The sequence below is a fragment of the Mustela erminea genome, chromosome 6, assembly GCF_009829155.1.
Source record: "Mustela erminea isolate mMusErm1 chromosome 6, mMusErm1.Pri, whole genome shotgun sequence".
Classification (NCBI taxonomy): domain Eukaryota; kingdom Metazoa; phylum Chordata; class Mammalia; order Carnivora; family Mustelidae; genus Mustela; species Mustela erminea.
Genome location: NC_045619.1, coordinates 9,132,633 through 9,270,895, shown reverse-complemented (window position 1 = coordinate 9,270,895; position 138,263 = coordinate 9,132,633). Strand labels below are relative to the sequence as shown.

Below are 138,263 nucleotides of genomic sequence, written 5' to 3'. Positions count from 1 at the left end.
TCCCGGGGAGCCCCACCCTGGGTCGCCCTCAGCAGCCAGCAGGGGCAGGGCCTGGCCCAGGCTCCCCTGGACCAGCTGGGGGAGACCCCTGCATGCACTTGCACACAACAGGGGCGGGTGTGGCCGGGAGCTTCTGGTCTGAGAGCCTCAGCAGAGCCTTCACCCCTGCACCTGCCAAGGGAGGATGATAGACCCGGGCTAAGCTGTCTTCAGGAGCCCAGCACCCAGTGGAGGATGGCAAACTGGCCATGGGGCACTTGTACCCCGTTACCTGCAGGGGAAAGAGATGCTCCCAGAGGGAATAGGACGTGGCCAGGACCGCACAAGTGTGGAAGGATGCAGCGCTGTTGTGGGGATACAGGCCTCCAAAAGGGTAGTTCTCTTGCTCTGGTGTTGCCCTCAGGACCACGAGGAATGAGGGGGAATTTGCATTCCCGCCCTGAGCAGGTCCCGGAGTCTCAGCTGGCCTTGCGTCCCCTTGGTCGGCCCCTCTGTCCCACTGACTCCCCCATTCTGGCTTCCCCTAGAACCCGCAGTCCTGGCCCAGGGCAGCCTCTCCCTGGGAGATGTGTCTGTCCTGGGGTTACCTGGGACAACTGGGGCCTGAGTCACAGCCTCTGCCTGCACCGAGAGCCGCCGGGCTCGTCCCCCTCCCAGGCCGAATCTCATCCTCACGCTGGGAACCTCAACACCGTGTCCCCTCCTTCTCGGGTGGGCATCCCTGGTCGCAGGGAGATGGGAGGCTGCCCTCCCCGTACCTGCACTGAGGTTCCTCCCCTGTCCTCCATCCTCTAGACCCGGTCCTCTCTGGCCTTGATACAGTGCCCTGGGGGCCCAGGAGGTCTCCGGCACTCTCGCCCAGGACTCATACTTCCCAGGTCCTAGGGTCTGCACACAGCAGACCCGCACACCCAGCCGTCTCCGGCCCTCCTGACCTGGAGCCCTCATCCCTACCTAGACTGGGGCTGCAGAGGCCAGACGTGGGCCCCTGAGGATTTCCCCGAGCCAGTCCCTAGCTGTCGCCTTCCGTGGTGGGGTGGATGGGGGGATGAGGCCCTTAGGAGACCAAGCTCTCCTCCAGGACCCCCTGAAGTCTCTCCTGGCCCTCACCCCCTGGGGTGATCTCTGCTGGTTCCCGCACACACTAGTTTTCCTTGGAGGGACCCCTGTGCACTAAGACCCATACTGGGGGCAGACAGTGTCTCTAGGAGTACGGGGTCCTGCTGCACAAGGCCCTGGCCCTTGGTGGCCCTCGGAGGGCAGGGCCTTCCCACATCTGCCCTGCCTTCCCGGGGGCACCAGTGAGTAGCTGGAGCACCCATGTCTCTCTGGGCTGAGCCTGCATCACTGGCTCTCCTGACCAAAGATGCCCCTTCAACCATGCTGCCATGTTTGGCGGGGAGACCATGGGGGCCCCGTGGCAGGGAGGGCACTTTGCTCCTGCCTCCCTGGGGGCAGACTCCCTAACAGTCTCGCTCCTCTGCCAACAGCTCTGAGGCCTCCAGTTGTGGAACGTTCTCTGGTACCCCATCCTTCCCGGATCCCCTGACCCCAGCCTGTCCTGACCCCCCCGCCCCGCGTTGGGTGCTGCCCGCTGCCACCTGGCTGCCTGCTCAGAGGCAGACAAGACCGGCCCCATGCGTCTCCATGTGGGGAAGTCGCCTTTGCAGTAAGCGACCAGAACACGAGCAGAAAGAGGATCCGTGTCCTGGGAATGCCAGAGGGACATCGTGGGAAACAAGGTTTTGAGTCACCTGAGTCTGGGCGATGAGGGCCAGGAGCTAGAGGGGACACTGTGTGGGAGTAGGTGGCCCTCCCCTCTTGGTTCTCATGCCCCTGGTCCTTCCAGAAGGACCCCCGCCCCGGCATCCTCCCACCACCTCCCTAACCCCCCGGAGCTGGACTCCTGGCGCAGCAGAGGCGCAGGGACTAGTGTGCTCCCGGTCCCGAGCTCCCCGAGGCCAGGGGAGACCATGCTTTGGTAAAGGCCACAGCGGAGCCTGGTGGTGAACTCTGGGTCCAGGAGTCGTGCTCGACACCCCGGATGTGGCCATGACCTGAAAACAGGCAGGCGGCTTTCTTCGGTCCCCGAGGCCAGAAGCAAGAGCAGGGCAATCGTGTCCCCCACGGGAATGACCGCCCCCTCCCGCAAGTGTGCCTCTGGACCACTGAGTGAACCTGTGAAACGATCCCTACAGGAATCCTGCTGAAATTCTCCCTCAAAGCGCGCCAGGGTCCCAGAAGGGAAGGGAGGACCTGGGTCCCTTGTGAGAGCAGATGTGTGCCCACCCCAAACCCCGGGCAGGGGCAGGCCATGCCAGGACTTCTCCTGTTCCCCTGTCAGGACAACTGAGAACAGGGCGGTCTGCCCCGGCGGAGCTGAGACTGGGATCCCAGACACAGACTGAAGCCAGAGGGCCCCAGGGAGGGTGCACGCACCCCTGCTCAGCCTGAGTCTCTCTGGGACTCGGGGCATGGAAGGTTCCTTTCGTGTCTGGACCCCAGGCCAGGCTGCTCTGGCTGAGGTCCCAATCCTGTCTCCTTGCGGATGGCCCCCAAACGCTATAGCTAGGGGCGAGGACAGACTGCCCATGCCCTGCCCAGGACGGGGTAGCGTTCCCGGGCTGTGTCATGTCCTCTTTCCAGCAACTCTGGGTCGTCCCTGGCTCATGGGCAAAGTTCTGGGACTGGGGTCCGGAGATGACTGGGTCCTGGGGTGACAGGGCCCTGGGCTAGGGACAGGTCTTCCTGGAACCTACCCTCTGAAGACACTGGGTGTGGGGACCCTTCCTCCTGTGGAGACTCTGTCCTCTACCTGGATTGCCCCCTCTGCCCTGAGTGACTGCATTGTGGATTTTTTGGTGATTTGCTTCTAGCGACAGAAGTAAGGATGGTGTCAGAGCCCAGAAAACAAAACCAAAAGAGTGATTTCATGATGAGTTTCTTCCAACAACTACCCTTTGAAAAGTTTCAACATTCTGACATTGGTCTGAGCCCAGATAGACACTTGGGTGTGTCTGGTAATCCCGGCTGGTTCCCTTTCGTCATGTCCGGTCTTGTAGGATTATCGGTGCTGGATCATGGTGTTTTGGGAGGTTTGCTCAGGCACAGGTGAATGCGACGCCAGGTTTCGTCATAGCAGTGTGTCCTGAAGTTCCAGGGATATCGGCAGGAGGGACCCACTGAACGTGAGATATATGCAAAGTTCACAGCCTGGAGACAGAGGTCGATGTCCGGCCTCACCTCAGCCTGGGAGAAGGACCTCACTGGTGTGAGCCACACCCCAGTGTCCCTTTCCCTTTTCCCCACAGCGCATTCTCCCTGCTCAGAATCCTGTTTCTGCCCCCTGGCTATCCATGCCTGCTCCGGGCCTCCTCCTGGACTGGGCTGGAGTCCTGACTCTGCTCTGCCCTCGGACCCTCAGCCCAGAAGCTCGTGGGGCAACTGACTGGTAATATTGGTATTGTCCACTTGACCATCATATACCTGTTGCAGAGAGACACAGGTGTTCAGGCTGGAAAAGGCTATGGATGCGCCCAGCATACCCAGTTTCTGCCATTCCCAAGACACACTGAACCCTGTGGGGCCCTCCACTGCCCACCTCTGAGTTCTCCGAGGAAGGCATCTGGAGGCTGTTTCTGTTTCAGGCTCTGACAACCTGAGCCTTCTGGAAAGCTGGGGCAGTTGCCTGGTCTGGGCCAGAGCGGCTGTCCCTCCCTTCTCTGACGGCCCCTCCTCCTCGGGATAGAGACGTAGGCCTTGGGGCTGTGAGCTCCTGGATCCTTTCCTGGATCTTTCCCCCTCCTTTTCCTGTGCCTACTGTTGTGTTCTGCGTGCCCGTGTGTGTGTGTACAGACTTTGGGGGTGACAGGAGGTTCCATGGTGGGAAGTAGGGGTCTGGCCTCCATCCTGGGCTCTCAGGAGAGACGAATCACCAAAATGTAACTGACACGCCGTCTAGGCATTTTCTTGGCTCTGAACGAGAGTTCCCTCCCGGGCTCCTGGGTGTCCTTCTCTGTCGCACGGAAATATCCATTTTATAAGGTCGGGGATGCTGTCAGAACTCAGGCCCCCACGCCCGCAGCTCAGCCCTTCCTGTTTGTTTTCCGCTATTCTCCTCCGCGACCAGAGGCTCCATGTCTCATCCCAGGACCAGAGAGAGGGCAGGGCCAGCCCAACACCCCGGCGCCTGCTGGGAAACCGTGGTTCCCGAATGTGATTGTGGTCCGAGAGGGGCCCCCTCGTTTACGGCTCCTAGTGGTGCTCCATTTGGAGACCCTGTTTGTCCTTCCCCTTTCTGAGCCCTCCTGCTTACCAGCCCCTTCTTTGGGGTGTCCCCCACGCAAGCCCCTTACCCTCCTCTCTCTCCACACCCTCCTCTCCGGCGCTGGCCACGCCGCTCGTCTCTGCGGATGCTCCTCACCTGCAGCCCAGTTCCCCACACCCCCTCTAGTCTCCTGGCTGGACCCTCCCTCCTGTGGTCCCGCAGGTGTCCCTCCTATGGGGTCTCTGTAGGGATGTTTGACAGAAGAGGCTGGACTTCACGCTGAGCGCTGACTTCTCCATGCTCAGGGGTCTCGGGCTTCTCCCCGGAAACACGGGGACCTTGTCAGTGAAGGACCATGGGGATGGCTGTGGCAGTTAAATGACCAACCAAATGTCAAATGCTTTAGACTATGTCTGAGATCATTACTCCTCAAATGATGATGTTATTTTTAAAAAATGGAGCGGTTATCCTTGTTTAATAACCCATTCAATTCACCCACATCCCTCGTCCTCTGCCCCCTCCAGCTCACACCCGAGCAGCCCCACAGGGTATACACGGCGGGGGGCAGGGTGAGCTGTGGCTTCAGCACAACGCTTACCCTGAGATTCAGGATGGAGCCAGTTCCTGGGGAAGGAGCCGGGGAAAGGATGGGGTGTCCAGGGACGTGCCCAGAGAGGGCCCAGGGGGAAAGGAGCAGCCACCAAGAGACAGAACCACCAAGAAGGAGAGCTCAGAACTCCGTCCCAGAGCAGGTGCTCAGAACTGAGACAGACCTAGTGCAGGAGTCACAGAGGGGTCCAGGATGTTGCTTAATTGCTGGGTCTGTCCCCAGGGCCAGTGGCACTGCTTCCTGGCTCTGAGACCACAGGCTTCTGCTGGATTTGAGCTCCTGGTTTCACCAGGCTGTCCTGGGAACTCAGGCGTCTCATATATACAAACACATGTGAGACCTGGCACACAGCAGTGCCTGGGCAGCTGCTCTGAATCACAGATAAACACACACACACACACACACACACACACACACACACACACGCACACAGTGACGTAAAAAAAGAGGGAACTTCCTTGGGGTTCTGAGACACACCCAAATCATTCTCACCAAGGCAGGAAAGCAGAGGATGCCCACACTTCCCACGGGGTACTTGCTGGAAGAAAGTCATCATGAAATCACTGTTTAGGTTTTGTTTTCTGGGCTCTGACACCATCCTTACTTCTGTCGCTAGAAGCAAATCACCAAAAAATCCACAATGCAGTCACTCAGGGCAGAGGGGGCAATCCAGGTAGAGGACAGAGTCTCCACAGGAGGAAGGGTCCCCACACCCAGTGTCTTCAGAGGGTAGGTTCCAGGAAGACCTGTCCCTAGCCCAGGGCCCTGTCACCCCAGGACCCAGTCATCTCCGGACCCCAGTCCCAGAACTTTGCCCATGAGCCAGGGACGACCCAGAGTTGCTGGAAAGAGGACATGACACAGCCCGGGAACGCTACCCCGTCCTGGGCAGGGCATGGGCAGTCTGTCCTCGCCCCTAGCTATAGCGTTTGGGGGCCATCCGCAAGGAGACAGGATTGGGACCTCAGCCAGAGCAGCCTGGCCTGGGGTCCAGACACGAACGGAACCTTCCATGCCCCGAGTCCCAGAGAGACTCAGGCTGAGCAGGGGTGCGTGCACCCTCCCTGGGGCCCTCTGGCTTCAGTCTGTGTCTGGGATCCCAGTCTCAGCTCCGCCGGGGCAGACCGCCCTGTTCTCAGTTGTCCTGACAGGGGAACAGGAGAAGTCCTGGCATGGCCTGCCCCTGCCCGGGGTTTGGGGTGGGCACACATCTGCTCTCACAAGGGACCCAGGTCCTCCCTTCCCTTCTGGGACCCTGGCGCGCTTTGAGGGAGAATTTCAGCAGGATTCCTGTAGGGATCGTTTCACAGGTTCACTCAGTGGTCCAGAGGCACACTTGCGGGAGGGGGCGGTCATTCCCGTGGGGGACACGATTGCCCTGCTCTTGCTTCTGGCCTCGGGGACCAAAGAAAGCCGCCTGCCTGTTTTCAGGTCATGGCCACATCCGGGGTGTCGAGCACGACTCCTGGACCCAGAGTTCACCACCAGGCTCCGCTGTGGCCTTTACCAAAGCATGGTCTCCCCTGGCCTCGGGGAGCTCGGGACCGGGAGCACACTAGTCCCTGCGTCTCTGCTGCGCCAGGAGTCCAGCTCCGGGGGGGTTAGGGAGGTGGTGGGAGGATGCCGGGGCGGGGGTCCTTCTGGAAGGATCAGGGGCATAAGAACCGAGAGGGGAGGTCCACCCACTCCCACGCAGTGTCCCCTCTAGCTCCTGGCCCTCATCGCCCAGACTCAGACAGGCGACTCAAGACAGAAGCTTCGGGAGAAGAAAAAAACCTTGTTCCCCACGATGTCCCTCTGGCATTCCCAGGACACGGATCCTCTTTCTGCCCGTGTTCTGATCGCCTTATTGCAAAGGCGACTTCCCCACATGGAGACGCATGGGGCTGGTCTTGTCTGCCTCTGAGCCGGCAGCCAGGTGGCAGCGGGCAGCACCCAATGAGGGTGGGGGGTCAGGACAGGCTGGGGTCAAGGGATCCGGGAAAGATGGGGTACCAGAGAACTTTCCACAACTGGAGGCCTCAGAGCTGCTGCCAGAGGAGCAAGCCTAGTAGGGAGTCTGCCCCCGGGACGCAGGATCAAAGTGCCCTCCCTGCCACGGGGCCCCCACTGGTCTCCCCGCCAAATGTGGCAGCATGGTTGAAGGGGCACCTTTGGTCAGGAGAGCCAGTGATGCAGGCTCAGCCCAGAGAGACACCGGTGCTCTAGCTGCTGCTGCTCCCTGGGAAGGCAGGGGTAGATGGGCGGGGGGGCTGTCCTCTGAGGGTCTCCCAGGGCAGGGGCTTGTGCAGCAGGACCCCGTACTCCTAGAGACACCGTCTGCCCCCAGCACGGGCCTTAGTGCACAGGGGTCCATCCAAGGAAACCTAGTGTGTGCGGGAACCAGCAGAGATCACCCCAGGGGGTGAGGGCCTGGAGAGACTTCAGGGGGTCCTGGAGGAGAGCTTGGTCTCCTAAGGGCCTCATCCCCCCATCCACCCCACCACGGAAGGCGACAGCTAGGGACTGGCTCGGGGAAATCCTCAGGGGCCCACGTCTGGCCTCTGCAGCCCCAGTCTAGGTAGGGATGAGGGCTCCAGGTCAGGAGGGCCGGAGACGGCTGGGTGTGCGGGTCTGCTGTGTGCAGACCCTAGGACCTGGGAAGTATGAGTCCTGGGCGAGAGTGCCGGAGACCTCCTGGGCCCCCAGGGCACTGTATCAAGGCCAGAGAGGACCGGGTCTAGAGGATGGAGGACAGGGGAGGAACCTCAGTGCAGGTACGGGGAGGGCAGCCTCCCATCTCCCTGCGACCAGGGATGCCCACCCGAGAAGAAGGGGACACGGTGTTGAGGTTCCCAGCGTGAGGATGAGATTCGGCCTGGGAGGGGGACGAGCCCGGCGGCTCTCGGTGCAGGCAGAGGCTGTGACTCAGGCCCCAGTTGTCCCAGGTAACCCCAGGACAGACACATCTCCCAGGGAGAGGCTGCCCTGGGCCAGGACTGCGGGTTCTAGGGGAAGCCAGAATGGGGGAGTCAGTGGGACAGAGGGGCCGACCAAGGGGACGCAAGGCCAGCTGAGACTCCGGGACCTGCTCAGGGCGGGAATGCAAATTCCCCCTCATTCCTCGTGGTCCTGAGGGCAACACCAGAGCAAGAGAACTGCCCTTTTGGAGGCCTGTATCCCCACAACAGCGCTGCATCCTTCCACACTTGTGCGGTCCTGGCCACGTCCTATTCCCTCTGGGAGCCTCTCTTTCCTCTGCCGATAACGGGGTACGAATGCGCCACGGCCAGTTTGCCATCCTCCACTGGGTGCTGGGCTCCTGAGGGCAGCTCAGCCGGGTTTGTCGTCCTCCCTTGGCAGGTGCAGGGGTGAAGGCTCTGCTGAGGCTCTCAGACCAGATGCTCCGGCCCACCCCTGACCCTGTTGTGTGCAAGTGCAAGCAGGGGTCTCCCCCAGCTGGTCCAGGGGAGCCTGGGCCAGGCCCTGCCCCTGCTGGAGGCTGAGGGCGACCCAGGGTGGGGCTCCCCGGGAGACTTCCCTCTGGGGCACTGTGTCCTGGGCCAGGACCTTCCTCCAGGCCCGGACACCTGTCCTCTCACTTCCTGCCGTGCTGGGCCCTGCTGCCCAGAGGGACCCGACTCTCCCTGCACCCCATCTGCCCTCGGTCACTCCTCGAGGCTTCCAGGTAGGGCCTTTGTCAGAGCAGAGAAACCAAAACCTAACTTGACCCTGAGGACTTAGGATGTGACCGCTGGCAGAGAAGTTCCTCCTTCGTCAATACCCATGAGGGTGGCATGAGTAGCCCGAGTCTAGGAAGGGGTATGTCCCAATCATGCCAGCTCAGCCACTTCCAGGAGCTCTGATGGCTTATAAGGCGCCTGGGTCCTTGATGAACACCCTGAGGGCACGGCATAGGCGTGACGAGACAGAGAAGCTGCAGACACAGAGCCAGACGTGGTGAAGGGACCGAGACATGGATGCCGGCGCAGAGGCCTGGGACAGGTAACCCCAGCCCCCGCATCCCCTCTGCTCCTGAGCCCCTCATTGGGGCTGCCCGATGGGGACATTCCACTACCACGAGGTCTCCTCTTGGATCCCTGGGGGTCCCTGCTCTTCCTTGCCTGTTCCTGCTGGCCCGCGCCGCGCCCACCGAGCCCCGTCCGCCGATGCCCAGTCTGCTTGTCCAACCGGCCTCGCCCGGGCTTCTGGGGAATCTATGGGAGTAGACTCCTTGAGAGTCCATGCTTCCTGCTGGGGGATCCCTCTGAGCTGAGGGCCAGGAGGTCCCTTTCAGCTTTAAGATTTCAGGCCAGCGAAGGGCTTTGGTATTTTCATCCTTAGGGAAAATCCCACGACTATTTAAGAAGTCGAGGCTCCTGGGTCCTCTTTTTGGCAGTGGTCCTGCACGGGTGTGTGTGGGCCTGGTGCGCACTGCGGAGTGGGCCAACCTTGAACCAAAGGGGAAAGCCCTGGAATGTCCCTCCACGCAGGGGAGTAGCTCCTTGGCGACAAGGATGGACGGTGAGGCCAGGAGATGGGATGAGAGGCTACCACGGGCAGAGGGAGAAGACCCAGCAGAGGGTCTGAGCGCCCTGGGCAACTCTGGGTGTCCCCTGACAGAGCAGCGGGCAGGCCCCCCGGGAGCTCCCAGAAAGGGTCCCAGAGGGAGGTTGGGTGGATCCAACAAAGCCAGTGGAAGCCCATCCTCTGTGGGTCTGGCCAGAATGTGGGGTGCAGGGGAAAAGGGTGTGGGATACCAGCAAAAGGCAAGGAGCCCATGAGAAAGAGTTGAGATGTTTAAACATTGAGTATCTTCACTGTTTTTTAAAAATTATTTATTTATTTGACAGAGAGATCACAAGTGGGCAAAGAGGTAGGCAGAGAGAGGTGGAAACAGACTCCCTGCTGATCAGAGAGCCCGATGTGGGGCTCAATCCCAGGACCCTGGGATCATGACTTGAGCCGAAGGCAGAGGCTTAACCCATTGAGCCACCCAGACACCCTGAGCATCTTAACTTTTGATGTAAAATCTCTCGTCTGTGCCAAACATCCCTCAGCAAAAGGACTCTGCATACTCCAGGGGGAGGCCACATCGTCAACCCCTCCCCAAACCTTTTGTCCACAGGTTGGAAGAGGACACCTTCACTGACAACTTCCACAATGCAGTCTGGGCATCCAGGACCTACCTGTGCTATGAGGTCGAGCATCCCGGTCAGGGATCCGGGATTCCTCCGGGCCAGGACAAGGGCGTCCTGCGCAATAAGGTGACCAGTCCAGCCGGACCCCAGCTCACACGGCCTCCCGATCCTGGGACGTTCACAGTAGAACGTTCTGGCTGGACCTGAGCGGGTCTCATCAATGTTTCCCCTTCGGTCCCCACAACGGCCACCCTTCAGCCTAGTGTCAGGTGGGGACTGTTTCTGCTGTGGTTTCTGGCTTGGAGCCACACGTCAGAAAGCAGTCACACTGTCCCAGGGACGGGCACCACCTCCTCTTGTCACCGAATGACCCTCCTTCCACCCCCACCCCAACTGCTGTGCCTCTGAGGGAGGATTAGGACAGGCGAAAAGGCTTCTGGACAAGGGGTCAGCTTTTTCCCTGGCCCCTGCCTGGGGCGGCTGCCGGCCACAGACCCTGAGATTTGTCGGCTCTCGACGCTCCCCCTGCTCACCAGCGGGTACCCTGGCAGGGCCCCTGCTCACTGCTGGAGATCCTGCCCAGGGCACTGCTCCCGACTCCAGCATCGCCCAGGGAACCCCCTCGGTCCCCAAGTCCCCATCCCACTCTGCCCAGATCTTTGAGTTTGCGCCGCTGACCTGACTTGCTCCGGGTCCCGGGCTGGCAATCGCTCCCTGGACAGGTTGCACCCATCTCCACAGCTCTGTGAGCTCCGACAATGACTTTCACCCCATGCCCAGGCGCCTGTCGGCTGGGTGCCCCTTCCCCATTCCTCCCTGCAGAGTGAGCCCTTCTGTGTCACCCATGGGCTCAGCACAGGGTGAGGGCCAGGGCAGAAGCTTGCAGGAGCGCTGGTGCCAAGGTGGGAGTGGGGTTCGGTGGCGGTGGGTGAAGACAGGGCTGGATCACTGCCTGGAGGAAGCCTCCACTGCCAGGGCACCAGGCCAGGGAACTCGGAGCTCCCCTGGTCCCCCTTTCCCTTTCCGGGGGCTCTTCTGCTGCTGTCTGCAGGGCCCCGCTAGGTGAGGGTCCTGAAGCCCCTTCCCTGGGGCACAAACAGAAACTCCGAGGTCACGCTGAAACGTAATGTAACGCCATCTTTTCAAAGTCAAACTTGAGGCAAATCCCATGATAAGTGAAATCTCAAGAATCTGAAGAAGGCCCGGCAGGTAGAGCAGGATGCAGAGCCCTAGCGACAGAGGCAGACGCAAGGTGCTCAGTGGCTCACCGGACCCTGGGAACGTGCCCTAGTGGGCCTGGCAGCCAGTGGTGGGGAGCCTGGAGCCTGGGAACACTGCAGGGAGATCCCATTCGGCTCCTTCTGAGAAGGGCTCCCCTGCATCTTGTGCCTGAGGCCAGGACCTCCCTGCCTCTCCCTGGTGCCCCCTCCCCCGTGTTCACCACCAATGACAGAAGCCTTTCCTGCCTCTTGTGTGCCCAGAGTGACCCGGACCCCACGCTCTCCCGCCATGCGGAGTCCTTCCTGCTGGAGCAGATCCAGTCCTGGAACCTGGACCCGGAACACCAGTACAGGGTCACCTGCTTTCTCTCCTGGAGCCCCTGTGCTGATTGTGCCCAGCGTATGGCTGAGTTTCTGGGGGACAATAGCCACGTGAGCCTGAACCTCTATGCCTCCCGCATCTACAGCCGTGGAGAGTATGAGCAGGGGCTGCGCACCCTGAAGAGGGCTGGGGCCGGCATCGCCATCATGACCGCCAGGGGTCAGTGTGGGCCTCCTGCAGGGCACAGGGGTGGAGGGTGCAGGGTAGGGAGAGGCCTGGGGGGAGTGATATGGGGGAGGACAAGAGTAGTGTCCCTGGGGTGGCCCCTGTGGGCTGCCTGCGGAGGGGAGGCTAGGGTGCCTGGACAGCAGAGGACAGCAGGGTCGCTGAGAAGAGAGAGGTCAGTGCAGGACAGGTGTGTGCAGAAGGCCCGGAGAATGGTGGGTGGGCATGCCAGGGAGACTGGGGTTTGCAGGAAGAAGGGAGGCCAGGCTGGCTGAGGTTCCAGCCTGAAGACAGAGTCCCGGGGTTGGGGGGTTCAGGGAGTCCCCCAGAGGGGAGAGAGCAGGGGTGCAGCTAGGAGGGACACAGCCTGTCATTGAGATTCAGACCTGAGGTGGCCCCCAGGCCTCCCCGGAGCATGGCTCATGTCCCTCCCCCGCCCCCCTGCAGACTTTGAGCACTGCTGGGACACCTTCGTGCTCCACCAGGGAAGAAGCTTCCAGCCCTGGCCGGGTCTTTACAAGGAGAGTCAGAAATTCTCTGAGAGCCTGCATCGCATTCTCCAGGTGAGGTGCCTCCCCGCTCCCTGCCACCTCCCCTGCCCTCCTCCCTCCGCTCCACTGCCTGGCCTCTCCCTGCCCCTCTCACAGCCCCCACTGGGTTACCTGCTCCCTCCTGGGGCCATGCCACCCCTCCTGCCCCCTCGGAGAGATTCCTCTGCTCCCTCACCCCGTGGGGCCCCCTCCCTTCCCCATCTCTGGGGCTGCCAGACCCCTTCTCTGTTGCCCCCGCCCACCTGTCTCACAGCCCGCCTGTGCCATGCAAGTCCCCGGTCTCCTCCCTCAGCAGGAAGCCTGAACGATGGACTTCAGTCTCGCCAAAGACCACGCAGGGGAGGCCTCTGTGACCAGCAGAATAAAACACTTCCTCCCAAGCCATGCAGACCTGCTCTCCACCGCCCTCCAGATCGATCCACGGAAACCAGCAAAAGGCCATGAGCCCAGAAGAAGTCGTCTTGAATGAAAAATCTGAGTAGATTTACTTGTCCTGGAAAATCTACCTTAGGTTCAAATATACGGGTTAAGATCATACTCATCGCTGTCAGAGGAGTTTTCCACATTTAGAGAAGTGATGAATTGATTTCAAATGCAGAGATCTGAACGCCAATGTCAAGGATCTTCTACCAAAGGTTTTCTCTGGAAATGTGTCCCGCGTCTGGAGAGCCACAGGCAGATACCTCTCCCTTCGTGGGGGGCCCTTCAGCGGGATCATACCAACTCCCTCTATTGGGAGAAGAATCTGCTAAGCCTGACTTGCTGGGGAGGAGGGTTCTAGAAATCAGAAACTGTCCCCCCTGCCAACCAATCCTATAGTCAGGGACACTGATTTGAAATGACAGCCTTGCTGCAAGAGAATAGAAAGAAGGAATCTAAATACTGGGGAGGGACCCGCACACCTGAGGTTTGGGGCGGTGGGACGTTCTCCAGTCCTCACCCCTGGGCTGCCCTGGGGAGGAAGCCAGAGGCAGGGGCTTCCCTGCTCAGCAGCTGAGCTCTGCCCCTTCCTGACACAGGGCACCTGGGGCAGAGCCCCCTGTTGGGGCCCACACGAGACACACAGCAGGGCAGGACCCCCACAGGCCAGGGTCTCCGTCCCGTTGCTCTCCGTGGCGTCCACACTCCCTGAGGGGAGGCCGGGCCGCTGGTGGGTGTGCACGAGGCCTTCCGGAGGCCCAGAGCAAGTCCGCAGTCCGTCCTCACAGACCCTGCGCCCCTGTCAGGGCCCAAAGGGTGTCCTGCCTCCCAGGGTGACTGGAAGGGGCTGGGGAGAGTCCTGACTCAGGTGGAGACAAGGGAGGGACGGAGAGGAAGGGAGAGAGGCCGCGGCCCCCGGGGGAGGAAGGGGCTCAGGCAGGGAGGGCTGCGCCCCACAGGGAAGGAGCTGGTGGAGCAAAGGGACCAGGGAGAGGGTAGAATGGAGAGGAGGGGCCCAGGGGAGGACAGGACAGAAGCAGCCTAAGGACAGGGCGCTGGGGGAGAGGGGCTGCTGCCCCCAGCTGTGGGCTTCGGGGCTCTCTCCCGGACACCGGAGTTGGGGAGCTCAGGCTGCTGTGAGCACCTGCCCCTGGCCCTGCCCCCCGGCGCCCCTCCCAGCGCCTGTCTTCTCCTGCTGGACTCCTGGGGCCCCAGTGGCAGCCGCCCCCAGACAGCAGCTCCTCTAGCCGCCATGGCTCAGTCCCGGGGCGGGAGAGAGAGGGAATAGACCGGACACCCTTGGAGCCTGTGCGTCCTTCAGTGGACAAGAGCCATGGCTGTCCCTGGACGGTGGCAGACGGGAGACCCCAGAAACAAGGTTCCCACCGGGGGTTCCTCTGGAGACCCTCTTGTGCTACAGAGGGAACAAGATGGGCCTCCAGGCCTGTCACTAGAGAAGATGCAGAGTGACCGGGACTGGGCGGGGCTGTGTGACTGGTCGTTGTCCAGGGCTCAGGGCAAGGTGTGACACGGTTGTCCCCCGCACACAAGATGATGCTGGTGCAGAACGGAGGGCACGTCTCTGCTCCTGGGGACCCTCAGGCCACAAATCTTCCCTCGCCTGTCCTGCCCCTTCTGGCTCCCAGCTTGAGCAGCCTGGCACGGAGGAGGCCAAGTGCGCGGGCAGCGGGGGCCTCCCCAGAACGGAGAGTGGTGAGGACATGAATGTATGCGGTTTGACCAGCATGGCCAAATCTGAGATGCCCTGTTCGAAAGCATAAAAGGGCTCCTTCTGGAAGAGGAAGTTAGACAGACTCCTACAGGAAGCAATTACTTTTTGGAAAGGAAGCCCACTGGCCCTTTATTTTCATAGACAGAACTTTCCCAAGAACCTAAACCACTCCCCTGCCTAACACTAAGCCCACCATTAACACGCTTTCTTATCGTTTACTTAAACCGGGCTTTAGATAGGACCCCACAGGAGCACCCAGTGGCCATGTCCAGACATGAGAAAGAGACCCAAGACAGCCGACCTAGGACTCCCCTGTTCCCCCTTTCTTGCCCACAGTAAGGTTCTGGAAAACCAGTGACCCCTGACTTCCAGCTCAGACTGAGGAGGGGCCAACAGTCAGGGAGGAAGACGGGCACAGGCCTGGGAGCGGGGTCAGCCTCTGTCCCACGGGGGTCCGCTGCCCTGCACTGGAGCCCAGACTGTGTCCGCACCTGCTGGCCCCCTTCTGCCCCCGGCCTGTCATACTCGCTGCCCCAAGTCTGAAACCTGTCCTAAAAGGAATGCTCACTCTTCAAATCCTGGGGGGACAGCATCGATATTCAAAAGGACACACGATGTTCTACATGGGGAGGATCCCCGGTTCACTGGATCCCACAAGTCCCCCACAAGCACGTGTAGGATCGGTCCCAGCATGCAGTGTTCTCAAGGAAGCCTCTGCACTGAGTGTTAGCGGTGCTCAGGCATTGTGGGCAGAAGGCCAGAGGAAATCCCCAGGAACTGGATGCCGATGCGTCGGTCCACATGGACAGACGTCCCTGTGACATGCTGCTTGGAGCCCCTCTCCCACTGGAGGCTGAGAGAGGCCCCTGGGGACCCCCCACCCCGCTCCCGGCCCTGCTGCATCTGGGGCTCCTGGTTGGGGAGGAGCAGGACCCCCCCTCCTCCTGGGAGCAGATCAGCCCCAAACCAGGTCCTGGCCTCTCTTCTGGAACAAAATCCCTGTGACACTGAGCTCACATCACCATGGAGGAAGGCCACCTTCCACATGGGGTCAGCAGCATCACCCCGTTAGACAGTCCTATGTTGGCCTCCTAAGCTGCCCCCTAAGAAAGAAGGGGTTTAGGTTGGGATCCGTGGGGTCAGAGGCCATGGGCAGGGAGGAAGCCCAGTGGCCATGTGGACAGAAGATCAGACCTGAGGCTGGGGCCCTGGGGACAGTCATCACACATAGGGGGCCTGAGGAAGGCAGGAGGCAGCCCCTGGGTCTCAGGGGTGACCGTGTCCCCAACTCCACCGGAGAAAAGCATGAGATGTGCCCTCATGGACCAGCTGAGTTCAGGGCTCGGAAGCCCAAGGGCCACTGGCAAAGGCCACCAAAGCTTCCCAGGCTGGTCCCACTGGTTGGAGACACAGAGAGGAAAAAGCACCACCCTTGACCCAGAAAGCCCTCTGCACCTTCCTTTGTCCTGCCCACCCCCCGCCAGATGCCCCTAGAAAACTTTCTCTCTCTCAGACAGGACACGGGTGTCACAAGACTTACCTATGTTACCAGCCATGCAACTGGCCAGTGGTGGCCAACGGGCTTTCCAGGGACATCCTCCACAGCCAGGCACCAGGCGGGCACAGGCCAAGACACTCCCAATGGGCGGGGAGAAAGTGCAGCTGGCGGGGCCCTTCCCAACCCCATACCTGTCCTCCCAGCATGTGTAACACAGCCGTGCTGGCGGCGTGCAGTGGGCGCAGACACCGAGGAAGGGTGCCCTGTCCTGAGTCGTCCCCTCGGCTACAGGGCCAAGTCCAGATTGCGGGGTCCACGGGCAGTCAGAGGGGGATCTGTGGGATGGAGAAGTGGGGTCCCGGGTCCTCCCCTGTCTGCCTCAGACTGCGATCTCCTTGAGGGCAGGACGCTGCCTGGCCCGGCCTTGCATCCCTGGGTCCCGCCGTGGTGGGTCCCTGAGGCGGGGCTCCTGGGTGCTGTTTAGTGAAACTGGAGTTTCACTGGAAGTGGTGCACCAGACTTGCCTTCCCTATGTGTGGAAATCTCGCCATGTGGAAATGGGGCACACGTGCTTGGAGAACATTCTGGGGTAGCTGGGAGCACACAGGGGCTGCCGGGTCCCATGGGCCATTTCCCGGAGTCCTGGTTCCGAATGTGCCCTGAAGGCCTACGTTCCTAACTTGAGCACAGACACCCCTGCCTGAGGACTTTGCAGCCAGGACCCTACCTCGGGTCATCCCCGCAGATGGACACGGGCTGGGAACAGGCGAGGGGGGTGGCACGGTGGGGTGGGGCTTTCGGGGCTCAGCGGTCTGGCAGGGGTGCTGGGGAGTGCTCAGCCAGCCCCCAGGGGGAGGATTCTGGCCTGTGGTGAGTGAGGCGGCAAGGTCCTGGGGTAGGTGACCCTGGAGAGAATTACAGAGTCCCTGTGGGGGCGAGGACGCGACAGGGGGTTTGTGTGGCAGGGCGGCTTCTGCTCCCTGCAGGGAAGGTACCTGTCTCCTCTCCCACCACAGAGCTCACAGGATATCGGGAGGACTCAGGCACCCTAGGGAGACCCTCGAGCCCTGGCCTGGCCTGCCCCCAGGTGCAGGAAGGGTCCAGGGATGGGACGACTTGGGCCCATCCCCCCGCTCCTTCCCATTTGTCCACTCAGTGGCCCTTCCTCCCTTTGGGGGAGATGCTCCTTTCTGCCGGTTTTCCTTCTCCCCAGGCTCCTGCTGCCTCTTTCTAGTCCCTGTGCTCACTTCAGCTGAGCTCTGCTGTCCCTGGTCAGTCACTTGTTCCTGTGTCCCTCCCTGCCTTCCTCTGTATCTCCCTCCCTCTCTCCTTGCCGCCTTCCATCTTTTTTCTCATGGATCCGTTGCTTCTCTCCATTTGCCCGGAGTGTTTTATCTTCCTCTCTGACCCTGGTTCTTCTCTCCCACTCCAGTTTCTCCTCTTGCCCGTCATGGTTGCCTCTCTTCTTCCCTTGAAGCCTCGCCTCTGACTATTAGACATGACTTTTCTTTATCTCTCTTAGATCCAGCATGAATTAAGGCCTTTAGTTTTGTCTTTGACCCTCTGGGACTTTCCTCTCCAAGATGTCCTGGCATGAGTCGCCTTGCATGACCGTGGCCTGAAAAAGCCCTTCTTTGAGATGCCACCTTGGACCCTGAGCTACATCCCAGGCTCACTGCAGACAGATGATGCCCTACTGTGTCCCTTTGTCCGGGTGTCTTTCTGGGCTCCTCATTAGAATTCGGAGTACGTCTTTGCATCCTTGCTCTTTTAAAGGAGGAAACAGCATCCTTTGCTCCCTCACATTGATGTCCAGGTGCTACTGGAGTGACAGCCACAGCCCACTTGCCCTCAGATGCCCAGCTCAGTCCATCTTGGGAAAAAGCATGCACCTATGGACATTCTGTCCTTGGCTCCGCAACTCTGGTTGCCTTTCAGTTGGGGACCCTAAAAAGAGGACTCCTTAAAATCGTCATGGGGTGTATTACTTACCACCACAACAAAACTCATTAGGAACCCATCCTTGTATATATTTTGAAAAAAAAGTTTAATAGGGTTGGCATCTAGTAAAACACCCAAGCATCTTGTAATGGGTTGAGTAAGAAGAAATTCTCTTCTTCCGTGCCTCCTGCCCATGCCGCCCAACCCTTGAGGGGTGACCTGTTTCTCGTGGTTGTAGATCTTCAGTTCTCCCAGCTGCAGAATATTCCATTCAATGAGCACAAGACACTTCCTTTATCAGCTCTGTTGTCATGGGCCCTGGCTGCAGGCAGGAGACTGTGACAGAGCTCAGGAGGCCATAAGGTAAGGGGTGTAAGAGGAACTGAGGCCATCCAAGCTGAGCTTCGCCAGAGCTCTGCTCCTTCCCCAGAATACCCCTCATTGACTCATTCAGTTAGTCTCTTCGATGTTTTCCAATCAGATAGGGGCTCTGGTGTTGGTCCTCGTGTGTACTCCCTGACTACCAGGAGGAGTTAAATGTGAGGTCTTTGCTTTAGATTCTTTTCAAGGGAAATCCTATCCACCTTTTTCCTTCTCTTTATTTTGCTAATAGGGGGCTCTACCAGCCTTCTAGTGGCTTCCCTGCTCACTGATAATGTTTCACAGCCTCATTCAAAAACAAATCTGCAAATCTTCGGAAATATAGAATAATGTAAGATAGAGATGAAGATGTCCCTCCCTGCCACCACAGCGATTGAGGGAGAGAGATCTTGCTGTGTTATAAAATTAATGCATAGAACTAGTTCAACAAATCTGAAGATTCAAGTCTTACATTCACAGAGCATCAGTCTTGATTTTCTGTGCCATTGTGTGAACACCAGCAGCTGTTACCCAGCAGTAGAGAGTAGTGGCGGGAGGAGAGATTCTGGAAGCCAGCTGCCTGCGTTCCAATCCTGCCCCTACCACTTACTGGATTATGACATCTGGCAAGTTCCTTAGCCAAATTATAGGCATATAAATTGGAATAATAAGAGAACTTTCACCTAGGTGTTTGTGAGGCTTAAATGAATTTCTTTATATTTATATCTACATGTATTATGAAGAGTGACTGGCCTATAATAAACATGATAGGAGGGTTTGCTATTATTACTAGAAATCTGTCTCTGAAAACAACACTAAACATCATCTTGCGAAAGTGTCTTAGATCCATACACCCAAAACTACAAAACATTACTAATAAAAAGCAAAGGAGACGTTAAAAAAAAAAAAAGTGAGAGAGAGCTATACCATGTTCATGGCTCAGAAGGCTCTATATTGTTGAAGTGTCAATTCTGTAGGTTCCAGGTAATCCCAAATGCATTCTCAGGGTTCTGCCTCCCTCTGGCAGCTCTGATGCATGGACATGGCCAGGCTGAACTACATTTACCCTAATTCTCCTTACAGTAGTGTTAGATAGGGGTGGGCCACGAGAGAGGTTAGTCTGGCCAATTGAATGGGACGCTCTGAAGAAGCAGTCTTTTCTAACAGGCTCCTGTGTTGAGGTGCTGAATTGACTCACCTCTTTAGTGTGAAACCACAGCTGTAACAAACTTCCCCGCATCCTTCTTGGGGTTCTCCCACCCTGGAGCGAGGCATGTTTGCTAGCTCTGTGGCAAAGGAAGTGTTAAGAAACAAAAAACAAGCACAAAATAGAGTCGGTTGCTCCCCATGACAAGAAGCCACGATTCCATTGCAGGCTCAATCCATCCTAAAAATGTGACCTTTTAACAGTCAATCTGAAATTTTGTAATCAACACTAGTGAAGTCATCCGCTTGATAAAAGCCCTCCCCCACAAAAAGAAGATGTCCCGGCCTGAAACAACCCTTTGTTTTGCTACGAACTTCCTTGTTCGATACTCTACCTGTGAAAACCCTCAGTGGTACAATGCCTCAGAGCATCTCTACTTGCTAGGGGGGATGAAGCATTTAATGAAGCCAATTAGATCTTCAAATTTACTCAGTTGAGGTTTGTTTTTAACAGGACCCCACAGGACACCTAGACCACTAAAGTCAGGACCAAGAACAAGGAAATGGGTTTCTGCCCATCCTCTTGAGCTCTACAGCTCATCCTTTCGGTTCTAGTTTGTCTTTGCTCTCTCACACTCTACATCCACCGTCCCATCCCAAAGTGCTTGTCCCATGGGCTTCATGTCTGCTACACACCAGACGTGAAGAGAACACCTTACCGACACTGCTTAACCTGCCCCTACAATGGCATAAAGTCAGAGTCCCATAAGAAGTCCTTGTGCGTTCCATATGATCTAGCAATCCCACCTCTGGGACTATAGAGCAAGATAGCTCTGTAGAGAGCAAGATGAAGTCGCTTGGGTCAAGCCGTGACTCATGTCAAGCAGTGATGTAGGCAGCCAGAGGCACTGCAGAAAGAACAAATATCCCGAAACCAGAACAGGTTGATAGCACCCAGCACCGATAACCAACAGACCAAAGGGCAAAGGCTGATTAAACTCCAAAGGAGTTTTAAAACGAACTGTCGTGAACTGTCCATCTCTCCAGATGCAGATCCTTCTACAACTGGCTGCATCAAAAAGGCAACTATGGCCAAAGGCTCCGCCCAATCGATCTCTGAACATAACACAGATCCTCCACTGCTTGACCATAGTAAGCAGCAAGTGCCAAGAGCTGACCTGGACTGGATGGAGACCTCATCTCAACTGTGTTCCCACAGTTCATTAACTTCGAGTTTGGTTCATTAACTTCTTAACCCTTGTATCTTGTGTGTTGTGTAACCTTGTCTTGTGCTTTGCTTGGTGTGACACGTATGAAGTCACGTTAAATGCATATGAAATGCCATTGAGTTTTGAATCCTGAACTTGCTTTACAATTACGTTAACCTTGCTTTATGACTGAATAAAGCCGGCATTGCGGAAAGACAACTCGCGTACGCACCTTCGTACTGTGCTTGTGATTTTATATGTATATTACATATAGTACATATAAATTTAAATAATAGCCATATTTATCTGTAAACATAGATGCAAAAATCATAATTAAACTGGTAGTAAACAAATACTCAAACCAAGAAAGATTTAAAGAGTATAGGACTTCAACTATACTAAAAAAAATTATTAAAAAGAAAAGATAAAGAACATGGAGGTTACCATTTTCTTTTCTTTTTGATAATTTATTTATTTTTATTTGAGAGAGAGAGAGAGAAAGAGTGGGGTGGGGGGACAGAGAGAGAGGAAGACTCCCTAGAGCTTGATGCAGAACTCAATCAGAGCACCCAGGGATCGTGACCTGAGCTGAAGGCAGACACTTAACTGACTGAGTCACTCAGGTGCCCTGGGACTTAAAATGTTCTATTTCCCTCTTAGAAGAATTTCCCTTAAAATGGAAGAATAGAAGAGTCCCCCTTACGACTGCCACTGTTCAACACTGTGCTGTTGTCCAAGTCAATGTCCCAGGAGCCACAATAAAGTACAAGGGCTCTCGGGATTGCAAAAGAACAGAAACTACTAGAAATAGTAAGCAAGTTCTCAGTGAGGTGGGTAAATACAACTTCAGTATAGGAAAATTAATAGTGTTCCCAGTTACTAGCAACAGCAAAAATAAAAAGTATGAAGGTAGATGAAGGTTACAATAGCTCCCAAAAGGTTTACTGGAGGGGACCTGGGTGACTCAGTGGGTTGAAGCCTCTGCCTTCGGCTCAGATCATGATCCCAGGGTCCTGGGATCGAGCCCCCCATCTGGGTCTCTGCTTGCAGGGAGCCTGCTTCCTCCTCTCTCTCTCTCTACCTACCTGAGATCTCTCTCTGTCAAATAAATAAATAAAATCTTTAAAAAAAAAAAAAAAGGTTTACTAGACGTGAACCTAACAAAATATGTGACACCTTTATGAAAAAATGCAAGAATCGCTGAAAACATAAAAAGAAGACCTATATAAATTGAGGTATATACCATGTTAATGGATAGGACCTCACGGCCACAAAGATGTCTATGTTTCCCCAAATTTCTCTCCCTCTTTTGCTCTCTCTCTTTCTAGCAGAGGCGGGACAGTACCCAAGGGGAAGTACCTCCATGACAGCATGGAAATGCCCCCTGTCAAGGCTGGACCTTATAATAAAGGGTAAAGTAACAGCCAAGGGAACCTGCCCAGCCAAAGAGCCCAGGCTGGGGAGGCAGCAGGAGGGACCCGGTGCCCATCACTCCTCTGTCAGGATTACCCTCAGACCAGAGGGGATGGACGCCCACAGTCTCCACCTGAGATACCAGCTCCAGGGACAGCTCCTCTAATTTGCACCCGCTCTGCATCTACTTCCCCGCCTGCAGGGCTTTGCTTCTTTTATTCCCACCAGGAAATCCCCATCCCCCTAGGGGCAGCCCTGGCCCAGCTACCAACAGTAACATTCTGGGCCTCCCGGGACCTAGCAGGGAACATGACCTCCGATCTCCAGAAATGCAGCCACACAGCCTGGAGATTCAGCTCCCGGTATAAGCCAACACTCACCCCTCATGGGGCAGTGTGACAAGGTCAGCCATCCTGTCCCTGAGCCCACAAAAGGAATCCCATCAGTCACAGCTGTTATGGGCTGAATGTGTGGGTCCCCTAAATTCCTATGTTAAAGCCCTACACTGCAGTGTGGTGGTATTTGGAGCAGGGGTGTCTTTGGGGTGATTAGGTTTAGATCATACCATGAAGGTGGGACCCCATGAGGGGATTAGTGTCCCGGGAAGAGGCAGAGAAACTAAAGCTGTCCCTTCTTCTCCCGTGGCTTCCCTCTCCGTCTGTCCCTCTCTGTCAGATGAAGGCTGAGGGACCTTAGGCAGGGGACCCACTGCAGAATTAGGAGATCAAAGCACACCTGAGCCCTCCCTGCTGGGGAGTCAGGAGAAAACACCAGAGTCCTAAGGCCATATCCACACTCCTTTTCTCTTCCATGCATTCATCAGACAAGTGGAGAGCAGCACCTGGGCCCAGACTTGGCGGCTCAGGGGTGATGAGGTGACTCCACTCTCCAGAGAGCCTGCCTATCTGGGAGCTGGCCCGCAGGCCTCTTTCCTGCCTTCCCCAGCCAGGCTGTCCCAACCCCTTCTGACATCCTACTTTCTCTTTCTCTTTCTCTTTGCAATAACGCGGGTCCTGTTGCATGGTGGGGCTCCACCCTGGGGGCAGCTCTGTCTCAGAGAAGGAGAGTTGCTGGGTCTGTTCCCAAGGAAGTGCATCCACCCGAGGGCCCTCCCACCCTACCACCCCCTCCAACCTACCCAGGCAGCCCAAATCGGGAAGGAAGGAGGTGGGGCATCCTGCAGTGGCCTCCGAGGTATCAGATCTGGGAGCTTTCCTAAAGCAAGGCTGGTGAGAGGAATGGACCCCTGGCACCATGACCCAAGGTACCGGCCACCAGTCTCCCTGTCTGCGGCCCTCCCACCCCCTTCCGCAGCAGCACCCCCTTCCTGGTAGCCCTGCCCGTGTCTGCCTCTGTCCCTGGCCTCCTCCTCCTTCTACCCGCAGTCCCTCTTCCCTGCTCTCCCTCTCTGAGCTTCTTCTCTGCAGGACCCACTCCTGCCGGCTCCTCACCCTTTTCTGGCGATGCTCCCACTACTGCTTCTGAACATGCCCCTCCTGTGCCTCTACCCAGCCGCTTGGTCCTCCAGACCAGCCTCAGGGTCTGAAAGTCTGTGGGGCCTACCCCTCCCGGGCCTTCTTCTGGAAGTTTCTGTGCTCTGTTTAACTAAAGGATGGGCGGAGCAGTGGGTGGATTTAGTTTGAATCACTCTGATGGATTTTTCCAGAATATGTACACCGTTATAAACACGATGGGAACAATAGATTTTGGAGGCAAGGGGTGACGTCACCTGTTGCGGGGCTCTCCCAATCACAGGCAGACACGTAAATGCAGCCAGTTTTCAACCTACCCCCAGCCCAGCTTCAGGCAGTTGGGGGAAGATGCCACAGTCAGGAGAAACGCACATATTTAAATTGAAATGGAGGAAAAGGCACATGGAGGACAGCATCCTGCTGCCACCACTGTCATGGGAGGTCCTTGCTGGAAAGAGCCTGCCTGGGGACCCACCACATGCCCATCACTCACTAGCCCTGGGCGGGGCCAGGCTACTCCACCTCCTGCCCCTTCCTCCTTCCCTCTACAGTTGGGGTGACTCCCTGGGGATCTGAGGAGGACTCTATGAGTCCAGATATTTAAAGCACTTAGAATAGTAACCTGGATGTCAGAAGGTATCCATTAACCTGATACAATTTTTTTAAAAATGCATTGTTAAAAAATCAGGAAGGAATTGCATTGCAGAATTAGAAAAGCTATTCTCTGGGGATGTGGGGGTTCCTATTTCTCTTTGCAATTTTTCTAAAGGGTTGGGGAATGCATGAGCAGGAAAATCAGCGTGGCTGGAAGGAGCAGGACGGTCCCTGTCCCTGCTGTCCCTGGCAGTAGCCGCCTCCCCACCCCCTTGCCCCATCCAGCCTGGAAAAGCAGAAGGCAATGCTCAGGACCCCAGAGTGGGGAGCTGGGCTGGGAGCCCCACCCACCACACCCCCCACTCCCCCAATTACACCCCCACCCCGCCCTGGGATAACTCCAGGGACCGCTCTATGCATTTTCTTTCTTTTTTTTTTTTAATTTTATTTATTTATTGGGGGGGGGGGAGCGATCACAGGCAGACAGAGTGGCAGCAGAGGCAGAGGGAGAAGCAGGCTCCCCGCTGAGCAAGGAGCCCGATGTGGGACTCGATCCACGGACACTGGGATCATGACCTGAGCCAAAGGCAGCTGCTTAACCAACTGAGCCACCCAGGCATCCCTGCATTTTCTGTTTTCTTTTGCCCCCAGAGACCCCCTGGAGAAGATAAGTCCTTGAATCTTCCTCTTCCACTTCCCAAGCCTGTGCTGTGCTTCAGGGCGGAAACTCTGCTACCTCTGTTTCCAAGTGGAGAGGGGGAGGAGGACTCCTGGTATGACCTGGGGGTCTTTCAGAACAAGGTAAGGCCCTTGACAAGCAGGAGCTGAGTCAGCTGGGAAGGTGGGAAAGAATGGAATGAGATGTCGCACAGGGGCTCTCCGTGGGGCTTGCTCCTTCCTCCTTCCCCGACATCTTCCTACGATTTTGGCCCAAGAGCTCCTTGCTTGACCCTCCTGGAACTGGAGATAGGATAGGTTTGACTTAGCCCGTGAGCCTTGTTCAGAGTGTCCGCCGGTATCTGTCTCCAAGTCTTTTCATGGAGCTCGGCCTCTAGCAATCTTGGACGAAAGAGCATCTTTAGAATGTCAGGGCCATTGGGCACTGGAGCATTTTCTGCCCTAGTAATGGTTCTGCCGGTCGGGTCCTCCCCCGCCGCACCACGCACCCGTCTGGACCCATCTGGACCCGTCTGGACCTCTGGTCCCTCAGGGGAGTGCCCGCACCCCTTGTCTGTTTGCCCGCCCCAGGTCGGCTCCCAGACCTGTTCCCTGGAAGGCTGCCACTGCACCCTGACCAGCTTCAGCAGGTGCTGGAGCCAGGCCACCCCCACCCCCTGCCCTGCCCCCTAACCACCTGTCCCTCCCGAGAGACCTCCCACCACACCACACCCCTGCCCTCTCCTCTCTCCTGACACTGCAGGCTTTTCAAAGCCTCTTTGCAGGAGAGAGCCTTTGTGGGCTGGGTCAGGGGTACCCCGGTACTAACCCATAGAAACATCAGGGTCACATATGTCATTTGAGGTCTACTAGTACCAGTGTTCAAGGACTTAGGAGAAATTGATAAGCTTAGTATTGGTAATGCATTGGGAAATAGATCGAAGAGATTATTTCAGGTTATAAATCATCCAAAAATTCCTCACGAGGTCCTTTACATTCATCATTTTTACTGTCATTGGAACGAGACGGGTATTTCCACCTGCCCCACATCTCAATTCAGACAAGCCACGTGTCAAGTGTTCTGGAGACACATACCCCTGCGGGGCAGCATGGCTGTGTGGCCCTCCCCAGCAAACAGCACCCATGGAACCAGCCTGGACCCCAGTGGGCCTGGCCTGGGGCCCGTAGGATGCCTGTAGGATGGATGGATGGATGGATGGATGGAGGGGTGGATGTTGGAATTGATGACTGATGTGGAAGGAATGGCCCAGTCAAAACTGACAGTGCAGCGAGCGATGGAAAGGAGGGATAAATCAATGAACGCCGCGCCCCTGGGCTCCTGCCCGCTCTCCCTTCCTCCCACGGCAACCAGCTGGACCCACCGCCCGCTTCGCCAGCCAAGAGGATCCCCTTCTCTTCTCCGCCTCTCCCAGGTCTATCCCCAGGCTCCCTGCCACGCAGAAGCCTGCTTCCTCTCTTGGTTCCGTGACCAGAATCTGCCCCCTGAAGAGCATTACCGTGTCACCTGGTTCTTATCGTGGAGCCCCTGCCCCACCTGCGCAGAGGATGTGATTGAGTTCCTGGAGGAATACAGCAACGTCACGCTGAGCATCTATACCGCCCGCCTCTACTACTTCTGGGACCCAGATTTCCAGGACGGGCTCCACAAGCTGTGGTGTGCAGGGGTCCATCTGGACATCATCTCCTCTGAAGGTGAGAGCAGAAAGAGCTGGGGAGACGGGACTGTGGGAGGGAGTAGGACTCGGGCAGGGGGTGCTGGAGGACTAGAATGTCCGTAGGGAGAGTGCGTGGGAGGAGAGCCTGGGAAACTGAGGCAGGACTGGTGGCGCCTGGCAGGGAGGTCATGGCAGGGTCATGAGAAGACGACCCCCCGGGGCCCACCTGACAGCCCTCGTCCCTCTTTCCCTCAGATTATGAATACTGTTGGGAAACCTTTGTGGACCACAAGGGGATGCGCTTCCAGAGTTGGGATCTATTAAGAGATAATGATTTGCTGGCGGAAGAGCTCGAGAATATTCTTGGGTGAGGGCGTTCTCCACCTCCTGGTCTCCCCCTGCCGCTGCCGCTCCTTCTCCTGGGCTCCAGCCGCCTTCCCCTCCCTCCCCAGCCCCTCAGCCTCCTGCTTCCCTCCTGCACACCCTCCCTCTTCCCTCAAGACCTCCCTCTGTCCCGTGAGGGTCCCCCAACCCGCTTCCTCCCATCTCACCGCATTAACCAAATCGTTAATAAACTGAAAGTAGGGCGCCTGGGTGGCTCAGTGGGTTAAGCCGCTGCCTTCGGCTCAGGTCATGATCTCAGGGTCCTGGGATCGAGTCCCGCATCGGGCTCTTTGCTCAGCAGGGAGCCTGCTTCCTCCTCTCTCTCTCTGCCTGCCTCTCTGCCTACTTGTAATCTCTCTCTGTCAAATAAATAAATAAATCTTTAAAAAAAATAATAATAAATAAATAAATAAATAAACTGAAAGTAATGGGGCATGAGTACGTCTAAGTGTGAAACTCGGAAGCTGTGAGAAGCATCCTTCCTGAGGATGTGACTTCTCAGAGAACCAGGGTCCTTGCTGACGGTGAGCTGCTGGGTGAGGGCGTCTGCAGTCTGTCCTCTGTGCTCATGGCAGGGGCGCCCCTGCTGTCGCTCAGCCTGTCCCTGTCTCCCCCCTTCTCCTAACAATATCAGGCAGACTGGATTCGGGCCCATCCTATCGGGCCTCGTTTTAACAACCATCTTTTAAAAATCTGTACCTCAAAGGTCGTGGTGCTCTGAGGCACTAGGGTTGAGACTTTAGCTGATGGATTTGGGGCGGCACAAGGTTCAGCCCAGACAATGGCCGAGGGCCTTTTGGAGCTGAAGATGTATGGCAAAAGCAGGATCCTTATTCTGCGTATCTGTCTCCTGGGTTATGCCCGAGCTGCCCCTGCCTCCCCTGCTTCCCTTGCAGCCCTCACTTCCCTGGACCCCTCTTCCCCAGCGCCACCACTTCTCTCCAGGTCACCTCTGCACCTGCCCTCACTCCCATGTCTCTTGTCCCCTTCCCACATTGCTGCCAGAGGGGAAGCTTCAAGCAGGTTGCAGCCTGGAGACAGCCATGGAAAGTGAGCAAGAACTTAATTACTCCGTTTACACTTAAATAATTTTTTTTAAATGTAGGATGCGGTATAGGAGGACTGAGGTCATCAGAACTTTTCCAAAAAAGCAGAATCAAAAGTGGCAGGTGGCCGAGAACCAAGTTGGGGAGACAGGGAAACACGAGCAGTAGAGGTGAGAGAGGGACCATCTGGTTCTTTGCCCACAGAGCCGAAGACTCCATGAACACACTGGCAGGGCCGAGGAGGGGGGAGTCGGTGGCAGGGACCCACAGGTTGGCCTGGACCAGGGCACGGTGAAAAGGATGAAGAGATCAACCTGAGATGGTGGGATTCCAGGCACGTGGAGGCAGGAAAAGCAAGAGGGCAGGTGTTCCGTCTGGAAGACATCCTTAAAATCATTGTGGAGAATGTCTCGGGTCCCATTCAGACCAGCTGTTTCTCTTTCTGATCCTGGCCGGCTAGCTGTGTCCCTCCCCGAGGCACCCTGCCTGTCCTGCTGCCTAGGGGCCACAGAAGAGCTCGGGATGTCCCCCACAGTCTGTCCTGCTGCCCATGCAGGAGGCACATGGGAAGCCACCCCTCTTGACTGCCTACAACCTCAAAACAGGCCAAAGTGTCTAGCTCAGAATATCCCCTTCTTCTGGAGAAAAGAACCAAGCAGAAGGCCAGTCTTAGAGATCTGTGGGGGCTTTCAGGACATTCCCTCCGAAACTGCCACCATCCTGCTCTGGCTCACCCTCTTCTCTGCCCAGCTCCGATGGCCAATGAGCAATCAGCCTTCCTCCCACGCTTCCTGCTTCTTGGGCCAGAGGCATCTTAACTGTCAATTTGACCAAGAGCTGAGTACACAGATCCGGTCACTCTCTTGGAAGGACCCAGACCCAGCTCATTCTGGAAGCTTCTTCCAGAAGTTGGAAGCTGGGAACATGAGAACAGATCAGAGTAGAGGGAATGCCATTCCCTCAGGCCCTCTGTTAGGGCCAATTTAATGATAAAACCTGTTTAACTATTAGGGCCTGCTTAGCCAGAGTGACTCCATATTGCCTAGGTAGCCATATTGTTGTTTATATCCACAAAATACATTCCGGGAATAAATGCCCCAGTAGTTCCTGGTATCGTTTCCAGGTATCGAGTCCAGGAGTAAACGCCTTAACAATAGGAGTCATGTACCTTGGGTCTGTGGTTATGCCCTATAAAACCAGCCTGCAAGATCAGGATGAGGTTGCTCTCCTCAGAGGTGGCCCTGGCCGGTCACTCTGACTTCTAATGCTTGGCATGGAATAAAGCTCCTTCACTTTGTCTCAATCTCATTCCCCTGGCCAGTCAGTCTAGCTTCTAATGCTTGGCATAAAATAAGGCTTTGCATAACTTTCACTTTGTCTCAGTCTCATTTCTTTGATAATGGACCCCAGCATTCTGGGGGCTCGTCCGGGATCAAACGACGAGAACTGAGTCAGCATCAGAATTTCTGGGAAAAGCCTCCAGAGGTAAGATCTCAAGATTTTATTTGCAGGATCTAGTCTGTCTGTCTGGTTGTGGAGCTCCAGGGGTATAGCCCACCGGGGAGAAGCTGGATGTAGCATTGATCCCCAGGGCTGGAGTGGATGCAGGGACGCCCCATCCCTCCACGGATAGATTGCCAGGAGGTTCGAGTCCCCCTAGGTGATCAGGGTACCTGCCAGGGGGTTCGAGTCCCCCTAGGCAGTCAGGGGACTGAGAAAATCCCCACCAGCAGCAGTTTGTGTTTTTGAGGTGGGATTATATCTTGCACACCCTTAGACTTGATATCTGGTTGAAGAAGGGCTGCTGTGTCTGCAGTTGTCTTTGTCTTGTATTTTTGTTATCTGTTCTGTTGTTTGCTGTGTTTGAAGAAATGGAGCAAGCAGAGAGTAAGGGGACTCTGAATTTTATCTCTCCATTACTCCGAATAGATGTGGGGCTTCTCCCTTACTTTTGCTAATGTCTCAAGACAGAGACTTGAAGGAATCTTCCCAAGTGACTGCTGAAACTCCCTTTGTTTGGGGGAAGTTCCCTGTCTTCTCTGGCCCGATGTGAACTGCCTAGCTACCCACCCCCCACCCCCCCACCCCCCGCTGGTGGGAAGGCATGACATGCTCCTCTGTTGGGGCTGATGGGCTCTCAGGCTGGCAACCCTTTTCCTACCTTCTGGCATCACTTTGTTCTTCTGTCTCCCCCTTCTGTTTCTGCATCAACTTGGGTGCGGCCTGCTTAACTGGCCTCTAGACCATCCTCAGTGCTTCCCACACCACAGCTCCTTCCCTCTGCACTGCCAAGGAGCAAGAAGAGCGGCCCCTGGACCTAACTCCCCCTACTCCAGGTCTTCCCACCCGTGTCTCTAGTAAACATTAAAAGTGGAGTGGGTCCAGGTGAGATGTAAATCAGTATTTGAACTAAGTTAAGTTTGTTGGTTTAATTAAGATAGACATGTCTTTAAGGTTACAGCAGTAAATGTGAAACTTTACTCAAGATAACTGAAGGTCAATAAGCTCATGTTATTTGTTAAAATCTGTTAGCAAAGAAATAGCTGAACTGATGGTTAGTTGTCTGTCTCAATGCTTTAATGGGTAATTAATTGTTAAAATAACTTTAAAAGTCTTTGGTAACCTGAAAGTTTAAAGTTTTGGTTGAATGACAAATGAAATTAAATTATGAACATCTATGTCTTAACCAAATGGGATAAAATGCTAAAGCATTGAGTACTTGATGTAGATTTGTACTTTTGACTTCTTACTGAAAAGGAACTAAAAATATTTAAATCTGTTGGTAAACATGTTTTGCGCTTAATTGACTGATAAATTTGCCATTTACAGAATTCTGTTGTAACTGATCACAAGTGGTTAATATTTAGCCGTCACTAGAGACTGAAATGTTTCTAAAAATAGAAAATTTTCCTAACTGTAACTAAGACTGATGGAAGTAAGGGAAACAACCCTACATGTAAAAAGTAGGAGATACGTGAGAAAGATGAGGAATGGGAATACATTTGTTAAAGATAAAAGGTAGTTTTGTCCTAAATGATATGATTGTTTTAAAGGAAATGGCTTGGGACAAAACCTGAATGCAAAAGAAAGTTGTAGAAGGTGTGAAGGGAAATAATCAGGAAAAAAAAAAAATTAGGTATGGTCAGGACAGAGTACCAAAAGAAAAACGCTGTAAGGTTTTTATTAAAAGGGTAGTTGTTGGAAGAAACACATGAAATCACTCTTCTGGTTTTGTTTTCTGGGCTCTGACATCATCCTCACTTCTGTTGCTAGAAGCAAATCACCAAAAAATCCACAATGCATTCACTCAGGGCAGAGGGGGCAATCCAGGTAGAGGACAGAGTCTCCACAGGAAGAAGGTCCCCACAGCCAGTGTCTTCAGAGGGTAGGTTCCAGGAAGACCTGTCTCCTACCCCAGGGCCCTGTCGCCCCAGGACCCTGTCATCCCCGGACTCCAGTCCCAGAACTTTGCCCATGAGCCAGGGACGACCCAGAGGAGCTAGAAAGAGGACATGACACAGCCCGGGAATGCTAGTCCATTCTGGGCAGGATATGGGCAGTCTGTCCTCGCCCCTGGCTATAGGGTTTGGGGGTCATCCACAAGGGGACAGGGTTGGGACCTCAGCCAGAGCAGCCTGGCCTGGGGTCCAGACACGAATGGGACCCTCCATGCCCTGAGTCCCAGACAGACTCAGGCTGAGCAGGGGTGCGTGCACCCTCCCCGGGGCCCTCCAGCTTCAGTCCGTGTCTCAGATCCCAGTCTGAGCTCCCCCGGGACAGACCGCCCTGTTCTCAGTTTTCCTGACAGGGGAACAGGAGAAGTCCTGGCATGGCCTGCCCCTGCCCGGGGTTTGGGGTGAGCACACATCTGCTCTCACAAGGGACCCAGGTCCTCCCTTCCCTTCTGGGACCCTGGCACGCTTTGAGGGAGAATTTCAGCAGGATTCCTGTAGGGATCGTTTCACAGGTTCACTCAGTGGTCCAGAGGCACACTTGCGGGAGGAGGGTGGTCATGTCCCCAGGACATGATTGCCCTGCTCTTGATTCTGGCCTTGGGGACCAAGGAAAGCTGCCTGCATGTTTTTAGGTCATGGCCACGTCCGGGGTGTCGAGCGCGACTCCTGGACCCAGAGTTCACCACCAGGCTCCGCTGTGGCCTTTACCAAAGCATGGTCTCCCCTGGCCTCGGGGAGCTCGGGACCGGGAGCACACTAGTCCCTGGGCCTCTGCTGCGCCAGGAGTCCAGCTCCGGGGGGTTAGGGAGGTGGTGGGAGGATGCCGGGGCGGGGGTCCTTCCGGAAGGACCGGGGCATGAGAACCGAGAGAGGAGGTCCACCCACTCCCACGCAGTGACCCTTCTAGCTCCTGGCCCTCATCACCCAGACTCAGACAGGAGACTCAAGACAGAAGCTTCGGGAGAAGAACAAAACCTGGTTCCCCACGAAGATCCTCTTTCTGCCCGTGTTCTGGTCGCTTACTGCAAAGGCGACTTCCGGACATGGAGACGCATGGGGCCGGTCTTGTCTGCCTCTGAGCAGGCAGCCAGGTGGCAGCGGGCAGCACCCAACATGGGGTGGGAGGTCAGGACAGGCTGGGGTCAGGGGATCCGGGAAGGATGGGGTACCAGTGGATTTTCCAGAACTGGAGGCCTCAGAGCTGCTACCAGAGGAGCAAGCCTAGTAGGGAGTCTGCCCCCGGGACACAGGATCAAAGTGCCCTCCCTGCCACGGGGCCCCCACTGGTCTCCCCGCCAAACGTGGCAGCATGGTTGAAGGGGCACCTTTGGTCACGAGAGCCAGTGATGCAGACTCAGCCCAGAGAGACACCGGTGCTCTAGCTGCTGCTGCTCCCTGGGAAGGCAGGGGTAGATGGGCGGGGGGGCTGTCCTCTGAGGGTCTCCCAGGGCAGGGGCTTGTGCAGCAGGACCCTGACTTCCTAGAGACACCGTCTGCCCCCCGCACGGGCCTTAGTGCACAGGGGTCCCTCCAAGGAAACCTAGTGTGTGCGGGAACCAGAGGAGATCATCCCAGCGGGTGAGGGCCTGGAGAGACTTCGGGGGGTTCTCGAGGAGAGCCTGGTCTCCTCAGGGCCGCATCCCCCCATCCACCCCACCACGGAAGGCGACAGCTAGGGACTGGCTCGGGGAAATCCTCAGGGGCCCACGTCTGGCCTCTGCAGCCCCAGTCCAGGTAGGGATGAGGGCTCCAGGTCAAGAGGGCCGGAGACGGCTGGGTGTGCCGGTCTGCTGTGTGCAAACCCTAGGACCTGGGAAGTATGAGTCCTGGGCAAGAGTGCTGGAGACCACCTAGGCCCCCAGGCCACCGTATCAAGGCTAGAGGGGACTGGGTCTAGAGGATGGAGGACAGGGGCGGAAACTCAGTGCAGATACGGGGAGGGCAGCCTCCCATCTCTCCGGGACCAGGGATGCTGCCCGAGAAGGAGGGGACACGGTGTTGAGGTTCCCAGCGTGAGGATGAGATTCGGCCTAGGAGGGGGACGAGCCCGGCGGCTCTCGGTGCAGGCAGAGGCTGTGACTCAGGCCCCAGTTGTCCCAGGTAACCCCAGGACAGACACATCCCCCAGGGAGGGGTGGCCCTGGGCCAGGACTGCGGGTTCTAGGGGAAGCCAGTATGGGGGAGTCAGTGGGACAGAGGGGCCGACCAAGGGGACGCAAGGCCAGCTGGGACTCCGGGACCTGCTCAGGGCGGGAATGCAAATTCCCCCTCATTCCTCGTGGTCCTGAGAGCAACACCAGAGCAAGAGAACTGCCCTTTTGGAGGCCTGTATCCCCACAACAGCGCTGCATCCTTCCACACTTGTGCGGTCCTGGCCACGTCCCATTTCCTCTGGGAGCCTCTCTTTCCTCTGCCGATAACGGGGTACAAATGCCCCACGGCCAGTTTGCCATCCTCCACTGGGTGCTGGGCTCCTGAGGGCAGCTCAGCCAGGTTTGTCGTCCTCCCTTGGCAGGTGCAGGGGTGAAGGCTCTGCTGAGGCTCTCAGACCAGATGCTCCCGCCCACCTCTGACCCTGTTGTGTGCAAGTGCAAGCAGGGGTCTCCCCCAGATGGTCCAGCTGGCTGCTGAGGGGGACCCAGGGTGGGGTCCCCGGGAGCCTTCCCTCTGGGGCACTGTGTCCTGGGCCAGGACCTTCCTCCAGGCCCGGACACCTGTCCTCTCACTTCCTGCCGTGCTGGGCCCGCTGCCCAGAGGGACCCGACTCTCCCTGGACCCCATCTGCCCTCGGTCACTCCTCGAGGCTTCCAGGTAGGGCCTTTGTCAGAGCAGAGAAACCAAAACCTAACTTGACCCTGAGGACTTAGGGATGTGACCGCTGGCAGAGAAGTTCCTCCTATTTCAACACCCATGAGGGCGGCATGAGTAGCCCGAGTCTAGGACGGGGTGTGTCCCAGTCATGCCAGCTCAGCCGGTTCCAGGAGCTCTGATGGCTTATAAGGCACCTGGGTCCTTCACTAGCACCCTGAGAGCACAGCATAGGCGTGACGAGGCAGAGAAGCCCCAGACACAGAGCCCAGCGTGGTGAAGGGACCGAGACATGGATGCCGGCGCAGAGGCCTGGGACAGGTAACCTCCCCTTGCATGCCCTCTCCTCCTGAGCGCCTCCTCGGGGCTGCCCGATGGGGACATGCCACTCCCTCGAGGTCTCCTCCTGGAGCCCTGGGGGTCCCTGCTCTTCCTTGCCTGTTCCTGCTGGCCCGTGCCGCGCCCACCGAGCCCCGTCCGCCGATGCCCAGTCTGCTTGTCCAACCGGCCTCGCCTGGACTCCTGGGGAATGGTCCCTGAAGGTCTCCATCCTTGGCTCCCTCCAATGCCCTTGGGAGTCTATGCTTCCTGCTGGGGGATCCCTCTGAGCTGAGGGCCAGGAGGTCCCTTTCAGCTTTAAGATTTTGGGCCTGCAAAGGGCTTTGGTATTTTCATCTTTAGGGAAAATCCCACGGCTATTTAAGATGAGGCTCCTGGGTCCTCTTTTTGGCAGTGGTCCTGCACTTGTATATGTGGGCCTGGTGCGCACTCGGAGTGGGCCAACCTTGAACCAAAGGGGAAAGGGCCGGGATGTCCCTCCATGCAGAGGAGTAGCTCCTTGGGGACAAGGATGGACGGCGAGGCCAGGAGATGGGATGAGAGGCTACCACGGGCAGAGGGAGAGGACCGAGCAGAGGGTCTGAGTGCCCTGGGCGACTCCTGGGGGTCCCCTGACAGAGCAGCGGGCAGGCCCCCCAGGAGCTCCCAGAAGGTGTCCCAGAGGGAGGCTGGGTGGATCCAGCAAAGCCAGTGGAAGCCCATCCTCTGTGGGTCTGGCCAGAATGTGGGGTGCTGGGGGAAAGGGCATGGGGCACCAGCAAACGGCAAGGAGCCCATAAGAAACAGTTGAGTTGTTTAAAGATTGAGTATCTTCACTGTTTTTATTTTTTTAAGATTTTATTTATTTGACAGAGAGAGAGATCACAAGTACACAGAGAGGGAGAGAGAGAGAGGGAGGAGGAAGCAGGCTCCCTGCCTAGCAGAGAGCCAGGTGCGGAACTCGATCCCAGGACCCTGAGATCATGACCTGAGCTAAAGGCAGAGGCTTAACCCACTGTGCCACCCAGGCAGCCCCAAGTATATTCACTGTTTTTTAAAAAATATCATTTTGTTTATTTATTTGACAGAGAGATCACAAGTGGGCAAAGAGGCAGGCAGAGAGGGGTGGAAGCAGATTCCCTGCTGAGCAGAGAGCCCGATGCGGGGCTCAAGCCCAGGACCCTGGGATCATGACTTGAGCTGAAGGCAGAGGCTTAACCCATTTAGCCACCCAAGCACCCTGAGTAGCTTCACTTTTAATGTAAAATCTCTCTTCTGTGCCAGCATCGTCAGCCCCTCCCCAAACCTTTTGTCCACAGGTTGGACGAGGACACCTTCATCGACAACTTCCACAATGCAATCTGGCTGTCCAGGACCTACCTGTGCTATGAGGTCGAGCATCCCAGTCAGGGATCCGGGATTCCTCCGGGCCAGGACAAGGGCGTCCTGTGCAATAAGGTGACCAGTCCAGCCGGACCCCAGCTCACACGGCCTCCCCATCCTGGGACGTTCGCGGTAGAATGTTCTGGCTGGACCTGAGCGGGTCTCATCAATGTTTCCCCTTCGGTCCCCACAATGGCCACCCCTCAGCCTAGTGTCAGGTGGGGACTGTTTCTGCTGTGGTGCTGGCTTGGAGCCACACGTCAGAAAGCAGTCACACTGTCCCAGGGACGGGCACCACCCCCTCTTGTCACCTAATGACCCTCCTTCCACCCCCACCCCAACTGCTGTACCTGTGAGGGAGGATTAGGACAGGGGAAAAGGCTTCTGGACAAGGGGTCAGCTTTTTCCCTGGCCCCTGCCTGGGGCGGCTGCCGGCCACAGACCCTGAGATTTGTCGGCTCTCGACGCTCCCCCTGCTCACCAGCGGGTACCCTGGCAGGGCCCCTGCCCACTGCTGGAGATCCTGCCCAGGGCACTGCTCCCGACTCCAGCATCGCCCAGGGAACCCCCTCGGTCCCCAAGTCCCCATCCCACTCTGCCCAGATCTTTGAGTTTGCGCCGCTGACCTGACTTGCTCCGGGTCCCGGGCTGGCAATCGCTCCCTGGACAGGTTGCACCCATCTCCACAGCTCTGTGAGCCCCGACAATGACTTTCACCCCATGCCCAGGCGCCTGTCGGCTGGGTGCCCCTTCCCCATTCCTCCCTGCAGAGTGAGCCCTTCTGTGTCACCCATGGGCTCAGCACAGGGTGAGGGCCAGGGCAGAAGCTTGCAGGAGCGCTGGTGCCAAGGTGGGAGTGGGGTTCGGTGGCGGTGGGTGAAGACAGGGCTGGATCCCTGCCTGGAGGAAGCCTCCACTGCCAGGGCACCAGGCCAGGGAACTCGGAGCTCCCCTGGTCCCCCTTTCCCTTTCCGGGGGCTCTTCTGCTGCTGTCTGCAGGGCCCCGCTAGGTGAGGGTCCTGAAGCCCCTTCCCTGGGGCACAAACATAGAAACTCCGTGGTCACGCTGAAACGTAATGTAACGCCATCTTTTCAAAGTCAAACTTGAGGCAAATCCCATGATAAGTGAAATCTCAAGAATCTGAAGAAGGCCCGGCAGGTAGAGCAGGATGCAGAGCCCGAGCGACAGAGGCAGACGCAAGGTGCTCAGTGGCTCACCGGACCCTGGGAACGTGCCCTAGTGGGCCTGGCAGCCAGTGGTGGGGAGCCTAGAGCCTGGGAACACTGCAGGGAGATCCCATTCGGCTCCTTCTGAGAAGGGCTCCTCCTGCATCTTGTGCCTGAGGCCAGGACCTCCCTGCCTCTCCCTGGTGCCCCCTCCCCCGTACTCACCACCAATGACAGAAGCCTTTCCTGCCTCTTGTGTGCCCAGAGTGACCCGGACCCCACGCTCTCCCGCCATGCGGAGTCCTTCCTGCTGGAGCAGATCCAGTCCTGGAACCTGGACCCGGAACACCAGTACAGGGTCACCTGCTTTCTCTCCTGGAGCCCTTGTGCTGATTGTGCCCAGCGTATGGCTGAGTTTCTGGGGGACAATAGCCACGTGAGCCTGAACCTCTATGCCTCCCGCATCTACAGCGTGGGACACTATGAGCAGGGGCTGCGCACCCTGAAGAGGGCTGGGGCCAGCATCGCCATCATGAACGCCGGGGGTCAGTGTGGGCCTCCTACAGGGCACAGGGGTGGAGGGTGCAGGGTAGGGAGAGGCCTGGGGGGGGTGATATGGGGGAGGACAAGAGTAGTGTCCCTGGGGTGGCCCCTGTGGGCTGGCTGTGGATGGGAGGCTAGGGTGCCTGGACAGCAGAGGACAGCAGGGTCGCTGAGAAGAGAGAGGTCAGCGCAGGACAGGTGTGTGCAGAAGGCCCGGAGAATGGTGGGTGGGCATGCCAGGGAGACTGGGGTTTGCAGGAAGAAGGGAGGCCAGGCTGGCTGAGGTTCCAGCCTGAAGACAGAGTCCCGGGGAGCCCGGGGGACCCCAGAGGAGAGAGAGCAGGGGTGCAGCTAGGAGGGACACAGCCTGTCACTGAGATTCAGACCTGAGTTGGCGCCCAGCCCTCCGCAGACCATGGCTCACATCCCTCTCCGAACCCCTGCAGACTTTGAGCACTGCTGGGACACCTTCGTGCTCCACCAGGGAAGAAGGTTCCAGCCCTGGCCGGGTCTTTACAAGGAGAGTCAGAAATTCTCTGAGAGCCTGCTTCGCATTCTCCAGGTGAGGTGCCTCCCCGCTCCCTGCCACCTCCCCTGCCCTCCTCCCTCCGCTCCACTGCCTGGCCTCTCCCTGCCCCTCTCACAGCCCCCACTGGGTTACCTGCTCCCTCCTGGGGCCATGCCACCCCTCCTGCCCCCTCGGAGAGATTCCTCTGCTCCCTCACCCCCTGGGGCCCCCTCCCTTCCCCATCTCTGGGGCTGCCAGACCCCTTCTCTGTTGCCCCCGCCCACCTGTCTCACAGCCCGCCTGTGCCATGCAAGTCCCCGGTCTCCTCCCTCAGCAGGAAGCCTGAACGATGGACTTCAGTCTCGCCAAAGACCACGCAGGGGAGGCCTCTGTGACCAGCAGAATAAAACACTTCCTCCCAAGCCATGCAGACCTGCTCTCCACCGCCCTCCAGATCGATCCACGGAAACCAGCAAAAGGCCATGAGCCCAGAAGAAGTTGTCTTGAATGAAAAATCTGAGTAGATTTACTTGTCCTGGAAAATCTACCTTAGGTTCAAATATACGGGTTAAGATCATACTCATCGCTGTCAGAAGAGTTTTCCGCATATAGAGAAGTGACGAATTGATTTCAAATGCAGAGATCTGAACGCCAATGTCAAGGATCTTCTACCAAATTTTTCTCTGGAAATGTGTCCCGCGTCTGGAGAGCCACAGGCAGATACCTCTCCCTTCGTGGGGGGCCCTTCAGCGGGATCACACCAACTCCCTCTGTTGGGAGAAGAATCAGCTAAGCCTGACTTGCTGGGGGAGGAGGGTTCTAGAAATCAGAAACCTCCCCCCTGCTAACCGATCCTTGTGAGGGGCACTGATTGGAAATGACAGCTGCGCTATGAAAGAATAGAAAGGAGGAGTCTAAATATTGGTGAGGAACCCACACACTTGAGGTTTGGGGCTGTGGGAGGCCACCCAGGGCCATGTCCAGACTTGAGAAAGGGACCTAAGACAGCCGAACTGGGCCCCCCGTCTTCCCCCTTTTTTGCCCATGGTAAGGTTCTGGAAAACCAGTCACCCCTGACTTCCAGCTCAGACTGAGGAGGGGCCAACAGTCAGGGAGGAAGACGGGCACAGGCCTGGGAGCGGGGTTGGCCTCAGTCCCATGGGGGTCCGCTGCCCTGCACTGGAGCCCAGACTGTGTCCGCATCTGCCGGCCTCTTTCTGCCCCCAGCCTGTCATATTCGCTGCCACAAGTCTGAAGCCTGTCATAAAAGGAATGCTCACTCCTCAAATACTGGGGGGACAGCATCGATATTCAAAAGGACACACGATGTTTTGCACGGGGAGGAGCCCAGGTTCACTGGATCCCACAAGTGCCCCACGAGCACATGTAGGTCGGTCCCGGCATGCAGTGTTCTCAAGGAAGCCACGGCGCTGAGTGATAGCGATGCTCAGGCATTATGGGCAGAAGGCCAGAGGAAATCCCCAGGAACTGGATACCGACGCGTCTGTCCACTTGGACAGACGTCCCTGTGACATGCTGCTTGGAGCCCCTCTCCCACTAGAGGCTGAGAGAGGACCCTGGGGACCCCCCCCCGCCCCTGGCCCTGCTGCATCTGGGGCTCCTGGTAGGGGAGGAGCAGGACCCCCCTCTGCCTGGGAGCAGATCAGCCCCAAACCAGGTCCTGGCCTCTCTTCTGAAACAAAATCCCTGTGACACTGAACTCACATCACCGTGGAGAAAGGCCACCTTCCACATGCGTTCAGCAGCGTCACCCCGTTAGACATCCTATGTTGACCACCTAAGCTGCCCCCTAACGGAGAAGGGGTTTGGGCTGGGACCCGTGGGGTCAGAGGCCATGGGCAGGGAGGAAGCCCAGCAGCCACGTGGACAGAAGATCAGTGACCTGAGGCGGGGGCCCTGGGGACAGTCATTACACATAGGGGGCCTGAGGAAGGCAGGAGACAGCCCCTGGGTCTCAGGGGTGACCGTGTCCCCAACTCCAACAGAGAAAAGTCATGGATAGAGGGGGTCAGCGGGATGGAGAAGTGGGGCCCCGGGTCCTCCCCTGTCTGCCTCAGACTGCGAACTCCTGGAGGGCAGGACGCTCCCTGGCCCGGCCTTGCATCCCTGGGTCCCGCCGTGGTGGGTCCCTGAGGCGGGGCTCCTGGGTGCTGTTTAGTGAAACTGGAGTTTCACTGGAAGTGGTGCACCAGACTTGCCTTCCCTATGTGTGGAAATCTCGCCATGTGGAAATGGGGCACACGTGCTTGGAGAACATTCTGGGGTAGCTGGGAGCACACAGGGGCTGCCGGGTCCCATGGGCCATTTCCCGGAGTCCTGGTTCCGAATGTGCCCTGAAGGCCTACGTTCCTAACTTGAGCACAGTCACCCCTGCCTGAGGACTTTGCAGCCAGGACCCTACCTCGGGTCATCCCCGCAGATGGACAGGGGTTGGGAACTGGCGAGGGGGGTGGCACGGTGGGGTGGAGCTTTTGGGGCTCAGCGGTCTGGCAGGGGTGCTGGGGAGTGCTCAGCCAGCCCCCAGGGGGAGGATTCTGGCCTGTGGTGAGTGAGGCGGCAAGGTCCTGGGGTAGGTGACCCTGGAGAGAATTACAGAGTCCCTGTGTGGGCGAGGACGCGACAGGGGGTTTGTGTGGCAGGGCGGCTTCTGCTCCCTGCAGGGAAGGTACCTGTCTCCTCTCCCACCACAGAGCTCACAGGATATCGGGAGGACTCAGGCACCCTAGGGAGACCCTCGAGCCCTGGCCTGGCCTGCCCCCAGGTGCAGGAAGGGTCCAGGGATGGGACGACTTGGGCCCATCCCCCCGCTCCTTCCCATTTGTCCACTCAGTGGCCCTTCCTCCCTTTGGGGGAGATGCTCCTTTCTGCCGGTTTTCCTTCTCCCCAGGCTCCTGCTGCCTCTTTCTAGTCCCTGTGCTCACTTCAGCTGAGCTCTGCTGTCCCTGGTCAGTCACTTGTTCCTGTGTCCCTCCCTGCCTTCCTCTGTATCTCCCTCCCTCTCTCCTTGCCGCCTTCCATCTTTTTTCTCATGGATCCGTTGCTTCTCTCCATTTGCCCGGAGTGTTTTATCTTCCTCTCTGACCCTGGTTCTTCTCTCCCACTCCAGTTTCTCCTCTTGCCCGTCATGGTTGCCTCTCTTCTTCCCTTGAAGCCTCACCTCTGACTATTAGACATGACTTTTCTTTATCTCTCTTAGATCCAGCATGAATTAAGGCCTTTAGTTTTGTCTTTGACCCTCTGGGACTTTCCTCTCCAAGATGTCCTGGCATGAGTCGCCTTGCATGACCGTGGCCTGAAAAAGCCCTTCTTTGAGATGCCACCTTGGACCCTGAGCTACATCCCAGGCTCACTGCAGACAGATGATGCCCTACTGTGTCCCTTTGTCCGGGTGTCTTTCTGGGCTCCTCATTAGAATTTGGAGTACGTCTTTGCATCCTTGCTCTTTTAAAGGAGGAAACAGCATCCTTTGCTCCCTCACATTGATGTCCAGGTGCTACTGGAGTGACAGCCACAGCCCACTTGCCCTCAGATGCCCAGCTCAGTCCATCTTGGGAAAAAGCATGCACCTATGGACATTCTGTCCTTGGCTCCGCAACTCTGGTTGCCTTTCAGTTGGGGACCCTAAAAGAGGACTCCTTAAAATCGTCATGGGGTGTATTACTTACCACCACAACAAAACTCATTAGGAACCCATCCTTGTATATATTTTGAAAAAAAAGTTTAATAGGGTTGGCATCTAGTAAAACACCCAAGCATCTTGTAATGGGTTGAGTAAGAAGAAATTCTCTTCTTCCGTGCCTCCTGCCCATGCCGCCCAACCCTTGAGGGGTGACCTGTTTCTTGTGGTTGTAGATCTTCAGTTCTCCCAGCTGCAGAATATTCCATTCAATGAGCACAAGACACTTCCTTTATCAGCTCTGTTGTCATGGGCCCTGGCTGCAGGCAGGAGACTGTGACAGAGCTCAGGAGGCCATAAGGTAAGGGGTGTAAGAGGAACTGAGGCCATCCAAGCTGAGCTTCGCCAGAGCTCTGCTCCTTCCCCAGAATACCCCTCATTGACTCATTCAGTTAGTCTCTTCGATGTTTTCCAATCAGATAGGGGCTCTGGTGTTGGTCCTCGTGTGTACTCCCTGACTACCAGGAGGAGTTAAATGTGAGGTCTTTGCTTTAGATTCTTTTCAAGGGAAATCCTATCCACCTTTTTCCTTCTCTTTATTTTGCTAATAGGGGGCTCTACCAGCCTTCTAGTGGCTTCCCTGCTCACTGATAATGTTTCACAGCCTCATTCAAAAACAAATCTGCAAATCTTCGGAAATATAGAATAATGTAAGATAGAGATGAAGATGTCCCTCCCTGCCACCACAGCGATTGAGGGAGAGAGATCTTGCTGTGTTATAAAATTAATGCATAGAACTAGTTCAACAAATCTGAAGATTCAAGTCTTACATTCACAGAGCATCAGTCTTGATTTTCTGTGCCATTGTGTGAACACCAGCAGCTGTTACCCAGCAGTAGAGAGTAGTGGCGGGAGGAGAGATTCTGGAAGCCAGCTGCCTGCGTTCCAATCCTGCCCCTACCACTTACTGGATTATGACATCTGGCAAGTTCCTTAGCCAAATTATAGGCATATAAATTGGAATAATAAGAGAACTTTCACCTAGGTGTTTGTGAGGCTTAAATGAATTTCTTTATATTTATATCTACATGTATTATGAAGAGTACTGGACCTATGATAAACATGATAGGAGGGTTTGCTATTATTACTAGAAATCTGTCTCTGAAAACAACACTAAACATCATCTTGCGAAAGTGTCTTAGATCCATACACCGAAAACTACAAAGCATTACTAATAAAAAGCAAAGGAGACGTTAAAAAAAAAAAAAAAAGGAAAGCTATACCATGTTCATGGCTCAGAAGGCTCTATATTGTTGAAGTGTCAATTCTGTAGGTTCCAGGTAATCCCAAATGCATTCTCAGGGTTCTGCCTCCCTGCAGCAGCTCTGATGCATGGACTTGGCCAGGCTGAACTCTATTTACCCTAATTCTCCTTACAGTAGTGTTAGATAAGGGTGGGCCATGAGAGAGGTTAGTCTGGCCAATTGAGTGGGACGCTCTGAAGAAGCAGTCTTTTCTAACAGGCTCCTGTGTTGAGGTGCTGAATTGACTCACCTCTTTAGTGTGAAACCACAGCTGTAACAAACTTCCCCGCATCCTTCTTGGGGTTCTCCCACCCTGGAGTGAGGCGTGTTTGCTAGCTCTGTGGCAAAGGAAGTGTTAAGAAACAAAAAACAAGCACAAAATAGAGTCGGTTGCTCCCCATGACAAGAAGCCACGATTCCATTGCAGGCTCAATCCATCCTAAAAATGTGACCTTTTAACAGTCAATCTGAAATTTTATAATCAACACTAGTGAAGTCATCTGCTTGATAAAAGCCCTACTTTTATCAAGTCATCCGCTTGATAAAAGCCCTCCCCCACAAAAAGAAGATGTCCCGGCTTGAAACAACCCTTTTTTTGTTTTGCCACCAACTTCCTTGTTCGATACTCTACCTGTGAAAACCCTCAGTGGTACAATGCCTCAGAGCATCTCTACTTGCTAGGGGGGATGAAGCATTTAATGAAGCCAATTAGATCTTCAAATTTACTCAGTTGAAGTTTGTTTTTAACAGGACCCCACAGGACACCTAGACCACTAAAGTCAGGACCAAGAACAAGGAAATGGGTTTCTGCCCATCCTCTTGAGCTCTACAGCTCATCCTTTCGGTTCTAGTTTGTCTTTGCTCTCTCACACTCTACATCCACCGTCCCATCCCAAAGTGCTTGTCCCATGGGCTTCATGTCTGCTACACACCAGACGTGAAGAGAACACCTTACCGACACTGCTTAACCTGCCCCTACAATGGCATAAAGTCAGAGTCCCATAAGAAGTCCTTGTGCATTCCATATGATCTAGCAATCCCACCTCTGGGACTATAGAGCAAGATAGCTCTGTAGAGAGCAAGATGAAGTCGCTTGGGTCAAGCCGTGACTCATGTCAAGCAGTGATGTAGGCAGCCAAAGGCACTGCAGATAAGAACAAATATCCCGAAACCAGAACAGGTTGATAGCACCCAGCACCGATAACCAACAGACCAAAGGGCAAAGGCTGATTAAACTCCAAAGGAGTTTTAAAACGAACTGTCGTGAACTGTCCATCTCTCCAGATGCAGATCCTTCTACAACTGGCTGCATCAAAAAGGCAACTATGGCCAAAGGCTCCGCCCAATCGATCTCTGAACATAACACAGATCCTCCACTGCTTGACCATAGTAAGCAGCAAGTGCCAAGAGCTGACCTGGACTGGATGGAGACCTCATCTCAACTGTGTTCCCACAGTTCATTAACTTCGAGTTTGGTTCATTAACTTCTTAACCCTTGTATCTTGTGTGTTGTGTAACCTTGTCTTGTGCTTTGCTTGGTGTGACACGTATGAAGTCAAGTTAAATGCATATGAAATGCCATTAGGTTTGAATCCTGAACTTGCTTTACAATTACGTTAACCTTGCTTTATGACTGAATAAAGCCGGCATTGCGGAAAGACAACTCGCGTACGCACCTTCGTACTGTGCTTGTGATTTTATATGTATATTACATATAGTACATATAAATTTAAATAATAGCCATATTTATCTATAAACATAGATGCAAAAATCATAATTAAACTGGTAGTAAACAAATACTCAAACCAAGAAAGATTTAAAGAGTATAGGACTTCAACTATACTAAAAAAAATTATTAAAAAGAAAAGATAAAGAACATGGGGGTTACCATTTTCTTTTCTTTTTGATGATTTATTTATTTTTATTTGAGAGAGAGAGAGAGAAAGAGTGGGGTGGGGGGACAGAGAGAGAGGAAGACTCCCTAGAGCTTGATGCAGAACTCAATCAGAGCACCCAGGGATCGTGACCTGAGCTGAAGGCAGACACTTAACTGACTGAGTCACTCAGGTGCCCTGGGACTTAAAATGTTCTATTTCCCTCTTAGAAGAATTTCCCTTAAAATGGAAGAATAGAAGAGTCCCCCTTACGACTGCCACTGTTCAACACTGTGCTGTTGTCCAAGTCAATGTCCCAGGAGCCACAATAAAGTACAAGGGCTCTCGGGATTGCAAAAGAACAGAAACTACTAGAAATAGTAAGCAAGTTCTCAGTGAGGTGGGTAAATACAACTTCAGTATAGGAAAATTAATAGTGTTCCCAGTTACTACCAACAGCAAAAATAAAAAGTATGAAGGTAGATGAAGGTTACAATAGCTCCCAAAAGGTTTACTGGAGGGGACCTGGGTGACTCAGTGGGTTGAAGCCTCTGCCTTCGGCTCAGATCATGATCCCAGGGTCCTGGGATCGAGCCCCCCATCTGGGTCTCTGCTTGCAGGGAGCCTGCTTCCTCCTCTCTCTCTCTCTCTGCCTACCTGAGATCTCTCTCTGTCAAATAAATAAATAAAATCTTTAAAAAAAGAAAGAAGGTTTACTAGAGTGAACCTAACAAAATGTGTGACACCTTTATGAAAAAATGCAAGAATCGCTGAAAACATAAAAAGAAGACCTATATAAATTGAGGTATATACCATGTTAATGGATAGGACCTCACGGCCACAAAGATGTCTATGTTTCCCCAAATTTCTCTCCCTCTTTTGCTCTCTCTCTTTCTAGCAGAGGCGGGACAGTACCCAAGGGGAAGTACCTCCATGACAGCATGGAAATGCCCCCTGTCAAGGCTGGGCCTTATAATAAAGGGTAAAGTAACAGCCAAGGGAACCTGCCCAGCCAAAGAGCCCAGGCTGGGGAGGCAGCAGGAGGGACCTGGTGCCCATCACTCCTCTGTCAGGATTACCCTCAGGCCAGAGGGTGTGGACGCCCACAGTCTCCACCTGAGATACCAGCTCCAGTGACAGCTCCTCTAATTTGCACCCACTCTGCATCTACTTCCCAGCCAACAGGGCTTTGCTTCTTTTATTCCCACCAGGAAATCCCCATCCCCCTAGGGGCAGCCCTGGCCCAGCTACCAACAGTAACATTCTGGGCCTCCCGGGACCTAGCAGGGAACATGACCTCCGATCTCCAGAGATGCAGCCACACAGCCTGGAGATTCAGCTCCCGGTATAAGCCAACACTCACCCCTCATGGGGCAGTGTGACAAGGTCAGCCATCCTGTCCCTGAGCCCACAAAAGGAATCCCATCAGTCACAGCTGTTATGGGCTGAATGTGTGGGTCCCCTAAATTCCTATGTTGAAGCCCTACACCGCAGTGTGGTGGTATTTGGAGCAGGGGTGTCTTTGGGGTGATTAGGTTTAGATCATACCATGAAGGTGGGACCCCATGAGGGGATTAGTGTCCCAGGAAGAGGCAGAGAAACTAAAGCTGTCCCTTCTTCTCCCGTGGCTTCCCTCTCCGTCTGTCCCTCTCTGTCAGATGAAGGCTGAGGGACCTTAGGCAGGGGACCCACTGCTCAAAGCACACCTGAGCCCTCCCTGCTGGGGAGTCAGGAGAAAACACCAGAGTCCTAAGGCCATATCCAAACTCCTTTTCTCTTCCATGCATTCATCAGACAAGTGGAGAGCAGCACCTGGGCCCAGACTTGGCGGCTCAGGGGTGATGAGGTGACTCCACTCCCCAGAGAGCCTGCCTATCTGGGAGCTGGCCCGCAGGCCTCTTTCCTGCCTTCCCCAGCCAGGCTGTCCCAACTCCTTCTGACATCCTACTTTCTCTTTCTCTTTCTCTTTGCAATAACGTGGCGGGTCCTGTTGCATGGTGGGGCTCCACCGGGGGGCAGCTCTGTCTCAGAGAAAGAGAGATGTTGGGTCTCTGCCCAAGGAAGTGCAGCCACCAGAGGGCCCTCCCACCCCACCCCACCCCACCCCACCCCACCCCCCTAGGCCAAAGCAGGAAGGAGGTGGGGCATCCCCAGCAGTAGCCTGGGAGGTATCAGTTCCGGGAGCTTTCCTAAAGCAAGGCTGTTGAGAGGAATGGACCCCTGGCACCATGACCCAAGGTACCGGCCACCAGTCTCCCTGTCTGCGGCCCTCCCACCCCCTTCCGCAGCAGCACCCCCTTCCTGGTAGCCCTGCCCGTGTCTGCCTCTGTCCCTGGCCTCCTCCTCCTTCTACCCGCAGTCCCTCTTCCCTGCTCTCCCTCTCTGAGCTTCTTCTCTGCAGGACCCACTCCTGCCGGCTCCTCACCCTTTTCTGGCGATGCTCCCACTACTGCTTCTGAACATGCCCCTCCTGTGCCTCTACCCAGCCGCTTGGTCCTCCAGACCAGCCTCAGGGTCTGAAAGTCTGTGGGGCCTACCCCTCCCGGCCTGTGTCGGCTTTCTTCTGGAAGTTTCTGTGCTCTGTTCACACTCAGAATTTAGCTAAAGGATGGGCAGAACAGTGGGTGGATTTAGTTTGAATCACTTTGATGGATTTTTCCAGAATACGTACACCGTTATAAACACGATGGGAGCCTAGCTCTTAGAGGCAAGGGGTGACGTCACCTGTTGCGGGGCTCTCCCAATCACGGGCAGACACGTAAATGCAGCCAGTTCTCAACCTTACCCCCAGCCCAGTTTCACTTCACGCAGTTGGGGGAAGATGCCACAGTCAGGAGAAACGCACATATTTAAATTGAAATGGAGGAAAAGGCACATCAGGACAGCATCCTGCTGCCACCACTGTCATGGGAGGTTCTTGCTGGAAAGAGCCTGCCTGGGGACCCACCACATGCCCATCACTCACTAGCCCTGGGCGGGGCCAGGCTACTCCACCTCCTGCCCCTTCCTCCTTCCCTCTACAGTTGGGGTGACTCCCTGGGGATCTGAGGAGGACTCTGTGAGACCAGATATTTAAAGCACTTAGAATAGTAACCTGGACGTCTGAAGGTATCCATTAACCTGATACAATTAAAAAAAAAATGCATTGGTTAAAAAATCAGGAAGGAATTGCATTGCAGAATTAGAAAAGCTGTTCTCGGGGCTCCTGGGTGGCTCAGTGGGTTAAAGCCTCTGCCTTCGGCTCGGGTCCTGATCTCAGGGTCCTGGGATCGAGCCCCACATCAGGCTCTCTGCTCAGCAGGGAGAATGCTTCCTCCCCTCTTTCTCTCTGCCTACTTGTAATCCGTCTGTCAAATGAAAATAAAATTTAAAAAAAAAAAAACTGTCCTCTGGGGATGGGGGGTTCCTATTTACCTTTGCAATTTTTCTAAAGGGTTGGGGAATGCATGAGCAGGAAAATCAGCGTGGCTGGAAGGAGCAGGACGGTCCCTGTCCCTGCTGTCCCTGGCAGTAGCCGCCTCCCCACCCCCTTGCCCCATCCAGCCTGGAAAAGCAGAAGGCAATGCTCAGGACCCCAGAGTGGGGAGCTGGGCTGGGAGCCCCACCCACCACACCCCCCACTCCCCCACTTCCACCCCCACGCCGCCCTGGGATAACTCCAGGGACTGCTCTCTGCATTTTCTGTTTTCTTTTGCCCCCAGAGACCCCCTGGAGAAGATAAGTCCTGGAACCTTCCTCTTCCACTTCCCAAGCCTGTGCTATGCTTCAGGGCGGAAACTCTGCTACCTCTGTTTCCAAGTGGAAGGAGAGGGGGAGGAGGACTCCTGGTATGACCTGGGGGTCTTTCAGAACAAGGTAAGGCCCTTGACAAGCAGGAGCTGAGTCAGCTGGGAAGGTGGGAAAGGATGGAATGAGATGTCGCACAGGGGCTCTCCGTGGGGCTTGCTCCTTCCTCCTTCCCCGACTCTTCCTACGATTTTGGCCCGAGAGCTCCTTGCTTGCCCCTCCTGGAACTGGAGACTGTGGGGAGCCATGCAGTAAGAGTTAAGAGTCACGTACAAGGCGAGGCCTAAGGAGAAGGGCAGGTGTATGATTAACCTGTGGGAGCGCTCAAGGGTGACGCACAATCAATGCCAGGAGTCACGAGAAAGGTACATGATTAACCAGAAGTCATGGGAGAGGCATATGATTAGGCACATGATTAGTTATACAAAAGCCCACGTCCCTGTGTTACGTGCTCTGGGCTGTAGTCTTATGTTGTCCTTCTGATTGGTGGTTAGGTGAATCGTGTGATATGGTGATTGGGCATCTTTAGCTACTGATACTATAAAAAGGGGCTAAATTTGAGGAGCGGGGTTCCCGAATCAAGATATGTAGAAGATTGCCAATAAAGAAGTTTGCCACTCACCTCGTCTGCGGGTCGTTCTTGCGGGTCGAGAGCGACAGGAGACAGGATAGGTTTGACTTAGCCCGTGAGCCTTGTTCAGAGTGTCCGCCGGCATCCGTCTCCAAGTCTTCTCATGGAGCTCGGCCTCTAGCAATCTTGGACGAAAGAGCATCTTTAGAATGTCAGGGCCATTGGGCACTGGAGCATTTTCTGCCCTAGTAATGGTTCTGCCGGTCGGGTCCTCCCCCGCCGCACCACGCACCCGTCTGGACCCATCTGGACCCGTCTGGACCTCTGGTCCCTCAGGGAAGTGCCCGCACCCCTTGTCTGTCTGCCCGCCCCAGGTCTGCTCCCGGACCTGTTCCCTGGAAGGCTGCCACTGCACCCTGACCAGCTTCAGCAGGTGCTGGAGCCAGGCCACCCCCACCCCCTGCCCTGCCCCCTAACCACCTGTCCCTCCCGAGAGACCTCCCACCACACCACACCCCTGCCCTCTCCTCTCTCCTGACACTGCAGGCTTTTCAAAGCCTCTTTGCAGGAGAGAGCCTTTGTGGGCTGGGTCAGGGGTACCCCGGTACTAACCCATAGAAACATCAGGGTCACATATGTCATTTGAGGTCTACTAGTACCAGTGTTCAAGGACTTAGGAGAAATTGATAAGCTTAGTATTGGTAATGCATTGGGAAATAGATCGAAGAGATTATTTCAGGTTATAAATCATCCAAAAATTCCTCACGAGGTCCTTTACATTCATCATTTTTACTGTCATTGGAACGAGACGGGTATTTCCACCTGCCCCACATCTCAATTCAGACAAGCCACGTGTCAAGTGTTCTGGAGACACATGCCCCTGCGGGGCAGCATGGCTGTGTGGCCCTCCCCAGCAAACAGCACCCATGGAACCAGCCTGGACCCCAGTGGGCCTGGCCTGGGGCCCGTAGGATGCCTGTAGGATGGATGGATGGATGGATGGATGGAGGGGTGGATGTTGGAATTGATGACTGATGTGGAAGGAATGGCCCAGTCAAAACTGACAGTGCAGCGAGCGATGGAAAGGAGGGATAAATCAATGAATGCCGCGCCCCTGGGCTCCTGCCCGCTCTCCCTTCCTCCCACGGCAACCAGCTGGACCCACCGCCCGCTTCGCCAGCCAAGAGGATCCCCTTCTCTTCTCCGCCTCTCCCAGGTCTATCTCCAGGCTCCCTGCCACGCAGAAGCCTGCTTCCTCTCTTGGTTCCGTGACCAGAATCTGCCCCCTGAAGAGCATTACCGTGTCACCTGGTTCTTATCGTGGAGCCCCTGCCCCACCTGCGCAGAGGATGTGATTGAGTTCCTGGAGGAATACAGCAACGTCACGCTGAGCATCTATACCGCCCGCCTCTACTACTTCTGGGACCCAGATTTCCAGGACGGGCTCCACAAGCTGTGGTGTGCAGGGGTCCATCTGGACATCATGTCCTTTGAAGGTGAGAGCAGAAAGAGCTGGGGAGACGGGACTGTGGGAGGGAGTAGGACTCGGGCAGGGGGTGCTGGAGGACTAGAATGTCCGTAGGGAGAGTGCGTGGGAGGAGAGCCTGGGAAACTGAGGCAGGACTGGTGGCGCCTGGCAGGGAGGTCACGGGAGGGTCATGAGAAGACGGCCCCCCGGGGCCCACCTGACAGCCCTCGTCCCTCTTTCCCTCAGATTATGAATACTGTTGGGAAACCTTTGTGGACCACAAGGGGATGCGCTTCCAGAGTTGGGATCTATTAAGAGATAATGATTTGCTGGCGGAAGAGCTCGAGAATATTCTTGGGTGAGGGCGTTCTCCACCTCCTGGTCTCCCCCTGCCGCTGCCGCTCCTTCTCCTGGGCTCCAGCCGCCTTCCCCTCCCTCCCCAGCCCCTCAGCCTCCTGCTTCCCTCCTGCACACCCTCCCTCTTCCCTCAAGACCTCCCTCTGTCCCGTGAGGGTCCCCCAACCCGCTTCCTCCCATCTCACCGCATTAACCAAATCGTTAATAAACTGAAAGTAATGGGGCATGAGTACGTCTAAGTGTGAAACTCGGAAGCTGTGAGAAGCATCCTTCCTGAGGATGTGACTTCTCAGAGAACCAGGGTCCTTGCTGACGGTGAGCTGCTGGGTGAGGGCGTCTGCAGTCTGTCCTCTGCTCATGGCAGGGGCGCCCCTGCTGTCGCTCAGCCTGTCCCTGTCTCCCCCCTTCTCCTAACAATATCAGGCAGACTGGATTCGGGCCCATCCTATCGGGCCTCGTTTTAACAACCATCTTTTAAAAATCTGTACCTCAAAGGTCGTGGTGCTCTGAGGCACTAGGGTTGAGACTTTAGCTGATGGATTTGGGGCGGCACAAGGTTCAGCCCAGACAATGGCCGAGGGCCTTTTGGAGCTGAAGGTGTATGGCAAAAGCAGGATCCTTATTCTGCGTATCTGTCTCCTGGGTTATGCCCGAGCTGCCCCTGCCTCCCCTGCTTCCCTTGCAGCCCTCACTTCCCTGGACCCCTCTTCCCCAGCGCCACCACTTCTCTCCAGGTCACCTCTGCACCTGCCCTCACTCCCATGTCTCTTGTCCCCTTCCCACACTGCTGCCAGAGGGGAAGCTTCAAGCAGGTTGCAGCCTGGAGACAGCCATGGAACGTGAGCAAGAAATTAATTACTCCGTTTACACTTAAATAATTTTTTTTAAATGTAGGATGCGGTATAGGAGGACTGAGGTCATCAGAACTTTTCCAAAAAAGCAGGATCAAAAGTGGCAGGTGGCCGAGAATCAAGTCAGGGAGACAGGGAAACACGAGCAGTAGAGGTGAGACAGGGACCATCTGGTTCTTTGCCCACAGAGCCGAAGACTCCATGAACACACTGGCAGGGGCGAGGGGGGAGGAGTCGGTGGCAGGGACCAACAGGTTGGCCTGGACCGGGGCCCGGTGAAAAGGACGAGGAGATCAACCTGAGATGGTGGGATTCCAGGCACGCGGAGGCAGGAAAAGCAAGAGGGCAGGTGTTCCGTCTGGAAGACAACCTTAAAATCACTGTGGAGAACGTCTCGGGTCCCATTCAGACCAGCTGTTTCTCTCTCTGATCCTGGCTGGCTAGGTGTGATTTGTTGGTGGCCACAGACCCCTGTCCCTTCCCAAGCCACCCTGTCTGTCCTGCTGCCTGGGGGCCAAGGGCACAACACAGAAGAGCTCAGGATGTCCCCCCCAGTCTGTCCTGCTGCCCACGCAGGAGGCACGTGGGGAGACACCCCTCTTGACTGCCTACAACCTCAAAACAGGCCAAAGTGTCTAGCTCAGAATATCCCCTTCTTCTGGAGAAAAGAACCAAGCAGAAGGCCAGTCTTAGAGATCTGTTGGGGCTTTCAGGACATTCCCTCCAAAACTGCCACCATCCTCTCTGGCTCACCCTGTTCTCTGCCCAGCTCCGATGGCCAGCGAGCATTCAGCCTTCCCCCCATGCTTCCTGCTTCTTGGGCCAGAGGAATCTTAGCTGTCAATTTGACCAACCCCTGAGTACACAGATCCGATCACTCTCTTGGAAAGTCCCGGACCCAGGTCATTCTGGAAGCTTCTTCCAGAAGTTGGAAGCCGGAGACATGAGAACAGATCAGAATAGAGGGAATGCCATTCCCTCAGACCCTCCATCTCTTTCCTGTGCTCCTATTACCCCCTCAGGGCAGTCCCACAGCCTGTAGGGCAAAACCAGGTGTGTGTGGTTGGGGGCCGCCAGGTGGAAGAAGTTCTCTAGGGACTCTGTGTGTCTGCGGTCTGGACTGTGGGTGACAGGCGGCAGTTCTAGGACCTCTCTAGTATTCAACTTATCCCAGTTGCTCTTTGTTTTTCCATCCAGGGGTCTTGGTGGACATGTGAAAGGCAAGTGGATAGCTTGTAGGATGCACACTTCACGTCCAGGTCCCTGATCCCTGACCTAGGAGGCCTTGTGGGGGCAGCAAGATCCCTCTTCTTGTGCCCCAGCCTCCAATTCCCAGTCCTGGAACATGGAGGAAGTGGGAGGAGCCAGGCCAGTACCCCTGGAAGGAGTCCAGCTCTGTGGTTTGTTTGCTGTGTGGCTCCAGAGAGTAGCTTAACCTTTCTGTGCTGGAACTTCACTGAAGATGTCCGGATAATGATAGGCCCCTCCTAAAGCTTCTGGGGGCTATGGTAGAGGATCTGCTCAACACACCTGCTTTCTCCAGGGTTGGAGATGAAGATCTGACCCATAGACCTCACTTTCCAGATGCCCAGAGTCCTGACAAGATACTGAATGACTTCTAAGGGTAACACAGGGGTCATGAGGAAAGGGCTCCCCCCACTCCTCAGAGAGCCTGCCCCCTCCCGCCGCAGGAGCCAACCTCCTTCCTGATTTCCTCAGCCAGGCTGTCCCAACCCCTCTGACATCCTACTTTCTGTTTCTCTTTGCCAAAACCCGGGTCCTGCTGCACAGTGGGGCCTGTCTCCCCAGGAGGGCAGCTCTGTCTCAGAGAAGGAGAGAAGCTGGGTCGGAGCCCAAGGAAGTGCAGCCACCCGAGGGCCCTCCCACCCCTGAAACCAAAGCAGGAAGGAGGTGGGGCCCCAGGGGAGAGGGGAGGCAGCTGGGCAGCCAGCCAGCCAGCTGGGAAGGTCACTCCAGATGGGGGCTTTCCTAAAACAAGGCCAGTAAGAAGAATGGAGCCCTAGTGCCCCAGACAAAGGGCAGGGCGGGGACAAGCCCATCAGGAGAGGCAGCAGCAGAGGTAAGTCCGGAGGAAAGAAGGTGGGTGGAAGCCCAAAGAAACAGTCAAGCCAGGACCTCCCACCCCAGCTTTAGCCGGGCAGGAAAGAGGACTGTTGTGGGAGGACACTCTCAGAGAAGGGGCTTTCCCAAGGCCAAGAGCAGCCTTGTGAGAGGGAAATGGAGCTGGAGAGCGCAGGGCCTGGGCCCGAGAAAGAGGCAAGCCTGCCAAGAAGCCTGGGGCAGGGCTGCAGGGACCAAAAGGGACCTGCTCGCTAGGCTCTCTGCCTCCTTCCTGCTCCCAGCCAGACTTTGCTCCCTCTCTGACACCTCGTCCTTCATTCTATCTGTCCCAGTATGCAGGGTCTGTTCCCTGCCTCTGGCCTGTGGGTACGACCTGGGCAGGTGCCCATCCCCCCACCTCCACCCAGATCTCACTGCCTCCAGCATCCTGTCTGCCTGGGGACATGGGGGGGGGCTCTTCCCTAGGTGTGACCCCTGGGTCTTCCTAAAACACTTCATTTAAGCTTAGTGATAGACTTCAGATTCAAGGGTGATTGAGACAATCGCTGGAGTCAACGATCAAAGCGTATTTATTCATTCTATTTTAACTTGCACAGTTTTGCAAAGAACGCTCTAATTTCTGTAACTGATGGGAACAAGAGTTCATCTGCCTGATGTTCAGGGAGCCAAGAAAGAAATGCCATGGGGTTTCTGTGCTGAAGAGACAGGCTAGTTGCTGGTGTGGGGCCACCCAGGAGAGCCAGGAGCTCGTGTTGGGAGGTCCTGAACTCCCCAGTGGTTTGCAGGTAAAGGCATTAAAGGGCTAAAATTCAGAGTTAGGGGTCCCGGCTCATGAGTTCTTCTGATTGATCAGGGATGAGATAAACTTCAAGGTTGATGAACTTGTCTTTCTGGTACCAACGGTGTGGTTTCACCCAGACTGTGGTCAGCAGCCCTACTCTTTCCGCTGTCCAGGTCTGAAGACCAGCTCAGCAGTTCGTATCAGTGATGCTGGCTTTGTTAGCAGAAGCAGAAACCAAGCACCTGGTAGCTAGGATGACCACTGTAGACCATGTCCGCTGGAGAATGTTCATCATCTTAAGCAAAGCACCCTCTAAATTGCCTTGGGTGTTTTCCCCAGCAATCTTTTTAACGGCAGGGCGACACGCCTTTCTGCAGACTTAATTCTGTGGCTGGTTTCATTTCTGCACTGTGAAGGGAAAAATCATCTCCAAGATAAGAAGATAAATTGTTTCCCATGAAGAAGCTACCAAGTGTGAAAAATTAAATTAGTCTTCAAATGCTTCTTACGAGTTGTGCCTATCATCCCTCTATTTTAGCTGTTCAAGGTCAAGCTTCGTGCTATTAAGACAATGCACTTGTCTAAACTTGGAAATATGTCAGCCTTGAGTGTCTGGTTTGCCAGGGACTGGGGAGCTTCCTGGGGCATGGGAAATTCATTGTCAAAACTGGGAAGCCAGGGAGCAGTTGGTTGTCCTAAGTGCCCTATGAGTGGAGGTTTCCGTTCTAATCTTCATGCTGAGGGCAGCCAGGTGCCCAGAGAGTACCGGTTTTTGGGGAGGACACTGGCAGGTAATCCAAGGCCACAATCCAGAGATGGCTTTTTCAATGACAGTCACCAAAATGCACCTGAAGCTTTACTGATGAGCGTAAGGAGGAGCAGAGATGGGTTTCCGTTGATGACATTAGTGGCTTTATTAATTAGCATAACAGATGACAGAAATGGTCTTTTTTTTTTTTTTAAGATTTTATTTATTTATTTGACACAGAGAGAGAGAAATCACAAGTAGGCAGAGAGGCAGGCAGAGAGGGTGGGGGACGCAGGCTCTCTGCTTAGTAGAGAGCCCGATGCGGGACTCGATCCCAGGACCCTGAGATCATGACCTGAACGGAAGGCAGAGGTTTAACCCACTGAGCCACCCAGGTGCCCCCAGAAGTGGTCTTTTGTTGGTAGAATCCATGTTTCAGTGAGTTGGCTGTAAGTATAGGGGAGGCATTTCTGGCCTTGTAGGAGCAGGGTATCCCATAGTCTGTGCCCCAAGGCATGGCACCCTTGGCTTGATTCCTGTGTCTGGTTCCAAGCATCTGTGGTCGCCTGAGCCAGACTCCGCGGTTGGCCAGTTCACATTAGCTTGGAGTGAAGGGTCCAGCGGGCGAATGGGCTGGGGCCCCGTCAAGCTTCCCTCGCTCCTTCGGACTGTTTGGCATCTGCTTGGTCAGTAATCTCCACACTCAGGACGGACGGAGCTCTCATGCACCTCCCCGTGGCGGGCAGGAAGGCTGTAGTTCCATCCACCTGTTTGTGTCTTTGCTGCGTTGAGAGCATTTTATGGAAAAGAATCCCGTGCACACATGCCTGTGTGAGCCAGGCCACTGTGCCGCTGATAAACAAACTGGAATGTTCTCTAGAGTATAATCACAACTGGGGATAAGACAAGCTCTGTTGAGTCCTTCAGCCAAAGTCACTGTCACAATACTCCTGAAAGGCTTGGACAAACTTTACTCCACCCGAAAGTTGTTTACTTCACCCGAAAGTTGTTTGCGCCCCAAAGTGTTATCAACCGGCTACTTCTGCTTCTGTAAAAGTGCTTGCTCACTGCGTGGGCTAACTGGCTACTTTCGCTTCTGTTTGAATGCTTGCTTAATGGCGCGCGCCGGCTCCCAACACCAATCAACCAACACCAGGTATGATTTTTTAAATTTGTTTGTACCCCACCCAAAACTTGTTTGTACCTGCTTATAAAAACCCTGCACTGACTCTGCGTGACACCTCAGCGTCCCCAGCAAAGAGGGCGCAGAGGTCCGGGTTCGAACTCGCAATAAACGACCCTGGCTGTTTGGCTTTGACTCGTGTCTCTGGTGGTCTTCAGTGGAGGGCGTACAACGCGCTCGGCATTACACTCCCTGGTGACAACAGTGTTTCCTGTCCACCAGCCTCTCTGCGCTTTGTACAGACAGTCAAGATTGGGACACCCACACCTAAGCAAAGAGCACAGTTAGAAGAAGTACCAGGGCAGCCCATCCCTCCACAAAAAGAGGGCTGTGGCATTGGACATCGGGGTTGAGATGTCCGTGGGACCTGAACAGAGATGCCTGGGGCACAGGACAAATATGGGTGAACCACAGAAGGACCTATGATGTCAAGTTCTTGGTGGGGGTGGGGGTGGCCAGCCAGCCGGAGGCATGTGGCTGCAGTGGCCTCCAGCATGGGCATGGCAGGCCCTGTGGGGCACCCAGGAAGTGGATCCGGGTGTGGCTGGGAGAGCTCACCCTCTTCCTCCTCCCTCCCCACCCCAGGGGCCCTCAGGGGACCCACGGAGTTGGGCTCAGGAAGTGGCAGAGCCTGGACTAACACCCGAAGACACTCTGAGCATCTTTGGTTTTCTTCCTCTCTCGCAGAAGCACAATGAATCCACTACGACGAGAAATATTCTACCATCAGTTTGGCAACCAGCCCCGGGCCCCGAAGCCCTTCCGCCGGAGGAAGACCTACCTGTGCTACCAGCTGAAGCCACCTGAGGGCCCCATAAAGCGCCGAGTCTGCCTTCAAAACAAGGTGCGGGCTGGGGGAGGGGCTGTCTGGACAGGGGTGGGCGTTTAGCGGGGTCTTAGGGGTGAATACTGAGGCTTTCCCAGGTCTCTGTCCTGCTTCCTGGGACCTCTCCATGGTTTTCCCATCCCTGGGCCTCCACAGAAGCTGTTCTCTCCAGCAGAACGCTCTTCCTGCCCTCATGGAGAATACAATCTTTTCTTGTCCTCTGGATGTCAGTTCATTCGCTGCTTCTGAGAAGCCAAGCGGTCTTCCAAGGACAGACCGCTCAACCCCACGTCCAAGAACTCCCTCTTAAGAACCTGCCTTTTGCTTTTGCGCCCACCTGCCCACCTGCCCCGTCCCGCCTCCCTCCCATTCTGACCTGCTCCTTGGGAACCGTGTTCCAACATCCCCTGATGTCCAAAAGGCAGGGTCTGCTGAGCATTTGGGAATTGGGCCGTGGGGTGTCTGTCTGCCAACCGATCTCCTCCCGGGGTGGGGGGTTGGGTCTGATTCAGATCAAGCTGTGGATGCTTCGGGGCGGGGGGGTGCTGAATTAATGGAGGAGTGAGAGAAGGAAAGTAGGAAGGTTCTTTCCCTGTCCTAGGCAAGTTCACAGGGCAGAGCCCCTTATCCCCAGTGGTGCCCTCACTACGTGACCTCTGGCCTCTGCGTTGTAACCAAACCTCTCTTCTCTCTGTCTGGGACCCTTTCTAGAAAAAGCGCCATGCAGAAATCCGGTTTATTGACAATATCAGGGCACTGCCGCTGGACCGGTCCCAGACATTTGAAATCACCTGCTACCTGACGTGGAGCCCCTGCCCCAGCTGTGCGGAGGAACTGGCTGTGTTTGTCCAAGACCATCCCCACATCCGCCTGCGGCTCTTGGCCTCCCGCCTGTATTTCCACTGGCGCTGGAAGCATCAGGAGGGGCTGAGGCTTCTGCATAGATCCAGGATCTCAGTGGCCGTCATGAGACTCCGGGGTAGGGATAGGGCTGAGCTGTCGGGGATGGAAGGGTTTGCAGCTCCAAGAGGGAAAAGTCACTGGGGCGTGGGGGTGGGGGTGTGCGGTGGTGTGTGGCCGGCCTGAAGGGTGGCGCAGCTGAGGCCCAAGCTCTGACACCACCAGGAAAGGCAAAGGAACGAGGGGTCCCTGGAATTGCAGGGCGCACGCTCCCCTGCCCCTGAGGGCTGACTGCCTTCCTGCTTCATCTCAGAGTTTGAGGACTGTTGGAGCAATTTTGTGGACAACCAGGGCGAGCCTTTCCAGCCCTGGCACAAGCTGGAACAGTACAGTGAAAGCATAACTCGTCGGCTTCGGAGGATCCTTGAGGTGAGAAGCTGTCCCTGCTGCAGGGAACGTGCATCCCCCCCCCGCCCCGCCCCCCCTCTTCCCAGCTTTAACATCCCCTTGTCTCTGTCCCTCCTGTCTTTGCTCTCTGTCCCCACTGTCCCCTCACAGCTTTCTCTTCTCCCAACACCCTTCCCGCGCCCCAACAGCGGCTCCCAGTTCCTTCTTTGTCTCCATTTTCTTAGGATCTTGTCCATTCTCTGGTTCCCTGGAGGCCTCCCTGTCGCTCTTTGACCTCCTGTCCCCTCGCCTTGGCTTGCTCCCCGCACCGCTGCCTGCCAATGACACTTCTGTTCTCTTTCTCTCTTAGCACCCCCAGAATAAATTAGAGACTAACTTCAGAAATTTGCACATTTGAGAACCATCAATCCCCTGAGTTCCTGGAGCAACTCAGTGCTTCACAAACTGCTGATTTTAGCAGCAACTTGTGAGTTCCACGGGCACATCTGAGCCTCCCCCGAGTCCGGAAAACCTTCCTTTCCTCCTTCGTTCTTTTGTTTGTTTGTTTGTTTCTTTTTTTTTTAGATAAGTGGGTATGTATTTTTATAACTGATAAAATAAACGTAATTTTTACATCCATAAAAGTTGGGTTCCTTTCTAAAAGGGAAATCAGGACTGGTCCCCATTAAAAAAATGAATACAAAGGCCTTTTTATCCTACTGCACCAAGAAAAAAAAAAATGTGTTTGAGAATTCCCTCTGGAATCTAGAATAGTTGGGTCATGTTGTCATCCCAGTATTCTCTGTTCCTTCTCAGTATCTACTGTGCGTCTAAATAAATAAGATGAAACTGTTGAGGGCATGCAGTTGCTCACTGAACTGAATAAAACCAGTTGGAACAGTGTTATTTGGTGTTCTCCATTGAAGCAATAAAGCCCCAACACCAGCTGATTAAAACAAGAAATAAAGGGGCGTCTGGGTGGCTCAGTGGTTTAAGCGGCTGCCTTCGGCTCAGGTCATGATTTAACATCCTGGGGTGGGACTGAGTCCCGAACTGAGCTCTCTGCTCAGCAGGGAGCCCGCTTCCCCTCCTCTCTCTGCCCACTTGTGATCCCTCTCTCTGTCAAATAAATAAAGAAAATCTTTTTAAAAGGGGCACCTAGGTGTCTCAGTGGGTTAAGCCTCTGCTTTCAGCTCAAGTCTTGATCTCAGGGTCCTGAGATTGAGCCCTGCATTGGGCTCTCTGCTCAGCGGGGAGCCTGCTTCCCCCCCACCTCTCTCTCTCTGCCTGCCTCTCTGCCTACTTGTGATTTCTCTCTGTCAAATAAATAAATAAAATCTTAAAAAAAAGTATTAACTCCAGTTCATACAAAAGTCAGTTGTACTACTATGCACTAATAATGAACAGTCTAAGAAGGAAATTAAGAAAACAGTCCCCTTTGGGACACGTGGGTGGCACAGTCAGTGAAGCATCCAGCTCTTGATTTCGGCTCAGGTCATAATTTCAGGGTCATGAGATCCAGCCCTGTGTCAGGCTCCACGTTCAGCAGGGAGTCTACTTCAGATTCCCCCTCTGCCTCTGCTCCACTCTCCCCCTCGAATAAATAACTAAATAAGAAACAATCTCATTTAATCAAAAAGAAGAAAATACTTAGGACTAAGCTTAACCAAGCAGGCACAGGCCTGTAAATGGCCAATTACAAAACATTACTGGACGGAATCAAGGACACGAATACCAGCAAAGATGTCTCATGTTCATGGCTTGGAAAACTTAACATTGTTAAAATGTCCACAGTACCCAAGGTGATCTACAAATTCAGGGCAATCCCCAGCGAAATCTCAATAGCATTTTTTTGCAGAAATGGGAAAAACCATCCTAAAATTCCTGTGAAATATTAAGAGACCCCCAATTGCCACACAAACTTAGAAAATGCAGAAGTTTGGAGAAAGATGCCAAGTTTCCAAAATTAAAAATCTGTATGACAAAGGAAAACTTAATAGTCCCCAATGCCACAAATAAATATTGCAAAACAAAAACAAAAAGAGACTGAGCTTCATGATAGAAGGTTTCAGTTTAAATCTCCTTCAAGTGTGCCTCTCAGTAAGGAAATCAGTCTAGATGACTCAGAATCTGCCCTCCCGACGGGCCTGAAATTTTTGTGTCTGTTTGGCCTATTATTTAAGATGTCTGGAGGGGTCAAAAGAATCAATCACACTAGACTTGTAATTGCTATCTAGGTTTTGAGGAACTGTAATTAATCACATTAATAATAATGTTTAAATGTTCAAGGAAATTGATTTCCAGAGTTCTATTGCTTTCATAAATTGTTCAATGCTACTAAGTACCAATAAAATTGAGTGCTGCCCTCCAGGCACAGAAACCTGGATATTAAAGAACTATCAAAATTGTATTAGTTAAACTGGGACTCCCTGAAAGTAATAGGAAGCCCCCAAACCAGGGGCTGAAACTAGCTAGGAACAGGGACCTCTGAGCATGGTCTGTTCACCACCAAGCTCCTAGGTCTCTGTTCACGTCCTCTGCCGAGGGAAGGCGCCCCCTGGGTTTGTGCAAGGCGGAAGCCCCAGAGGGACGTTTATCCCAAACAGAAAAAGTCCAGATATGAGCTGCTGAATGAGGATGGCCCAAGCTGCTTCCAGCTTTCCATTCTCGTTCTCGGGATGTGTCGGTCTTTGTCCTCGTGTCCCCAAAATGTAGCGCAGTCATAACATCTGCGTTCTGCCAGCTTGGATGGGGAAGTAGAGAAGAAAGGGGCAAAGGACCCAGATGGCTGTCTCCTCAGAAGAGTCCCAGAAGCTGTCATTTGGCCTTTATTGTCACATCTCATTGTCTAAGACTTAGTCATTCGGCCCCATCTGGCAGCAAAGGGCTCTGGGAAATGTAGTCTTTCTTGGGGATGGTCATATAACTTGGGGAAAGTCAAGGGTTATACACTGGCAAAAGAGAATAGAGTGGGACAATGAGTCTCTGTCACGTAAGTGAGAAAGTATCTAAAAATAAATGTGAAAGGTGTGTGTGCTGAGCAGGATCACATCCCCTCCGAAATGCGTGTCCTTTTCCAGAACTTCAGAATGTGACCTTATTTGGAACTAAGGCCATTGCAGATGTAATTATTTAAGATGAGGTCACACTGAAGTAGGGTGGGCTTTTAATCGAATACAACCCGTGTCCTTACGAGAGGAGGGGAGACCCAGACACAGGCTTGCAGGGAGAAGGGCCTGTGAAGACCGAAGGAGAGTTTGGATCCACAAGCCAGGGAACGCCAAGGATCGCCAGCAACACCAGAAGGGGAAAGGCACCACCTGTAGAAGATGCAAGAAGATCCTCCCCTAGAACCTTCAGGGAAAGCACGGCCAGCGGACACCGTGATATCAGACTTCTAGCCTCCAGAACCAGAGAATACATTTTTGCTGCTTCGTACTTGGTCATGGCGCCCTGGAAATGAATACAGTGTATATAGAAATAGAGTTCTTGGGGCGCCTGGGTGGCTCAGTGGGTTAAGGCCTCTGCCTTCGGCTCAGGTCATGATCCCACGGTCCTGGAATCGAGCCCCGCATCGGGCTCTCTGCTCAGTGGGGAGCCTGCTTCCCTTCCTCTCTCTCTCTCTCTGCCTGCCTCTCTGCCTACTTGTGAACTCTGTCAAATAAATAAATAAAATCTTAAAAAAAAAAAGAAATAGCATTCTTGTGAACTAATGATCCCCAATTTATAAGTATTTACGTGGGGTTAGTGGAGTGATGCTATGCTTGACAGTCACGAAAATTATGAAATGCATAGGAAAAGCCCTAAGAAGAAAGATGTACACTTTATGAATATAATTTTATTTTTTTTTAAGATTTTATTTATTTGACAGAGGGATACACAGCGAGAGAGGGAACACAAGCAGGGTGAGTGGGAGAGGGAAGAAGCAGTTTCCCGAGAAGCAAGGAGCCCAGTGCAAAGCTCGATCCCAGGACCCTGGGATCATGACCTGAGCGGAAGGCAGACACTTAACCCACTGAGCTACTCAGGCGCCCCTATGGACATAATTTTAAAATGCGAATAAAGGACATAAAAATCGAAGCTACATGAAATGAGGAAAAATTTAATATCTTTACAGAAAGTATTCTTTTTTCCTTTTCTTCTATAAATTCACAGCAATCCTAACCAAAATTTCCTTTGAATCTGTTTCTGTAATTTGGCCTGTCAGTTTTAGTCTCAATATGAAAAGAGAAAATCTGTAAGAACAGCCAAGAGAATTCCGAAAAAGAGTCACAATGCTGGGAGGGAAGAGGGTTTGCCCTATGAAGTATTTTAAAACTTTAAGGATACTGAATACTAAACATACCCTAAAGCTAGAAGAGTTAAACTAGCTTACAGGGCTTTCCGCTAGCCAAATCTGAGAAATTCTGAGCATTCAAGTAAGTAATAATATAATGAAAGATAGCCCATTGAATGAAATAGAAGACCATGAATCCGTACTAATATAAATACATAATTACATTGAAAATGTGAAGAATGGGAGAGTTACATAGTTTCAAAAGATCTTCAGGAAATAGTTCCTCATTTCAACAGGAAAAGGAGATAGTGGACACCCCATTAATCAAACGATCCAGAGGACATGATGAACAATGGGGCAAACAGACATCGTGTGCTACGTCCCGAGGTGTCATGAGAACACAGCATCACCTTGGTGATGTCCCCGCTGAAGATGCATGACCTGAATCTCATCGATAGGAAACATTGGATGAGCCACAATTCAGGGGCGGGCTTGTAAATTGCTCCCTCGCCCATCATTGGTCCTATAGCACCCCTAGCGGTGGGGAGCGGCATTTCGCTGGGTCAGTTGTTGCTTCCTCTCCTCCCAAACGAATGAAGAGTTCTGTACGCAGGAAGGCGAGTTGGGCATTGGTGGTTAAGTGCTACGACTCAACCGTGTCCCCTGAAAAATTCCTTTTTTTTTTCTTTTTTTTGGGGGGGGGGGGTAGGCTCCACGCCCAATGTGGGACTGGAACTCACGACCCTGAGAACAAGTTCAAGAGCCACAGGCTCTATCCACTGAGCGAGCCAGGCCTTGAAAAGTTCCTATACTAAAGTCCCAATTGCCAGGACCTCAGAATGTGACTGCATTTGGAGACAGAGCCTTTAAAGAGGGGTTGAAGTTAATGGTGTCAGGGGGTGAACCCTAATCCAATAGGATCTGTGTCCTTATAAGAGGAGATTACCAGGGCACCAGGATGGCTAAGTGGGTTAAGCATCTGCCTTCAGGTCCAGTCATGATCCTCGGGCCCTGGGATCGAGCCCTGTGTCAGGCTCCCTGCTCAGTGGAGAGCCTGCTTCTCCCTCACCCTCTGCCTGCCTGTGCTCTCTCTCTTGAATAAATAAAATCTTGAAGAAAAAAAAAAAGAAGAAGAAGAAAAAGAGATTAGGACACAGACACACATGGCAGGAAGACCAGGAGAGAATACAAGGAGAGTGGCCATCCGCATCCCCAGGAGCGAGGCCTCAGAAGAAACAACCCCGCCAGCACCTTGATCTCGGCCTTCTAGCCTCCAGGACTGGGAGAGAATTTATGTGTTGTTGAAGCGCAGCACTCAGTTCTGGCGGCCCTGGCGCATGACTACGGTAAGTGCCGGCGTCAGCTGCAGCAAGGTGCTGGCTGGGGGAAGGCAGGACTCGGGAGAGTCCGTGCACCCAGGCCCTTCAACGAGAAGTAGGTACAAAGCCAAAGACGGGGTGAAGGGGGTTTTCTCAGCTGTTGGAACCACCATCTTCCCTCCTCCCTGCTGTGCTCCCTGACCCTGATGTCCTCATCAGAAGCACACTGGGGATGCCCCCCACTGTAGGAGCCCCCCTGGCCAGTCATTTTTGGGGAGCGCCTGGCCTAGCTGACTTCTCTGTTTGAGCATCATAAGGCCCTACACAAACAGGTCACGACAGCCAGAGTGTGGAATGTTCTCGAGGTCTATTTGAGAAACTCGACTCGGTCGAAGCCAGCCACCTCCTCCTTCTCTGTCCTTCTGGATATGCGCTTTACCTTCTGCTGGTGTGCTCTGATGTTCCCTCTGCTACTCTGCCCTCGGCCACCTTTACACCTTCTGGAAATTCTTCAGCCTTTGTCCTGTGTTGAATGGCCTTGCCTTTCCAGGTTTCTAGTTCTGCTAGCCATAATTTCTTGTTTTAGTTTTCATTTTGTTGATTGGTTGCTCGGTTGTCATCCTACTGGGATTTTAGGAGGAGGGAGAGGTAAAGGCTTGGCTCGGCTTTGCCCTCTTGAGCCAGAAACGCGGGTGGTGTTGGCTGGACGGTTGGACAGACGGAAGAAGACGGGAAAGGGCATGAAGAACCGAGTGGATGTAGAACTCTCACTCTTTCTCGTGGGCAAAGCACAGCCCTAGTAACCGAGGGCGGGCAGGTGGACGGCTCCAGGGTCAGCCTGATCGCTGGCTTAGTCGTTCAACCAGACTTTTGCCTGCCCTTCCTGGCCGCCCCGAGACTCCCTGGGCCACATGGCTTCCTCGGCAAGACACCTTCCTGTATGGGAGTGGGCCGGGTCCACATCCCACTCACGCCCTCCCAAGGCCTGAATGCACCCAGTGCGGAGAGAGGCGGAAGAAACCACTGGAAGCCACTGGCTGAGGGCAGGAGAGATGAAACCCAGGAGCACAGGGCTGGTAGGATCACACCAGGCTCAGACGGCATCTGATTCCGTCTAAGAAGGGGGTATCGGGAGCCAGCCGAAGGCCCTGTTGTGAGATGCAGGACTGTGGGCTGGCCTGGGACCCGGCTGTCTCTTCTCCTTTGCACTCAGATTAACGAGGACCATTGGGAGACCTTCAAAAGACAGGACAGCTGCGGGCCACCCCAGCGGAGTCCCAGCAAGGGCGGCCTCCCTCTCTTGCCCCCACCGTCCGCGGACGTGGTCCTTCTCTCATTTCTCCACCGTAGCTGGTTCCCCACGCAGCCTCTCCAGCGCTGGTCCCTCAGCGTCCAGCTTCCGCCCCGCTCCGATGCCCCAGCTCCTCTGATCCAGGGTGGGACCTCTCTCCTCCTCTGCCCAAACACAGCTTGGAAGTACGAGTGACTCGACACCCCGAGCATCCTGGATGCTGAGGGACAGATCCCCGTGGGTAAGCAGGTCTGCCTCGGTCCTTCTGGAGGAGGCTTGAATGCTTCTCAGAAAGTCCACGTGGAATCAAGCCCCCATTGCCCATAGTATCGACCTCAATAGCTCCCAGCCCTCACTCCTGCTTCCTAGAAGGACCACCTCCCAAATAAAGCATCCACACCCAAGCCTCGCCTCCGACTCTACTCCCCCGGATGCGATACCAGCTCACGGGGGCTGCCACAATGAGGAGGGGGAGGTTAGATGGCCCCAAACAACAGAAGTCTATTTGTTCATGGCTCTGGAGGCTGGAAGCCCTCCGTCAAGGTGTTGGCAAGGTTGGTTCCTTGAGGCTGTGAGGGAAGGACCTGTTCCAGGCTGGCTTGGAGACCGTCGTCCCCCCTCATGTCCTCATGTACTTCTCTGGGCCCCAACTTCTCATTTTATTAGGACATCAGTCACGTTGGATCGGGCCCATCCTCTGACCTTGCTCTCACTTCATTATCTCTGTAAAAGAACCTGCCTCCAAATAGAGTCGTATTCTGAGGTACCGGAGGTTAGGGCTCTTGTATATGAATCTGGGGAGGCAGGGGGAGGCGGGGACGTCACAGAACCCTGGGGACGGTGTGGGCTCAGTGGGAAAGCCCGGAAGAAGAAAATCGTAGCCAGTTCGGCCACTATGGGTTCAGGCTATGCTGCGAACTCCAAAGAGCCTCTTGGAGGCTTTTTGTTTGGGAAAATAGAATTATTTCCGTATTTTTTTCCACATGGGGCACATCTCGCAGACCACTCGGCCCAATATTTAGCCTTGAGAGGAGCAGAGGGCACCGCATGTTGCCTGGACGGGCCTCTTACGCCAAGTTGGGGACTGACAGGGAAGGAACAGTAGCCATTGCCCTGGGATGAAAACATTTGGGATGAGGGGTTTGAGGAGTCTTCTGGCCACTGGGGCTGGCAACGCAACGTGCAGTCACTGTGACTGGGGAAGGCAGGCCTCTTGCCCAGTGACCGTGGGAAGGCCCTGCCCGGGGCAGGAACCTCTCCAGATTACACTTTTTCTTCTCAAGATTCACCTCTGCCTCCTTTCCTGACCCCAGCACGGACCAAGCAGGGAAGTCCTCCCCGACCCAGGAGGAAATCACTCACCCGCTCCCAGTGCTATGGAGCCGCTGACATCCCCGAGCAGGAACGAGGGGTACGCGTAAGGGGGGGGCTTGGGAGCTTGCAGGCTGAGTGGGGCAATAAACGGTCCAGGAGAGTACCCCCCCCCCGACTTGGGTGTTACCCGCCTGACCAGGACCCCTGCCACCGGCCCCTGCACCCTGCCACGACGGCCCTGTGGGGCCAGGACCCAACGACAGCCCACTCCAGGATGGAGACACTGTGACGAGGGGTCTGAAGCCCCTTTTTGATGTTTAGCCACTGGTAGCTTTTAAGCCTCACTCCCCACTCCTCCCCTGTGCCGTCCAGGTGACTCATCTGCCGCGGGTTCTGTTGTGTCCCCGCCTCCCCCCCACCTCCCACGGACTTCCTGCAACCAGGAGCAAATATATTTCTGGTTTTTGGGCCACCAAATGGACAACTCTGGGAGACGTGGCTGTACTTGTCGGGTCATCTCAAGTGGAATGACACAGCTGCCCATAATGGTGACCTCAGCAATGCACCTTCCCGTGCTTTTCTTCCTTCCCCGACCCGTGCTACCCCCACTCCTGCTCCTGGGATCACTCCCCAGAGAAAACCCCTGTCTTGGGCTCTGCTTCTGGGGGTGACCGAGGTACCTCCAAACCTGCTTCTCCTTCAGCCTCCGTCCAGATGAAGAACCACCATTCACTCCGAGGTCCAAACTGGAGACCCGGGCAGAATCAGGACACCTCCCTCACCGTCCCACCAAACCACTGCCCAAGTCTTGACAAGTCTCCAACCTAAGTCGACCTCCAGCCTCTCTGTTCTCCCTCCTTCATGGACATGTCCCTGGCTGTGGCCATCACCACTCCCGGCCTGGGTGGCTGCGGCGTGAGCTGATTCTTTACCTCCTGTCACCAACCCTGTGTGCGCCCCTGTCCAGCCTCTGCCCTGAGCCCGGGGCGAACCTAAATGCAGAGAAACTTAGAGGACTCTCCCAGCTGTCACTCATTTTGGCCCGGACCACCACCCTCTGGGCTCAGACAGCTGTGCTCAGCGTGGCTACACAGCAGAGGAGCGTTAGCTTGAGGCAGGCCTGGCTTCCAGAGCCTGCAAATACTGAGACCCGGGATACTGACCACCCCCTGGGTTCTAGAATAGAACACACTTGGCAGGAAGCAGAGAAAAGGTGAAGACATCAGAAGCACCACTGGGCCTCAGATGATACCCTGCGGGGACCCCCACGGTGGGCGCCACCCATCTATGTGCCGGCTTCCACTTCCCCACACCTCCTGCCCAATTCATCTCACTGTACATCTGGAGGGCTCTGGAAATGGGCTGTGGCCTAAGATTATGGTCAGTAACTGGTGGACCTGGGACCTCTGTCCCAGGCTGCCACCCTGGGGGCTGGCGCTCCTCCCCAGGCCCGGCTGTGACACTGTCAAAAGCGAAGGCTCGAGTGCAAGAGCTTTTTTCAAAATCATCTTTAATGTATCTTTAATAATTTTTTTGCCTCATTTACCAGATAAATCATCTAAATAAATAGATGCTATACAGTCTCTTACCAAGATCAGTACAAAAATAAACCGCGCTCTGCACCCGCTCTAGCCCTCCCAGCACACACACACTCGGAAAAGGCATGTGCTTGGAATCAGCCCACACCCCCAACCCTCCCAAATACATTCACGTTGTCTGAACAAAGCTCGACGCTCATTCCGTGCAAAGGCAGCGTTCTTGTGCTGAGATGTGGAGGCCAGGCCGGCTGCTTCCGAAGCGAAGCTAAGCCACCCCCCACGGGCACAGCACCTCCCCCTGCGGGTGGGGAGTTAGCCATGGGACCATCCCCCTGGAGGGATGTCAGGGCTCGGCTGGGCATGGCAAGTGGCCGTGCCAGGGGTGGGGGAATCCTCTCCTGGCCCCATGCCACAGCAAGAGGCAAGTACCACCCAGGCTCTCTACATTCAAAATGGGCGGGGGCTGGGGAGGGAAGGACAGGCTGTCCCACTCGTTCTAAGCGCCCCCACCCGGGCGAGTACTGGCCTTCTGGGGAGGGGTGGGGTAGGGTGGGAGCTCAGTGTCCCAGGCCCCACTGGGACGCTCAGGGCTGGACAAAGGTCTGCAAGACCACACCCAGCCCCTCATAGAGGTCTCCGTCCTGGGGAGCCGTGGGGAGCCCCGGCTCACAGGGTTCTGCCCTCTCTGAGCTGCGGGATGCCCTGTGCATCACAAAGGACTGAGGAAGAGGCAAGATCTGTCCTGCGGCAGCAGAGAGAAAGTCAGCTGTCTCACTCCACAAATGGCCCCCAGCCCCCCCACCCCCAATTGCACAAACAGCTCTTTCAAAGAGCCCAAGAGGCAGGACGAGGTCCCACATCCCCTGGGGGATGGGCTGTAGGCCTTCTATTGCATGTTGCCAGCCCAGCCCCAAAGCCACGGCCAACAGCTTTCTATCAGAGAGGACCCCCTGCCCCTGCCGCTGGGCCACCTCCACTCCACCACCCTCACGTCTGTTGGGAGCCCATGTCCTGGGAGAGACCCCCAACTCCAAGTTGCCCTTCCGGGACCCAGGGTCTCCCAGCTGGATGGGGCGGGAGCAGGGGTAACTCTGCTGCCCCCCTTCCCTGGTCCGCCCCCATATACTCCTCTAGAGTCAACTTCCTGGGCTGGAAGGAACCACCAGAGGGGACCACCCCCCAACGGAAGCACTGAATTGACCCTGGACAACGAAGGAGTAAGGAGGAAGGGGAGACAGACTCAGGGATTTAGGAATCTTGCCAGCAGGGCACCCCAAACAAAAATGGGGTCCAGGCTGTCTTTGGTTTGGGAACTTGGGAAGAAGGGGTCTGGGGGAAGAACGGCCCTGTCGCCGTCTCAGCAGGATTCTGCTGACTTCCTCAGGACAAAACAGAGTGGGGAGAGGGCCTGGGAGAGGGCAGGTCCCACCTCCTAGTGCCCCAACTCAGGATGGGGGAAGTGGAGGGAGGCGGCCTCTACTGTTGCTTCTCTGGTGCCCAGCCCCACCTGGCTCTTTCTCCCTTACTGGGCTGGAGAAGGGGCAGGGGAACAGCCCCTCCTCATGACCTGGGAAACTACTCTTGGCCACAGGGCACACCTGTGCAGACAAGGGCCCCTCCTCGGGCAGCCACAGCCCCTTGCTGGCTGGGCTTATGCACAGCTTGACCCACCATCCAGGGCAGCCCCACTGCAGGAAGACATGGCAGAGGTCCCCTCCCCTGCAGGAACACTAGGTCACTCTAGGCTGTGGCATTTAGGTTGAATGGGGAGGGGACGTGGAAGGGAAGGAGGAAGGGTTTCAGGAGTCGAAGGCTGCCCTGAGAAGGTGGTGGGATGCTCCCTCCCTCTCTGGGAGGGCAGCAAAAGCGAAGAGTGGGTAGGGTTCAAAAGTCACCTGAGTCAGAGAAAACGAGAGCCCCTCAGGGGAGGAATGACGGGGCCCAAGTGCCTCAGAGCCTGTGCTGACCCTCGGCACCCCTGCAGCTGGCCGGGTGAAGTCCCAGCCCCGCACCGCATGCCCAGAGCCTCGGAGGCCACCTGGCCCTGTGCGGACAGCTGCAAGCAAACTGTGTCGGGAGAGACCCCGTCCTGTGACGTGCTGAGCAAGGCTAGAAAGTGTGGGCTGCCCGTGACAAGTTCTGAGGCGCTTGGAGTCACCCCACAATTCACCAGGTCGGGGTTTCTAAACAGGAGGTTTGCAAGACCCACTGTGCGTGTCTGCAGACACAATGCCTCCGGTCCCGGGATCCCAGGGCTGTGTGTGCACGCCCGTGTGGCTGGGTGTGCACGTGAGTGTTTCTCACAGGCCAGGTGATGGTCGGGGGGCTCCCGGGGAGAAGGGGCTCAGCTGGCAGCCACCCCCAAGGAAGGGCATGGGATGTACCCCACAACCTCAAAGGCCTCCTCCTGCCCCCTCGTCTTGACCAGGTCATATTTGGTCAAAGCCAGCCTCCATGTCCCACCACAAAGCTGGAGTGGAAAGTTAAAAATAAGGACTCCCCCCACCCCCAAAAAGGAAAAGGGAAACCACCGAGAAAGGCAAGAGTGGGGGGCTCAAGGGAGAGGGTTTGGGCCCTCCCATTCTCCTTTGGTTCCTGGGACCAGCTGCTGCGTCTCTAGAGAACGGTGAGGGAAGCATCCAAGAACAGGAGGCCCGGTCTCCAGCCTGGCCCAGAGAGGACCCCCTGACGGGCAGGGCAATGCCAGGCCGCCCCAGCCCCGCCCCCAAAGCAGACCACCGAGCCTTTCTGTAAATGTCAGGCGCAGAGAAAGGGGGCGAGGTGGCGGGAAAGTGGTGGGAAAGCGTCGGGATCTTGCCCCCTGCTCCTGTTCCATATTTTTTTAAATAAAATAATTACCCTGCCCCCAACCCCTCCCCATCTCTGGAAGTCCCCACCCCAAGCCCAAAAGCAAACAGTTTAGGAAGAGTAAAAATGATGACTCAGAACTTCCCGCCGCGATCCCGGAAGAAACCCTCAGCCGCCTGGGCCTCGCGGAAGGTGACCGTGACGGAGTTGGCGGTGATATCGGTCACTGTCACTTCACTTGGGGGGAGCACAGGAGTCCAAGGAGGGGGGCCCTCGGCCAGGTCTCCATCTGCGGCAGGCACGGGAGAAAGATGGCGCTGAGGACGGCCCTGACCGCAGCCCTGGGAGGGCGGGAGCAGGAAGTGGGGGCCGCATGCAGACCCCTGCCCGCCCAGCTCTGGGCCTGGCTCAAGGCTGGACACCCAGGAGGAGGTCACTGCATTTGTCTTCCCTGCCTGGACCACCCTGCCGCAGCAGGGTCACAGGAAGGGCCGGGGCGGTGCCAGCGCCCCACAGGCTAGGTGGCCTTGGGAGCGCCCTGGGCCCTCTCTGGGCATGGCAGCAGCTGGACCTGCGAATCCAGGGACCTCCCCAGCTCTCAGGGGCTCCGGGCGGGGGCGAGGGGCCACCTTACCCTCCTCCTCGGGGGGCTGTTCAGCAGGCTCCCACTCGCTGGCCGCCTGCAGGACGTCCGGGGCTGCTGGCTCCTGCAGGAAGAGCTCCCGTGGATGGCTGTGACTCTCCAGGTCAGGCCCGCGGGGCGGGAACTTCTTGCGTGAGAGCCGCAGGTACTTGTGGGCCTTGCGCGGCTTGCGGAGCGGGAAGGGCAGGGCGGGCACCAAGGGGCCCTTGTCCACCAGCTCGGGCGCCCCTGCCTTGACCACCCCCTCAGGGCTCCCGCTGCCGAGTGGGCACGTCAGGGAGAAGCAGAGCTTCTCCTTGCCCTTGGCCTTGTGGGAGCTCCGCAGGTCCATGCTGTACAGCCGCTGCGGGGGCAAGCCAGGGCACGGCGGGTCAGCCCTGCCCTCCCCGCCGCTGCCGCGCCTTTGCTCATGCTGTTCCTCCCACCTGGAGTGCCCTTCCCTGTGTTCCGTGGCCCGGAGCCAGCCATTACCCCAGCCCCACCAACCCGGCCCAGAAAGCCACCCCTGACCAGCCCCAGCCTCAGGTCTGGCCTGGGGCTACCGCATCTCCCTGGGGGGTAGCAGGGGGCTCAGGGACAGAAGCTGCACAGTAGGAGAGCATCCCAGAGGACAAATTGAAAACTGGCCAAGAAAAGCAAATCTGGATTTATGAAGCAGATAAACTACGGAGTTATTCATCACGGGGAAGGTATGTTTGCCTACTAAAGGACCCCCAGGGCTGAAACAGCCAGCTTGCCAAGGAGATGGTGTGACGTGGATGCCCTGAGATTCTTGGGCAAGTCCCCAAGGGGGGCACATGGCACTGGCTGCCCTCTGCCCGCAGCCCAGGGGCTACTCCTCGGCCCCAAGCCACGGCACAGCCCTCTGGCGATGCCACCTCTCACTCTGGTTAAGATGGGGCTGGAGGACACGTGTTCTAGCACCGGAGGGCTGCAGTTCTGTCTCCAGGATTTGTCTCACTGACTCGGGCCAAGTTATGCACAAATCCAAGGAAGATCTTTGGTGCTAAGGCCCGGGTCCCTCCGGGACAATACCTTCTGCTGCCACCTGTCACCAGAGGCCAAGAGCCCCCAGGAAGAGAGTAAGGCCGTGAGATGGGGCCTGTAGGTCAAACGCTCCCCAGCTGGGAGCAGAGATCACACCCACAGGCTCCAGTCTCCCGTCCTGCCCGCGTAGGCCTAGCACTCGGCCCCGGGTGCAGGGTGTTACGGGCCAGGAGGAGGGCTGCAGGGCAGGGGTCAGGACAGTGCCGCAAGGCTGGGAGGGCTTGTCCCACTGCAGCGTTACCTAAACCTGCTTCTTCAGCCTGGCTCGGCAGCCATCTCGAGCCCAGTAAACTCCTCCAACCCTGCAAGACGATGCTCTCTGCCCTTCTCCACCTCACCAAGAGAGGACTGCAGCTCCGAACAGGCATCCTGGAGTCCCCGGGGTCAGACCAGGCTGTGACACCCTGGGGAAACTCCTGGCCCCCCCGGAGCCTGTTTCTTCATCAGTGCGACGATGAAGAAACCAGAGTGGCCAGCCCCCAACGGGGCCCCAGCAAGGCCCCCCTCAAGGAAGTCACCCCACATCCCCTCGGGCCCCGGGTGATGTGCCGTGGGGCTCGTGAGGCTGGCCCATGAAAGACTGTGCTTCTCCCTTGCTCCTGCTCTTGGATCGTCCGCTCTGGGGGAAGCCAGTGGCCACACCGTGAGGCCACCGGGGAGCCCTTGGAGAGGTCCACGTGGAAAGTACCAGGCCTCCTGTCAACAACCAGAGCTGACTTGTGGGCACGTGACTAGCTGCCTCGGCCGCAGAGCGCTCCGCTCCGGCCAAATCTCCAGACAGCGTGCGCTGGTTGACATCACGACCGTAACCCGAACTGGAGTCACTAAAGCAGCAGCTACAGGACTCCTGAACTCCGGAACAATCACACTGTGTGACACGCTGAGTGTTCATCGCTCTAAGTTGCTAAGTTTGGGCAAGACGTCTGATGCAGGGATGCTACCTTCCATCCTGGGACCCAATTCACGCCAAACCCCATGGAAAATGCCCACTGCGTGAAGGGAAACCCATCTTTTCTGCCCAAAACCTCGGGTGATCCACACTCAAGAGTGGGCAGGAGACTGGCCGCGGCTCACACTGTGTGTAGACCAAGAAGCCTTATCATTCGGCTTCGAACCCCTGGGTGAACCTCACTCAACTAAGGAGAGCAGGTACGCTCGTCATCCCAATTCTACAGATAAGAAAGTTCAAGCTGAGAGGGGCAGAGACTTGCCTCAAATCACCTCACTTCCAACTTCATCCACTTTCCAAGCAAAGCAGTGAAGTCAGCAAAGTGGCCCCAAAGCCTGGGTAACTTGGGGTGCCCCGGAGTCTAGATGCCCGCCTGTGGCAGAGGACTGGAAAAGGGGACCCTGTAGGTTTCCCCTTCCTCAAAAATTCCCCATTACTAGGGCATCCCATGACAACAGTTCCAGAAATCTGAGTCTCCCTTCCTTGGGTTCTAAAATCCCAGGCTCCCATGTTTCCTCAATTCTAAAGTTTATGTTTCTGAGGTCCCCAAATATTACAATTTTGTGTTTGGGGGATTTTGAGCCTCATAAAGGCTTATTTACAAGATTCTAAGCTTTCAAAATCTTAGGCTCCATCCGCCATATATCCACCCTCCCCCGAGCCCCACAGCACCTCCCACCCAGGCTGTCTTCCTTCCCTCCCTCCCCCCACAGAGACTTACCCACTGAGCGCCCCCACCCCACAGTGCCCTGAGCAGAGCAAGGAGGGCAAGTGGTCCAGCTCAACTGGCTGGTGCAAGTGCATGGGGCGGGGGAGACCGGCGGGGGCGGGGGTACAGGGGACCTGTGGGTGGGCACCAAGGCTGACGGGGTTACCTGCAGCAGAAGCCGCTTGGGTTTCGGACCTCTCTTCCTATACCCCGACGCTCGGTCTCGCTCCTCCCTGGGGTGCAAAGCAGATGGCAGAAGAAAAGCAAACACGGGTGACATTTAAGGGAAAGTGAAGCGTCCGCTCCTCCTCGCGCTCTGCAGTCTACAGGGAAAGGGGGACCCGGCATACATCACCCCCTAATCCTAGGGCAGGCACTCCTCCCCACTACTCTCTTTACACCGTAACGGTGGGGTCCCATGTTCAAATCTCAGGGCCTCAGTCTCCCCATCTGGCAAAAGGGCGGGGGCACAGCCACTGGTCCCAATTGCAGAGGGGGTACTTGGGTGACGTCTCCAAAAGTACGTGGGTGTTTACTGGGCTCCAGAGTCACGCCAGAACTCGGCTCTCCATACCACTGGGTACAGCCCCCAAAACAACACAGATCGGTTCCCACTCTCGGGAGAGGGGTACAGAAACCTGTCAATCAAATTTGCCTCCAGTGACCCCGGGGGAGCTGCTGGGACTTGGAATGGTTCTCATGTAATGAAGCTCTGCCCAGGTCTTTCCCACTTTGGGATGTGCGTGACCCAAGTGGAGAGGACAGGCTCTCGCCTGTATCATCTGGCTGGGGAAAAGGAGAGAAACTCGCCTGTACTGAGTCCCTAGTGGATGCCAGGCTCTCTGCCGGGGGCCCTGCCCACATCCCAAACGCACAGGCACAACCCGAGGATGCATACAAAGCCACACATGACACACACGACACACACGAGACAACACAACAGAGACTCCAACGACAGCAGTGCCGGAGGTGGTGAAAACTTCAGAGCCCTTTTCACTTCAGTCCGCCCCACTTTCTGTGGCCCCCACTGCAGAGGCCATGCGGGCAGCTGAGAGAATGTGGAGGCCGGGAGTGCACCCCTACTTCCCCTCCTGGCTGGGTGACCCCAGGCGGTCTCTCCATCTGAGCTCTGGGAGTCCAGCCCGTCCGGGGCAGCTGTTTCCACCCCTCGCCCTCTCCCTCAGCGCTCCTCCCTCCTGGGGAGCCGCGCCTTGTGCACTGGGCCCTCCCGCCGTCCCCGTGGGGTCAGCCCACCTTGGGGCCCAGGAGCCAGCCGTCTGATCACACTGTGACACCAGCCACTCAGCTTGCCAGGACCGACCTGCCGGCCTTTGAGGGTGAGACTCTTCTCTGAGAAGCCGCTGCTGGCCCCCCCGGACCCCCTGTTCCAGGCCCAGCTCCACTCTGACCCACGGGAGACCCTGGCCAGTCACCTCCCCTCTGGACCTCAGTGTCCTCGTCTGGAGCAAGAGGGTCCCTTCTCCCCTGGCCACCAGGGCTCTCGGGAGAAGCAAGAGAGATCCCTGGGATGGGGGGCAGGCAAGTGAAATAATGAAGTGCGGTGGAAGAGAGCGGGGTAGAAAGAAGAGAGGAAGGGGAGGAAGACGGGGAGAGGCAGGGCTGGAGGGGAAGGAACAGGGATGGTGGCGCGTCTACAACTTCTCCACGGTGGTGTTGACAATCACCACACACGGGACACTCTGCACAAGGCATCACTCTACCTCCCCCTCACGGCCGCCCTGTGAGGGAGCCGCAGTTACTCTCCTCACCTTAGCGTCAGGGAAACTGAGGCACAGAGAGGTTAAGTCACTTCCCAATGCCAAAATTCTGACAGCGTCGGCCGCTGAGCTCCAGGCTCCAGGCCTAGTGAGGGTCAGGCCCAGGGTCCAGCCAGGGCCAGCAGGGCAGGCCCGGAGCCCAGGCCGCATGACCCTGGTTTCTAACCTGCAGTGTGCATGCGTGCGTGCATGCGTGTGTGCGTGTGCACGATGGGGAAGGGGTCTGTTCTATCCAGACTCACCACCCAGGGCCTGGTTTCTGTCAGCCTTGGATCCTGCCCGTCAATGTCCAGGGCTGCAGGGCAGTGGCACCCTACGAGGCGTGCCCTCTCAGCCTTTCCCTGCGGGCGGGACCCCACAGAGGAGCCCCCTGGCCAGACTCCTTCTGAGTCTCTTTAAAACCCTGCAAGGTGCAGACTGGGGTGCCTGGGAGGTTCAGTTGGTTAAGCATCTGCCTTCGGTTCAGGTCATGATCCCAGGGTCCTGGGCTCAAGCCCACAATCAGGCTCCCTGCTCAGCAGGGTGTCTGCTTCTCTCTCTCCCACTACCCCTGCTAGTGTTCCCTCTCTCACTGTCTCTCTCTAGCTGACAAATAAATAAACAAAAATCTTTAAAAATTCTTTTTAAAAATTAAAAAATAAAATAAAATAAATAAAACCCTCCAAGGCAGGGGTTAAAGGGACGTCATCCCTCTTTTACCCCTCTTCACCAAGACTGGGAGAGAAGTAAGCCAAAAGTCACACAGTGGGTCTGTAAGTCTCCAAGCTCTTCCTTTGTTCCTTAACTGTTACATTTTTTGACTCATTCAAAGTAAGATCCAAATCCTCCAGCGAGACTTATGAGGCGCTCCCTGAGCTGTGCTCCCCCGTCCTTCAGCTGCCCTACTCCTGCCTCAGCTCCCACACCTCGCTCAACTCACACCACTCCAGCCAGTCACACAGAGCCACACTTGCCTTTGTGCTGCTCCCTAAACACTGGCTCTCACCCCAGGGCCTTTGCACAGACTGTTCTCTTCACCTAGGATGTTCTTCTCTAAAATACTTGCTGGGCTCATTTCCTCAGGACTCTGGTCAAACACCCCCGCCTAACCATCCCACTGCTCCCTGCACCCCTCCCCCACCCCCTCCCCCCAACCCTGTCTTTGCAGCAGTTATGACCGTCTGATATCATACACACTTATTGGTTTGTTTGTTTTTTTTTTTATTGTGTGTCTCTGTGTTGGAATTCGAGCCCCATGAAAATAGGGATGTTTGTTGGTTTTGATCCTTCGCTGTGTCCCCAGCACCAGGGACAGTGTCTGGCTTACGGCAGAACCTCACTAAAGACTTGTTGAACGAGCCAAAGAATGATCCTTAGTTACCGTCAGGGAGATAATTTGCACACCTGTGCCCACACTCACTGATCTACAGAGTGCTTTCATACACCTTGCTCCCCATGAGAGCCCTGCAAGGTCAGTACGACTGTCCCCACTCCACAGATCAGGAGGATGAGGCCCGAGAGGGAGGAGACCTTGCCCACCGCCGCACAGCTGGCGAGCGGCAGAGCCAGGACTCTAATTCAGGACTTGGACACCGGCCTGACGCTCTCCTCCATGCAGTCCACGACATTCCACAGGATTCTCCCCAGCACCAGTCCTTTTGGATCAAGGCCCCACCAAGTGCCCAGGAGCCAGAGAACAGCTGTGGGACGGGGACACCCTGATTTTTTAAAGTGAAGAACAGGGGTGACTTTCCCTTGGAATGGGCAGCGAGACACTTCCTGCAGAGAAGCAACGGGAAGGGGGGCAGGGAGGGGCAGGGGAAGGCACAGGACTGGGATTCGGGAGGCCCGGGTGAAGCCCTGGGTAGGCGGCTTCCCAGCTGTGAGGTGACCCCCAGCAAGCTCCTTAGCCACCAGAGCCTCAGTTTCCTCATCTGTCAGATGAGACTCTCATCCCCATCTCAGGAGGTTCCTGTAAAGGGCCAAATGGAAACGATTTTGTGCAAAGATCCCGCCCTGTAAGGGTGGGCAGTTGGGAAGAGGCACAAGGATTTGGGCTGCCTGCTGGCAGGGAGGTCAGTACAGCTGGGGCTCCTACAGCAGACGGGGGTGGCTAGACTCAAAAGACTCCCCCATCAGGAGCAACAACACTTTGTCAAAAGCTCCCCCCTGAGATGCATCGCCACTGCCCTTCAGTGGAGCCGCCAATCACTGACCTACCTTCGGAATCAGAGCAGAGCACGAGCAGATAAGGGACACTGAGGCCCAGAGGAGCCTTGCCCAGGGCCACTAAGCTGGGAGGTGGCCAAGTGGGACAGACTAGAACTTAAACATCCTTGCTCCAAAGCCACAGTCCCTCCCCTTTCTCAAGCTTCCACTGGACTTTCCTTCTCTTGGTGAGAGAGTCTCTACGGAGAATCTCTCTCGGATCTGTCACCAAGGTCATGACTGCCCATTAAGGACATTTCTGCCCCTCACACAGGGGCAGCTCTGTAAAGCATTTTTATTCCCATCACAGCAATTGAAAGTCCTACCTTGGGGGAATCAGAGCCGGTGTTATGAGGGATGGCACACTTTAGCAGAGAGTGAGGCGTGGGGAGGTTAGAGAAGTGGCCAACATCACTCAGCAACAGGAAAGGGAGCCAGGGCCCTCAGCTGCTCTGGGACCTGATGTCCACCCGACTTCTCCCAGCAGCAGACTAGACCCAGCTGTCCCTGCCAAACCCCTGCCCCACCCCATGGCCATGCCCCTCGTTCAGAGCCAACCCAGCAGTAGGCTCCATGTGAAACCTCAAAGCCTGTCTCATGCCCAGCCCCAGTGGCAGGCTGAGGCCCCCTTACTTCTCCTCATAGGCCATGACCAGGCGGGGGTCCAGGATGTGCTCTTCCGGCTCCCACGTGCTGTATCTGGGGAGAGAAGCAGGAGGTCAGAAGCTGCCCTGCTCCCCACCAGCATTCCCTGCAGGCTCTCGACCCCTGTCTAGGCCCCCATAATTGCCACCTACTCACAGAATCTGTACCTGGCTGCCCAGGCTAGGTCAGGGGGCTCTGACGACATAAGAACTCCCCTCATTGTGAGTACCAATCACACCACCCTCCAAAGAAATGTGTCCAATTCCCAATTAGACCTCATGCTCCGAAGTACAGGGCACTGCTCCTGGGGCTCCCTTTTGGTGAGAAGCCTGAGCATGTGGTTAAGGGCAGAGGCACTGGCACCAGACCACCTGGTTTCAGACCCCAGCTCTTGAAGGATTTACTCAACGTCCCTGTGCCTCCACTTTCCCATCTGTAAAGAACTCTTGTGCTGCTGAACGTGTTCATCTAACTGCCTAGTACAGTGCCTGGTGCACAGGAAGTGCTCCATGCTTCCGGCTGCTGTCCCTGCCCACCCTTCCAGCCCTGGTCCCAGTGCAGCCTCCGCTGACTGGGCTGAGCTGCTCCCTCCCTCATTAGCACACAGCTGTACCTTCCCAGCCTGGCCTGAAGTTTCCTTGCCAGGCCTGGCATGCAGCAGGAACCAGGTAGATGGCTAGCGACTGAATGGTGCCGCAATCCCACGGCAGGTCCCTTTGGTATTTCGAAGGGGGACCCTCCACCACCCCAGACCACAGAGCACCCCCTGTTGGGCCAGGCTGGGGAGTGACGGCTCAGCACTTCATAGCTCAAGGCATCTTCCTGCCACCTGCGCTATTTACTTAACGTTGGCCTCCAAAGCGGCTCACTTGTTTTGTTTAATAATTTTATTTTAAAAACAAACTTTAGGGGTGCCTGGGTGGCTCAGTGGGTTAAAGCCTCTGCCTTCGGCTCAGGTCACGATCCTGGGTCCTGGGATGGGGCCCCACATCGGGCTCTCTGCTCAGCAGGGAGCCTGCTCCCCCCCCCCCGCCCCGCCCCTGCCTGCCTCTCTACTTGTGATCTCTATCTGTCAAATAAATAAATAAATCTTTAAAATCTTAAAAAAAAAAAATAAAAACAAACTTTAGGGGCACCTCCCTGGCTCAGTCAGAGGAGCATGTAACTCTTGGTCCTGGGCCGCGCGTTTGAGCCCCATGTTGGGTGTAGAGATTACTAAAAAATAATAATAATAAACTTGCCAAAAAAAAAAAAAAACTTTATGATTTCCATAAATGGAAAAACTAGGGTCACTCACCATAAACAGATGCTGATAAATGGAAAATGAAAAGTTTTAAAACACGTACCTGAATGTGTCTGTATATATACATATTCGAATATACAACATACGTACAAACATATAAACACGAGTATGTTCATGTGCATACATGTATATGTACAAACAACACCAAAGCAACGGACTATGATTCTGGCCCAGGCTGCACCCAGCTCTGCTGGGCAACAAGGGAGGTGAACAGGTATCAGGAAGGTGTTAGGAGGCAGGAAGAGGCTGGGTAGAGACCCTGCTCCTGCTGTCTCCTAACCCGCTGAGCTAAAACCTTCATCTTAAACTGACAGCTACCAGTAGTCCAATCCGGATTCGAAGAACAAGCTACCCGAGGACAGAATCCTTTCCTCCTTCCTTCCACCGGCACTTCCTCACACCGACTTTGTGTTGGCCCTGTGTCAGGCTCTCTGTGCACTCAGCAACAAAGGTCTGAGCCCTGAGGACCTCACAGTCCCTACCCAAGTGCCCCATGCCCAGCCTGATCAGGCACAATCACGCCTCCCTTGTACAGGCTGTGCTCTCCACCCGGGGGCCAGTCCCTCCATGATCTCCTCCTCATCCTTCAAGAGCTTCCCCTGACAGCCTCCTCAAGCTCCCTGCAGAATTCACCCTCCCCTCTGCTGCTCTCCACAGCCTGGTGCATTGACACCTGCCAAAATTTCTGATGAATCCAGCTGGCATCCTGGCAGGCAGAATGCAAGCCCTCTCCAGGGTGCCCAGCCTCACACCCTGGGTGCTCTGGGAATGATATAGAAGCCACTGCAGAGTTCTGTTCACCCTAAAGAAAGGTTAAGAGTAAAACGGGTTTTTCTGATACTTTGCATACAGCCCAAAGTATAAGCAACCAGAGACTGGCAGAGACTCCAGAACTTCCTCTTGCAAAACAAAGGTTAGATTTCTTTAGCAGTAACGAGTTACAAGAAAGGAGGAATTTTGTGTTCCTCCTGTCTCTGCCTCGCCCTCTCTCCTCTAGCTGTTAAGATGTCTCTACAGTGTTCCAGTCTTCTCTGTCCTGCCCACTTCCCCACTGCCCTGCCCATTTTTTGTTGATGTGGGTGCTGTGTGGTTCCCGGCAAGTCCCTAACCTTCGCTGGACCTCAATTTCCTCATCTTAAGAATCGCCACCATCACCATCACGGTAAGAGCACCACTCACTGCCGGGGACTCATCTATTCCTCATAAAACCCCCATAGGGTAGGTTACCCTATTTAAAGATGAAGAAACAGGCACAGAGGTAAGCATCTTGCCAAGGTCCCTGAGACAGTAAGTGGCCCGTCTGTGGTTGGAACTGTTGAATCTTGGCCACTCTCTACCTTTGGGTCTCTCACTTGTCCCTGCATCTGGCTCCCCACCGGTCTGTGATGTTCTTGGGAGACGGAGAGTGCCTGACTATGTCCTGTGTCTGACCGGGACCTTGCACACAGTGGGTGCACAGAAAGGCTCAGTAGATTCAGGGGGAATTGTTACAGGGCCAGGAGGCGTGTTAACAGTCTCAGACTATGTAAGCAGCAGGAGGGCTGGTCCTGCTCCATGCTGTGGGAGAGGAATGGTTGGAAGTCTGCACTACGGTCTCAATTCTCTGGACATCTCCGCCCCCTAAAGTGGAGGCCATTAACACCGCTCCACGATGCGGGGAGCCAGGGGCCACAGCCACTGCAAACGCGCTTTGGGCGCAGGCAGGACCAGAGCGTGCAGCCGGCTGGCGGCAGAGCGGGTGGGGCGAGCAGAGCAACTGGCGGGCAGGGCGGGAACGCAGCGCTCCGTTGGGGGCGGAGAGCCCTACTTTGCCCCGCCCCGCCCCCTGCAGGGCAGCAGCCGTGCGCGCGCACGCACGGAGGAGGGCGCGCCCCGGATTACCAGGCCAGCCAATGGGGAGCGGGGGCGGGGACGGATCGCGCCTGCCCCGAGGTAAACACGGCCACGTGACCGACCGCCCCGCCCCCGAGACCGGGTAAACAGGCTCCCGGCCGCCCCGCCTGAGCGGCGCTGCGCAGGCTCCCGCGGCGCAGGGGGCGGGGTCCCCCAAAGCCAGGCCCGCCTCAGTCCCCCCAGGCCGATTTAAAGCTCCCCAAAATGAGAAGAAGCGCAACGCGCTCAGGTCCGAGATTGAGGGGCGCGGCGGTGCGCAGGTTAGTCCGTTTACTCATCCGTGAAGTGGGACTACCAAAGGTCCCTGTATTGGGGGCTTCGGTGACCATTAGATGTGCTCAGCCACGTGAAGCACTTAGCTCAGTGTGATACATAATAAAAGCAAATACGCGTTAATTAAATCAGTAACAATGAAGTGCGAAAACCTGCCAGGCCAGAGCCCTGGACTCTGCTGCTGCTGCTGCTGCCCAAACCCAGCGTTGAAAGAGGAAGACGCGCCTCCTCCGTCCCTGGCACAGGGTTAAGAAACTTTTGTCTCAGGCAGCCTTCCACAGGGTCCTGTGAGGCTATGGTCTTACTTTACAGGTGGAGAAATGGAGGTGCAGAGGTAGAGGGCTTTGTAAAGCTACAGAACTAGGGTTCAAAGGCAGCCTGGTCTGGCTCCAAAGCCTAAGCACTTCCTTCTGAATGGTCAAGAGAGGAACAGGCAAAAGATCCTCAGTTGCAGAGCTGATGGTGTATCACAACCTCTAGTCCCCGAGCCCTGGGATCAGGCAAACCATAGTGCAAATCATCCCAGTTGTATTTGACCCTGGGCACAGACTCCTCTGCTAGAGATTTCTGTGTGCCCATCTGTAAAATGGGTTGCCAAGAGGCAATTAAAAATGGGCCAATGCCTGACTCATACAAGGTGCTTATGGATTAGCAGCCTGCTATGCCCACTGACAATATCATTACCAAATCTCCACGGAGGCAGTCCTCCCTAAAAGATGGGGTCGTATTCACAAGTGGGAAAAGAAGCAAGGAATGCATTTCCAAAGCAGGAACGGCAGTCCTGGGCAGGCAGGGTATCTGAGGGTCTGTATGGGTCAGAGAGCCTGGAACTAACGATTTGACATCCCCAGCCCCTCCCTGGGCAATATGCTGTACCTTCCAGAACAAACAAGATAGCTCCTCTGCCCCATCTGCTGGGGAGGAAGGGCAGTCATTTGTCTGCAGCTGCGGACAGAAAATGGGCAAAGCATGTAATGGTCTAACAGGGGCCTGGCAAAGAGTGAGTATATATCTAAATTATGCTTTCTGATATTTAATATAAGCCTCCTTGATCAGGGAGAGGAAGGTGTTGCTGAGCAGGAGAATCTGACTCTCCTCCCTGGCACTACCCTAGCCAAGGCTCCCAGGCCTGCAGGGAACAGCCTGCCCAACGACCCACTCCCCCCACTCTTTCACAGCCTCTTCTCCAAGCAAGGGCCCCTGAGGTGGGGAGGGAGACTAAAGCCCAAGTGGATTACAAAGGAGCCTGGGGTTCTGCTTCTTCCCCTAACTGAACCTATTTTCCTCCCCAGTAAAGTAGGGTGATGCAGTGGGTGGCAGAAGTAGGTACCACACACCGCATAGGGTTGGAAGTTATAGTCTTATCATGGTTTCCCCTCTTTGGGCCTCAGTTTCACCATCTGGGACTGACCTAAGCCATCTCTAAGCCTCTCTGAGCTCCTATGAGGAATGGAATCTCCCGGATCCCTTTCCTGGCTGCAGGGAGACCTAGAGGCTGAGCTGTCTAACTTCGCATTAACAGCAAACATTTCCTAAGTGCCTGGCCATCTGACAATGCACTGGGTACCTATCTCCATCACCCAGTCCTCACAACAGCACTGTGATAGAGGCTTCATTATTCCGACTTGTAAATCAGGAAGCAGAGGCCCCACCATGTTGAGGACCTGGACAGCTGTGAGCCAGCCAGGAACCCAGGACCAAAGTGCAAGGAAGCCATCGGTACCCCAGATCATCTGGTTCTAGCTCCCAGAACCCCTCCAGGGAGTCACAAGAGGCTGTCACTAGGGCCCACCTGGTGGCCTCAGCATGTGACGAAACAAGCAGCATCAGGGCCGGGGCTCAAGCCAGCAGAAACATGAGGGAGTGCTCTTGGAGTGCTAGGCCCTTCTCTCCTGGCTAAAGCTCTGATAGGCAGACATATCCATGTGGGATTGAAAAAGCAGAAGAAGGAACTTTTCCTTGATAATACCTCTGTTTAGAGAAGGAAATCTTTTAAAAGCTGGGGTCTTTTGAGGAGGAAAAATCGCCAGCAGTGCCTGAAAGGCCAACAGGCTGGTCATTACGCTCCAATGTATTGCCTTCCGGTGCAGAAGCTAAGGGAGAGAGCACACCCAGGGGGCCGGTGCTCCTGCTGCCCACCCCAGGCATCTTCCTTTCCTAGCCCTGCCTCAACTCCTCCTGCTCCTTCACCCAGCCTAGAACGTCACTTCTCATGTGCCCCAAGGAGGAGGGGCTCCTCCTCCAGGTCCAGGGTGTTGGCAGGGGGAGGCAGCAGGAGTAGACCAGCGCATTCTCAGGTTGGCCAGTCTCCAAGCCGGACCTCAGGATGCCTGCAGGTCGCCCTGAACCCCTGCAACCAGGACTTGCACCCCACAAGGGGAAGGAGCGTAAGAGAGGAGAGCTGGGCCTGCCCTCTAGAGTCTATTTTGCAGATCGGGAAGCTGAGGGAACACAGGTTGTATTTCCCTCTGCTGTCTCCCTACCAGGCCCCCAAGATGCTCCCAGAACCCAGGACCAGGTCAGCTCTCAACACAAGCAGGGCAGAAAGCTCCTGGCACACACAGCAGATGCTCTGGGCAACGGGGGTTTCCAGGAGTCAGTCCCTAGCACGGAGGGCAGGGAGGCAGGGCACCCACAAACCAATGAAGAGGCCCCACGACTGGTTCATTCCTTCCCACTGCCTCCCCCTTGTTGGGAGGTGATTGGTTAGTAAGAAGGTTCCTGATTGGACCTCAGCAGGAGAGGTGGAGCCACTGGGAGAGGTCCTAGACCCAGCAATCTACCCCTCAACTCTGAGATGGAGGAGTCATAGAGGAGATACCCGAAACTGGGGAGGCCAATTCAAGTCCCACCTCTGCCTCCACTTGCTGTGTGACCTAAGGCAAGGTGCTTACCTTCTCTGAGCATGTGTTCTCATCTTTAGAGATTACCATCATACCTACTTTACAAGGCTGTATGGGAACCTGTTTGGTAGACTGCAGAGTGCTGTCCAAAGGCAAAGTGGGCTCAGGCTCTGGCCCTAGCACTGTGGTACTGCGGATTCATGCCGCACCGGCTAGACTTGTCTTATCCAGCCCCCCAAACCGCACTCAGCTCTGTATTTGCTCTACCTCTGCCTGGCCAGCAGCCATCTCTGAAGCCAAGATACTGGGCCTTCCCCTCCTAGGAGCCAGGAAAAGCCAGAAGAGGGGAGGGGAGGCTCCAGCAAGAAGATGGAGCTCAACCCAGAGGGCAGCAGGAGAGAAGAGTGGGGCCCACTCTGACCCTCATGTCCCTCTAGCCCCTCAGCTGGCAGAGGGGAAACAGAGGCCCAGAGAAGAGGAAGATTTAATCAAGCTTCGAATGCCACTAAAGCAGCTGGAGCTAAAAGCTAGGTGGGAGAGAGGCAAAAGGCAAATGAGGACTGAACAGTTAGGCAGACACAGACACACAGAGGAGCCTTACTTTGGAGGCCATCCTTTCCACTTCACGAGATACTCGACTTTACCCTGGGAAGAGAGAGAAGCAGACACAGTGAGATACACAGCTGCCCCAACAACCACTCACAGGACAGTAAGGCCCAATACTTTCTGCAGACTGATGTTCCCCCAAGACATACACAGTCCAGGGACACTCCACCCCCTGCTCACTCTGCACCAGATCCCCACCAACCCAGAGACACCCAAACTTTGGCTGCTGCATGACTACCCCAGACTGTCCTTCCTGTGAAAGCACAGGAAGGCATCTGGCCCCAAAGATTTCTGGGGCTTCTGTGGCAGCTCAGAGCCCATGTCACACATGGGGAAACTAAGGCCACATAGGGCGTGTATCGCCAAAGATCCAGTGCCCAGAGTCCCAGGGCTAAGACCATAACTCCTCTAACTTTTTCGAACAGAAGACTCTCCAAATTCTAGAAAATTCCTCACTGGCATGTTTCCAATGGCTCTAGCCCCACCAGCTGCTTTCCTGGGAGAGGCTGCCTCTGGCCCAGGGGTTGACAGGCAAATGACTTTAGGGCTTTTAACTCAAAAGACCCTGGCAGGACCCCGGAAAAGGCTGACAAAGTCTCCACCTTCAGGAGTGATGGTCTCCTCTCCAGTAGTTAGAAAATAGAGTCTGACCCCTCCCTTCCTCATTGACAGGGACCTGGCTTTCCAGTCCCACACCATGGGCACCAGAACTCTAAGACCAAGATATGTCACCTCCTCAAAGATGCCCGCCCTGACTAACCCTTCTAACACCATCCCTCCCACCTTCCAGTTCTCTTTCTGCATAGCACACAGCACCCCCTGGAAGGCATCTGTGTTTATTTCCTTGTTCATTGCTTGTCTCCTCTGCCAGAATGCTGGCTCCATGAGGGAAGGAATGTCTGCTTCCCTGGGGCTTAGAATGGTGCCTGGTACATAACAGAACCTCAATAAATATATTTTGAGGGAACAGCTGAAGGAATGATGTCCTTCACTTTCTGGCACTACCATAAGGAGGATAACCACTGTATCTGCTTAGGCTACTGTGCGTGGAAAGCACTGGGCTTTGTGGAATAAATTAAAATCGAGGAAATCCTGGAGGAAGGGAGAAGGAGGGGCAGCCCTAAGAGTTCAACCCCACCAGAGCAGAAGGAAGAAAAGCCTCTGGCACACCTCGACCTTCATCCTTGGCTCTCGATGCCAGGACTGAGTTTTCTCTCTGCAAAGATGAGCTAGCCATTAGTCAACTTGAGCTCCTGCTCTACCCCCATCTCTGCCTTGCTGTGTGACCTTGACCAGGTCATTTCCTCTGCCTGGGTCTCAGTCTCTGCCTCTGTCAAACAGGAGCCGGTGACCTCTAAGACCCCTCCCAGCCCTGCCACTGGAGCCTCCCAAAGGGCTGCAGAGGGGAGATAAGGGGAAAGGATGGTGGTGAGCGCCGGAAGGACTTTCCCCAAGGGCTTCCATCCCCCACCTCTCGTCTGAGGAGACCACTCTGCAAACAGGTGCACAGGAAGTGTGAACCCCCGAGGCGCGGGTACCCGAACCCAATGGAACAGATGCCTCTTTCAATTGCAGGGCATGTTTTGGAGGCGAATGGAAGGGGGAGGAGCTTAGAGGATGCCCCAGCGCTGTAGGCGGCTTCACTGAGCTTGGCCGGGCGGGGCTGAGAGTTGGGGTGGGGAAGCCAGAGAGGTGTGCGCTGCAAGACGGGGAGAAAGCCGGAGGTGGGGGTAGAAGGGATCCGAAAAGGTTGAAGTCCAGAGTTAGACCTCAGAGGCAGGAGGCTGAAGCTCCGCCTCCAACTTCAAAGGTCTCGGTACCGAGCCCGGAGTCCTGAGTTCGAGAACCAGCTCCGACGCCAACACACCAGTGAGCCTTTTCCTTAACTTGGGCCTCCATCTCCCCTTATTTAGAATAAGGGGAGGTTGAGGAAGAATGGCGTTCAGGATCCCTACAGTCTGACCCCAACCTCCAGCTCTGGCAGGCTCAGCTGCCTCCAGGATGCCGGGGCGACAACTTTTATTCTACTCGTCCTACAAGGTGGCAGGGGAAACTGAGGCACAGACTGGGGAGACGAGCCCAGCAGCGCGGAGCCGCCTGGGCCCCCGCCCCCACTTTCCCCCTCGCCGCCAGCGTGGAAGGGACGGTGCTGGGGACAACAGGGGACCCCACAGGGGTCCTGGGAGCCGCCCCCAGGCAGCCTCACCTTCCGCACGCGCTTCTTCCGGATGCTCTCCACCGCGAACACCTGCTCGCCGATGGCTGACAGCTCCATGCGGGGCGGCGGGCGAGCGGGCCCGGGGCCGGGCCGGGCCGGGCCGGGGGCGGAGCTGCGGGGCCGCGGCTGAGGCGCGCGATGCTCGGGCCGGCGGGGACCCCGTCACCCTCGCCCGGGCGCGCACGCGCACGCGCACGCGCGCACACCCCCTCGCGCTCCCTCACGCCGCCGACGTTCCATTTTTGAACCTGCGCAACGTTTTCCTCTGCGCGAGCGAGCGAGCAAGCGAGCGCGCGAGGAGGGGGCGGGGCGGGGGCTCGGCTCGCGCCCGGCAGGTCACGCCCCTCCCTCCTGGGCCTCCCCCTCCCCGAGGGCCCCGCCCCGCCCCCGATGGAGCCCCGCCCCGCTCCGCCGCCGAACCGGGGGCCGCGTGCTGCTGCTCCGCGGCGCCGTTCCGCGGGACTTATTTGGCGCGGGCGTCGCTTGGTGTCGGGGTGGAACGAAATCTCAAGACCGAGACGCGTTTCTTAAAACGCTCCCGGTGACTCTGGGAGGCCGGAAACGACACGCCCCGGTTCGACCCATGAGAAACGGGCCGAGCGCGGAGGCCATGTGTCCCCCCTCCCACAGCGAAGCGGGCGGGGCCGGGGCGCGGACCCCCGAGCGGCGGGAGGGCGGGGCCGGCCGAGATTCGCGTCTGCGGACCGAGGCCTGTGGGTCCGGGCTCCGGAGCGGCGTGGTTGGGTCATTCCTGAGCAGGCGCTTGCATGTTTAGTCCGTCCGTCCGTCCGTCCGTGGGCGGCTGTGCGGAGGCCCCCAGCTAGGCAGTAACTCGCAGCAGGTGTGGCGGGGGCGGGCTTTTCCGCCACGCACTTGGCGTTCGGCACATAATAGTTGTCCCACTGTTTGTGGAATGAATGGATCTTGAGGTCCTCGACGGACTCTGCCTCACCCACGCCATCCCCCTTCTGTTTTCGCTCCGGCGCCACCATTCCTGCCCGCCCGGCACCGCGCCCCTCGCGCTCCCACCGCCTACCTGCATGGATCCCAAGTCCTGCCTCCCTGCCCTGCTTCCCTGCACACCCCTCGTCCTTTCCGCGGGGACTGCAGCGACAACCTCCTCACGGAGCTGCCGCCCCCTCGGAGCCGCGTCCACAGGGTATCAGAGAGCGCTTTCTCCAATGCAGATCTGACTGGGTCACCCTCGTGCTTAAACACCTCCCGTAGCTCCTCATTCCCCTCAGAGTAAAGTCCAAACGCCTCTGTCTGGAGCACAGAAAAAAGAAATGATAGATTTACGCTCCACTTTTTATCAGAAGCAACGGAAGCGAGCCAGAAGGCACTGGAATGATTTATCTAATGTCCAGGGAGAAAATAACCATCATCTTAGAATTACGTACCCAGTGCAAATTTCTTTCAAAAAGTATGTGCCCAGTGAAAATATCTGTCCAGGAGGGGGAGAAATAATATATACAAATGCTAAGACTAAGCCTTTGCCACTATCATACCCTCCCTAAAGGAAATTCCAGCGGAAGAACTTCAGACAGGAGGAAGATGATCACAGACAGAGGTCTGATGCAATAGGGAATAAAGAACAATGAACATTGACGATATAAAACAATAACAATGTCTCCTGGATAAAAACAGAATTAAAATGCCCAAGAACAATAGCATATAACTTGGATGAGCGGGGTTAAAGGATTCTAAGATCCTTATGTTTGTCAGGAGGCAAGGGGAGATACCAAATACACTTAGACTTGGCCAAGTTAATGTAAGTTGTGGTTACCAGGATAAACTAAAAGAATGGAAATGCAGCATATAACATTTATCCGAATTATTAGAGGAGGAAAATAGAATGAGGAGATACACCCAATCAATCCGAAAATCAGCAAGAGCAGAGAGAAGAATAAATATCAAAGAGATGATAGATACAGATTCAAATGTGCCAGGAGTCATACATGCAAGTGGGCTAAATGTTGTAATTAAAATGCAGAGACTATCAGACTGGATAAAAATGCAACTCCATGCAATTTAGAAGAGACATCCACAAGAGACATCCCCAAAACGTAAGGGTACTGAAAGGATGAAGGTAAATGCACAGGAAACTACATTATGCTAAGGCTAATGAAAAGAAGGCTCTTCTAGCTCCTTTAATACTGGAGAGGGGGGATTATTATTTCAGCGTGGAATAAGAGCAGAATGCAATGAAAAGGATCAGCAAAAAGAAAAATTACTTCTATGAAAACCCCCACTAGAGATAAAGGAAGTCGCTTCATAATGAAAAGGATCCAATTCACCAGAAAGATAGAACCATTTCAAATTTGTGTGCAAATTTCATAATCTTAAAATATAGGAAACATGAAGAGAGCTACACAGAAAATAGACAAATCCACGATTCTAGTGGGAGACCTAAAAACACACCCTTTTGTAATTGGTAGAAGAAACAGAAATATATTCACTAAGAGTCTAAGAAATTTGACTATTGGACTTTCATAGAACACAGCAGTGACAACTCCAGAATTACATATGGAGTATTTACAAAGACAGCAAATCTCAAGAAATTTGTACAGTTTGAAATCAGAGAGTACATCCTCTGACCACAACACAAGCCAGAAGCTGATAACAAAAAGATAACTTCAAAAGCCTCATGTGTTTGGAAATTCAGAAGTATTTTTCTAAATAACCGATGGAAGAAGAAATCCTATGGAAATTATACTTTTATATTGTAACTGAATGAGGATGGAAACATCACATATTAAAAACTGCAGGGGTGCCTAGCTGGCTGGGTTGGAAGAGCCTGCGACTCTTGATCTTGGAGTCATGAGTTCAAGCCCCACACTGGGTGTGAAGATGACTTAAAAATAAAATCTTGGGGCGCCTGGGTGGCTCAGTGGGTTAAAGCCTCTGCCTTCAGCTCAGGCTATGAGCTCAGGATCCTGGGATCGAACCCCACGTTGGGATCTCGGTTCAGCAGGGAGCCTGCTTCCTCTACCCTCTGCCTCTCTGCCTACTTGTGATCTCTCTCTCTCTCTCTCTGTGTGTCAAATAAATAAATAAAATCTTTAAAAAAAATCTTTTTTTTAAATTGCAGGACACAGCTAAAGCATGACTTAAAGGGAATTTATGGCTTTTAATGCTTATATTAGAAAAGCGAAAATGCTGAAAGTAGTAAGTGCCGATCTCAAGAAGCTGGAAAAAGAACAGTAAAGTAAAACAAAGAAAACAGAAGGAAAGACAGAGGGAAATAAGAGCAGAAGGCAATGAAAAGGATCAGCAAAACCAAAAATTATTTCTGTGAAAACACAAATCATACAGACAACCTCTGGTGAAATTTATCAAGAAAAAAAGAGAGAAGGCACAATTAACCAGTGTCAGGAACAAAAAGCCCGAGAGTCTGCAAATATTGAGAGAAAGAAAAGATAAAAGGTAATTATGAGTAATTTTATGACAATAGCTTAAAAATCTTAATGAACTGGGAAAATTCCTAGAAAAAAACATAACTTACCAAAACTGACTGAAGAGAAAACCTGAATGAGCATCCGTAGTCGTGGTAGCAATGAATCTAACAACAGAACACTGAGGGTTCATAGCAGGGGTCGACCTTAGCACTGAGCAGAGTCCGAGAGACCTCTGGCCATGTCAGGCATTAATGCTTTAATCTGTGTGTCATCAGAAGGTCTGGGAAATCTGACGCAACCACTTGGGGGGTTGGGAGTGGTGGCTTTGTACAAGCTGGTATGAAACATCTTGATACTCTAGCAACTCGATGCCCCCCTGATGTCCCGTGGTGCCAATCGAGCATCAGACCTCCCCATAACCATTAGAAGAATTGAATCAATCATCTGTAATGTTCCCACAAAGAAAATTTCACCTTTGAGTTCTTTTTTTTTTTTTTTTAAGATTTTATTTATTTATTTGACAGAGATCACAGAGATCTGCAGAGAGGCAGGCAGAGAGGGTGGGGGAAGCAGGTTCCCTGCTAAGTAGAGATCCTGATGCGGGGCTCGATCCCAGGACCCCGAGACCATGACCTGAGCCAAAGACAGAGGCTTTAACCCACTGAGCCACCCAGGCGCCCCCACCTATGAGTTCTTTAAAGAAGAAATAATCCCAGTCTCACTCCAACTTTTCCGCATACCAGAAAAAGAGGGAATACTTCCCAATGCTTTGTAACAAGTACAGTGCAAAAAAATTATAGACCAATGTCTCTCGTGAATATAGACACAAAAATCTTTTTTTCTTTTTTTTTTCTTTTTTTAGATTTATTTGAAAGAGAGAGACATGGCAAAAGAGGGAACACAAGCAGGAAGCGCGGGAGAGGGAGAAGCAGGCTCCCGGCTGAGCAGGGAGCCCAATGTGGGGCTCTGTTTTAGGACCCCAGGATCATGACCTAAACCAGAGGCAGATGCTTAATGACTGAGCCACCCAGGCGCCCTAGATGGAAAAATCTTAAACAAAACATTAGCAAACCAAATCCGGCAGTATCGCAAAATGATACTGCCTTGTGAGAAAATTAGGTCTTGTTCAGAAATGCAAGGTTGGCTTAACGTTTGAAAATCAGTTGATGTAATTTTCCACCTTAAAAGTTAAAGGAGAAAGACATGATCATCTCCATACATGCAGGAAGAGTTCAACGTCTGTTTGTTTTAAAATGTGTCGCAGACTACGAATACAAGGGAATTTCTTTATCCTGGTAAAGGTATCTGCAAAAAACCTTTGGCAAATATCCTAGTTAATGGGGAAATATTGAAAGCATTCTCCTTGAAACTGATAACAAAGCAAGGATGGTCACAATCCCCATTTCCATTAAACACTGTACCAGATATCCTAGACCTGTGTTTTCCGAAGTAGTAGCCACTAGTCACCTGTGACAAATGAGATCTCGAAATGTGACTAGTCGCAATTGAGATGTAAGAGCAAAATTCAGTACATACTAGATTTAAAGACTTAGTGGGCAAATAATACATTATATGTTAATAAAAATAAGTTTAAAAAAATAAAGACCTAATACAAAAAAACTCTTAACATCATAAAATGTTTCATTAATAGTTTTATGTTGATTACATATTTTATAAATTAAGGTTATATGAAATATATTATAAAAATTAATTTCACCTGCGTCTTTTGATTATTTTAACATGGCTACTAGAAGATTTCACATTATGCGTGTGGCCGGCATATATGACTCACATTAGGTTTCTCCTGGACAATGCTGTCCTAGAAAGCAAGACAACAAAAAGAAAACAAAAGTAATAGGATTCGAAATAAACAAAACTGTCCTTATTTTCAGATTCTTTGTAGAAAGTCAAAGAAATTCTTCAGATTATTTTTTCAAATTAATAAAAGAATTTAGCAAAATTGTTGGATTAAAAAAAACAGCATATAGGGGTGCCTGGGTGGCTCAGTTGATTGTCTGCCTTCGGCTCAGGTCATGATCCCGGGATCTTGGGATGGAGCCCCATGTCGGGCTCTCTGCTTCTCCCTCTCCCTCTGCCTGCTGCTTCACCTGCTTGTGCTCTATCAATCTGTGCCAAATAAATAAGCAAAATATTTTTTAAAAGATGAAGTACAGTAAGATATCATTTATAGCATAATAAAAATATGTTGGGGCGCCTGGGTGGCTCAGTTGGCTAAGCATCCGACTCTTAATCTCGGCCCCATGTCTGGTTCCATGCTCAGTGCAGTGTCTGCGTGAGACTCTCTTTCTTGGGACACCTGGGTGGCTCAGTCGGTTAAGCATCTGCGTTTGGCCTAGGTCATGATCCTTGGGTGCTGGGATTGAGTCCCGCATCAGGCTCCTCCCTGAGCAGGGAGCCTGCTTCTCCCTCTGCCTGTCCTTCCCCCTGCTTGCTCAGTCTCTCTCTCTCTCTCTCTCTCTGACAAATATGACAAATAAATAAATAAAATCTTAAATATAAATAAATAAACTTCTAAAAAAAAAAGATTCTCTCTCTCCCCCTCTCTCTGACAAATATGACAAATAAATAAATAAAATCTTAAATATAAATAAATAAACTTCTAAAAAAAAAGATTCTCTCTCTCCCCCTCTCTCTGCTCCTCTTCCCACTCACTCACTCTCTCTTTCAAATAAATACTTTTCAAAAATATTTAAGTGGGGGCACCTGGGTGGCTCAGCGGGTTAAAGCCTCTGCCTTCAGCTCGGGTCGTGATCTCGGGGTTCTGGAATCGAGCCCTGTGTCGGGCTCTCTGCTCCACAGGGAGCCTGCTTCCTCCTCTCTCTCTCTCTCTGCCTGCCTCTCTGTCTACTGGTGATCTCTGTCTGTCAAATAAATAAATAAAATCTTAAAAAAAAAATATTGAAGTACCTGGGAATAAACCGAATGAAAATACACAAGGTCCTTATGGAATAAAACTTTATATGCAGAGACGTTAAAGACTAGATAAAAATGTAGGGTTAACATAGAAAACAAACAGGTAGGGGCAACTGGCTGGCTCAGTCGGTGGAGCATGGGACTCTTGAACTCAGGGTTGTGAGTTTGAGCCCCATGCTGGGTGTAGAGATTATAAAATCTTTAACAAACAAACAAACAAACAAAGAGGTGGTTACCTGAGGGGAGGTGGGGGGGGCGCTGGGGGAAATAGGTGAAGAGGATGAAAAGTACACTTATCACGATGAGCACTGAGTAAGGTATAGAATTGTGGAATCACCATAAGCTACACCCAACAATAACCCTAACATTGTATGTTAACTATACTAGAATTAAAACTTTTTTTTAAAATGGAGAGTTGAGCCATGTTCGTAGATTTAAAGACTCAGTAATGGAGCCATGTCAGTTCTCTCTAAATTGATCTATAGAGTCACAGTAATCCTAATCAAAGTTATCCAATTTCTTGGAACTGGATAGGCTGTAGGTAACATTTATATGGAAGTGCAGAGTGCTGAGACTAGCCAGGGTACCCCTGAAGGAGAAGAAGGTAAGAGAAAGGAGAAGACAGGAGAAGAAATTGTCCCCAGCAGACAGCAAGACATAACTCAACAAACAGATATGGAGGGAAGAAGGGAGAGAGACGGAGGCGGCTAGTCAGTAGGTATGAGCTTTTCAGTAGATGGCGCTGAGATGATTAGTTACTCATAGGAGAAAAAAATGCAGTTAGGTCTTCTACATCACAGAAATGTATCCTATATGACTCTCACGCTTAATGAGAAAAGCAGAACTCTGAAACTTTCAGAGATGACATCTTACAATACCTTTTTTTTTTTTTTTAAGATTTTATTTATTTGACAGACAGAGATCACAAGTAGGCAGACAGACAGGTGGGCGGGGGGAAGCAGGCTCTCCACTGAACAGAGAGTCCAACGCGGGGCTCGATCCCAGGACCCCGGGATCATGACCTGAGCCGAAGGCAGAGGCTTGAACCCACTGAGCCACCCGGGTGCCCCATTTTACAATATCTTTATTCATGTGAGGTAGGGAATAATTTCTTCCACGAGAAACAAAGAACACAAGTCACACCAGAAACAACACATTAACGTTATAAACTCTACCAAAGACTATCTAGACAATTAAAAAAGGAAGAAGTATTTAAAATACTCATTAATTGACAAAGGAAAGTACGTGAGGACTTCCTATGAATCGAGAAGGAGGACAGACCAATTGGAACAGAAATACAGGAGTCGAGAAGAAGGGCAAGAGACCTGAACCCTCACTTCACCAAGAGGAACCATCAATGACCAATACCATGACAAGTCGCCCAACCTCTTAGGCAGTGCAAACACAAGCCTCCAATGAGACGGACCATTTCACCCCCACCCAGTAAGCAGAAATTGAAAAGTCCTATAATGGCCGGTCCTGATGGGAGCGTAGAAACCACGTGGGCTCACACACCATTGGCGAGAATTACAGTGGGAATCAGGTTGGCACTCCTGGCTACATTTAAACCTGCCTGGAGTCTGTGAGCCAAGCAGTTTGTCTCCTAGGGACACGCCTCAGAGGCATGCCTGTACATGTGCACCCCAAAATCTGTTTTTAGATGTTCATAGCAACGGTGTTTGTGGAAACCCGAAACTGGAACCCGCCCGCCCCCAAATCCAGCAGGCTGAGCAAGTGAAGCCTAGAATATTCACACACTGGGTTCTTATTCAGCATCAGGGCTGAAGGAAGGCAGCAATATGCATCGGTTGGATGGGCCTTCCAAAATAATGTTTAATCGAAGAAATAAGCATGCAAACCATATGGTACCATTTATATACAGCTCGAAACCAGGCAAAACTAATACTGTTTTGTGTAGGGCTTCACGCATTGATGGTAAAACCAATGGGAAACGAGGAAATTCTTTTTTTTTTTAAGATTTTATTTATTTATTTGACAGATAGTGATCACAAGTAGGCAGAGAGGCAGGCAGAGAGAGAGGAGGAAGCAGGCTCCCTGCTGAGCAGAGAGCCCGATGTGGGGCTCGATCCCAGGACCCTGAGATCATGACCTGAGCCGAAGGCAGAGGCTTTAACCCACTGAGCCACCCAGGCGCCCAGGAAATGAGGAAATTCTTATTGCAGAGATCAAAATAAGGATTCCCCCTTGGGGAGCCAGGAAAAGTATGAACCCAGAGGAACACATCTTCCTGATGATGGACCCTTTCTTGATCTGGCAGTTGTTTATGTGAGTGTCTGCTTTATTATTATTCTTTGAATGTCCATATGTTTTATAGACCCTTATATGTATTATGTGTCACAATCCAAAAATTCTATTACATTTAAGAGAAATGTTTCCGGAGCTGTAGTTAGGGGGCCATGCTCTACAGGGCATGGTAGGCTATGTTGAGTTTTGTCTTTATCCTAAAAGTACCAGATAGTTTAAGAGGAAATTACAGCTGAAAGAGAAGTACTAAGAGTAATAGAGGAGGTCCTGGGTGGCTCAGTTGGTTAAGCATCTTCCTTTGGCTCAGGTCATGATCTCCAAGTCCTGAGATGGAGCCCCCAGGCCCCACGGGGGCTCTCTGTTCTGTAGGGAATCTGTTTCTCCCTCTGCCCCTCACTCCTGCTTTTGCTCTCTTTCTCTCTCTCAAATAAAATAAAATAAAATACTCAACCCAGGATGTTTGGGTTGAAAGCTTCTCAGAGAGATTTTAGGAGACACCCCATGAGCAAAACAAGAAAAAAAAAATATTTTGAGAAAGGAGCCATCAGAATATAAGAACAAATTCTTGGATGTTTAAAAACATCGTTGAAATTTTCAAAACTAACAAAGAACTAGTGGATCCTAGGACATAGCACAAAGATGTAAAACATGAAAACAAAAAGCAAGAGGTATAAAGGGTCTACCCAGGTCCAACATCTGCTATCACATGTTTCAGAAAAAGAAAGTAGGAGCTAACGGGGAGGAAATGGCCAAATAGAAAAGAATTTTCCAGCGCCAAACAGAGATAGCATTACCAAATTGAAAAGCTTGTCAACGGATGAGAAGGATGAGAAGGATTTTTTTTTTTTTTTAAAGTAGGTTTCATGACCAGGATGGAGCCCAAGGTGGGGCTTGAACTCACGACCCTGATGAGATCAAGACCTGAGCTGAGATCAGGAGTCAGACTCTTAATTGACTGAGTCACGCAGATGCCCCCACAATTTTTAAAAGGTGCCTATACACACTAAGAAATGTCTGAACATTAGGATTTTAAAAATTAAAAACTTTCTGTTTGAAAGAAAATCATGGGGGTGCCTGGGTGGCTTGGTTGAGCATCCAGCTCTTGATTTTGGCTCAGGTCATGGTCTCAGGGTTGTGAGATGGAGCCCCATGTCAGGCTCTGAGCTGGGTGTGGAGCCTATTTGGGATTCTCTCCCACTCCATTTTTCCCTTTCCCCTCCCCCGCCCCTCGCTCTGTCTGTCTTTCTAAAAAGTAAAATAAAATAAAACAAAATCACAAAGAAAGGAATATCAATCAGTCTGACATGACTGGTAACAGAGGCCAGAAGACAGCAGAGAAAGAAATTCAAATTCTAAGGGAAAATTACTTTGAACCAAAAATTATATACCTTCTGGGTCAGTTAAAAATGGTCTGTGTAACAGAAAATATGACTGACGCACCTGAAATGAACAGAAGGTCATTTTTGTTGGGCTGGCAGGAAGGGCTACCAAAGATGGCGAAAGTTCCCGCCACAAGACCTGAGCTCGGACAGGAGAACAAAGGCCCAAGCAGGAATCTGAGACCCCCGCCCCGGGCTCCTGTGGACCAATGGGATCCCGATGAGCAGTCGGGATATCCAAATAAGGGAAACTTGCCAAAAGACCCCTGAGCTTTCCCCAAGACCCCTTAAAAGCCCCCTCCTCCCTGCCTTGGGCGTGACTTCCGCCACTCTGCTTTCCAGAGTCGCAGTATCTCGCCCGAGGGTGCCCACCTCCTCCCGGCGCAACTTTCCTGGCTCCCCTTCTCCTGAGCCCTGAAACTTCGCCGGAGAGTGTTTTTAATAAATCTTGCCTTGCACCCACTTTACCTGGTGTTGTGTTTATCTCGCCGGAAAGAAGAAAAAACTTTACAATTTTCTCATCTAAGAAGACATGTAGGAAGTAGTGCCTGCTTACTCCATAGGTCAGAGACATCAGGTCAAGCCTCTCTGTGATTCCACAGACCTCTACCTTGTGTTTATTGACACATGGTCACAAGATGGCGGCTGCAGCTCCAGACATCATATCTTCCTCTCAAGAAGGAGGAGAAAGGTTGGTGCCACAAGCTTATGGTCCCTTTTACCCTGATTTTATCAGGAAAACAAAGCTTACCCAGGAAACCCAAAAAAACTTCTGCTTATAGTTTAGTTGCCAGAAGTGTGTCGCATAGCTCATCCTGGCTGCCAAAGAGCCCAAGGAAGCAGGTAGTTAGCCAAATTACATTGCTGCCCCATACTGGGAAAGGGGTTCTGTGAGCAAGAAATAAGTGAGGGAATAGATATCCAATAGGCAACTAGCAGATTAGCCTCAATAGCCAAATTCAACTATGAGGGCTCAATAAAGACATTTTTCTGACATGAAAGAGCTCTGAAAACCTGCCTCCTGAACATCCCTCATTAGGAAGTTCTTTCAGAATCTACATCAGGGAGAATGGCAGTGGATCAGGATAAACAATGATAGCTATCAGGGCGCCTGGGTGGCTCAGTCAGTTAAGCATCTGCCTTCAGCTTGGGTCAGGATCCCAGGGTCCTGGGATTGAGCCCCCTATTGGGGTCCCTGCTCAGGGGGGAGCCTGCTTCTTCCTCTCCCTCTGCCTCCTCCCCCATGCTTGTTCTCTCTCTCTCTCTCTGTCAAATAAGCAAATAAAATCTTAAAAAAAAAATGCTAGCTCTTAGACCAAATACACACACACACACAGTCTCAGTAGTTAAATACTCGAAGAGTTAATCTCTTGACCACCTTAGAATCCAGTGTAGGTTAATGGGGCTGGGGTTGTGGGGAGGGGAGGCTGCTCCACACAGTCATTCAGGACTCAGACTTCTGTCTGGCTGTTCCACCATCCCCTGGAGCCTCAGAGTCCTCCATGGGAACATGTAGTTGTTGCACAAAGGGAAAGCATGTCACTTCCATGGAAATAACACACCTTCCAGGCACATTTCATTGGCAAGAACTAGTCATGGTGCAAAGAATTGATGCAAGGGATTGAGTCATCTCTCATGGCACCAAGGGAGCAGAGGAGCTTATGGACTTTGGTGAGCACCTGTCAGTACAAGAGGTCAAAATCAAATCAGAGAGAAGTGTAGGAAATCAGAAACAAAGGGATTTATCCAGGAGTCCAGTGGAAGGGTGCCAGTGGCGGCATGCCTAGGAAGCAATTTTCAGGTCTCTGGGGCATCTGCTTGGAGCAGAATCACTGGGTTGTAAATGGCAACTTTTAGAGAAACTATCAAACTGTTTTCTACACGGGCTGGACTATTTTATATTCCATTAACACTGTGGGAGAGTTCCCGGTTGCTCCACACCCTTGCCAACACTTGATATGGTAAGTTTTTTCCATTTTAACTATTTATTGTATTGTGCTGATAGAGTATAGAAAACTTGCCTTTCTCTAACAACTAATGATATTGAGCATCTTTTTGCTTCTTTATTTGTCATTCTATATCCTCTTTGGTAAAGTGTGTTTTTAAATCTTTTGCCCATTTCAAAAGGCAGGTTGTCGTATTTCTGAGTTTCAAGAATTTGTTCATTTATTTATACATTTCAAGTCCTTTATCAAATAAATGTCTTGCAAATATTTTCTCCCAGATTGGGGCTTGTCTTTTAATTTCTGTGTCTTTCCAAGAATGAAAGCTCTTACTTTTAGGTATATGATCCATTATGAGTTAATTTTTGTATACGATGTGAGGTGAGGATCCAGGCTCATTTTGTTTTTCCATATGGTTATCCAACTTATCAATTCCCCTCCCCAAAAAAGGCTGATTGAATTTTTATTGAGATTATGTTGATTCCATAGCTCAATTTTGAAATGACTGACAGCTTAACAATATTGAATTTTCCAGCTCATGAAAATATTATAACTCTTTGTTTAACAATAGTTAATATTTAGTTCTTGTTTAATTTCTTTCAACAATGTTGACATTCTGAGCAATGTTCTGTAGTTCTGGCTGTATTATTGCTAGACGGTCATGTCAGAGTTATCCCTAAGTGTTTCTTTGCTGCATTATGTGGCAGTTTTAAATGTCACTTTCCAATTGTTCATGACCAATATACAGAACTAAATTTAACCTTGTATCCTACAAAAAGTGCCATACTCACTTATTAGTTTTATTATATTTTATAAATTTCACTCAGTTTCCTACATCGAAGATCACGTCTGAGACTAAAGGCAATTTTCCTTCATTTCCAGTCTGAATGCCTTTGTTTTTCTTCCCTTATTGCACTGGCTACGACCTCTAGTATGATGTCGACTGGAAGTATGGACGGCAGACATCTTTGTCTTTTTCCTGATCTTAAGGAAAAAGCACTCAGAGTTTTACCAGTATTAATGACATCTGTTATAGGGTTGTTTTTTGTTTTGTTTTTGTAGACACACTTTATTAGATTGAGAGAGTTTCCTTCTATTCCTAATTTGCTGAGAGTTTTCATTATAACTGTGTTGATTTTATCAGATGCCTTTTCTGCATCTATTGAGATAATCATATGGTTTTTCTTATCAAGTTAACTACTATGGTGAACTAACATATGATTTTTAAGATCATTAATAAAGTTAGTCATACTGTCTACAGTTTGCATTTTAAATATAAAAATGCAGATTCTCAGCCCCCAAAAGGGTGTCTCAGACCCTCCATCTGGCTCAGCTCCCACCCAATTTTCAATTCCTTCCTCTTCTCCCAAGCGCTGTGGTCACTACCTACCACCACCTTCTTTCCCAGATCAAGCCACCAGCACCCCTCACCTTGGTCCCTGCTGCCTCTTCCATCCGGCACTTACAGCTGGCGCATCATTTCCTACGAACCACTTATAAGACTGTGATTCCAAATAAGCAATATGGATTTGGTCTTTTTCCCATCTCTGGCACAGCACTTCTAAAACCCTTGGAATTTCCTAAATGATAAGAGCAATAAAGTTGTCTTGATATTTCTAAGGAGCCCCTTTCAACTGCATCTGAGTTTATGTTCATGAAGTGACTTTGGGGAAGCAACTAAGGATGGGGGCTGTTTGCCAGAGGAACTTGCCAGGTGATTACAGGGTTCAAGCTTTCAGCCCCAACCCCTTGAATTCCGGCGGGGTGGAGGGAGTGGGGCTGGACGTTGAATTGTTGAATCAGTAGCCAATGGCCAGTGACTTAATCAGTTGTGCGTATGTAATAAAGCCTCCATAAAAAACCAAAAGGATGGGGTTCAAAGAGCTTCCGGATTGGTTTACACCTGGAGGTCTCAGGAGAGTGGTGTGCTTGGAGAGCATAAAAGCTCCACACCCAGGGTTAAGCATCTGCCTCTAGCTCAGGTCATGGTCCGAGGGTCCCGGGATGGAGATCTGCATCGGGCTCCCTGTTCGGTGGAAGGCCTGCTTCTCCCTCTCCCACTGCTTGTGTTCCCTCTTTCACTATGTCTCCCTCTATCAAACAAATAAATAAAATCTTCAAAAAAATTTTTTTAACTTTAAAAAACTGCACACCCTTTCTCCAAACCTTGCTCTGTGCATCTCTTTCATCTGGCTGTTGCTGAGCTGTATTCTTTTACAACAAACCAGTAATCTAGTGAGGAAACTACTTTCCGTGGTTCTGAGAGCCGCTCTAGCAAATTAATCGAACCCGAGGAAGATGTCATGAGAACCTCACACTTACAGCAGGTCAATTGGTCGGAAGCACAGGTGTGAAACTTGGACTTGTGATTGGCATCTGAAATGGGGTATGGTGTGGGGGAGACTTGTAGGACTAAGGGACCCTTAACCTGTGGGATCCAACACTATCTCCAGGTAGACAGAAACAGAATTGAGTTAATTGCTTGGTGGTGTTGGGAAACACAGTGGACCACGCTTCAGTGGCTCTCAGCTCAGGACCTCCGTACTTTTCCAATGCAGGTTCCTTCCTTGGCATTCCCCACACACCCTCCTGTGATCACCATGGACCTCTACCTCTACCAGCCGCTGTTGTGTCCATCCTTGAAAATGAAGCTCAAGGGTGCCTGGGTGGCTCAGTGGGTTGAGCTGCTGCCTGCGGCTCAGGTCATGATCTCAGGGTCCTGGGATTGAGTCCCGCATCAGGCTCTCTGCTCAGCAGGGAGCCTGCTTCCTCCTCTCTCTCTCTCTGCCTGCCTCTCTGCCTACTTGTGATCTCTCTGTCAAAATAAATAAATAAAATCTTAAAAAAAAGAAAGAAAAAAAGAAAATGAAGCTCAAACATCCCTTCCTCCATCCCAGGCTACCCTTCTCCCTGACCCCCAGCAACACCCCAATCACAGCCCTGATCCTACTGTTTGTCTGTGCGTGTCTCCCCATCAGGCTGCTCCAGGACAGGGAACACATCGGATTCATCTCACCATCCTCCGCTCTGCCTAGAGCGAGGCACAAGATAGGGAGTTAGTGTTTGTTGAGTGAGCGAATGAATGCTCAGTGAGAAGCTGGCTTAAGCAATGCATGGGGAAGAGGGCAGAAGACGAGGGATTACACAAGAGGGCCTGGGAGGGCTGTTAAAGGGCCAGCTTCAGCTGAAAAACTGATTGCCGAGAGATGGCTACAGGATGTCCAAGGTGCCTTTTCAGAGCTCTCCTCCTGAGCTCAGGGGGACAGTGGGATGCACTGTGACCACCAGGTGGCGCCAGGCTCCCAGGCGTCCTGCTACCCAGGCTTTGCTCCCCAACTTCCCTCAAGGGATGGAACCCCAAAGAGGGCAGAGCCAGAACCTGCAGGACCGCAGCAGCAACAGAAGAGGGTCCCCTACGCAGGTCCTGGGTGTCACTTCAGATCCTCAGGGTGTCTTACCCCATTTCCTTTTCTGCCCCAGAGATTCCACCACTGGAGATGGGATGCCTGCTCTTGGCTACAAAACCCCTCAGGGAGGATGGGGGTGATGAGTGTGTCACAAGGAAAATGGAAGAGAACGGGACTTGGGTCCAGAAGACCAGAGCTCCAGTCCCCATCCTGACATTTCCTGGCTGTGTGACGTGGGTACTCAGAGGCTCCGTCGCACCATGTACCGGAACGTTCTGACCGCTTCACACTTAATACTCAGTTAATCCCTCCACCACCCTAAGATGTAGAAACCACCATTAGCCCCATTTTACAGGTGAGGAAACTGAGGCACGGAGAAGGTAAGTAGCTAACTAAAGGTGACACAGCTAGGCTGTGGGTCCCGCCCCACCCCCCCACCCCCCTCCCCCGCCAGCCCCTGCTAGGGAGGGATTAGACATGGATGGTCGGGCTGGGAGGGGAGAAGAGGGTGGGACCGAGGCCCCAAGAATGACCCAGAGGGTCCAGGGTGGCAGGGGAAGCCAAGCCGACCGAGGAGAAGTCAGTAGAGAGAGGCTCTTGGAGCCAAGCAGGAGGGAGATACAAGCGGCGCTGAAGGCCCTTGGGAGATGTGGCCGTTTCCAGAGTGATGACTACAGCAGGGGGGTGAGGGAGCAGACGGAGAGGCAGCATGGACAAGAGGGAGGGGGAGAAGGGTGGCGGAGCTCGGTCAAAGGGCTTGTCAGTTTGTTTTAGGGCAGACACTGAGGATGCACTGCTGGGGGAGAACCAGCAGAGAGGTGGGGACTGGTGGAAGGGCAGCTGATGGTTCTGGAAGGAGAAGGCAGGAGGGAGGGAAACCAGGAACTTCCACAGTGTCATGTCCTTGGGTCCCCTCAGGCGTCCCCTCTCGTTCTGCAGAGGCGCACATTGAAGTCTGGAGAGGGTAGAGGACTCGCTGAGAACCCAGGCCATGCCCTCCATCCTGGGACCTTGGCTCCCCGCAAAGCTCCTGCTGGGTGCCGAGCTCTGACCAGTCCAGGGAGGGAGACAACACAGCAGGACCCAATATCTGAGCCCTGAGACCAAGATCACTACCAGGAGACAGAAGCCAAGGGAGGTGGTTCCAGCCTCTGGGGCTGTGAGTTTCCTACTTTCTCTCCCTCCTCCTCTGGCCTTTTCCACCTCTGTCCGGAGGGCCAGGGTGCGCCTAGGGGCCAGAAGCGGAGCTGTCCTGGGGACCGCCCGTTAGAAGGCTTCTTAGGATGACTCTCCGGATGCTGTTCTGCCCTTGCGGGTATGTAAACTCTCGGGGTCCTCCGGTACCCCAGAAGATGGGTGCTCTCACACTCCTCTTCGTAAAAGCAGGGAAACAGGTGCACGGACCAAGCATCTTGCCCAAGGCACTCCAGCTAGCGACTCTGGTGGCCAGAACCTAGCCGCCTGCGAGCATATTATGTCCTGTGTTGTGGAAACCCCTCGCCGTCAGGCTGTCAGAAGGGGCCTGAGGCCTGACGGTCCAGACTCAAGCACGAGGCCAGCTTGCTGCCTCCTCTGACAGAACCCTTCATGCCACAGACGAGGACACTGAGTCTCAGAGGGAGATAACTCAACAGAGTCCCCCCACCCCTGGTGTGGAGCAGAACCCAAACTGGACTCTGGCCTGGTAGCTCCAAGCCCATCGCCCCTTCCTCAGCCACTTCTGATCCCCCTTTGTCCCTTTCTGTCCTAGAAGGCCAGCCCGGGTCCCCATCTGACCTCCTGGGGCCCCTCCCGGCGTGGCCCACCTGCTTCAGAAACGCCACACCGCCCACGGGACTCTGTCCCTTTCCTGCATCCCGTTTCAACAGCCCCCACGAGGATTTCCAGCAGGATTGGAAGACATCCTGGTCCTGCCCTACCCCCGCGGCAGGTGGGTGAGGGACACTGATGAGGAAGCAGGAGGACAGGGTGTGTGTGGGCAGGCATGTCCTTTCCGGGGCGCACCTGAGGCCCTCAGGTGTAGCCAGAACCCCAACTGCTGTGTTCGAAGCTCAGCTTCCGGCTGAGAAGGCCGAGGGCCCAAGCAAGGGCTGGGTCTGGACCGAGATTCATTTCCTCCTGGCCTCCAAGCACACCTGCTCCTGCAGCTCGCCAAGCCCACGTCTCTGCTCCTTTTCCTGGGGGACGCCCCACGGTTACCTCATCTATTCTCAGGTGCCCCTCTTTCCCTGGTCCGTCTCAGCCTTCCAGGCCCCCAGCCGGCCCGGGACAGCCTCCCTGCTCTCCACGGTGTCCGCCTCGCCCCCCAGTGCCACAGCTCCTCACTGAGGCTGGTTGTGCGGGAGCTCGGAGGGACCCAGGGCCTCCTCCACCACCGCTCCATCTATGACTGGGCAGACGGAGGCCGCTAACCCATGGGTTCCTCGGGGCATGGCTGGAGGTTGACCCTCTGTGTGTCCCCAAGACCTGGCATGGAGCCAGCACAGGACAAATTCTGCAGCATAGCCTGCCTGAGATGGCAGATGGAATCAGCTGGGCTGGAATCCAGCTCTACTGTTACATGCTGTGCAACCTAGGGCTAGTTCCTCAACCTCTCTGAGCTTTCTGTTTCTCCTGTGTAAAAACTGGGAAAAACGAGGCCTGTTTCATAGGATTGTAGTGAGAATTGCTAAGACAATGTATGCAAACTTAAATATGTCAGTAGAAGGTGGTTATCTCTCATTTATTCAGTAAATACTGGTTGAACACTTACGATGTGTCATTGATGCTGAGTTCAAAAAGGAAGAAACCAAGTCAGCAGACCCCAGGTTCCCCAAACTCCCATTCTGGGCTCTTGCCGGGTGTGTCCCCGCCCCTTGTTCCTACTCTGTCTAGAACTAGCCTCCAGATGATCTAACTGTCCCGTCACCGCCCTGCTCAGAGGCAACCAGGGGGCACGGGTGCCTTGAGTGCCAGGCGCTGGCTCCTGGGGGTGGCCCTCTGTGCCTGCCTCCTGCGATCTGGCTCCCACATCTGTTTCCCACCAGGTCTCCTCTTCTTTTGTGACACCAAATTCCACTACAGTCACGTGGGTCCAGTTCCCATGCCGGGAACACGGTGGGCTTTCCCATCAGCGAACCCTTGTGCGAGCTGCGCCCTGACCAGAACGGCCACCCACTTCATCACCTCCAGATAAACTCCTATCAGCTTTTTCCTCTTCCTCCGTGTGGCCTCCTTGATGGCCGGGGTCAGCCCTGAGCCTCCAACAGTCTCCACTAAGGGTCGTCCAAGAGCTCTCTTCGTGCAGAATCCCAGGGTCGGAGGGCCTGTGCTCTGTCTTGCACAGTCAGGTGCTTCCCCTTACAGGATCTGGGGAGGAACACTGGCGCGGGGAGACGTGGGGATGACACACTAGCCCATCGGGTCCCCCTGAGCCTTCAGTGGAGGTTACAGAGCTGGGTTTGGTCAAGGCTATTGAGGGGAAGCAGGGGGAGCCAGGCTAACCTTGAGGGGGGCTCAGAAGTGGGGCGACTCAGCAGAGGCGCCATCGGGAAGGACTCTTCCTCCCCAGGAGCCTTCTGCTGAGAAGGAAGTATTATTTAACCGACATTGTGTTGGGAGGGGAAACACGGGGTCCCTGGAACTCAGCCAGCCTCCTGCCTTCAGGCTGTTTGGCTTTGTTTGTTTTTTTGGCCTTTTTTTTTTTTTTCCTTTTTCTTCGGGCTAATTGTTCTCATTAAATCTTTTTGTCCTGTTTTGTTTTTTACGAGGCTGACAATGCTGCACGGTGCTCAGCGCTGCTTCCTGTGTTTCTGCCCCAGCACAGGCCTCCGTGGGGCCTTGCTTCCTGTTGTGCGCAGTCACCATGACGACTCAAGGCCCTGGTGGGCTCCATGGGGTTGTAGGGGGGGAGCCTGGTGGGGGGGGCGGCTAACATGGTTGACATCACCGGGTAAGGAGGCAAGGGTCCCGTCCGGAGGGGGTTGAATGGGGGCCGGGCAGGCAGTGGCGGGAGCCTGGTGCATTGCTGAGGGGTGACTCACAGCCTGGGAAGGGGAAGAATGCCCTCACATTCTTTTGGGAGGTAAACAAGGTCAGGGAGTGCGGCTAGGATCCTGTTTACCTGACCCTGGCCCCCCGGGGGACCAGCAACCAGTGCAGGACAACACACTGGAACAGAACCAGCCAGACCTCGGGGGCTAAGGGAACAGGAGGGAAGGCCAGGAGAAGGTGAGGGGCCAGTAGCTCTAGCCCAGACACCCTTCAAGAGGGCTGGTGGGAGCCAAGGCAAGACTGGGATTCAAATTACAGCTCTGCTAAGTGACAGTTCTGTGCCTTTGAGCAGGTCACCTGGGCCGCCACCACCCCCAGCCTCGGTTTACCCTCTTTCTCATGGGCTAATCCCCCTGTGTCGATGGCTGTGTTCTCCAGTCCCATGGGGGCTGGCATGGGGTGGCCCAGGGGCTGGGCACAGCCTAATGTTCTGCAGGCCTCTCTGTCCCCCACCTGCCAACAGACCTCCGTCCAGGGCTAGGCACTCCAGACTCCTGGGCCAGCAGAGGAGGGCTGCACTGCACCCTCGGGGTGATGCCCCCACGGTGCAGCCCCGCTGAAGGGCCAGGGATAAGCTGGGCTCCGGAAGGAGGAGGTGGGTGCATAGCGGCAGAGGTCGAGGCTCCTGCAAAGTCACAGGGCTGGAGTCAGGGCAGCTCAGGCTGTCCCCGCAATCACTGCATCATCTCCTTCCAGTCTTCCCAGAGCCCCACTTCCTATTCCTGAACCCCCCAAGGGACAGCTTCCCCCGCTCATCACAACAGGTCTGGAGGAGCCCCTCCTGAGCCATCGGGATGTACCTCTGTCAAACTCTGGGATTCACTGGTGCTGGGATCCTTCGAGAACAGCCAGGGAGAGGCCTAGAGCAGACCTTCCAGCCCTCGTGTCTCAGAGACAAGCCTCCACTGCAAAACAGACCAGCTACGAAGAGGAAGGGGCTGCCTTTCTGCAACATGCCCCCCAACCCCTGAAGTTGCAGGGGGGGCGGCACCAGGAGATGGTCCCTAGCAGCCACAGTGGCATTGAGGCCACCTAGCCTCATGGCTGAGAGTAAGGACATCAGAGTCAGGCTGGCCTGCATCAAGTCCGGCTTTGCCACTTGCCAGCTGAGGCGCTCAGGCAAGTTCCTCAGCCCCTCTGAGCCTCAACTTCCTGATCTGGAAAACTGCCTCTCCCACGGTTTTCTGTGAGATTTAGTGAGCGAATACACATGAGAGACTTAGCACATAGTAGGTCCTCAGCATCATGCTGAACCCACACAGACCCACTGCGTCCTGCCCTGCAGTGCCAGAGCCCTGGGTCCCTCGGCCCGGGTGCCCACCCCAGGGCAGGAGCCATGCTCAGCACATGCCCTGAGGTTTTCCCATAAGGGGGTTGGACTTGGGCTTCCCTTGACGGGGAATATCCTGTTCTGGGAGTGGGGGGAGGAAGAGGAGCGGGAAGGACACAGCCGCTCCACATTCTTGGCATTCTTGGCGACAGCCCCGTCCAGCTGCTTTGAGCTGCCACTGTCGGGCACTGGCTCAGGTCCAGGCTGTCTCGGCATGACAGGACAGCCTCCCACTTGGGGTGCCCTTGGGCTAGGGGCACCCAGTCCCACTCACCCCATGCCGTCCCAGAAGCAGACAAACCCCCACTCTGTAAAGAGAGGTTTGGGGGGTCTGGGGACATTCGTGTCAACAGGAGAGGGGTTCAGCTTTTGGTTCTACCTTCTGGGGTCCCCCCCCCCAGCCTGCTCCCTTCCCCCCAGGGAAGCTCTGGATAGCAGCCAGAGGACAGAGGTGGATGGGTGGAGAGGGGAGAGGGAGAGGGCGCCTGGCTTCCACCTCTTGTGGCTGGGACAGTCATTTTCCTTCTCTGAGACTCAGTTTCTCCATCTACAAAAGGGGAGGGCTGGCTCCCTCCTTTAAGCAACCTCGACCCTGCTACACTGTGGTGCCGTGATCTAATGATCACTGTAGAGAACCTCTGCTTCTGACCAAGGGCAGAAACCCAGTCGGTCCCTGCCTGGAGTCTGGCCTAGTGCAGGTTAAGTGGTTCTCACTGTTGACCGGGGACCACCTGCTGCTCCATCCGCAGCAACGGTCTGCAGGCTTCTGAGACCCAGAGAACCGGAAACAACACAATCCCAGGGTGGCCTCGCTCCAGACCCTCCTCCCTGGATATGTCTTGGGGGTCCTAGGTGGGAAATAACTCGTCCAAGATCCCAGGCCCACTTAGCCGGACTGAGCTGACTCGGGACCTCCCGCATTTGCAGCCCCTCCCAAAGCTACCCAGAGCTGAGTTCATTCATTTCCATGTTTCCCTGCAAACAGCCTCTGGTTTCCGACCGTGAGAGCCGGAGCAGTCTGGGAAGGAGCCCGACAGGGCAGATCCCCAGGGGTCCACGTCAGAAATCTCCTCTCCTGGGGAGACTAAGCAGGTGGCCCCAGACACAGGCACCCCCTCTGCTCCCTGCACTGCTTTCTGCAGCTGGGGGGCTCGGCAGAGTCACAGGGGCCCAGCAGGGAGGGCACAGCGGCTGCTCTGGGGTGGGCACCTCTGGGGTCCTGCCTGGGTGCCAGTCCCCCTCCCCTTCTCCTCTCCTGCAGCTCAAGGACCACCCCCAAGCCCCTCGGCCCCATCCTAGAGGCTCTCCACTGCCCTCGATGCCCATTGCAGAGTTCAAGAGCTCACTCTGACTCTGGGGACAGAGACTGGGGAACCTGGTCCAGGCCACTTGGGGAGGCAGAAAAAGCTCTTTGCCCAAGTTAGGAGTCGGAAGACATCCCTACGCTTGGACCTCAGCCCTTGCATGAGTGCTGGAGAGTAGGATAAGGTGGTCCCTCCGGGCCAGTCCCACTGAGACCCACAGCCGTCCCGGGATTCTGAGATTCAAATTCCCATGCCCCACCCCTCCCTGCAGACCCTTGACCACATTAAACAGAGGAAGCACCATTCTGTCACCTGCCCTTCCCCGGGACCTGCCCCTCACAGTGCAGCCAGGGTCCTGCTCCCAACAACCCCACCTTCCCCATCACTCGATCCCCCTGACGGCCCAGACACCCCCGAAGCCATTGCCGCCACGTGGCCGGGCTCCTGTCTGCTTCCTGCCTGCTCGTCCTGTGTGTGTCTGTCCCGACATCTGTCTGTCTGAGGGACCACAAAAGGAAAAGGCTGGAACACACCCTGCTGGGTCCACGTGACCAGTGCACTCCTCACCCCCGCTGGGAAATCACCGCCATTATGGCCACTGGGAGCCACGCGAGTGTGCGCCGGCATGTCTGCGGGCGTGGTGCGTGCATGTGGCGGGGGAGGGTGACACGGGGTGTGTGTCAGGATTTTGTGTGTGTGGAATAATTGGTGAAATGAATTATGATAAACTGAGCGGAATGGGCGGAGTACTAGGCAACCATTAAATATGATGCCTTTGAAGAATCATGATGACATAAAAAATTGTCACAGTTTAAGAGTTAGTTAAAAAAAAAAAAAAGTGCACCCAAAAGAAGAAGTAGAAGCGAATACAGCAACCGCTAATAATTGTTACCTCTAGATTACTAGATTATGAGTAAGCTTGTCTTTCCTTTATACTCTTGGCTATTTTCAACATTTTCTGCAAGGCGCACTTGTTTTTAACCAGAAAAAGGAAAAAGAGGTAATATAAAAACAAATTAAAGAGGAAGCAGAAAACAAACATGATTTAAGATAAAAGAAATGAAGGCCTAGTGGAAAATGCTAAGTATAAGACAAAGACAAATACTCAACTCAAGACAGCGAGCGCTAAGGGAGCACCTACTTGGTACCAAGGCTCTGCTGAGTGTGGAGTTATGGAAATGCTCAAGATATAGCCCTCCCTGGTGACAGCACTGCCCATCAGGAGGGTGGGACAATCACCAGTCACCGATAACAGACACAGATATATTGCAGTTCCCCCCAGCCCTAGAGGGTACCAGAGAAAGAGAGAAAGTGACAGGTGAATCAGGAGGGCTTCGGGGAGGAGGTGACTTTTTTTTAAATATATATTTATTTGAGTTGGGAAGGAGTAAAGGGAGAGAGAGAGTCCTCAAGCGGACTCCCCACTAAGCACGGAGCCAAACTCGCGGCTTGATCTCAGGACCCTGAGATCATCACCTGAGCAGAAATCAAGTCAGCCACTGGACCGACTGAGACCCCAGGGCTTCAGGGAGGGCATGCAGTAATGGAGGGAAGCACAGTGGGTGGCCAGAAGACCACCCTTTGTCCGGAGCAGGCATGACACACAGGTAGCAGTTCACCCCAAGTCTGCGGTGCTGGGTTGAGCTCCGGGTTCAGAGCTTCTGAAGCTAAGTGGGCACTCACAGGGAAAGAAGGCAAGGATTGATTAGCAATTCATTCAAGAACTGGTTGAAGACCTACTATGTGCCACACACCATCTGGGGAATCCTGCAGTGCAGCCTCCATCCCAATGGAGAAAAACAGGCAACTGAACAATTAAAAGAGTAAAAGATCCGACATGCCGGATGGTAAGAGGCGCTACGAGGAATGACGAGGCCAGGGCAGGCGGGGGTTGACTCTATGTGACAGTGGGACATCTGATGGGAGGAAAAGGGAAGTGAGGTGTGGAATCTTGAGGAGGAGAGCTTCAGAAAAGGGGAGGGGGACAGCGCATGCAGGGCCCCAGGGGAACGCAGGGAACACGAGGTCAGAGGAGGACCCATAGGTCCGTGTGGGGCTGCGGTGGGGACCTGGGCTTTTCCTCCAAGCGACAGCAGGAGCCTTAGTCGGGGGAGGGCTGAACAGAGAAGTGCACAAACTGACTTGAGCTATAGTAAACCTGCTCTCTGGCGGCCTGGGGTGGGGGGCAGGGAGGGGCAGAGAGAGGTGGGGGCGCCAGGCTGGGCTGGCAGTGTGGGGGTGGGGACAAGGAACGGGAATCTCAGTGTATTCTGAAGCGGGGAGTAAAGGTGCTGGCAGATTCCAAGACGTGTGTCCCAGCTCTTGGGAGGACGGGGCTGCGACAAGTGAGGGAACAGAGGCAGCAGGCACTGAGGCTCGGTGGACAACGGCTGAGAACCCCAGGGACGAACCTGAGACAGCCACCTGGTGTCCCAGAGCAAGCAGCCAGACCCGGGAGTCTGAAGTCCAGGTCCCAGCTGGGGACACACATTTGGGGGTCATTGCCTTGTGAATGGCAATTAACCCACGAAATAGGAGATTCCCCCCGGGAAGGGATGGACACAAAGAGGAGGTCCAAGGATTGAGCCCTGGGCTCCCCCAACCACTTATTCTTTGGGGAGAAGGGAGGGGACCAGCAGAGGAGCCACGGAAGGGGGTGCTCAAGAGAGGAGTGGGGCAAACACGGCTCCTGCAGAGAGGTGGGTGCGAGCTTGGTGGGAGAGGCTTAGGCTAGCAACAGTGGAGAGAAACTCAGAAAGGCGAGTCAGGACAACTCTTCCCAGGAGCCTGGCTATACAGGGGAGCCTCGGTGTCCCAAAACCCAAGCAAGAGGCTCAGAGGGCCCCAACGTCATCCTCCCACGACCCTCCCCAGCAGTGGCCAAGGGGTCACTGTTTACTGGAGGGCGGGGGACAGTGGCCAGAGCTCTCGGTCTGGGCTGGTGTCCACACACAGGTGCTCAGGGCCGGTCAATGTGTGGGTGGAGCCAAGGGTCAGAAAAGAAAGGGACCTGGGCCAGGGCCACGTGCCAGGTCATGGCCAAGGCTGGCTCCCCACGTACCGCCGTGTTCCAGGAGTGGGAAAATTCTGAATCCAAACTCTTCATTAAGAAGATCGACTTCTCCCTCTCTGTCTTCTCTGCACTGGGGAGCGGCTCTTCTGCCACAGGCCTGCTTCCGCTGAAAATGGATGCCTGGGCCAAGCCGGCCCCTACCGCCTTCTTGGTCAGGAGAGCACCTCTCGGATGTTGAGCCCATCACTGTCTGCGGCGGTGCTAAAACCACCAGAGACACCGACCGATGAGAGCCTAGCAGCTTGGCCCTCCCAAAGGCCATGGCGTTCCTGTGCCTGCTGGTGGACTTTCTCCTCCTCTTTGCCATAGGAAGGAGCCATGCCCACCTCCCATAGGTCTTATCTGCCCTGTATATTCTTTCCCTATGCCTCCCCAGTTAGCCCGGGAAAAGTGCTTGGCTCAGGGTTTGACAGAGGAAAGACAATACTGTATGAACAAGGAAAAAAAAAAAATAAGATCTGCTTCTCATGGAGAAAGAGCCTCTATTTGACTTCACACGTGTTTCACACAGTTATGCCACTTGGATATTGACTTTCAGTACACAGACTTCCATCTGGATCCTGGCCCCAGAGCCTGCCAGTGTTAGGGTTGTCCTGGAGCGGACAGCATGAGTCGTGGTGTGAAGACAGGGTTGTCTTTTGTTTTGGTTCAGGTTTTGTTTGGTTTCTAAGATGGGAGAAAAACTAGCATTCCCTCCCAAAGAGCGAACCCAGGGAGGGGAAACCCATGGAGCAGGTTGAGTGCCGACTGCGGGAGGGCTGGGGGTCCAGTGCACGCGCCCGTGTGTAGGATCGCCCCGCTGGAGACTCACAGGTACCCCACCCACGACACTAGCTGGGAAGGCAGCCTGAGCAAGTGCAGGGCCCAGCAGGAGGGTGGGTGGAGCACGTTGATGTTCTCCCATGATTCCTTCTGCTATTTCAGTACAGAAGGAGCGTCACCGTGGGCTACAAATAAGGGCAGAGGGCCCTGGAGGTTTGCGGAGGGAGGAGGTTTGAAAGAGCCCTTGTGTATGGAAGGGGAGCCAGGGACCTGAGAAATATAGCTGCTCTGCCCAACAGCATGCTGGCAGATGCATTCTCCCAAGAGGGCCACAGCAACATCTTGAATCCCACAAGCCCTTCTAGAACCTTCCACTCTCCCACTAAGGAGCAGAATCTAATTCCCCATCCCCTTGAACCTGGGCAGGTTGGTGACTCAGTTCCTGGCAATGAATGCAGTGCAAGTGATGCTGCCACACTTCTGAAGTGACACGGGAAACAATCGCATCGTGTAGGACACTCCCGCTGGAGCCCTGGGCCACCACGTTGTGAGGAAGCCCAAACCAGCCCATCCAGAGAGACCACAAGGAAAAGCTCTGAGGTCACAGAGAGGGAGCGATGTCCTGCCAGTCCCCAGATGCTTCAGCCCTAGCCACCACATGACTGCCATTCTCTGAAACCTGAAAAACCCAGCTGAGCCCCCAGCCAACTCCATGACCCCCAGAATCCACAAGAGATGATAAAATCATAGTTGTCTTAAGCCTTTATTTTATGACCCAGAAATAGGTCATCAGAACAAACACTAAGGGCCAAGTTGAGACCTACAGTCATGAAATTCAGGTCACCCTCCCTCCCTTGGCCTGATGGCATTCAAAACATTTCTGCAGGGACAGAAACACAGTGGCCCCCAAGCTTCCGTCCATGCCTCCAGGGAGGAGCAGAGGATGAAGAGGAAATGTCAAGGGCATTGGGTCCTGGAAGTCAGGCTAAGGTGTTTGAACTTGACCCTGGAGGCTACAGAGAGTACACTTAATTAGAGGTATTTACCTTCCGTGCACCTGCCAGGCCCTCTCTGGTTTTATCAATACAGAACACAGCCTCTATCCTCAGATGAAGCAGGATGGGGGAAGAGAGGAGGCTTCCCAGAGGCCTGGGGACCCAGCAGGCTGGGTCTTCAGCCCTTCCCATCTGAGGTACACAGACAGTGGAGTAAAGAAGGGCTGAAGGGAACCTCGTTTCCCCCATCTGGAAAATCCACTCGAGGCCTCTAAGTGGTCTTCTGCTTCTGAGACTGAAGGTGCCACAGGGACATGTTTCCACGGAAACCTTGTCTGCATTGCCCTGGGCTCCATCCATTGAGCGGGACAGGCAGGAAGAGGAGGCCTGGCCGTCATTATGCTGTAGGCCTTGTTCGGGATTTTTAGGTTCCAAGTCACAGAAAACCCCACTCAAGGTGACTTTGAAAACTAAAATCTGTGGGCTGTGTAGTATAGTGAAAAGCACATGAGTATTTGAGGTTCCAAGCAAAGCTGGACCCAGCCCTGCAAACAGGGTAAAAGGACCTGGCTCCTCTGCCTCCATCTCTTGGCTCCATGCTCTGGCTCCTGTCCCACGCTGACTCTCCCTGGGGGCTCTCAGTCTGGCCCCCAGTTGGGTCTGGGTCTACCTTGTCTTCACAGCCTGCAGAGAGAGAAGGTCCACCTCCCTGGGAAATTAAGTAGAGGTCTCTGTTCTGATTGGCTGGCTTGAGTCACGTGTCCATCCCTGAGCCAATCAAAGTAGCCATGAGATGCCCTATCGTAATTGGTTTAAGTCAGTCAGAGCCCACCTGGGGCAGGACTGCGTTTACCCCTGGAAACACGGGGTCCTATCCCGAGGGAGGGGAGGGAATGGGTGCCAGAGAGGGAACCACTCAGCTTCTGCTACGTAGGACAGATTCACGAGACTCACGATCAAAAGACGAGTACCTGGGGCGCCTGGGTAGCTCAGTGGGTTGATCCTCTGCCTTCGGCTCAGGTCATGATCTCAGGGTCCTGGGATTGAGCCCCGCATCGGGCTCTCTGCTCGGCGGGGAGCCTGCTTCCTCCTCTCTGCCTCCTCTCTGCCTGTGTCTCTGCCTACTTCTGATCTCTGTCTGTCAAATAAATAAATAAAATCTTAAAAAAAAAAATAAAAAGACGAGGACCTGAGGCATGTCCCTCGGCCCGCTTGCAGGACCTCCTGGAGGGGGCGTGCTCTGTCAGAGAGGAAGTGGTTGAGCTCCGGAAAGGGGGGAATCTCCTATCAAGGCTATTTCCAGTACCATCTGCCCATCTGGCCAGCCTGGAGCCGCGGGATGGGGACAGCCACCGTTGGCCAGAACCCAGGGCCTGCCTGAGACACTTGGGCAGCTGGGAACTGAGTAAGCTGGGAAAAGTGCAGGCTAAAGAGGGCTGGGGCGGGGGAGCCATCCGACTCTTCCCTAACGCCAAAAAAGGGAACAGGAAAGGTCAGCTTAGGCTCCAGAAGGGATCAAACAAGTAGCGTGACAAAAGCAGACAGCCCCGTCTGGGCTCAGCTCGGCTGGGTCTTTCCATACCTTGCTCACCCAAGTTCCCAGGCAGCAAGGCTGGGCAGGGATTACCCCATTGCTCAGATGGGGAGGCGAGGCTCTGAGAAATGTAGCTCACCCAAGGTCACTCAGAGAGGTGGGGCAAAGGCAGAATATGAACCTGAGCTCTCTCAGGCCAGCCTCCTCCCCCTACCCTCCTTCACGTAGCTCAGCTCTGGGTCAGGCCCATCCCACACAAGTAATGTGAGGGTGAGGCCGCTGGTTGTCCAGGGGGACGTTCAATCCCCCCATAGCCCCTACTGTCTGCCAGGCAGGAAGATAGAGAAAAGGAGGCTGCAGGGTCCAATTGGCCCAAGTTCAAGTCCACCCTCTAGCCACGCTTGCTGTGTGAATGTGGGCAAGTCAGTATACTCAGTACGAAATGAAGAAATGAACACTTCCCTTAGAAATCGTGGGGAGGAATGACTGACATCACGTATGTATAGCAGCTAGCACAGTGCAGCCGGTGGCGAGTGTTATATTCTTCCTCCCATCACGGAAGGAGTTTGTAAGGTTTAATTACAATATCATAGCAGAAATGCTGTGATCTGCTGAGCCTGATGCTGCAAGATGGAGCCCGCGGAACTCTTCCAAGTAAACACTGAGAAACAGAATGGGGGTGGGACTTTGGTGAGAAATTAACCTGCGGTACAGACGCAGGGTTCCTCGCTTTCTGGGAGAGAGTCAGGCCCAATTCCAGCGTTGTCCCCCGCTGCTGGGCAGAAGTCCAGACACAGCAGAATCTGTTTCCACCCTTTCCCTGGGGACTGAGGACCTGAGCAGGACTTTCATCCCCTGAGCCTGGACTCAGCAGGGGTCAGTGGGCTGCAGACACGGGGGGCATTGTCTGCCCTGGCAGGGTTAGATCCCGCCGCTGCCAACCCCTCCGGGGCATAGGGTCTCCATGGACCAGCCCAGCCATGCGGGGTTGGGGGGAGGTGGTGTTTGTCCCCCAGTTGCCACTGGAGACCCAGATTCTACCACTGGACACTCTGTCCAGTGTCCCGACGGTGACCCCAGAGCATCCCGGACCAGCAGGCTTGGGTGGGGCCTCGAAGAACAAAGCCGTCTTTCGCCGCTGGCAGCTGGGTGGGCAGAGTGCGTCAGCTCGTCGGCCAGCCAGCGAGACCTGGAAGTCAGCCTCGCTGCCCCTCCTCCACACTCCATCACCATTCACGTCTTGTTTTTGTCATGGCACGATATGACAGATGTTGCTTGTCAATTGTGCTGCTGAAGTCTCTCTAGACCCCAGCCCTTGCCATCCAACTGCACAGCCGCTGCCCTGGTCAGCAACTCCACGGCACCCCCTCCCTCCTGGGGTCTCACAGTCTGTCCTTCCCTCTCAGCCAGGGGGGTGCTTTTAGCAATGCAGTTCAACCACATCAGTCCCTGGTGTCAAGTCCAGTGAGTATCTGCAAAACATACAACGCATTTCCAACATATGTAAAGAACTCCTACAAATCAATAAGAAAAAGAGAGGCAGCAAGTGAAAAGGAGCAGGAGACTTTGAGCAGGCTCTTCACAACAGAGGTTCTGCAAGTGACCTATGAGTCCACAAAAACAACATTAATCATCAGGGCAATGCAAAATGAAACTACAACGAGGTATCACTGCACACCCACCCAAACTGCTAAAAGGAAAAGTGTAGAAACTATCAAGTGTTGACAAGGATGTGGAACAACTGGGACTTCCCAGAACACTGGTGTAAAAGGGAGGGTATCTGGTACAAGCTCTTGGGAAAGTGGTTTGGCATTGTCTCCCCTCAACTCAGCAATCCCACCCCCGGGTTTAGGTTTAACAGAAATGCATGTAGACGGCCATTGAAAGAAATGGACAAGATCAGGGGCGCCTGGGTGGCTCAGCGGGTTGGGCCACTGCCTTCGGCTCAGGTCATGATCTCAGGGTCCTGGGATCGAGTCCCGGCGTTGGGCTTTCTGCTCAGCAGGGAGCCTGCTTCCCTCTCTCTCTCTCTGCCTGCCTCTCCATCTACTTGTGATTTCTCTCTGTCAAATCAATAAAATCTTAAAAAAAAAAAAAAAAAGAAATGGACAAGATCATTTGTTACAGCTTTATTCACAGTGGCCAAAGGCCAGAAATAACCCGGATATCCATCAACAGTGGAAAGGAGGAAAAATCAATGAGGGACAAGTACGGCAGCCACATGGACACATCACAAAAAGTGTTGAGAGGCAGAAACTGGACACGACGGCGGCGTCCGCACCGTGGGATTCCATTTATGTGAATTTCAGAAATAGACAGAATTGAACAAGTCAAGATGGTGGTTATCTTTGTGGGGAAAGGAGATACAGTGCCTGGGGTGGGCGGGGGGGGGGGCGCAAAGGGGGATTTCTTGGATGCTGATGATGTCCTGTTTCTTGATCTAGGCACTGGTTATGCTGGTGTGTTTAGGAAAACTTATCCAGCTGGACACTGAGTGATGCAGGCATTTTTATTTACATAGTTTGCTCTTCAATAAAAAGTTAAAAAAAAAATTCCTCCATCTATACGGCCCAAAGTCCCCCATGGTGGTTCCCAGCAACTTACTGTCTGTCCCCAGGACACGCCATACATCTCTCTGTGCCTGGAACTCCCTGATCCAGTTGGCAAACATTCTGTTCTGGGATTGCCACCACCACCAGGAAGCCCTCCCTCCCGGCCCCAGACAGAGGCGATTTCTCTGTCCTCAGAGAGCCATGGGCACCTTCATTTCGGCCCTTATTCTTCTGATGGTCAAGCCACAGCATTTACCAAACTCTTGTTGTGTGTCAGGCACATAACGCTTTGGATAAACAGCCATAAATAATAGGTTAAAATTAAATGATTGCAGAAATAGACACTGACAAATCACATGTATGCTGGGGAGGGAAGTCCAGGAAGTCAGCGGAGAATAATGCCCCGGGGGTCTGTGGGGGGGTGGTTTGGGGGTGTTGCAGGGGGGAGTCTCTAGGCTGAGGGCACCCTGCAGACTGAGAGCTCTAACCCTGGGCTGTCTGAGGGGGACATATCTACGTCTGTGACTTCTCATCTCAGTCCCCAGGAGCATGGCACAGGGTGGGGCCCATTAGGTGTCTGGCAGGATTTTAGGGATGAATGAGGGACTGACTGAATGTTGAGAGGCAAGGGTTTGGGGGCCTCCAGGACACCGGATTCCCCTTTACAAATGCGCACCTCCAGCTGGAGCGTCAATACCGGAAATAAAGTTTGGGGTTCCAGAAGCACAGACCCCACCAACGCCAGCAGTGAGCGTGCAGAGGCCTGGGCCGATCATTCCTTCCTTGGTTGGTTCTCACAACTGGTAAATATTAACTAAGTATGAATTGCGTGCCAGGCTCTACAGGAGGGGCTGTTCCCTTCACTGCTCATTCATTTCCATTTCCCAGGGACTATTTCAACTTCTGGGATTTCTGGGCTTTAGGTCTCTCACTGCTTCTGGATGTTTCCCCATCCCATACCCTAGTCCCTGTTGCACTGGACCAGGCAGGACTCTCCCGCAATCACCAGGGGAAATCCCAGGGAACCTTAGGTTATACTGCCTGCCTGGCTGTTTACAAGCCTAAACATGATTTACAGGGTGGTGGTTCACCTCACCAAAATAATGTCTGCTTTACCAGAGAATTCCCAATGCTATATTCGTCTTCCCCACGGGATGTCCCAGACACTGGTGGCGGAAGCACGAGCAGGTACTGTCCTCACAGAAGCAAGTTAGGACAGCGTGTGCCCCCCGAGAGACAGCCAGCCCTCCCCTTGGGGTAACGCTCGGAGTGCGTTAGAACCCAGCCCTCCGGGGACCATGCCCGAGAAGTTTCCCGTGACCCTGCTTGCAGCAATTGTGAAGTGAAGGCACCCGGGCATCCCTCACCAGGGAAATGGCTGAGGAATGTGAGGGATGCAGGTGGAGGGGAGAAGACTTAGCCCCATCTGTAAAACAACATGGGTCAAACCCAAAGACCTGGTTTTGAGGGGAAAAAAGGAAATAAATAAAATGGGGCATCAGACATGATCTCACTGGTGTAAACTTAAAATGGATATATACTTCCCCAAAGCTGCCTGCTTGCCGAGGGTATGTATTTATTTAAGAACATATCATGGGGCACCTGGGTGGCTCAGTGGGTTAAAACCTCTGCCTTTGGCTCAGGTCATGATCTCAGCGTCCTGGGATCAAGCCCCGCATCTGGCTGTCTGCTCATCGGAGAGCCTGCTTCCTCCTCTCTCTGCCTGCCTCTCTGCCTACTTGTGATCTCCGTCTGTCAAATAAATACATAAAATCTTAAAAAACAAAAACAAAAACAAAACAAAACAAAAAGAACATATCGTGACTACATTTGAAGAGGAGTCTTTGGAGGGAGGGGAATAGGGTTTGGTTCAGGGATGAGGGGAGACACACACACACACACACACACACACACACACTTTATATAAAATTTTTAAAGGCCCTGCATGGACAGTGAAAGCATATGAAGAACAAAAGATTTTAGTTAACGGAACAATCTCCACTTGACATAAAAAGTAAAATTATATTTAAACTGGACTGCTTCTGAGAGGAAGTAGAAGATGTACTTTTTCGTATTCCTCCCACTAAGTGCAACTAAAACCCTAATCACAGTATATAAAACAAGCCCGAGGAGGCTCTGAAGGGAGGGAAGAAGAAGGCAGATTAGCGAGGGATCACAGGACCCGAGAAACAACCCGATGAGTTTCTGTTGTTGGAATTTTTTTTTTTTTAATTTGCCTCATATAGCTCAGACTTTAAGCTCAAGAAGCCAGCAATCTGGAAATGCCAAGGGAATTGGATATTCACACACACCCCCCAAAAAACAACAAAGCCTACTCTATCTAGCCAAAGAACCAGAAAAGAGGCAGCTAGCAAGACAGAAAAATTTTACACAATAATTGGTGTACTCCGGCCAAACCCTTCAGAAAAATCTGTGGCCCCATCCGTGCCAGCAAGACCACGTGGGAAACCTAGACTTCTCCCTTCAGCAGTGTATAAGGTGCTCCAGTCTCCCTGCCGGGATGCTATCGGGGAAGGGCCAAGAAGGGGACTGGGACTTGCCTCTCCACCTACGCAACAAGAGGGAAACTCACCAACTCTAGCACAAACAGAGGTCAAGTGGGGAATTTGGACTTCTAACCCTATTTGGCAGCAATGAGGCAATTCTCCCACTTCCCTACTCCAGAAGCATCCCGGGCAACTAGCTAAAGCAGAAGGCTGCACAAGATACAGAGTCTCATCACATAATGCCCAAAATATCCAGGTCTCGCTAGAAAACCACTCGTCAAGCCAAAAGCCAGGAAGATCTCAAGCCGAATGAGCATAGATGCCCACACTAAGATAAGCGAAGTGTTACGAACACATCTGAAACCAATGAAAACAAAAGTCTCAGCCAAGAAACAAAAGATATAAACATTTAAAATACCATTTACAATTGCTCAAATAAAATAAAATGCTGAGGTGTAAATCTAACAGAACACGTCCACAGGGCTTGGCGGGCTGAAAACTCACGGAAAGCGGATGAAAGAAATCAACAAAGGCAAAGGCATGGAAAGACATACTATGTTCATGAAGATTCAGCAGAGTAAAATGTCAATTTTCCCCAAATTGTCATATGGACTTCATACAATTCCTGTTAAAACTCCAGTAAAATGTTTTGAGGATAGAGATAGACAACATTATTCTAAAACTGGTGTGGAGGGGAGGTATTTTCCATTCCGGTGAGATTTGGGGGGAGGGGAACAGGTGAAGGGTGGAAGGCGGCTGGGGAAGGGGGTGCAGAAGCATCTGGCAGAGTTGGGGTCCCGGAGCCCCCGGCTTAGTCCAGAGGAAGCGAGACTGTGCTTACTGGTCAGTCGAAAAGGACAGACGGGACCTTCTTCCTGGCCTCAGGTGCCCACAGGTGAGGCCCTCCCACGTGCCCAAACTGATCTTATAATCAACAGATAAAGTGAGGAAGATGCAGAATCACTTTAAACACAGGTGTCAGAATCTCTTTGGTCACAAGGGAGCGGGAAGATGTGGACATGAAGTCCAACAGATGTTTGTCTGTACTCAGCTCCCTAACAACAAACCAGCCCCTTAGGAGAAAACCTTACCTTGCAACTGAGATTAAGCCCTTCCGAGAATTCTTCAAGGAGAACCCAAAACTGTGCCACCGAAATTGCTAGATTGTTGAAGTAAACACTGAAAAGGGTAGTGATTCATGTGTCACCCCAGGAAAGAGACTTGCAAGAAGAGATCTGCACTCTGGACATGCTCCATGGGGTGGGAAGAGAAAACATTCCTGTTCTACAAAGACATAAAGTTCATTAGATGCTGATAAAAAGTTGAGTAGAACTCTGTGGACTTCAAAGGAGAGAGCGGCAGTATGGCGTAAGCTCTGTCCTCAATGTGGACAGGTGTCCGCGGAGCCGTGGGAAGCCACTCTCTGAGACAGAGGTTGCAGGACACTGTGAGCTTGTGTTTCCTCATGAGAACTTACAGTCAGCAGTCCAGACCCTCTTCTCTAATAAAAAAAAATTTTTTTTTAAATACATGTTTCTGAATTAAGTCTTGAGAAATGCCCATATCCTGCTGGCTCAGATGTAGCTCCCCGATAGCATTTGATTAAACAGCACAGAGCCCCTCGTGAGCCCACACTCAACTTTTTTGATCTGTTCAATCCATCATTGGTTTGTATAGGAGATGAAGAAGATAGGCTCCAAGAGGGAAGATGGCTTAGTATCGAAGAGCGGGTTGACCCTCCTCCCAAGCACAAAGACACACATTTGAAGGCACTGTACAGGTTAACCCATTATGTAAATTGGGACCAAAGTCAGCTCCTGGAATGACTGAAGTAAATGGGGACATTACTGCGATTCTAGAAGGTAACCATGACTCAGAAGAGGACAGTCACTCTGTGCCTGCAGTCATGTAGGCAGAAGCCATATCAGGTGTCTGGAGACAGCCATGTCCAGGTTAGCAGACCGGGGGTTGGAAAGTCCATCCTCAAATTGACTAGGCATTGCCACGTGCCAACTCGCTTTGGATTCGAGGAAATCCCTGTTCCTGGGGAGAGATGGACCGTTACGAAACAGAAGCCTTCCTTGAAGGGAAACTGAAGGCAGGTTCTTGCACCTTCTACGCAAGAGGACGACCTCTTGCGACCACAGAACCTCCGTGAGCTTCCATGAATTGAACACTGGAGTCCCAAGTGCAGTCTGGGTGCCAGTCACCGTGTATATTTCAGGCCTCCGCAGTAACAGGACTCTGGGAACGTTATGAAGATCCCAGTTCTTGCATGGTTTTTTGAACTATTGCTTACTCTATGCTTAAATAGGACTTTCCCTTTCAGCCTGCCATATATCTGCTGGGCAGTGGTCTGTAGGTGTCCTGCATGGGATGGAACTGATAACTCCCTTTACCATTCATGCTGCAGGATTTTTTTGAAAGAGTATCATTACGCCCCAAAAGTTAAGAGTTCACTGGTTAGAACGAGAACCAGTCAAGGCAAAGAATGCCCCCGAAGGGCATTCACTTGATCTGCTTTTATGTGCATCAGACCATGTGCTATTACATAGCAAGGACGCGTATCCGTGTTAGGGTTTTTCCAGTACAGTGTATAGGCTTAGTGTTAGTATCTGTCAGGTGCGATCTGCTGTTACTTACTCAGATAAATGTGGGGCCCCTTGAGACAACAGAAGGCAGAGTGTTCAGTAAGGCTGGAAAAACATTTTTTTGTCCATTGAGCGAAAAGTTTGGTTTTTAATGACTGTTGTAATTGAGTGAAACAACTCTGGGGCATTTGCTGTGAAGAATTCTATTTCCTTTTTTTTTTTTTTTTAAGATTTTATTTATTTCTTAAGAGAGAGCATAAGCAGGGGGGAGGGGCAGAGGGGGTGGGAGAAGCAGACTCCCCACTGAGCAGGGAGCCCAGGAAGAGGGGCTGCTGGATCCCAGGACTCCGAGATTATGACCTGAGCCAAGGGCAGGCGCTTCACCAACTGAGCCACCCACGTGCCCCAAAGAATTCTATTTCTTACTGAAGAACAAATTATTACTATTGGATGAGTATTTCAACCGTGTGACTAATCTTTGAAATTGTTATTTTTTCGAAGAATTTTTCTACAACCTTCCAACAGTAGCGCTGTTTGTAGTTACTATAAATCAAGCTTTGGAAGTCCAAAAGATAAAGACTGCCTTCCTTTGAGAAAAAAAGAAAAATGCAATTTCCTGGCCATAAGGGCACAGTGAAGTTCACTGAAGTGTTGAATTTGGAGTCAGTCTCATGTCTCTTCTGCAAAAGGTACTGTTCAGTAAACCAGGTTTCCTAGACAGTTGCTCCTAAAAATTCAGGCTTATAAATCTGGTAGTAGAATTTTATCCCAAGGCCTTAGGTATTAATTTTTTTTGAATGAGTGTTTTAACTTAAAACACACTGGGAAGAGCTGCAATGTGGTCCTGTGTGTGATTTTCTTAGGTTAGTACATGCAGTCTACTCATTGATGAAAGCTGGATCTTTTCCTGTGCCCGTGATGCGTTTATGAACCATGAAGAAAGTGAGACTAGAAGATGCCCAGACAAGTCCAATGGTAACAGCAGTGGTTGCCGAGTTGAGATGATTGTTAAACCGCAATGAACAGTTTGGATGGCAGGATATAGCTCTTAGCTGTAAACTCTCATAGTTGAATTGCTTAAGTACAGTTTGTACAATTTCAGGGCAGTTAATTTCTAATGGAAAATCTGAAACTCTAATTGCAGGCTTCAAAGATACTGTGCAATCATTGTATCTATAAATAACTTCACTTAGCACCTTTTGGTCACTTAGAATAGTATGAAATACTACTTCAGTGAGCTATTTTGGAAGTGATGCCAAGTGCTAGTGTTTGCTTCTGAGTATCGAACTGAATTTACAGTTCTGTCCCAGACATTTTGCACTCGTCGAATCCATTCTTGTGTCTTTTTGTTAATGTACTCTGGACCACCGGTCAGTACTCCTTCCTTGGTTTCCTTACCCTGCTGTGACAGAAAGTTCTTTTATAAGCTGTTGGCTACTGCCAAGGCTACAGAAAGGAAAAGCTGTATTTGTAGGCAACATTAACTGTTTGACCGCTAATGTATGTTTCTTCTCACTGTGGCTTCTTATGGCTTCGTTTTTTTTGTTTTTTTTTTTGTTTTTTTAAGATTTTTTATTTATTTATTTGACAGACAGAGATCACAAGTAGGCAGAGAGGCAGGCAGAGAGAGAGGGGGAAGCACGCTCCCCGCTGAGCAGAGAGCCTGATGCAGGGCTCAATCCCAGGACCTGGGATCATGACCTGAGCCAAAGGTAGAGGCTTTAACCTACTGAGCCACCCAGGTGCCCCTATGGCTGCTTTTTTGTGCTAATAAAGTATGTTTGACATAAAAAATAAAATAAAATAAATAAAACTGATATGGAAAAGCAAAGGAACCAGAATCATCGGAACAATTTTGAAAAGGAATGAGAGGATCCAGTCCATGGACTTTATCAAAAACCTGATATAGAAAGCAGGTAAGACATCTTACATACTTATAGTAAGAAGGACTGTGTGTGATACTGGCAGAGCAAGTGACACAGAGATCAGTGGAAGGAATTAGAGCACCCGGAAACAGACCACACAAATATTTGCATTACAATATGCAAAAGCAATTTGAGGGAGGAAAGGCAGACCTTTAAGCAAATGGTGTGGGAGCAACTAAACATCCATAGGTAAAAAACAAACAAACAACCCACAAAGACCCTCAACCTTAGTCATACCTTACACAAAAATCAATCCAAATAGACCAGAGGCTTAAATGTGGAAGGTAAAACTAGAAAACTTTTAGAAAAAAACTCTGGAAAAAAAAATTAATTAAAGAAAAAAAAAAAGAAAAAAACTTGGGGATCTAGTGCTAAGCAACCAGGGCTCATACAGAGTACCAAAAGCATGAGCCATAAAGGGAAAGATTGATGAATGGGACTTCATCAAAATTTAAAACTCTTCCTTCATGAAAGGGTCTTAAAAAAAAAAAAAAAGATTTATTTCTTTATTGGGGGGATGCAGAGAGGGAGAGGGAGAGAGAATCTCAAATGGACCAAGAAGACCCCCTTTCCCCAAGCGCAGAGCCCAACCCCGGGCTCAGCCTTACCACCCTGAGATCATAATCTGGAGTTGAAATCAAGAGTGGGGTGCTTACCTGCCTGAGTCACCTGGGCTCTCCCATGGAGGAGTCTCTTAAAAAACTGAAGAGCCAAGGGGCACCTGGGTGGCTCAGCTGGTAGGGTGACTGCCTTCAGCTCAGTTCATGATCCTGGAGCCCTAGGATCGAGTCCCAGGATTGAGTCCTACATCGGGCTCCCTGCTTAGCAAGGAGTCTGCTTCTCCCTCTGACCCTCTCCCTTCTCATGCTTTCTCTTTCACTCTCTCAAGTAAATAAATAAATTCTTAAAAAAAAAAAAAAAAAAGGCTGAAGAGCTGAAAGCTCTTGATTTTGGCTTGGGTCCTGATCTCAGGATCATGAGATTGAGTCCTGCGATGGCCCACACTCAGAGGACAGGTTGCTCAGGATTCTCTTCCTCTGCCCCTCCCCCTGCGCTTGCTCACTCTCTGTCTCTGTCTCTAAAACACATAAATAAATCATGAAGAAAAAAAAAAAGCTGAAGAGAGACTACAGGCTGGGAGGAAATATTTGCACACCACTTCTCTGACCAAGGACCAGTGTCTAGAACCCATGAGAACGCTCAAAATTCAACAGCGAAAAGAAAAAAAAAAAAAGGAAAGAAAAAAATCCAGTTAGAAAATAGGCAAAACACATGAAGAGACATTTCACTGAAGAGGATATGCAGATGGCAGATAAGCCCATGCAAATATGTTCAACATCATTAACCAGGAGTGAAATGCAAATTAGACCCCAATGAGCTATCACTCCACCGCGATCAGAATGGCTTAAATTAAAAAATGGTGACAAGACCAAATGTTGGCGAGCATGCAGAGAAACCCATCACTCACACACTGCTGGTGGGAACATGAAAAGGTACAGCCACTCTGGAAAATAGTTCGGCAGTTTCTTTAAAAATTAAACATGCAACTGCCATTCAACCCAGCAATTGCGCTCCTGGGCATTCGTCCCAGAGAAATGAAGGCTTCTGCTCACACCAAAACCTGTACAGGGATGCTTATAGCAACTGTATTCGTAATAGCCAAAATCTGGAAACAAACCAGATGTCCTTCGACAAATAAATGGCTAAACAAATTGCGTATATCCATTTCATGGGAAACGAACGACTCAGTGACAAAAATGAACAAGTGACCCACACAGCAACCTGGATGGCTCTCCAGAGGTTATGCTGAGTCAGAAATACCAATCCCAAAAAGTTACATACTGTATGATTCCATTTATATAATATTCTTGGAATGACAAATTGCAAAAATGGGAAAGAGATCAGTTTGGGGGGAGGGGTGTTAGGGAGGGGGCGGGGATTGAAGGGAAGTGGGCGTGGCCATTAAAAAGGCAACAGGAGGATCCTCGTGGCCATGGAAACGTTTGGTATTTTGGCTGCATCCATGTGAACATCCTGGTTGCGATATCGTACTATATAGTCTTGCAAGATGCTCCCAGTAGGGGAAAACAGAGAAAGGGTACAGGGGAACTCTCTGCATTATTTCTTTAAATTACATGTGAATCAACAGTTACCTCAAAATAAAAGAAAACTTTCAGGGGTGCCTGGGTGGCTCAGTAGGCGAAGCATCTGTGGGATGGAGCCCCGCGCCCATAGTAGGGCTCCCTGCTCAGCGGGGAGCCTGCTTCTCCCCCCCCCCACCCCCCACTCCCCTTGTGCTTGTGCTCTGTCAAATAAATAAATAAAATATATATTTTTTTAAATTTTGTTTTAAAGCTAAATTTGCAAAAGACATTAGCCAGAATCACCTCCCTCTTCACCTCCCGAGCCTACACTGCATGAGACCTGGGGCTGACGTCCCGTTTCCGGGGACTGAGCTGCCATCGAATGTCCAGCTGTGGCCAGGGAACCAGGGCACCAGCCCCACAGCCATCACCACCGAGGGAACCTAGAGAGGGGAGCGGCAGATGCTCACAGCACGCAACAGTCGTTTCCCGTGTTGACAAGAAGGGAAAATGTGGATACCAGAAAAGATGAACTGGTCAGCTAGACATAAACCGTGGCAGACTTCCAGGGTGGACAAGGCCGGGGATGGTGTGCCAGGACGAAGGAGGAATAACTAAAGCGCCTGAGACAGCGCAGGTTCTCCGAGGGAGAGTCATGGGGGCTGGCCAGATGCTTGGGTTTGTCCAGGCCAGCTGGCTGGGGACTCCGAGGAAAAGCCAAGGACCCTACATGTGGAAAGAGCACACAGTGGCCATGCCACTCAGGCAGCCTCGTGCTAAGACAGGGAAGTGGGGTGGGGCTGGGGGCGTGGCCACTGGTGGAGTAAGTGGGTGGGTTTGCTTGCGGTTGCGATGCGCCGCGCGTACCCGTCCACGTGGGACCACACGCGTGCTTCTGTTACTGATCCCTAGAAAACGCCTGGGTCTGCGAGCTGTTTTGGGTTTCTTAGCAGTGTCTCTCTGTCCTTTCTGTCGCTGTGCCCCTGCCTGCCCGCGGCTCCACCCCCATCCCAACTACTTCCAGAATTCTTCTTTCCCCAAACCTTTCCTAGAGCTAGAAAGGACCTCAAAGGATTGTCTGGTGCTGACCTTGAGACCCCGAAGGTGACATGGCCTACCCCTGTTCTACAGCCCAGGGAGCTGTCGCTTCGAGACAGGACCTGGTTACCCTATTGCACAGGAGGCCAGGATCAGAACTCAGGCACCCGACTCTCTGCCCGACTTCACTTGGTCAGGATTGGGAAAAAGAAAATTCCCACTGCACCCGGAGAAAGGATGGTTAGAGTGCCCTGCCCCAACACCTCTCTCCTTCCCCCACAGCTGTGCCCTGGCCCAGGCACGTTCAGCCAACAGTGCAGAGTGAGAGCCTGTTGTATGCCAGGCACGGCTACATACTCAGAAAATAGCAGTGAGCAAAGCAGACACAGACACCCTTGCCTGCTGGGGCTCAGATTCCCACCCGCACCTCTGGCCTCGCCCACCCATCCTCTACCCTTCGTCCGTGGCCATCCGAGAATCCTGGAGACTCAGGGGGCACTGTCGCCTGCAGGTCTGTGGGCTTGGGTTCCTCTTTGTGAAACACCTATATTGAATTGTGAGGTTATTTCCAAATAGATCCACATACAGTCACTGAATGGTATGTTGTGTTATGTTAATTTGATCGATGTAAGATTCTAAAAGAGCACAAATTTGCTAACCCTATTTAGGTATTTCTTCATACTTTGAATATAACCAAAAGCCTCAACAAAATGGAAGTTTCCAGGCCTCTCTGGACCTGCATTAGGTTCAGGGACAGCAGCCTGATCGGTCCCACAGCCTCCCCTGCCATAGGCCCCTGATCCTCCTAGTATGCTCCTTTCTAGAATGGGGAGGAAAAAAATCCTGTCCCGCGAGTAAGAGGGCTAGGGTTCAAGTCCTGACCCCACAGGTTACTTGTAAGACTTTGAGTCTGTTCCCTCTCCCTTTGTGGCTTCAGTTTCCCCATCTGTGAAATGGAAACAGGATGATGACCCTTTCAATACCAACCTTATGATCTTCCCAACTGGCCTTCAGCTCCCCAATGTCTGTGTCTCTCCCCAACTCATGGTCCTCGTGTGCACACAGTAGGTCTTCAGGAAACAGGTAGGACGCAGTTTCCAGGTCGCTGACCCTGTGGCCATCAGGACCTGGTCCTAGAGCCAGCAGGTTTTCTCTGGGAGCTCTCTGGCCACCTTCATGGCTCCTGGGCCAGGACCCCTGAACCACAGGCAGGAGCTGTGTGACCCCATCACACCGTTCTGGTTCAGGGCGTGCCCAGAAGATTCACAACCGGCTCGGGACCAGGAACTCTGCTGAGCTGACCCCGAGGTTTCCCTTCTAAACCCTCCTCCGTTCTTGCCTCTCCCAGTGTGGCTCTTGGACCCACAGAGCTGGCGTCACCTGGGGCTTGTTAGAACACAGAGAACCCAAGTTGGCCCTTGGAGTTGAAGTACTCCTCCTGAGTCCTCACATACCGTCTGTGTCCTTGTCTGCCCTGGAGGTCTGCCAGGGATTCTGTCCAGCTGTCCAGTTTATATTTTCTGGTATCTACATTTCCCTTCTTGTCAACATGTGAAACATTTGTCTGCTACAGCGTCTGGCTCCGATCCCCTCAGAGGTGACGGCTGTGGTTCTGATGCCCCGGCCAAGTCGGAGGCTGCCTTAGGACAAAGCCCCTAGGGGATTCTCCCACACATTTAAGGTTCGAGAAGTGTCGGTTCATTCGTAGCCAGGAAACCCAAATCCGTCTACCCAGCCTGACATATTTGTTCAGTCACTTAATTAATCCAACAGTGATAGGTTTGCTATGTGAATTCCAGCACTTTTCACTGCCGGGCTGTCCTGTTGGGGAGAAATCTAGTACCTCCCAGATGAGCATCCCAGTAGCTGCTGGGCTCCCCCGTTTGCAGGGCCAGCCCCCACGGGGTCAGCCCAGACCCAGGACCCAGGCCCTACCCATCTGCTCCAGCGGACTGACCCAACCTGGCTGTGACCAAGCGGTCCCATCAGTTGGGGTCCAGCTGCAATGAGCTCAGATTTTTAGAGAATGAGAGGGAAGGAGAGTGCGAGTAGGGCAGAGGGAGAGGGAGAAGCAGTCTCCCCACCGAGCTGGGAGCCCGAAGCGGGACCCTGAGCCAAAGGCAGACACTTAACCGACTGAGCCACCCAGGTGCCCCAAGCTCTTTAAAGGCCACAAAACCGACATGTCTCCCCACCTCAGCTGAGCCTCCTTGCCTCCCAGTGCACACACGCACACACACACACACACACACACCTACGCACACACGCACGCACGCATGCACGCACACCCTCACACACCAGGCCCTGGCTAAGCCTCCTGTGAGTCAGAGGGTGACTCATAGGCATACCCCTCCTCCCCTGATCCTCCACGGGGAGACTGGGAAAGTGGGAGGGGGAAAGAGGTGTTTTGGAGCCAAACCTGAGAAAAGAGACTTTGGACCCAGCTGGGCTGTGACCCTGCCAGGGCCAGGGTTGGGGGTCTGGGCGTTCTGCCTGTGCTAGCCTGGGAAACAAGGCAAGTCACCGAGTCAGCAAGTCCTGGCTCACGAGCCCCACAGGACTGTGCTGGGGAAGTCCCTGCAGTGCAAGGTGGCGGGGGGAGACGGGTGTTGGGTGGAGGGGGTATGACATGAGGGGGTGTTGAGTGGAGAGGGGATGACATTGGGACAGGCTTCAGCCCCAGCTTCACAGGGAGTTCTTGGTGTGGGAGCCGTTCTGACTGGCAGCCCACTACCTCCAGTATAACCCTGGACACTCCCATCCCAAGCTTGAGGGACAGAGTCCTCCCATAAGGGCCTGTATCCACCCAGGGAGGTGTTTGTCAACGGGGCCGAGAGTCACTGTCTCTCCGAAGATGAATGTCTACAGCCTAGGCCTGCCAGAGGCCGGACCACACTGGTTTGCATGTCCTATTATCCGCCACTCCCCCTGCCCCGCCCCTCCCAGGACGTGGGATTCCTAGAACAGGGGAGGGGTGGGCTGGGGGGAATGTGGGACCCCAGGGGTGGGACCCTTGGAGTTGGGACACCCACACCACTCACCCCCTTGAGACCAGGGATCACCCCTCCCCTCCGTTTTCCTCTCTGGGTAATTTCCTGCCTTTGCTGACTCTTCTGGGGCTCTTAAACCCGAGCATAGGGAAGAAAAGGGGGGTGCCCTGAGGCTGCCCTTGGCAGGGCTGGTTGGAGACAGGCATCAGGAGGAGGAACCTTGGGAAAATGGATGCTTTCTCTTCCTGCCTGCTCCCCAGCTGCTGGGACAGATGCCTGAAGTCCCACTCCCCCACTCAAACCCCCTCCACACCCAGGGTCACGCTCTGGGCTGAACCCTGGACCCCATTCTCCCACCCAGCCAGGCATATCTGGGGAGCAGGTGAGCCATGCCTGACTGGAGACTCCTGGGCAGGCAGAGGTGGGCAGTGGGGTCGCCTGGGTCTGGGAGCTTCTCCCTAGCATTGCCCAACGGCTTCCCGGGCCCCGACAGGTGGCCGTGGAGCAGGGCTGAGCGGGGGGCCTCAGGCAGCCCCCACGCCCCTGCTTTCCGCTTGATTAGCAGAAACATTCCTGCATCTGTCTCGGGAAGACAGCCTGCTCCCATCGTCAATCACCCAAGAAACGCAAACACATTCCGGCTGCGCCCTGACCTTCTTCCCACAAAGTCATGGGCACCCTCAGGGCTCCCCACCCCCACCCCAGAGCCAAGGGGACAGGTGTGAGGGAGAAGCCCGCCCCAACTCCCGCCCCACCAGACCTCAGCTTCTGCCAGAGCAGAGGAAGGTCTGAATCAGAGCCTTCACTACCTCGCCTCCCTCCTTACACACACACACACACACACACACACACTCTCTCTCTCTCTCTCTCTCTCTCTCTCTCAGGAAAACACAGGGCTGCCAGCTAAGCACAGATCCACTCAGCCACGCCCACAGACAGCTGTACGCACACGGACACGGACCACCGAGCACGAACCACAGAGGAGGGGCCAATGCACACACAGTTTGGGCCCCTGCCGGGCTGAGAGACTAGAGGGCAGCAATCCCAGCTCTCCCGTATCTGGCACACAGTAGGTCTGCAGTGACTGGCACATGGCACTGGTCACCTTTGGACCTTCCTTGGGTTGTACCTATTTTTTCCATTGTCTTCTCTGCCTCCTAGGATATACGTTCTGCCTGGATAAGATTTTTCTCCCATTCACAGATGCACCCCAGCACCCAGCACGGGGGCTTGGCACATAGTAGGGACTCGAACATTTGTGAATGACTGGGCAGCCCTGCCTGGACACAGCCCCACCCACTGTCCTGCAGTCACCACCATCTGACCCTACAACCCTCAAGCCTCATCTCCAGTCACCTCCTGACCTGTGTCCTAGGATGTGATCCTGCCCACCCCACCTCTGGCCCCTGCTGATCCACCTGCCACAGGCTAACCTCTCTCAGGGTCAAGTTCACTCCTCCCTCCCTTCAAGGTGTCCTCCAGAATCATCCTGGGTCGTGCCAGTCTCTCCCGACCTGTGCATGGAACAGGATACTCTCTTGTACATACACTTATTTTTTTGACACCCCACTCTCATTATTCCCCCTTTTGCAAAAGACGAATCCAAGGTACAGAGAGGCTACCAAGTGCGTGGGGGAGAGGCAGAGGCAGCTGGGTCCTAGAGTTTGAGCGCTTGACTGCTTGACCAACCTGTGGCGTGGCTCCCCAGGAATCCCCCTCCTTCCCCGGGATGGGGCGCTGGGGCTGGGGCTCTGCTCCCCAGTATGTGTCCTTGCTTTCTTTTCTCTGGCTGCAGCCAACTTGTTCCTCACCCGGGGAGCCCTGGTCTCCAGGAGAGAGGCCCACAACAACCCTCCTTCCCAGCCGAAGCCCTCATGGTCCACAGAGCAATTTCACAGACCGTGTCTCATTTAATCCTCCCAAGAGCCTGGGGAGACAGCTGTCTCTCCATCTTATACATGATGAGACATCCAGAGAGTCGCACGTCTTGCTCGCGGGTGGAAGAGAGTAGGAGGTCAGATCCAAGTGAATATTTACTGGGCTATGAGACTGTGTGTGCCATAGGAAGGCATCAGTTGCAAGTACAAGAAACGAAACTCCAACTGATACAGGCTGAGGGAAGAAAGAAAGGGGTTTCATTTTCTTCCATTCCAAGAAACTCGGATAGGGACCTTGGCATTGCCAGGTGGCTTGACGATGTCAGGGCTGGGGTTTCTTTAACGTCCTTATCACCTCCTCACTGCAAAATGGCAGCTGATCCCCAAAGCATTGTGTCTGCGTTCGAAGCAGGAAGAAGGGAGAACAGGGAAGGGCCATGTCCCTGTAAGTATCTGCCTTTTTATTGAGGAGGGGCCCTCACTGTCACCTTCCTTCCGTACCCAACGGATCTCCTCTTGCTCCCCCTCAGTAAGAGTAGGGTCACGTGGCCACACTTAGACCAACCACGGGTCCGAGGGAATCAGATGTTCACGAATGGGATGGGCCCCTCACGGTCCATCTTCCGATGCTGAGATCACAGCATTTCTTTTCTTTTCTTTTTTTAATTTTATTTATTTATTTGTCACAGAGAGAGAGATAGCAAGAAAGAGAACACAAGCAGGGGGAGTGGGAGAGGGAGAAGCAGGTCCCCTGCTAAGCAGGGAGCCTTGTGCAGGGCTCCATCCCAGGACACTGGGATCATGACCTAAGCCGAAGGCAAACCCTTAACGACTAAGCCACTCAGGCGCCCCGATCATTTCTGCTGGTCCCATAAGTAGATCAGGGTTCTGTTTATCAGGAAAAGGGAGGATGGCCACCGGTCACGTGGGACAGGCAAGGTGTGCTCCCCCAGATACCATGCTAAGCAGTTCACATGTATTATCTCAGTGGGGCCTCACATAAACCCTATAAATCTAGGACTCTTTATGCCAGTTTTACAAATGAGGACACAAAGCTAGTGAGCACAGAGCTGGTCCGTGTTTTTAACCCTTCTACCAGACCGCCAGGTCGTGAAGGACTCAGACCCCCGGAAGCAGGAAATTGTTTGTAGGGACCGCTGTCAGGTCCCGCTCACCACCCACCTCACCACACGCCTGCAGTCCGCTGGCTATGCATGGGGAGGGTCGGAGCGCCCGAGTGCGCATGTTCAGACAGCCGACTGCGCCGCTGTCTGGGGACCGTGGGCGTGTGCTCGCATGGTGCTCCTCGAGGCCACTGTGCTGGAGGGAGCTTTGGCCAGGGGTGAGGGCTGCATCCCCACTTCTTTTTCCTTCATCCACCCAATGTCTGCTGGTGCCAGGCACCAAGTCAGGCGTCAGTGGGAGTGATGAGGTGGGTACAGATCCGTGGCTCAGGCACAGAACCTGCCCTCAAAGAGACATCTTGCCACCCGGCGTCTCCTAATTCAGGGAGATCTGGGGTGGAATGTTTGAAGAGGTTCAGAGGAGAGAAAGCTCATTTCTGATCCAGAAAGCTCCAAGGGCAGTGGTTTTTTTGCTCCTCCTCTTTTATTGGTGAAATACACATAACCTGAAATCTACCTTCATAACCATTTTTAAGCAGCAGGTCAGTAGCAGTCTTCTGCGCATTGATATCCTTGTGCAATATCAGCACCGTCCATCTCCAGCACTCTTTTCATCTTGCAAAAGTGAAACTCCGTGCCCATTAAACACGAACTCCCCATTTTTCCATTCCCCAGCCTCCCGGCGACCCCCATCCTGCTTTCCGTCTCTATGAATGTGACGGTTCCAGGGACCTCACTGCAGCAGCATCAGGCCATCAGGCAGCACGTATGGTTTTGTGTCTGGTTTATTTCACTTAACATCACGTTTCCAAGCTTCAGCCATGCTGGAGCAGCTGTCAGAGCTGCCTTCCTTTTTAAGGCCGGATAATATTCCCTTATAAGAATATCCTACATTTTGCTTATTCATTCATCCATCAACGGACAACTGGGCTGCTTCCTCCTTTTGGCTACTGTGAATAATGCTGCTATGAACATGGGGGCACCAACACATTATGGAGACTGATGATTTCAGTTATTTCGTATATATACTCAGAAGTGGAGGGGCTGGATCATACGGTAACTCTGTTTCATCTTTTGAGGAATTGCTGACTTTGAAGAGGGGCAGAGATCTGGGCTGCTCGACACACCCTGTACTAACCTAGAAGAGATGAAAGAAGCCTGCTAGGAAAGGAGACAGGCATTTGGTTTTGGTGTTTTATTTTTTTTTTTCATCGTTTTGCCGCCCCCCCTTCTGAACCCCACTTCATAGATCTTGGACCCATGGATCACCCTCCTGCCTAGAAACTAGAAGGACCAGCCACCCATGTTCTCTGACTCCCTTGCAGATGGGGCTTCAGAGCTCACCAGCCCAAGAACTGGAAATAAAACTCATGCTGGGAAGGAGCAAAGCACCTCCCTGCTAAACCCCTAGGACAGCAGTGCCCAGTGCTGGGCTTCGGGTGTGGGCTGTGCTGCTTGCAAGGGTGTCCAGAGTGTTGACCTCATGGGTTGTCTGAGAGGATTGTTCCTGTTTGCAGACCACAAGCCCAGGTCTTCTGCTCACTTACGATTTATGAGTCACCCAACATCCTTTGAATATCCTTTTTGAATATCTGTTCTTTGAATATCTTTTCTGCGTAAGTTAACCAGAGCTGGTTTCTGCCACCCATAAGGAAGAAGGGTGCCTTATATAGAAATTGGTGCCCGGAGTGGTTGCAGGCGATGGATGTTGAAAGAGATTCAGAGAAGCTGGGATTGGGGATGTGTACTGCTTGGGAGCCAAGACACTAAAAATTCAGCACAGTAGAAGGGAAGCTCTGGAATACTCTGGCATGCAGAGGGAAACAGGAATTCAGAGTCCCCACCAAGAGTCACCTGGAATGAAGATCCTGCCGAAAGCAAGACAAAGACGGGGTCCATCACCTTGCAAGAGGTGAGGATGAGACTGTGCATAGGAGCAGCTAGCTCTCATGGGGCTGGACCACTGAGGAAAGAGAAGATAAGCCCCCAAATCCTAGACTCTTGGCTCAAGATCTGGATCACACACCGGAGAAGACCCTGAATGTTTGCAGCCCCCGAGCTGAGACAGCAGAAAACGAAACCCTATGTTTGAGCCTGCAGAATGGTGAACTACCTCGGTGGCTGCGGCCACGGCCTCACCGGCTCGGCTCCTCGGAAGTCAGGCCCTTGACGGAAAAAGAGTGAACTTGGCATTTGCATGGAGCCACGTGGGAGAGTTTGGGGTTATCAGGAACCCCCGATCCCCGCCAAGACCCCTTGCAGGCTGAAGCAGCCTGTCTTCACTGTCCGATAATGCTGATCTTGCCTTAACGGGGCAATTCACATTTAATCCCCCCATGTTTTCAGACCACAGTCCGGTCCCCAGACTGGGCAGGACTGAATATCAACCCCAAACCAAAATCTGGGCAAAACGTTGCTATTTCATAGGATCAAAAAATCTTTCAAAGGATCAAAAATCACACACTGAGACAGTGAGTGAATGGATCCATTGAGCTCAGCTTATACCCAGCGGCCATTCTGGATTCCGGGTGTGGGTCTCAGCTGTGGGTGCCTCTCATTGTTTCCAGGGCTGGTGTTGGGTTGGCAGGTATGCTGCTGAAGGCTGACTCAGCGGCGGCCCGTGCTCACTGGCATGGAGGAGACAGAAGTGCCCAGGCATTAACGGAGAGACAATGCTGTGGATTAACCATGGGTGACCCACTGCACCAAACCACAACCCTTTCACCAAGACACCACAAACGAACCGCCTTGTGGCTGCAGCCCAACAGCTTTCAGAAGGC

At 53.6% G+C, this 138,263-nt stretch overlaps 4 protein-coding genes, 1 long non-coding RNA gene and 1 pseudogene across 11 annotated transcripts; 5 read left to right on the top strand and 1 right to left on the bottom strand.

The window, feature by feature from the left end:
* Positions 1 to 8,702: 8,702 nt before the first annotated feature.
* Positions 8,703 to 12,856, top strand: LOC116592761 (DNA dC->dU-editing enzyme APOBEC-3G-like). Of its 2 annotated transcripts, none has more exons than XM_032346249.1 (5): positions 8,703 to 8,861; positions 9,985 to 10,123; positions 11,479 to 11,758; positions 12,212 to 12,327; positions 12,611 to 12,856. In XM_032346249.1, exons 1-5 carry the CDS (start codon positions 8,833 to 8,835, stop codon positions 12,617 to 12,619), a joined length of 573 nt encoding a protein of 190 aa, XP_032202140.1. In that variant the 5' UTR covers positions 8,703 to 8,832; the 3' UTR covers positions 12,620 to 12,856. The 2 variants fall into 2 exon arrangements, with proteins under 2 accessions (XP_032202140.1, XP_032202138.1); XM_032346247.1 differs by having other exon boundaries at positions 8,707 to 8,861; positions 12,608 to 12,856.
* A 10,347-nt stretch (positions 12,857 to 23,203) lies between these two features.
* LOC116592758 (DNA dC->dU-editing enzyme APOBEC-3C-like) lies at positions 23,204 to 59,702 on the top strand. 3 transcript variants are annotated; one of them, XM_032346240.1, is made up of 8 exons: positions 23,204 to 23,297; positions 48,561 to 48,714; positions 50,433 to 50,712; positions 50,931 to 51,042; positions 57,374 to 57,530; positions 58,224 to 58,491; positions 58,726 to 58,841; positions 59,170 to 59,702. In XM_032346240.1, exons 1-8 carry the CDS (start codon positions 23,272 to 23,274, stop codon positions 59,215 to 59,217), a joined length of 1,161 nt encoding a protein of 386 aa, XP_032202131.1. In that variant the 5' UTR covers positions 23,204 to 23,271; the 3' UTR covers positions 59,218 to 59,702. The 3 variants fall into 3 exon arrangements, with proteins under 3 accessions (XP_032202131.1, XP_032202130.1, XP_032202132.1); XM_032346239.1 differs by lacking the exon at positions 23,204 to 23,297 and adding an exon at positions 46,980 to 47,097; XM_032346241.1 differs by lacking the exons at positions 23,204 to 23,297; positions 59,170 to 59,702 and adding an exon at positions 46,980 to 47,097 and having other exon boundaries at positions 58,638 to 58,727.
* LOC116592763 (DNA dC->dU-editing enzyme APOBEC-3A-like) lies at positions 34,360 to 36,083 on the top strand. The gene is made up of 2 exons (XM_032346252.1): positions 34,360 to 34,446; positions 35,763 to 36,083. Exons 1-2 carry the CDS (start codon positions 34,418 to 34,420, stop codon positions 35,980 to 35,982), a joined length of 249 nt encoding a protein of 82 aa, XP_032202143.1. The 5' UTR covers positions 34,360 to 34,417; the 3' UTR covers positions 35,983 to 36,083.
* Positions 52,316 to 55,754, top strand: LOC116592764. The gene is made up of 2 exons (XR_004286605.1): positions 52,316 to 53,972; positions 54,929 to 55,754. It is a non-coding gene; the product is annotated as an uncharacterized LOC116592764 (long non-coding RNA).
* Positions 59,703 to 68,492: 8,790 nt separating the features above from the next.
* On the bottom strand, positions 68,493 to 91,990 carry CBX7 (chromobox 7). 4 transcript variants are annotated; one of them, XM_032346245.1, is made up of 6 exons: positions 91,945 to 91,990; positions 86,217 to 86,260; positions 79,292 to 79,357; positions 74,860 to 75,016; positions 71,980 to 72,331; positions 68,493 to 71,634 (listed from the first exon to the last, which is right to left on the bottom strand). In XM_032346245.1, the coding sequence occupies exons 4-6, from the start codon at positions 74,971 to 74,973 to the stop codon at positions 71,480 to 71,482; spliced, it is 621 nt and encodes a 206-aa protein (XP_032202136.1). In that variant the 5' UTR covers positions 74,974 to 75,016; positions 79,292 to 79,357; positions 86,217 to 86,260; positions 91,945 to 91,990; the 3' UTR covers positions 68,493 to 71,479. The 4 variants fall into 4 exon arrangements, with proteins under 4 accessions (XP_032202136.1, XP_032202133.1, XP_032202137.1 ...); XM_032346242.1 differs by lacking the exon at positions 91,945 to 91,990 and adding an exon at positions 88,428 to 88,751 and having other exon boundaries at positions 74,860 to 74,926; XM_032346246.1 differs by lacking the exon at positions 91,945 to 91,990 and adding an exon at positions 88,428 to 88,748 and having other exon boundaries at positions 71,980 to 72,052; positions 74,860 to 74,926.
* Positions 91,991 to 112,268: 20,278 nt separating this feature from the next.
* LOC116592550 lies at positions 112,269 to 124,431 on the top strand (annotated as a pseudogene).
* Positions 124,432 to 138,263: the final 13,832 nt, after the last annotated feature.

What these genes read in the sequence shown, in the direction of transcription:
- LOC116592761 (XM_032346247.1), top strand. Translation starts at nt 8,833, where the DNA reads ATGGATGCCGGCGCAGAGGCCTGGGACAG. An exon ending in GGCGCAGAGGCCTGGGACAG is followed by an intron (nt 8,862 to 9,984) that starts GTAACCCCAGCC and finishes TTTTGTCCACAG; the next exon opens with GTTGGAAGAGGACACCTTCA. An exon ending in CGCCATCATGACCGCCAGGG is followed by an intron (nt 11,759 to 12,211) that starts GTCAGTGTGGGC and finishes GCCCCCCTGCAG; the next exon opens with ACTTTGAGCACTGCTGGGAC.
- LOC116592758 (XM_032346240.1), top strand. Translation starts at nt 23,272, where the DNA reads ATGGACCCCTGGCACCATGACCCAAG. An exon ending in CCCTGGCACCATGACCCAAG is followed by an intron (nt 23,298 to 48,560) that starts GTACCGGCCACC and finishes TTTTGCCCCCAG; the next exon opens with AGACCCCCTGGAGAAGATAA. An exon ending in GGCTTCGGAGGATCCTTGAG is followed by an intron (nt 58,842 to 59,169) that starts GTGAGAAGCTGT and finishes TTTCTCTCTTAG; the next exon opens with CACCCCCAGAATAAATTAGA.
- LOC116592763 (XM_032346252.1), top strand. Translation starts at nt 34,418, where the DNA reads ATGGATGCCGGCGCAGAGGCCTGGGACAG. An exon ending in GGCGCAGAGGCCTGGGACAG is followed by an intron (nt 34,447 to 35,762) that starts GTAACCTCCCCT and finishes TTTTGTCCACAG; the next exon opens with GTTGGACGAGGACACCTTCA.
- CBX7 (XM_032346242.1), bottom strand. Translation starts at nt 88,496, where the DNA reads ATGGAGCTGTCAGCCATCGGCGAGCAGGTGTTCGCGGTGGAGAGCATC. An exon ending in GGAAGAAGCGCGTGCGGAAG is followed by an intron (nt 86,261 to 88,427) that starts GTGAGGCTGCCT and finishes CTCTCTTCCCAG; the next exon opens with GGTAAAGTCGAGTATCTCGT. An exon ending in TGGAAAGGATGGCCTCCAAA is followed by an intron (nt 79,358 to 86,216) that starts GTAAGGCTCCTC and finishes TTCTCTCCCCAG; the next exon opens with ATACAGCACGTGGGAGCCGG.